The sequence below is a fragment of the Castor canadensis genome, chromosome 6, assembly GCF_047511655.1.
Source record: "Castor canadensis chromosome 6, mCasCan1.hap1v2, whole genome shotgun sequence".
In the NCBI taxonomy this organism is placed as follows: domain Eukaryota; kingdom Metazoa; phylum Chordata; class Mammalia; order Rodentia; family Castoridae; genus Castor; species Castor canadensis.
In genome coordinates, this window is record NC_133391.1 from 94335923 (window position 1) to 94480101 (window position 144179).

Genomic DNA, 144179 nt, shown 5'->3' on the forward strand with positions numbered 1-144179 from the left:
TTATCTATTCTTTTGAGAGATTGCTTGAGTACGTTTTCTGTTTCTTTAACTCAAGAGACATTACTTCCCCTCAGTTTGGGTGTTTCAATGGTCAAAAGAAAAAATCCTAAAAACAAATCTGTCTTTACTGCCAGAAAAATAAATACGATTTATTTAATATAGATAGATGATGATAAATATATGTTTCTTAATACTACCAACATCTTTGAAAGAATTATATTGCCTCAAAGATAAAATTACTGCTGGAATATTTTCCTTTTGCAAGTCAGTATTGTCATTGTATAATCACATTCTCCATCCATTTTCTAGATGTATTAAATGACTACAATTAACTAAGAAATTAGAACAGAATGATTTGCCTTCTAATGAATTTTTATTTTCAGCATACTTTTATCAACAAACAATTTTACTTACACGACAAACATAACTAAAACACCAAAAAGCATTACAAATTTCCATAGTATTAGTCAAACATAGCTGATGTTACTGCTTATTATTTTACGTATTAACTGTGCTAATTGAAAAAATAGAAAATAATAAAAATACCATGTCTTCATTTCCCATGAATCCATTAAACAAGTAGTTAGGCTGTCTGTTCTGCATCTAACAGATTAAATAATATATTAATTGCTCTCAGATGCATTTAAATTTTGAGTTAGTATAATAGAAAAAAAATGTAATTGCTATAAGCATACTATATATTTACAAATAAAGTAAAATGTGACAACCTTAGAAAACAAACCACTCAAGAAAATGAGTGTTGAAAACTAATTATTTATTTTTCAACCCCAAGAGACTTCATTTGAAGCAATTTATGCCCTAGAGAGTTCTATACATATATGGTGATTATAAACTCCATGATGTTTTTGAAACATTTTAAAATACAGAAGGTAGAAATGAAAAGTACAGGTCAAGGAGGATTAATGATATAGCCTTGGTTCTGTACACAGGCCTGCATCAATCAAGACAAAAATTATAATTTGGAAATACATGCATTTGAATTTTGGTATCCCCAACCCCAGCACAAGGAAGGAAAATACTATGGGCAACATCAGGTGAGGTGAATCATTCATCAGTGAGCACCATCTTCCCAGACTTCTGCCTGGCAGCTGCCGATAGCACCTCTGCTCAGCACTTCTGAAAGGGATCTGTCCAGAGAGCCTGTTTGGTATTCAGAACAGAGCAGCCTTTGAAGAGCTTTATGTATCCCCCAAAGGCCATTTTTCATCCTCAATCCAAAGGACCTAAACTTTCTGGCAGACATTTACTTTTATCTTTTTAGTCTACTGTGGACTATTGCAATTACCACAAGTGTACAAGGCAGTAGAAAAAGTAGTCTTTTGCTTGTTCCACCTGTATTTATTTACTTTCATTTCAATTTACTGACCAACTAGGTATTTTTTGTTTATTTAGCTGACACATTCATTCTCTCTCTCCCCCCTCTGCCACTTTCTCATTTTTCTCTCTTCTGCTTTGCTGCCAACAGAGATTTTACTTTGATTTACAGCACTTACGTACCTAAAATTCATTCTCTTGATTGCAGAGGAAATAAAATTATTACAGAAACAGAGGTGAAAAGGGGACCATCTATTTTGTCTAAAAGTTAAAAGAGCAACAGGAAACAAACATCCTAAAAACAAGCACTATGATTTTGTTACTTAAAGAAGAAATCAAATTAAGTACATTTATTTTTTTCAGCTTTCGGTGTGTATGGGAATGCTTTTCAGAGTATCAAGGTCAAGCACACACAAGCTCTAATCAGCCACAGTATTAAACAATCTTTCCAGGTGTTGGTTTTACTCCCTACTACCAATAAATGTTGCAATTTATTTTGTAAATCAATTAATTCTGCTTTTAGACACTCTTGCTCCACAATGAGAAAAAAAATAATCTTCTCTGAGAACTGCTGTGTGCTGTGAATGTAAGAATAAAGAGAAAGGAAGCAGACACAAACACAATTCAGAACCTGTAATGCATCTCCTGTCTTGTGCAGGGAAGGAGTGAGACTGAAGGACAAGCATGTCAATAAAAGCTCATTAGTGATAACAAACCATGCAGGGTCCCTGAGTAGGGCTTCACTCATTTACATTTTAGTTTCTTAATAAGAATTTAATTTACTTTCTAATTTTGTCACATATTTGGTCACAGTTCTATTCCCCCTGAAGAATAGTCAACATGGTCTTTTTATAATATAAATTATACTACAAAGACAATACAAATGTTATATTCTATGTTCAGCAAAAAGATAGAAGCTACAAAGAAGAATTTTATAATTAATAGGTCAGGATAATAGCACTCTGCTAACATTGTTTGCAATCTTTGCACAGTTGTGATAAAAAGTAGTCTTTTCCAATCTATGAAATTCCTGGATTTCTTTCCAGGCATTGATGGTGATCAGAGTCCCCACAAGAAAATAGGGATGTTGTTATCTAACTCATCTTACATCTACATTTCCTAACGCTGACTCTATATTGGCTTGACCAGAGTCAGCAGGAGAAACAGCAGCTACATAAGTCTCGCACTCCTAAATGTGCATGTTCAAGTTACCCTTACATTCTTATTCTTCCCCTTCAAAGCATCATTCTTTTCTGTGACACAAAACTTCCCAATCCACCCCAGATCTGTCTCTACCACCACCAAAGTGGAATTAATGAAATGATTTGTTGCCTGCTTTTTACAACTTTTCCCTCCACTTGAACATGGTTTTATTAATTACAAACACCATTAGAATGAGAAAGAGTTCCTTTTGACAGAAAAGATAGCTAGCAGGCTGTAGGAACACAGCTTTGAGCAAAAACCTTAGCTTTTTACTTTAAAGTACATAATGTTTCTGGATTCTCCATAGTAAAAATTCTCTCTCTCTCTCTCTCTCTCTCTCTCTCTCTCTCTCTCTCTCTCTTTTCTCTCTCTCTCATATCCTTATAGCTTCTCAAGTCCTGGTTGCCCTGCAAAGATTTTCAACCTGCACAACAATTCCTTAATTTGATAACCACACCTTGATGAGTTCTTTCCCCTATATAATAGTTTCTCTCTCTGATAAATATTTCCCCAATTGAAACATATTAAAATATTCCACACAAAACTTTTATATAAATATTCATCATTTTCTTGATAAAACTAAAATAAATTAAAGAATAAAGAGTAGATTAATTATGTATGTAATACACAGACACAACCTATGAAGTAAAGATTTTGGTGAGGATCATTCTTGAAAAGGAAGAGAATGGATTAAAACATATAAAGATTGAGGAAATGACAGATTTGCTATGCAACTTTTTCTAGTTCTTCCAACATGTCACAATGCCACATAGTCTATCTCACAAATTGCAGCAGCTACCAACTCTCTGCCTCCAGGAACAATCAATGACCAGCTGAAAATCCTGTAACTATAAAATTCACCTTTGATGGCAAAGGTGTTTCATTAACAAACAAAAAGGAATGTTCGTTATGTTTGAATGTATGTTGAGGAATAAATCATTGCCTTTGTAGGAAATTGATTTCTTCATACTGAGGAGAATAGTAGAAGAGGCCAGATATAATAATGGTTAAGATCATAGATTTCAATGCAGGCAGATCTTGGATACAGGCAAGTTACTTAATCTTTCTAAGCCTTAGTTTTATCACCTATAAAGTGAGTATAATAATCTGCCACATGGAACTGTGCTAAAGTTAAGTAAGCTATAAGTAAAACAATTGCCACCAAATAATATTTTAAATAGACATTAAAAAGTTTAACATAACACTAATAATTAGTTGAGACTCAAAGAAAAATCATCTAATGAACCTGTGTTCATGTCAGCCTTTGTAATGATTATCTCATGTTAACTTCTAGTACTATAGAAAAAAGTTGCAGCAGCATCTCACTCTTTTAGAGAATTGCCTAACTATTTGTAAACAAACAGATTATCTCCCTCAGAAGAGTAAGTAGATCTAATTCAGTATTTGGAGAGTGAGGCAGATCTTTAATACTTTGAAATTATAAAATAATCACACAGGTGGCATGTTATATATGAGCTAAACTCATTAGGTTCTGTAAAGGAAATATCAATGGTATCCACATCCTTCTCTAATATACAAGCTTTTTACTTAATACTTTTTAGAATGAATTAGTAACATTGTGTGAAAAAGCATTCACAGAGAACTGGGACCATGCTTCAAGTGGTAGAGAACTTGCCTAGCAAGTATGAGGCCCTGAGTTCAAGAAGTGTCACAAGGAGAAAAGCTCTCATAATTATTTTAAAAATTTTTATTTTATTGTAAATTGGTAATTTGTAATTGTATATATTTATGGTATTATGATTTATGAATACATAGGGATAATTAAATCAATCTGATTAATATTCTTCAAATACTTATCAATGCTGTGATTAGAATATATAAAATTAACTGTCTCAGCAACTGTGAAATATACAATATATATTACTAACATATTCATTATGCTGTGCAATAGATCATAAAAAAATAAGATTCCTTCCTCTGTCAGAGATTTATACATTTTTATCCATCATCCCTGGCTTTTGGCCTCAGCCCAGTCTCTATAACTATCATTCTACTTTCCATTTATATGCATTTTATGGTTTTAGATTCCACATATAAGTGATATCATGAAGTATTTGTCATTCTGTACCTGGATTATTTCACCTAACATAATGTTTTCCAGTATTTTCAGAAATGCCATAATTTCCTTCTTTTTAAAGACTGAATAGTATGGTACACATACATCTATATGTCAAATTTTCATACATCTATTGATGGACCTCGGTTGAATTCCTTAATGGCTATTGTAAATAGTGCTGCAATGAACACAGAAGTATAGATAGCTCTTTAACCAACTGATTTCAAATCCTTTAGGTAATACCCGAAGTAGGATACAATAATTCTATTTTTTAAGTTTTTGAGATACTTCCATTTTCCATAGTGACTGCATTAATTTATAGTTCAACCAACAGTATACAAGGATTCCCTTTTCTCTACACCCTTATAGACACGATATCTCTCACCATTTTAATAATAGCCATCTGAAAGGTGTCAAATTATATCTTTGTAGTTTTTGAAAGAATTACACAAGACATGACATTAGTGTCTATAATAAGCAAACAGCTCCTAGAAATAATTTAGGAAAAAAGTAGAAGAAAAGAACAAATAAAAAACAGCCAACAATGTATGAACAAATAACTTACATACAGGAAAAACAAATGCCTTGAAAATATATCAAAATATAACCAATATTTTTATGTTATTAGATGGACAAATCAGATGGTGACCTCTATAGATCATGGAGAAAAAGATACTTGCATGTAGCTATTTGTGGAAGGGCAAATTGGTGTGATCATTCTGGAGAGAACATCTGGTACAATGTTGTGCTAAAAAAGAGAACAGTGTCTTAGATACACATAGTGTATTAATATTGCATTTAGAACATGTTTAAATATCTTTTGTGTATGGTTTTTGAAAAGTATTAAGCATGAAAAAGCCTAATTAAAAGACAAATAATTCTATAATTCTGCCCTCAAAAATATTGATTTAATTTAGATCCATAGAAATAAGTTATAAAAACCCTTCTGCTGTAGGACATAAAACAAAATATTAATAATGAATTACTGCTCATGCAGGAAACTTGAGAGGTTACTTTTCCCAACTTTCAGTCTGAACCTAAAATGAATGACCATCTGTTAAGGACACGGTAATTTCACAACTTTTCTTAAGGGCTGTTTCAGTATTTAGTCACATTTCTCTTAAGTAGTTCTTCCTTTGTACCTACTTTTTATCCTCTCATCTTCTTCCAACTTCTACTCCTTTTCTTCTTCCTCTTCTCCTCTTTCATGGTGGCATTAAAAAATTTTAAACTCACTTTATCTGAATTGACATATAGAAGGAGTTCTTAACTAAATGATGAAAGAAGTTAAAGATAGTAGATTCACACAAAACAGAAAACAAAATGGTGATTACAAAATTCAGCATTGTGTTTGGTTGTATATAAAATGGCCATTTTTGTGTTATATCCAACAAAAGTACAAGATGGTATCCATCAACATAGTCAATATTTGACTTTTCAATCTTAACTTTCAGATTCATAAGTAGTCTACTGCTAATCAACATTTATTTCCTCATCTCTAATGCATATTTCCTTAGTTGTTTTCACCTATTGTCATTCCTTTGATTTTCTTAGTTTCTTATGATTCATTTCCTCTGCTTCGTGCATCTCATAAAAGAGAAAGCACCAAAAACTAACTTAAGAAATTATTAGTAAAGGCTACTGTGAACCCGTGATAGTTTTAGGGCATATCATTTAAATTTTATGTGCCTCCTGTTTTTCATTTTCTCATGCTTGTCATAATGACATTGACCTCCACACCTCCCCAAGCAAGCTATGAAACTTATTACTGGTCATAAAAGTAATATAATATAAATATTATATTTATATTAAGAGTAAAATAATATAAATATTTTGGGTAAGTATATAAATATTTCCTATCCATGGATATGCATTCTATCACAGTACTTCCTAGCATCCCAAAGAGTTTTCTTTTTTATTCTAAGAAATAGTCATTCTTGGACATTTTTTTCTCTTTTTTTAAAAAAATTAAAAGGCAAATAATTCTATAATTCTGCCCTCAAAAATATTGATTTAATTTAGATTAAATTAAATAATAATTGTACAAATAGGTTTCATTATGGTATTTTCATACATGCATATAATGTACTTTAATCAAATTCATCCCCTCTATTCCTCTTTTTATTCACCCTCCAAGAGGCCACTATTATAGAACAGAATTTTTTAAAGCATAGGTTTTTCAAGCCCAAAATTCAATTATGTGTGCTTTATATGAGAGTTGCTATTTAAAGGTGTGTTGATGTTATTATGATTGAGAGAAAGTGTATGAGAGGTTATACCAAATGTTGGATGTGACCAACCTTGAAGGATAATAACAGCTTTATTGGTGGGGGATAAAGGAGAATAATAAAGGGGGTGAATTCATATATGATATATTTGATACATTGTAAGAACCTATGTAACTGCCACAATGTACCCCTACCCAGCACATCAATAAAGGAAAAAAGTAGTATAAGAAGCTATTTGAGGATTTACAGTGGGAAACTGGAGGTCTAGCCTTACTGGATTAGACATATACAGCATAAAGTGAGTTTCTTCCATTGTACCCAAGTTGAAAGACTAGTTTTTTCATTACTGTGATACAGCTCCTACAAAAGTGTCTTGGACAGAATTCTTTATTGGTATTATGACTTTTATTCTATGTAATAGATTGGGAAATATTGTAGCACTAGGTATCCATCATAATCTATGCTCATTGTAGAAAAACAAACATAAAAATAAGAATTTGTTTGAGATAGCATACAGTAGCAATTAACCTTGTTAATTTGCTTCATAATTCCATTTATAAATGAAAAAATGGAAAATTTCTAAGAAAAATTACTATCCCAAAAATAAAATTGGAGAAAAAGTTCTAGTATAAGCTTGAGTGCCATACTTAAAGGTGGCAGGAGCAATTTTTTAGCTCATATAATAAGGTTCATGTTTTTCTATCAGATAAATGATAATATTCACTATTCAGGAGGGGTTTTTTTAAACATAATTCCTCATGTTACCAGATCCAGGTTGCCAGGTCAGGAGCCAGAAGGATCTTGGTCTTGTCAAAGAAAGAATTCAAGGACAGACAAATAGAGGACTTCAGCAGGAGTAGGTTTACTAAAGTAAAAGTACACTCAAGGGAGAGAGAGGGCAGACTCCAGAAGGAGGCTCCTTAGTTAGTTCCAAGACCTCTGTCCTTAATTAAAATGTGGCAATGGTCATTGCTGGGAAATTGGGTATGTGTCATTAATTCCTAGAGACTGGGACTGGGTTATCCATCGTGAATTCCTCTCACACATCAGCAGGGAAGGTTTGACCTTAGATGGTCAGACCAAGACTCACTTTCTGTGGACCGCAGGGTCTATGGGTCAGTAAGACCCTGCTATCAGTCATGAGTCATTCCACTAATATCAGCAGGTCAGGATGTGATTTTTATCTACATCAAAGCCATCAAGCTTCATAGTTCCTTGCCTAAACCCTATGTCGATCAGGCTTCAAACTCAATACCCCAGGAGCAAATTGCATAAGTCAAACTCTCATAGTGAACATTTTCTTCTTGGAGTATAAATAAAACTATCAATTTAATGACACTCATTCTGAGGGTAGGCAAAGAAGAGAAGATGAAGGATGGAATAACAATGACTTCTAAAAAACTGACAAAGATTAAACAAATAAAATGTATTCATGTGATATGGCTTCATGGTAATTAGTGCAATATGACATATAAATAAAAAAGGATTAATTTTAATTAGAAATTTACTTTTAATAAATATGCAACATAATTATACTATATGATTGATATTTTTATTTAAATATGTCTCACTACTCACACACAATAAAGTGTGTAAGTTCCTCTTCTGTGCCTTAAAATTATTTCTATGGTCTGTATTTCATTCATATGTCCTAGAGATCTCTCTAATATTATCAGCACACTACTTTATTACCGGAATTTATCTTAGTTACATTCATGGCAAAGACAAATTATTTAGCCACAGTATGCTAAGCAAATCTCTTTATTTCATTTTGTTACAAAAAGTGCTTCTTGGCTTCTGGGTATTTTCCTTCCAGTTAAAGATGTTTAAACCTAATAAATTTTAAATGCAATCTTACCTTTCTTCAAGATCTAGTAAGAAAACAGATGAGCAAGCAAATGTTTCTAGATAGGATGTTTATACAATTTAGATAATAACAGAAACCTTTCAATGAAACAGTTATTTTAGATACTCCTAGCAAATAATTTTAGTAAAATGAGCACTCCAAAAATACATTACTCCACTGGATGATTTGATAAAAAAACATACCTTCAAACCAGAGGTCACAATGAGCTGAGATGTGTAGCCCTATACTTGAGAACTTGGCTAAATTTTGTTGAGGCAAAAGGTATATAACAATCTTGCTGAGGAAAAATAGCATAAGAATTAATGAAAGACCTTCATTTAAGTAAGGTATAGATTTTTAAATATGTAAATATATTTATAATACATACATATATACTGCCAGAATAGATTATATAAAAGGTTTTGAGCCCTTATTTAAACTTATAGCAGTCATTCTTATTCCTCAGAGGGAGAAAGGACTGGGTTGTATTCACATTGACAGCCTCATTTAGGACACAGAAGAGACAGAAATCCTGGAATGTATGTGTTGAAGAAGGAAACGCCTGGATTGCTAAATCATTGCTTAAAATATAGTTACCCTCCTATGAGAAACATCTCTTTTGTACTTTGTGGGCATGAAAAAATAAACACTCAAATGTGACCTATTATCCATTTTGGGGTTTGTTTGCTGTAACATCTATCATGACCTCAATCCATTCTGCTAATGGAAAAGCTATCTTTCCCAACTCTATGTGCAACAGAAGCATTGATTATTTTAAATTATTTCTAATGTGACTGTACAAGTTAGTAATCTTTTCAGTGCTCACACCTACAAGTTGCTTTTAATTGCTTTTAATGAAGCATATTAAAACTAGATTGGGCTGACTGGGGAGAACTGTAACTATCTGTAACTTGTACCAGTTTATCTCTTTTGACAGTTTCAAAGATTTTTAATTTTTCTCACTCTGGGAATGCAAAACTACTATGTATTTTTTCTCAGAGCTTAATTTTGGCATCTAAATCATTGACTATCAGACAATGATAGTATTAGGCATGGGTCTTTATGTTTCCACTCTCTTGCCAAACTATAAAACTGTCCTACATTTGAAAATGTTATAAAGTATATTTCTACAGTGTATTAACCAATGTAAATGAGAAATAAGTTATTAAAATAACATTTACCTCACTGGTTCAGAAAAATAAATAAGAGAAATAGAAAAGTGAAAATAAATACTAATGAAAAAGCATATCATGGTAATTTTACTAAATTCTAATGAATTTGGTGGAACCACTGTTATGCCAAGGCATGAGTAACCCTTTCCTATACTGAGTGCCTTACTGTAATATATCATGTAATGCAACTTTATAACTTAGATACTATCATTATTAGTTACATATTGCAAATAAAGAAAGATTTAGCAAAATTGAATCTGTTCAAAGTAGCAGGACAACTAAGCAATACAATCACAAGACTTTGTTTTTATTCGTGCCCATAGACCTAACCTTATATTTCTGAGGTCTTTAAAGCACTGACATTGTAAAGTATTAGCCAGTATATTTACTCCACTTTTTTCCCATAATGTCTTTCATCTTGTGATCCTCTATTTTGTCACTTGATATAAGATCACCATTGTGCCGAATGTTAGCAAAAGCAGAAACCAAAACTGTTAAAATCTCAACACTAAAAGCAAGAAGTTAATTATCCATCAGATATCTAAGATATTATCACTTATATTGCCAGGTAATTACCCTGGAAGGACAACTTGTAGGAGGTGTCAGAATTACTAGCATCTGATTGTACATAAAGGGAAACAAATTGTGACAAGTATACATGCAACCAGTTGTGTGGTTCTATGAACTCATTCCAAAATTAAGGATCATTGATAGTCAACTACATTCTAGAAAGGAGAAAGGGCAGAAAATTCACTTGTTTCTTAATGAAAGTCAAACTTACTTTTCACTACTTGAAACTTTGAGACTTAATCATGCTAATAAGAAGAGCAAACATATTCAGCCTTCTCAAAGCTTCATTTAATTGAGGCTAATATTAAAATCATTGGTCAAATATCCATAAGTTCATTGTACTTTTCAGTGCACCATAAATAATTTGTAAAACTAAGGAAGTTTATAAATGATTTTACTCTGTAATTAGTTTTCTATCTATGCTATTAGATTTCTTTGTTTAAAATTCTCTGGAAAAATTTCAGGTTTACAATAACATAAAACTTTAATGGTATCGCATACCCACCTTGATATAACCACCATCCTATCAGGGGAAAATCAATATTATGCATAATGGTTAAGAGAAGAGGGAAGACACAAAATCCAAGGAGAAACTCCACAGTGCATGGATGGACATTATAAATGACAGTGCTGTTGCTGAAGAAGGTCTTAAGCCATCTACTCAAAGTAATCCTGGATGAATAAATAATAAGGATTTATGTAGGAGAAAATAGCTGTGTTTTCTGCTAATGAAATTAAGAAGTTGAAACTAAGCTTCTTTATAAACTTAAAGAACTGTCTTTTATTAAGTGGATTAACTGCACTAATGCTTTTAGCTTCATTAATCTCCCTTATCTAAACCAAACAAGCTTTAACAAATTAAAACATGATGCAATATAGGCCAACTTTCATCTGCAGCAGCAATAGGTTTTTTAAATAATTTAAAAGAGAGAACAAAGGACTGTTAACTAGAAGGTACAGGAATCTCAGAAAACTAAACTGCCAAAAAATTAATGAACCAATAAAGAACTAAATGGACCACTGAACTAAACAGAACATTTTCAAAGGAAAAAGTCCAATGACCAAGAAACACATGAAAAAAATGCTCACCATCCCTGGCCATTAAGGAAATGTAAATCAAAACCACACTAAAATTCCACCTTAGCTATCCCTGTTAGAATAACTACCATCAAGAACACCAAAAAAAACAAATGTTGATGAGGATTCAGGGGAAAAAGAACCTTCATACACTGCTTGTGGGAATGTAAACTAGTACAACCACTTTGGAAAACAATATGGAGGCTTCTTATAAAACTAGCCATAGATCTGCCATATGATCAAGGAATACCACTCCTAAGGATATTCCTGAAGGAATGTGACTGAGGTTACTACAAAGGCACCTGAACACCCATGTTTACTGCAGCACTATTTCCAACAGCCAAGTTATGGAACCAACCAAGATGTGCCCCCTACGAATGAATGGATTAAGAAAATATGGTATTTACACACAATAGAATTTTACTCAGCCATAAAGAAGAATGAAATTTTGTCATTCACAAGTAAATGGATGGAACTGGAGAACGTCATCTTAAGTGAAGTTAGCCAGGCTCAGAAGACCAAAAATTGCATGTTCTCCCTCATATGCAGATTATACACCTAATGCAAATGCATTAATATTATTGGACATGGGTCACATCCTAAGTAGAGAACGTGCACTGGAGGAATAAGGAAAGGGAAAGAAACCTAAAACTTGAATGTGGTTGATGTGTTCACTGTATAGAAGCAAGTGTAGTACTCTTAAACTGGCAGAAGCTACTATGAGAAGGGGACCAGAAAGAAGCAAGAGGTCAGGCAGAGATGAACCAATGTGGGTTACAATACACAAGTGCATGGAAGCAACACTAGGAATCTCTCTGCACAGGTATCTTTACCTCAAACTATCAAAAACACTGTGTCTTTCTTATTATCTCGTATGCTTGCTTAACAAAATCAGAGAACAAGAAGGTAGAACAGGTTCTGCTTGGAGGGGAGGGGGCTTGGAAAGAAGAGGGGAGAGGTAGCCCAAACAATGTATACACAGGTAAGTAAATGTAAAAAATGATAAACAATAAAAGAGAGAAAGAGAAGACATTTACTCACCCCATCACATTACAAGTCTGGGAAGCAAATGTTTTCTATAAAATCCCTAGTGAGTATAATACTGATTATCTAGGTTTTGAGATATTTTTAAAGCCTAATACATTGGTACAATATATCATCTAGGTTGGAAAACAAAATGCTATGTCTCAAACATCAACTTGAGGAATGAGTTTCTATGATCCATGGATTTAGAAATAGAAAAGTTTTATCCTTCTTTCTCTGTATGCATATGGTTCATCATGTTCTCTGAATTGTTGCATTATAATTTAAAATGAGAAGAAATATATAAATATTTTACAGTTTTAAGCTTAATAAATAGTAGTTAATATAAAATCAATTGTTAAAAGAACTAGTCATCCCAAATTCAGAAGAGGCAGCTGATCAATATGATAAAAATTAGTAAGAAATCTACTTCCTTAATACATTAAAAACCATATCCAAAAAACTTATAGGAATTCACCCCTAAATATGAAATATTGGTAGAATTATCTTTTAAGTCATAGATAAGACAAGAGTAGCAAGCATTTATTCTTCCCATTCAACATTATAGATGTCTATCATATTTTAAAGAAAAGTATTGGAGGCATGGCTCAAGTGGTAGAGCACTTGCCTAGTAAGCGTGAAGCCCTGAGTTCAAAGCCCAGTATTACCAAAAATATAAATAAATAATTAATAAAACAAAGTTACAGTGTATGAGAATTAGGAAAAACACAACATTTTTGTATATGTAATTATCTAGATAGAAAACCTAACATAACTGACAAATCATTAGAACTCAAAATATTTCAGCAAGATTATAGAGTTTAAATCAACACACACAGATGAGTGCCAAGCCTATATAGAGAATGTTTACATTACTACTACTATATTATCTCCTACTAGTTAAAAAATTACTCAGAATTTAGCTTAAAACAACCAGGTTTATTGTGTCACAGATCCTGTGGGCTAGGAATCTGAGTGTGGCTGGTCCTCTTGCTCTGGGTCTGATACACAGGCTGTAATCAGGGTGTTGGCCAGGTAGTTATCATCCAAAGGCACTACTAAAAGGTCCAGACCTTTCTATAATGCTCTGTCTCGCAGTTACTGGCAGAGCCCAGGTACATGCTGACTGTTGGATGAGGCTTCCCTTGGCTCCTTGCCACAAGAGCTTCATTAGAATGATGGTGCTAGGAAGTCAGAAAGACCAAGCACAAACAAGAAAAGCACAAAAGTCATAGTCATTTATTAAGATGAAAATCAGTAATCAATTTGAGACTGCTGTAGGAAAGCATATATGTTATTTCCATTTTTGTCTGAAACACTATGACTTCTCTATTTCTTTAATTTTGACAGAGACATGAATCTGAATAAGTGTTTCCTGTGTCATAAGAAAATAAAATTTCTGGTCAAGAAAAAATTATTCCACCATTAAAGAAAGACCTGAGTAAGTATATTTATCATTTTCCCTCCAATTTGACGGAAAGGACTAGAAGGACTTTTTGCAAAATACATACACAAGCCCTGTGTCAACGGAGTTTCTTGAAGTCTACTGCTGCCCTGAAGGGTCACAACAAGAGGACCATTAGATCATTCAAGAGAAAGCAGAAAATGAACTTTACATAAATCATCTTACCCAGACACCTTTTTGCCTGAAAACCAGAAATTTCACTTGCAATTTCACTTATTCATCTGACATTTTTCTTGCTAAAAAATACTTGTCCCTTTTGTTCTTTATTAAACTTAAGAATGGTGAAATTAAATCCAGAGAGATAGAGAGTCTGCCAAAAACTTTAGGAGAGTTATGATGTACAGTGTAGCAAAGTAATTGACTTCTGACATTTAAATACACATGATTTTTATACATTTAGTTGATAAAGAACAAATAAATATTTCATTTTTTTAGAATGACCTCTAAGGGTAGAGCTAGTGAGTTTATACCAAGTAAGTGAAGCCTCATGGTAAGGGCTCTGTGATGAATCAATCAATTGCCATGCTTCTTGATGGTGTCAGGTATTAAAGATACAGCAGTGAGCAAGAGAACCAAAGGCTCTGCGATCATGAAGACAACATCCCAGTACAGCAGTGTTTACCACAGTAAGGAAGGCAATAATGCACCACTGAGCTCCTTGAGACTGTTGGTTTAACAAGAAGGTGGTGTTCCTTAAGTTAATGCCTGCTCTCCAAAAGAAAATTCAAATAGTATAAATCTCTTCATGTATTAGTCTATGTCAGTGTTTTAAATGCACTATTTAAAATCTGTCCTTTCTTTACAACAATCCTACAAGGGAGTCATTACCATTCCTAATTTACATATGAGTATACAAAGTTTTACAAAGTTTATGTAACTTGTCTTAGATATTTTTTGCTATGAAGTGGTAGAAGCAAGTTACCAAGTTCCATAGATAGATAGATAGATAGATAGATAGATAGATAGATAGATAGATAGATAGATTTGAACAAATTTATTTACATCTTTAGCTTTACTGCAATATTAGTTTTTATAAGCATTTTCACAATAGCTTTGTGAATGTTCTCTTACATATTTCTTCCTTTATTCAGATAATGTTTTGTAGAAAAAACCAGAAACTAATTTCTTTTCTGGGTTCTAGAAATAATAAAAATTAATGATACAATGTTTCAGCCCTTACTGAACTTGGAATCTAGAACAAAGAGAAGGATGGTATGGGTGTATAAAAATGTTATAGGTGCTTTAATAGAATTATATGTAGGCAATAATCTAGTCATATAGAGAGATAAATGTTAATTCTTCCTGAGATGTCAGACTTCACAGAGGAAGTGACATTTGTGTTGATTCTCAAAAACATGAATTAGTAAATAAAATAAAGGGAGCAGCAAGTTAAAGACACAAGGCAATTATAAAACATGCTACCTGTGAAATCAGAAGTGTTTCGTAGAGTTTGCATCAGGGCTAGAGTGGATTCAAAAGGTCAGCAGTGGCCAAGTAATGAAAGCGTTTTTTGCATTATACTAAATATTTGGGCTTCTCTGGCATTGTCTTTGAAATATTTTACATGAAGGAGTAACACAATATGAAAATGGAAAAATTAGACCTGTTGAAACTATTCCAGGAGTGGGGGAAGGAGAAATAAAAGAGAATGATGAAGAGGGTGAATTTAACTATGATATATTGTAAGAACTTTTGGAAATGCCACAGTGTACCCCAGTACAACAACAATATCATAATTTTAAACTTGAAAATATATATCATTGTATGAAATGTAAAGAATGGATGCTGGAATCCTGAAGGCAGAGAGATCAGTTAGAAGAATATTTGAATCATACAGAAACAAACTAAACTAAACTAGTTACGTGTAGGTGTAAAGAGAGAAGACAGATATGAGAAATTAATGAGGTAGAATTTATCAGCTCCTAATCACCAAGCACATTTCAGAATTGAGAGAAAAGGAGGGGTTGAGTTTTGTCTCCAGGCTTGTAGTTTATTATATAATATTTCAGCAGTAGTTCATGTGTATAGGGACTGTAGAAGAAAGATCAGGTTTACAGGGAAAGTCACAGTTGTGAAGAGGTTAATTTTAGGAAATATATTAGACACCAGCTAGCAGATACCCAATATAGCAGGCTATTGGAATACAGACCTGAAGATCCTAAGAAGGGTCTAACACTAATTATTTGCCCAGACTACTCCTAACCTGATGTTTCTGAAATGTGGCCAGGATTTTTTTAGTCTTGGGCTCAGTGACTGCTTATATAAAAATAAGCTTCTAAATTTGCCAGAAATTAAATCAGCTCATCTTCTCTGTGATTGATAGGCTTGGTCTAGTTGATTTGGAGAAGATTTTGTGCTCAGTAAACCAAGCCTAAAATACAGTGGAGATAATCTCAGCTCTACCATTAATGTTTAATGTGACCTAAGGCCACTTATTTAACTTTTTTGTGTCCCAACTGCAAAATGAAAATATCAGAGTACATGCTAACATACCAAGCCAAAGAACAGAGAACTAGTATGAACTTTACTGAAGTGCTTAGTAAATAGAAAATCTTATATAAATGCTAATCCAAATATCTGCTTCCATTTTCTGTGTCAGTAATAGCTTAGAAAGAAAGAGGTGACAGAATAAAGTACTTGGTTGCAAAATGAGAGAAAAATGTGATAAAATACATACACAACTCTCTGTATTTTGACCAGTGCCTAAAATAACGCAAATGAATTGCTATGAGCTACAAAGAATGAACTGCGAAGTCATTAGCTCCTATTCTATCTTAGGGAAAACCATATTTCACTATGTGTGGAAACAAAACTCATTATCCTGTTTCCAGTAATTTATTCAAGGCCTCATATGCAGTGAAAATTTGGGCTTGAGAGCAGATGCTTTAAAAAGAAATCAAAGAGCTCTTGGGAGGAGAGGAAGCCAATGTGTTTTCCAACATGTAAGTATACAATACTGAATAAAGCTGTCCTGAAGACCACAGCCCCTGAGAACTGGTTTGAGATGTAGTTTTCCTACATGTTGTTCCTGACATACACTCCTTCACTTTCTTTGATTGCTCTCCTTGTTTCCTTCTCCTTGACTGTATTAGTTACTGTTCCATAGCTATGACCAAAATGCTTGACAGGAACAAATTGAGGGATGAATTATTTATCTTAGACCATGTTTTCAGAAGTTTTGTTCATTATTGCAAGGAGGGTGTGGTGGAGCAGAGTTATCTGTTCGTGGTAGATAGGAGGCAGAGAAAGAGAATACAGGAAGAGGTCAGGGCAGAATATAACCCTTAAGAACATTTCTGTAGTGACCTACTTCCTCCAACTAGGACCCAAGTCTTACCTTTAAGCACCTCAACTATAGCACCACCATATTATGAATGAATCCAGGAGGAAATTAAACCATTCATTAGGTTGCAGCCCTCATGATCTAATCATCTCTCGAAATCCCCTCACAGATACATTCATGGGTGTGCTTTACTAATGGGTGTGCTTTACTAATCCCCTAGGCGTTTCTCAATACAATCATGTTGACAATTACAATCAACCATCTCATCGACTTCCCAATTGAAGTTGAGGAGCCACACTTCAGCAGAAGTGGCTTCTGGAAGGGGGTCCTGGTACCAGATAAGGTACTGCTGGATAGCATTCCCACAGATCCACGACATCCACAGATCCACCGGGCTTTCTTATCTAGAAATCTTTAAAGCTTTTCTCTGCATCCCCCAAGCCTGACACCAGTGGCTCACGCCTATAATCCTAGCTACACAGAAGTCAGAGATCAGGAGGATCATAGTTCATAGCTAGCCCAGGCAAATAGTTTGTAAGACCTTATCTCAAAAAAAATTAATAAACAAATAAATAAAAAAAACTTCATGAAAATAGGGCTCGAGTAGTGGCTCAAGATGTAGGCCCTGTGTTCAAAACCTGGTACTGCAAAAAAAAGAAAATCTTTCCCAAATCACTTATCTTAAAAATTGTCTATTAAAAATCTGTGGTTCAGATTTGATGCTGGAGTCTAGAGTTTGGAAGAATGGTAAAAGCTCTTAAAGAAGTTCACAATAAAATATCAATAATAATAAAAGGAATAAAAATTATTGCATATTCTACATGCTACATATTGTACTTCCAGTCACATACTATCTAATGCTCAAGTGCATTCAATACCATATGTATTAGTTTCCTAGGACGGCCACAACAAATACCCACAAATGTGGTAACTCAACACAGAAATGTATGTTCTCATAGTTCTAGAGGCCAGACATCAACTCAAATGGACTGGTAGAGTAACTTTTTGTTGGCTCTGAAAGAGAATGAGTTTCACATCTATCTCCTAATTTCTGGTGACTGTGCAGCAATTGTTAGTAGTCCTTACCTGGTAGATATAATGCTCCAATCATTACCTCCTTATTCGTCTGCTCTTCTCTCTTGTTTATTCTGTGCCCTTTTCTATAGCTGAAAACAAATCTATCAAATTTAGGGCCTACCCTACTCCAGTACAACATCATGGTGATCCTAACTTTAATTGCACCTTCAAAGACCCTTTTGCAAACAAGGTCACATTCTGAAGTTCTAGGTGGATACAAACTTTGGGAGACACCACTCAATTCACAACAGGGAAGATTTAAGATCGATATGTTTATAGTATCCATGCTTGTTGCATAACAAACTATCTCAAAGTGCCTTGGAACAGAAAACACTTTTTTTCATAATATTATGATTAGCTGAATGCTTTTTCTGGATTGGCTTCATAGAGAAAGGACAGTATAGTGCACAGCCCCACTTACCTGTCTAGTTGTTTAAGTGTTGCCTACAGCTTTCAAGATGACTTGGTAAATTTCTTTATTCAACATGGTAGCCCAGACTTGCTCCCATTGTGCTGGCGACAGGTTTTCAAGACAAGAAAGAAAATAAGTACCAATGTATAAATGCTTAACAAGACTCTGCTTGCCTCATGTTTGATAATGTCCATTAGTCAAAACAAATTACATGGTGAAATTTAGAATCATTGTGGGAAAAGGAATTAGTGCAACATTTTTTCACATTACCAATGAAAATTTCCAAATAACTAAGCAAATATTAGAGTAGGAATTTGACCCCAAGAATCTTTGGCCTACCCAAAGTACTTTCACCCAGTGAATTTGTTATACAACTTCTGGGAGGAAAAGCTTATTTAGTTATCATTTTCTAATTTTCTACTGCATATAGTACATCAGAATAGCAGGGATGTGGAACTAGGACTGCTTCCCTCAGGAATATCCTATAGTGTTATACAGCTATATAATTTTCCAAATAGAAGAATTATAAAACTAAGGTAGACTACAATGTACCTTTTCATTTCTGGGAAAGGTATGAATAAAACATCCCAGATTTAATAAAAGACATATAGAGATTTAAACAGAAAAATATAGTAGGGTGTGGTGGTAGTACTTGGGAGGCTGGGGCAGAGGATCATGAGTTTGAGGACAGCCGTGGCTGCCTAATAAGTTCCAGGCCTGCCTGCACTACAAAGGTGAGACCTGATCTCAAAGGCAAAAAAACAAAGGTAGACCCCTGGTTCATAGAGCATAACTGCAGTTTTCATTAGACACCAAAAAATAAAATATTTATAAGATTTGCTTTCTTTTAGAATTTTATATATAATTCTAACATTAAGTGAATAATAAAAATAATACAAATTTGTGGGACAAAGATTAGCAAATGTACTTTACTACCTCATTCAATTTTATTAGGAAGGGAACTATCTACAGATGATGAAACTATGGTATAAAGAGTTTAAGGTAATGCCAATTCTATATTGTGTCTCTGACATATTGAATTTTGGTAATAACAAAGTCACATTTTTTTCTTCTTAATTTTTGTATAGAGCTAATCTCTAGTACATTGATGTAGAAGATAGAACAATGGAATGAATCGTGTATTCTAGACCAGAAATTCCTGTTTACTAAGTATGCAAGATGAATTACATTCTTCACATGAAAAATGAAGATTAAATAAAATCTTTGTTGTTTCCCTTATTACCCTTCCAAATAAATGTATTTCACACTAAAATGTTTAAGTCAACAAAGCAAATATCTCCAGGTGCCAGTGACTCAAAACTGTAATCCTAGTTACTTGAAAAACTGAGATTGTGAGAATTGCAGTTTGGGGCCAGCCCAGACAAAACGTTAGTGAGACCTCATCTCAACCAATAGCTGGGCACAGTGGGGTGCACCTGTCATACAAGCAATCTTGGAAAGCCTAAAATAGGACTGTAGTCCAGGCCATCCTGGGCAAAAAGTGAGACCCTAGATAACTAGAACCAAAAGGGCTGGGGAGTGAAGCAGGAGGATCATGACATCAAAGACAGGCTGGAGTACATAGTAAGATCTTGTCTCCCCACAAGAAAAATGAATGTTCTCTTACCTTAACTAATATCATAGGATCTTATTATAACAGAGGATTAAAAACTATTTTTTTATCTGTTGTTTTGACCCACCAAACCTTTTCCAGAGAAGGGCAGAAGGAATAGCAATATATTTGAATCTCAGGTATATACCCTTTTACAATGGACAGTTTTTCATAACAGTTACAGAATAAGGAAGTCAACCCAGTATGAGCCCTATTTCCTATGCACCCTTTCCACTAAAGTGGCCAAAAAGTGACAGCACTTTCACTTTGTCAACACGTGAAAACAAATACACAAAATATTGTATTTCTCTTCTTGGCCATTTTATTACATTTATTTAGAGGAAACTTTTACTCAGCTTATATGTATGAATAAATCTTTGCTATTGGAATTCTATTCTGCAGAAAACCAGATGGCTAAAACACAAAAATGACACCTGCAGAAAGAATTAAATAAAGGAATATTTCTTAAATTTTGCCTTCCTGTAGCTGCCAGCTGTGTGCATAGTAACATGCAAAACAAGTATAATCTACAGTGCTGGTTTCCTTAAAGATACCAGGGGAAATTGTTAGCACAGTTCCCAGAGACTCATCAAATATTAAATCAGAGAGAATGGATGCAGACAACCATATTTGGTCATAACTTGCGGCATTCATAATGCTGGGGAATTAGACAAGGACTCTGCCATCTGTGGGTTTGTTTGAAGTACAAGTGCTGCCATTGACCTATAATGATTTAACATTCCTCTTGGGAGTACAGAGAGTGCAGACACATATGGGTTGAATTTGTACAGAAAAATAAAGGAACAAGAGTAAAATACTGGAGCTCACTATTTGAGCACTTTTAAGGTCAAGAGCTATGACTCTGGATGGCCTTATTAAGTGAACAGATTCAAGAGGATTATAAATGTTTCCTTGAAGCATGGCCCTCTACTGTAGATCATTGGGTTATGTATAGGTTTCTCATAGTAATATGATTATTTGTGAGCTATTTGTCTATATGCTTCACATTAAATCATACTGCTATATTTCTTGGAGAGTTACATGTGTTGGCTTGTTATCATTTGTCATGTCAACTCACTGACAGAGCCAACTATCATCTGAATTACTTTATCTAATTTCAGACATCCCACAGGATAAAGTATGGAGCCTTATTTCACTCTTATACCAGGTCTTCAATAAGAAAATATTAACTACTTGAAAAATAAATAAAAACAGACTAAAAGCTTCTGTAGAAGCCTTTCTGGGAAAAAAATACAGGCTAGACATAAGATGGCAGAGCTGAAATACTTAGATCCTCTAGTAACATAGCAAAGTTGAAAGACTTAGATCTTCTCTCCCACCACAAACATATGGATTGAGCAACAATTTTAAATTAAGTTCCTTAGTGTGAAAGCAGAAGCTAGCTAAAGGTCTTCTGCTCCATGGAAGAATGCAAAACAAGACTCAATGAACCATAGGGAATTATGGAACACTCCTTTGCAAGAGACCCTGCCCTGCCCCTAGTGTACCATGTGATCAGGAAGGCATCCCCCAGTGCCCATTGTAGAACTCACTGATAAAAGCAAATATGAATACCGAATACTACATTATTATAATGGTTAATAAGTCATTTAACTCTAGCATAAAAGTGAAAAGAAGAAATACTAAAAATAGCTTCAACAAAATAGGGTAAACATGCCATACTAACAGATGTAAATTTTGATGACAACAACAAAAAAACGTGTTTTGAGGAAGAAAAATGAAGAGGTTTTGTTGCAAGTGAACTAAGGTTGTTAGTTTAAGAGACTGTTTATATTTGATATAACAACAAATATAATACCAATAGAGGTATTGGTCCAAGATGGCAGATAGCACAGGGAAGCAGAAACCCTGAGCTCCATGATCTCAGAAAAACACTTCAGAGTTGTGGTGGTAGCTACACTCAGGTAATTCTGATTCTTTTTAGCCAACTAAATTACCGCCAACACCTAGGGTACACATAAAATCCAACAATTGACCCTTAAAACAGCTTTTAGTCACATGTAAGAGCTAGGGAAGTCCCAGCACAGGCTGGGATCAGCACTGCCACAGAAGGTCTGCCTCAGGGAAAGCCACCAGCAAGTTTTCCCTTTTTTTCTCTCTTCTTCTTCTCCTTCTTTCTTCTCCTTCTTCTCCTCCTTCTTTCTTCTCCTTCTTCTCCTTCTTCCTCCCCCTCCCCCTCCCCTTTTCTTTTCTTGGTAAAAGCAGAAGACTGTGGAACAAACTGAACTAGGTCCTGCATCTACTAGACCCTTATCAGGTAGACACAGCTCACATATACCTCACTGACCTGGACCCAACTCTGCCAGAGTGAATCTGCAACCCCAAAAGGTGAGTGCCACATACCACCTGCCCTCAAGGGAACCACATAGTCCACTGCAACTAGTGAGCAGATTGCACCCCACACCCCACCCACCCCACTCCAAAAAAACTGAACACCATAGACGGAAAACCTATAATTCACCTCTGCCTGGTGGGGGAGGGGTAGAACACAACCAATCTCTGAGACCAGGGGCAGGGCAAGGAGCCAACTTTCCAGAGCAGGGGCAGGGCAGATCACTGAGCATAACTCAAGGGATGGTGGGTGGGGTACAACTCTGCATTGCCCTACCTTGTTGGGGAGGTGCTAACCTGCCAGAGCCAAAGCGACTGAGTCAACAGCTGCCACCAGGTAAAAACAGAAACATATCTGACCACCTTGGAGAATCTGGTAGTGAGAGACCATTGAGCTCAATTACAACTTGCCCTGTGAGAGAAGGGACAGCAATTACTCACAAACCAACCTCCTGGCAACACCACTTCAGAGATCCCACCTGCGTCAGGGGGTCCTCACTTCAAGAAAACACTAGGCTCAACCACCCAAGTTGACAACCCCCAAAGCTGTCAACAAAAATGGGCAACATCCATCACCACATACCCCAGTATACCAACCTTGAAAAGGGACAGACACTGAGAAAGTCAAAAGTGCCAGTATCTGGATGAGGCCAAAGGAATAAGTCCAGAGCTTTCAGCAAACTGACTTTTTTCCCTTTTGTTTTATTTAGTATTTTTAATTTTATTACTACTGTTGTCATATCTTTATTCTTACTCTTTATTTCCTTTCCTTTTTTTGTGCTACAATCCATTGTTACCTTTCTCCCTCTTCCATTCTGTCCAAATATCAACTGGCTTAGCCTTCCCTTGCCTCACTTTCCTTTCTTTCCCCCAACTATTTTCTCTACCCTTTTCTTCCATTCTTTCCTTCTGTATTCACCTTCCTCTCCCCCTATCTTTCATGCCACTGCCCCTACCTCCTCCATACTCAACAATCACTGACCTGTACCAACTCTACACATTATCCCCATCCATCCTATCCCTCTTCAATCCCTGACACAAGCACCCTTCCCACAACTGAACTACACCTTAACACACATTAAGGCCCTAATACCCTATAGCCCCCACACCTCATACCACTTCTCCCCCCAACCCATCCTCCCCTCCCTGCCCCCATCACCATCTATTTAACTACCTAAAACTCTATCTGTATCCAAACAACCATTATCTGTCCCCACAATACCTACTCCTCACAGATAATATGACCAAGGGGTTCTCTATATATTACATTCATAACTGGTCTGTCATTGAATCTGTGAATTAGTTATTGCTAATTTATACCTCCAGGTTAGGGAATAGAAATAGCACCTCAACCTAGCTAACAATTAAGCCAAATCATAGCATAATAATTAAGTAATAGGAAAGATAAGAGGTGATTAAAACCCCAAACTAGTCAATCAATTACACAGGAGCACAGCACAAAATAGAAACATGGGGAGAAAGGGAAGGCAGGGGAATAGGACCCCTCAAAACAGTAACATTTAGTGAAAAATAAAGGAAAAGAATACCCAGTTTCTGACCCCAGTAAAATGATGATAAATATATCCAATGAGATCAATAAGGACCATGAAGTGATGCATAAAGAGGAGCTGAAAAAAGGAGCTCAAAGAAGAACTCAAGGAGGAGGTTAAAAGAACATACAAAAGCAAATCAAAGAATATCAAGACAACACAAACTAAAAACTTGAGCAGACACACAAACAACTAAATGAACTCAGATATGATTTCAATAAACTCCAAAATGAAACTAAGGAGATTATAAAAAAGGAGTTATATGTGATAAAGATGACAGTGGCTATAAAAGAGGAGTTTAACAAAGATATGGAAAACCTCAGAAAAAAGAATCAAACAGAAATCCTATAAATAAAAAAATTCCTTAAATCAAATAAAAACACAGCAAAAGCCACTCCAGCAAATAGAACAAGTAGAAGACAGATTTCAGGGCTCAAAGACTAAATAGATACTAAGCAAAAAACCAAAGAATTCTTAGACAAAAGACCAAGAGCTGTGAAAGGAATACAAAAGAACTCAGAGATTCCATTAAAAGACCAAACCTGTTTTCTTAATTCTTGTATTGATATGCTTTGATTCCTTTTTCTTTTTCCTTTTGTATAACTTCTATAGGTATTTTTGACAGTTGATAAGAGAATTTTATTGATTTTTTTCATCAATTAGTTGAGCAGATTCTATTCGCCCACTGTCTTAACTTGATCTGAATATGAATTCTAATAGGCATTTTTTCCTTTATTGTTGTTCTGGGTGGGGGTACTTTGTGGCATTTACAAAAGTTCTTGCAATTCATCAAATATATCATAGTTAAATTCACCTCCTCCATCATCCTCCTTTAGCCTGCCCCACCCCCCAATTCCTGGAATAGTTTCAACGGGTATCATTTTTGCATTTACATACATTTGTACAGATTTTTCACCATATTCACCTTCCTACCTCCTTTCCCAACATATTCCCCCTCCCACTGGTACCAACCCCCCCAACCTGTTCCACCCTCCTGATCTCCAATTCTTTAGAAGAAAAAAGTGACATTTTTGCTTGTTTGAGATCAGTAGTCACAATCTTACAACCAAGAAAAGCTCAGTACTAGATAATTTCACTGGTGAATTCAACAAATAGTTAAGAATTAATTGCAATGTTTCTTAAACTCATAAAAAATTTGAGGGAATGGCTTCAAACTCAGGAAGCCAGCATTTCCATCTAACAAAGCCAAAGATACTATAAGAAAATAACCAGCCAAAAAGTCTGGTAAAAACAGGTTCAAAAAACCTCAATAAAACACCAGAAAAATCCAATTTCACATTAAAAGGATTAAAAGGAACACCAAAATCAGGTGTTCATGGGATGCAACAATGGCTGAACACATAATAACAATTAATGTGATGTATCATGGAATAAAGTATTCTAATCACATAATTGTCTTAATAGATGAAGAAAGGATATTCTTAATAAAACTTAGCACTTTTCCTCAGTTAAAAGATTCAACAAGCTAGGAATAGAAAAAATGCCATTCAACATTGCAAAAGCCATACATTAATAGTCCACATCTAACATAATGTTCAATGGTGAAAAATTGTAATCTTTTCATCTAAGATCAGTCATAAGAGAATAATTCACACTGTCAGAACTTCTTTTCAACATACTGCTCAATATCCTCACCAGAGCAATTTGACAAGAAAAATAAATAAAAGGCTTACCAACAAAAGAAGTAAAGTTGTCTCTGTATTTAGACAACAAAATCTTATATAGAGAAAATACCAAAGATTATTTGTAAAAAACTGTTAGACAAAGTAATTTAGTAAATGTGCAGGATACAAAAATTAATGTGCAAAACATCAGTTCTTTTTGCATGCATTACGTAACAAACTGTTGAAAAAGGACAATAAGAAAACAGTATCATTTATAACATCATTGAAAGGAAAAAAATCTGTGAGTAAACGTAACTAGAGAGGTGAAGTACTTTAATGCTAAAACCTACAAAACATTAATCAAAGTAATTGAAAAGACAAAGAAGTGAAAGACAACCTATGATCATGGATTGAAAGAATTAATATTCTTAAAATATCCATGCCACAAAAAGTCATCTATACAGTCAATGTAATCCCCAAAAAAATCCCAATGGCATTTTCACATAAATAGAAAAACAATTCTACAGTCATATGGAAGCACAAAATATCATGAATAGCCAGCTCAATCTTGATAAAGAAGACCAAAGTTGGAGACACCACACTTCCTCTTTTCAAAATATGTTACCAAACTAAAACACTGCCATGCTGGCAGAAAAAGAGACATTTAGATCTGTAGAACAGAATGGACATCCAAGAAATAAGCTCACACATAAACAATCAACTGACCTTTGACAAGTGTGCAGAGAGTACATAATGAGAAAAAGGTAGTCTCTTCAACAAATGACCATATATAAAAAATCAACACGTAAATGTTTAAGTACTTAAACACAAGGAAAGTATCATGATATTGGCCACAACAATGATTTCAGCAACATTAAACAAAAAAGTGGGATTTCATTCAATTTAAAAGCTCAGCACAGCAATGAAAACAATTAACAGAGTGAAAGTAGAACACGGGGAATAGAAGAAAATATTTATAAATCATTTATCTGATAAAGAATTAGTCCTCAAGACATAATAATAAAGTCCTTCAACTCAATACCAAAAATTAAAAATTACAAATGGCAAATGATGTAAATACACATATATTTAATGACCACAAGGAACATGGAGAATTGTTCAGCATCATTAATTATCAGAGAAATACAATCAAGACTACAATAAGATATTATACCTGTCAGAATGTCTATTAAAATTAAATAAGTATAGACAGATGATGAAGAAGATGAAGATGAGAGATAGATAGATAGATAGATAGATAGATAGATTGGTAGATGATTGCGATAGGTAGACAGGTTGCTAGATAGATAGACAGAAAAATGGATAGATAGATAGATAGATAGATAGATAGATAGATAGATAGATAGATAGATAGATAGATAGACAAGACAGATAAAATGAATGTTGATAAGGATGTGGAGAAACTGGAACATTCACATACTCTTAATGGGAATGTAAAATGGCTTGGCCACTATGAAAACCAGCATGAACTTTCCTCAAAAAATTAAAATAGAACTAGAATGTGATCCAACAATTCTACCTTTGAATGTTTGTACAGAAAAAATTTAAATTAGTATATCAAAGATATATTAGCATTTCTATGTTCAATGTGACACTTTTCACAATAGCCAAAATGTGAAAATTAGCCCTAATGCCTACTGACAGAAAAATATATAAAGAAAATGCAGTAGATACAATGGAATGCTATTTGGCCATTAAAAATAAGGAAATTCTGAAATATAGCAATGCTGATGACTCCTTAAGGCCATCATGGTAAGTGAAATAACTTAGTAACAAAAAGTCAAATACTGTGTGAGTGATTTATCTGAGGTATCTAAAAAAGTCAAATTTATAGAGTTAAAAAGTAGAATGCTAGTTACCAGAGGCTGGAAAGGGAAAATTACCTACCAATACTCATAGGTCAATGATCAAACAAAATGAATAAGGTGTAGACATCTACTGTACTGTTTATGTAGTCAATAACATTGCTTTGGACACATAAATTCTTTTCCTTCTTTATTTTTCTTTATTCACTTATTCCTATGTACACACATTGTTTGGGTGATTTCTCCCACCTGCCCCCTGCCCTTTCCCTTTCCCTCTCACTACCCCACCACCCTTGCTTCCAGGCAGAACCTGTTCTGCCATTCTCTTCAATGCTGTTGAAGAGAAAACATAAACAATAATAAGAAAGACATAGCATTTTTGCTAATTGAGTTAAGGATAGCTATACAGACAGATTCCTAGCATTGCTTCCATGCACAAGTGTGTTACAACCCGAATTGACTCATCTCCACCTGACCTCTTCACTACTTCCTAGTCATCTTCCCATATTGACCTCTGTTTCTTTAAGGTTTCTGTATTAGCACCTCTGCAGTGGGGACATCAAACACTTTCAAGTTTTGGGTTTCCTACCTATCCCCATTCCTGCCATAGTTGCTCTCCCCTTAGTGTGACACCCAAGTCCAACAACATTATTGTATTTGCCCTAGATCTAAAGTCCACATAATGAGGCAGAACATACAACTTTTCTTTTTCTAAGCCTGGCTAACCTCACTTAGGATGATGTTCTCTAGATCCATCCATTTACTTGAGAATAACATTTCGTTCTTCATGGCTGAGTAAAATTCCATTGTGTATAAACACCACATTTTCTTAATCCATTCTTCAGTAGTGGAGCATCTTGGCTGTTTCCATAATTTCACAATTGTGAATAGCACTGCAATAAGCAAGGCTGTGCAGGTGCCTCTAGAGTAACCTGAGTTGCATTCCTTTGGGTATATCCCCAGGAGTGGGATTGCTGGATCATATGGCAGATCTATGTTCAGTTTTACAAGAAGGCTCCATATTGTTTTCCAAGGTGGTTGCACTAGCTTGCATTCTCACCAGCAGTGCACAAGGGTTCCTTTTTCTCCACATCCTCGCCAATACCTGTTGCTGTTGGTGTTTTTGATGATAGCTATTCTAACGGGTGAGGTAGATTCTTAGTGTGGTTTTCATTTGCATTTCCTTTATGGACAGAGACAGTGTGCATTATATCATGTGCTTTTCAGCCATTTGAATTTCTTCTTTTGAAAAAGTTCTTTTTTAGTTCAGTGCCCATTTCTTTATTGGTTCATTGATTTTGGGAGAGTTTAGTTTCTTGAGCTCTCTGTATATTCTGGTTATCAGTCCTTTGTCTGATGTATAGCTGGCAAATATTTTCTCCCACTCTGTGGGTGGTCTCTTCAGTTTAAAGACCATTTCTTTTGTTGTGCAGAGCTTTTTAATTTTATGAAGTCCCATTTGTCTATCCTTTCTCTTAGTTGCTGAGGTTCTGGGGTTCTATTGAGGAAGTCCTTGCCTATACCTATTTCTTCCAATGTGTTTCCTGCTCCTTCCTGTACTAACTTCAGAGTTTCAGGTCTGATATTAAAGTCCTTGATCTATTTTGAGTTGATACTAGTACAGGGTGATAAACATGGATCTAATTTCAGTTTCTTGTAGATGGAAAAATGAATAACAAAACAATAAAAAAAAAAGAAAAACGCTTTTGCCAGCAACATTTGTTGAAGAGCTGTCTTTTCTCCATCATATGTTTTTGGCACCTTTGCCAAAAATAAGGTGGGCATAACTGTGTGGATTCATATCTGGATCCTCTATTCTGTTCACTGGTCTTCATGTCTGTTTTTGTGCCAGTACCATGCTGTTTTTATTGCTATTGCTTTGTAATATAGTTTGAAGTTGGGTATTGTGATTCCTCCAGCAATGCTCTTTTTGCTGAGTATTGCCTTGGCTATTCACAGTCTCTTGTGTTTCCAAATGAACTTTAGGGTAGATTTTTCAATCTCTGTGATGAAGGTCATTGGAATTTTGATGGGAATTGCATTAAACATGTAGATTGCCTTTTGTAGTATAGCCATTTTTGCTATGCTCATTCTACTAATCCATGAGACTAGGAGATCTTTCCAGCTTCTGTAGTCTTCCTTGATCTCTTTCTTTAGGAGTTTGTAGTTCTCCTTATAGAGGTCATTCATATCCTTTGTTAAGTTTACTCCTAGGTATTTTGTAAATGCTATTTCCAGGCTATTGTAAATGGAATTATTTCCATATATTCTTTGTCAATTTGTTCATTGGTGGTGTATAGAAAACCTAATGATTTTTGCAAGTTGGTTTTGTTTCCTGCCACCTTGCTGTAATTGTTTATGGTGTGTAGGAATTTTTGGGTAGAGTTTTTTGGGTCTTTAAGATAAAGGATCATGTCATCTACAAATAGGATATTTTGACAGTTCCTTTACCTACTGTATTCCTTTTATTTCTTCTTCTTGCCTACTTGCTCTGGCTAGGAATTCCAGTACTATGTTGAATAGGAGTGAGAATAGTGGGCACAATTGTCTCAATCCTGACTTTAGGGGAAATGGTTTCAGTTTTTCTCCATTAAGTGTGATGTTGGCTACAGGTTTATCATATATAGCCTTTACAATGATGAGATACATTTCTTCTATTCCTAGTTTTCTTAGAGCTTTTATCATGAAGTGGACTTGGATCTTATCAAAAGCTTTTTCTGCTTCTATTGAGATGTTCAAGTGGTTTTTGTCTTTGCTTCTATTAATGTGCTGTATTACATTTACATATTTGCATATGTTGAGCCACCCCTGCATTCCTGGAATGAAGCTGACTTGATCGTGGTGAATACGTAGGCTTGGATTAGGGCTACTGCGAATTCGAGAATTGTGAGGAGAACTAGGATAATAAATGTCACGAAAGCTGTGGTTGGGTTAATAGTTAGTAGTGCTAGTGTAGCTCCACTGATTAGGTGGATTAATAGGTGACCTGCTGTGATGTTAGCTGTTAATCGAATGGCTAGTGCTATTGGTTGAATAAATAGGCTAATAGTTTCAATAATGACTAGTATTGGGATTAAGGGGATTGGGTTTACTTGTGGTAAGAAGTGGGCTAGGTATGATTTTATTTTATGGTGGAAGCCTAGGATTACAGCTCCTGCTCAGAGTGGGATAGCCATTCCTAGATTTATTGATAGTTGAGTTGTTGGGGTGAAGGAGTTTGGAAAAAGTCCAAGTAGGTTAGTTGACCCAATGAAAATAATAAGTGATATTAATATTAAAGATCAGGTACATCCTTTAGAGTTGTGCATTGTTATTAGTGATTTAGTGATTAGTTTGATTACTCATTGTTGGATGGAAGTTAGTCAGTTATTGATTAATCGGTTTGGAGCTGGGAATATAATACTTGGGAAGAGGATTACTAAGGTGACAATAGGAAGTCCTATTATAGTAGGGGTAATGAAAGAGGTAAATAGATTTTTGTTCATTTTTTTTCTCAAGGGTTGTCTTGTTTTATAGATTCAATATTTTTGGGTGTGGGGTTGGGTGAAAAGTTAAATGTTTTTACTTTTAATTGGAAGATAAACACGGTGAGAATTATGGAGGTAATTGTTGTAAATCATGTGGATGTGTCGAGTTGTGGCATATCATTATGGAGAGCTATCTCTCTGTCTTTAACTTAAAAGGTTAATGCTGTGGTAGCTTCATAATGTACTTAAAGTATAGATAAGGATCAGTTTTCAAAGTGTTTGAGTGGGACTATTTCTAATACGATGGGTATAAAGCTGTGGTTTGAGCTGCAAATTTCGGAGCATTGGCTGTAGTAAAGTCCTGGTCATGTGGAGGTGAGGGTTGCTTGGTTGAGGCGCCCTGGGATGGCATCTGTTTTTAGGCCTAATGATGGGACAGCTCATGAGTGTAGTACATCTTCAGTTGAGATTAATATTCAGATTGGTACTTCTATTGGTAGTACGACTCGATTGTCAACTTCAAGGAGCCGGAGTTCTCCGGGTTTTAGTTCTGATGTTGGAATCATGTAAGAGTCGAATATTAGGTCTTCATAATTGGTATACTCATAGCTTCAGTATCATTGATGTCCTGTGGTTTTTACTGTTAGTACTGGATTGTTGATTTCGTCTATTATATATAGGATTCATAGGGATGGGAGAGCAATTATAATGAGAATAATTGCTGGGAGGATTGTTCAGATTGTCTCTACTTCTTGGATGTCTATTGTGTTGGTGTGTGTTAATTTAGTGGTAAGCATAAGTGAAATGATATAAAGCACTAGGGAGCTAATGAGGTAGAAAATTATTAGTGTATGATCATGGAATTTTAATAATTCTTCTATGATGGGTGATGTTGCATCTTGTAGGCCTAGTTGGAGGGGGTGAGCCATGAAGATATATGGGAGATTAGCCTGTAATTTAACTTTGACAAAGTTATGTAATTGTTTTACTAATATCTCATGTAGAGAAAGACACATAGGATATGGGGCTGGCTTGAAACTAGTTCTAGGGGGTTCGATTCCTTTCTTAGAGTGTTTTTATGTATGTGGGTTCTTCGAACATGTGGTATGGTCGTGGACATCCATGGAGTCACTCTAGGTTTGTTGTTGTAAGTTCAACTACTCCTACTTCTCGTTTTGAGGCAAATGCTTCTCAGATTATGAAAATTATAATAATTACCGCAGTTAGGGAAATGAAAGAGCCTATTGATGATACTGTATTTCATGCTGTGTAGGCATCTGGGTAGTCAGAATAGCATCGTGGTATGCCAGATAGGCCAAGGAAGTGTTGAGGGAAGAAGGTTAGGTTTACCCCTACAAATATATTGGTAAAATGGATTTTTGCTCATGTTTGATCTAGTGTATTGCCTGAGAATAGTGGAAATCAGTGCACAAACCCTCCTATGATTGTGAATACTGCTCCTATTGATAAAACGTAGTGAAAATGGGCTACTACATAGTATGTGTCGTGCAGTACGATATCTAGGGATGAGTTGGATAGAACAATGCCTGTTAGGCCACCTACTGTAAAAAGGAAAATAAAGGCTAGGGCTCAAAGTAGGGCTGGGGATCATTTGATGTTACCTCCGTGAAGTGTAGCTAGTCAACTGAAGACTTTTACTCCTGTGGGAATGGCAATAATTATAGTAGCAGATGTGAAGTAGTCTCGGGTATCAACGTCTATTCTGATGGTAAACATATGGTGTGCTCATACGATGAACTCCAAGAAGCCAATAGACATCATAGCTCATACTATTCCTATATACCCAAATGGCTCCTTTTTTACCAGAACGATGTGGGAGATTATGCCAAAGCCTGGGAGAATTATGATGTATACTTCAGGGTGACCAAAAAATCAGAATAGGTGTTGATAGAGGATTGGGTCTCCTCCTGCAGGGTCAAAGAAGGTAGTGTTTAGGTTCCAGTCAATTAAGAGTATTGTAATACCGGCCGCTAGGACAGGGAGGGAGAGTAGTAAGAGGACTGCAGTGACCAGGACTGATCATACAAATAATGGTGTTTGGTATTGTGATATTGCAGGGGGGTTTATATTAATAATTGTTGTGATAAAATTAATAGTGCCAAGGATTGAGGATACACCAGCAAAGTGAAAAGAAAAAATGGTGAGATCCACTGATGCTCCTGCATGGACTAGATTACCTGCTAATGGGGGGTATACGGTTCATCCAGTTCCCACTCCGGTTTCTACTATTGAGGAGGCCAGTAGAAGGAGGAAAGATGGTGGGAGAAGTCAGAAGCTTATGTTATTCATTCAGGGAAATGCTATATCGGGGGCTCCAATTATTAGTGATACTAATCAATTGCCAAATCTGCCAATAAGGATTGGCATTACTATGAAGAAGATTATTACAAAAGCATGGGCTGTAATGATGACATTATAGATTTGGTCATCTCCTAATAGGGTTCCTGGTTGTCCTAATTCTGCATGAATTAATAAGCTTAGGGCAGTTCCTACTATTCCTGCTCAGGCCCCAAATATTAAGTACAGGGTGCCGATATCTTTGTGGTTTGTTGAGAATAGTCAACGGTTGGCGAACATAGGTAAAATGGCTGAGTGAGCATTAGACTGTAAATCTAAAGACAGGGGTTGAGTCCTCTTTTTACCAGGCTTTGAGGTGATGGATCACGTTGAATTGCAAATTCAGAAGAGCAGCTTCAACTCTGCCGGGGCCTCTCCCGCCTTTTTTTTCTAGACGGCAGGAGAGGTAGATTGAAGACAGTTGTTTAGGGTATTTAGCTGTTAACTAAAATTTCATGGGTTTGAATCCCATCAATCTAGCGAGGACTTAGCTTAGTAAAAGTGCTTGATTTGCGTTCATGAGATGTAGGGTTGTATCCTGCAGTCCTTATTACAGGAATTAAGTTTATTTAACTTGTTTAGGGCTTTGAAGGCTCTTGGTCTATTTAACCTAAATTCCTAGTTTAGGGCAAATATGATAGGTGTTAGGGGTAGGGTTATAGTTGTAATGGTAAAAAGTGGGGGCAAAAGAATTGAGGGTTTTTTGTTAGGGTGTCATCATTTTATTTTTGTGGTGTTTGTGGTTGGGAATAGGGTTAGGGTTGTTGAGTAAATTAGTCGTACGTAGAAGTACAAGTTTAGTAAGGCTAGTATAGCTATAATTGTTGGTGTTAGGATTAGATCATTTTTTGTTAACTCATTAATGATGATTCATTTTGGTAGGAATCCTGTTAGTGGTGGGAGTCCTCCAGGTGACAATAGTGAGATGAGTAGTATTAGGGTAATTACTGGGGTTATATTTCAGGAGTGAACTAGAGTTAGTGTGTTGGTGTTTGTGTTATAGTTGATTATCGTAAACATGGTGATAGTAGGATGTAGATGATTAGGTTTAGTATGAAAGCTATGGAGTTGTATGAGATGATGGCTATTATTCATCCTATATGGGCGATTGATGAATAGGCTATGATTTTACGCAGTTGTGTTTGGTTTAGTCCTCCCCAGCCACCTACTATAATTGATAGTAGGGCTATTGATACGATGAGTTGATGGTTGATTGATGGTGTTAGTTGGTATGGGATGGAAATTGGGGCTAGTTTTTGTCATGTTAGTAGTAGTATTCCTGACATTAGGGTGGTTCCTTGGGTAACTTCTGATACTCATAGGTGAAATGGAGCTAGTCCAAATTTTATAGTTAGTGCCACTAGGGTTATGAATGATGTAATGGGGTTTTGTATATAGTTGATTGATCATTGGCCTGAGTCTAGTATGTTGATTACAATTGCTATTAGTAGTAGCATAGATGCTGTGGCTTGTGTTATGAAGTATTTAGTTGCTGCTTCTGTGGATCGTGGGCTTCCTTTATTGATTAATAGGGGGATGAATGCTAATATATTAATTTCTAAACCCACCCATATTACTAGTCAGTGGGAGCTTGTTATTGTAATTATTGTTCCTATAATTATAGTGGGTAAAATAATTAATTTGGCAGTGGGGTTGATTAGTACAGGAAGGATATAAACCAACATTTTCAGAGTATGGGCCCAATAGCTTAATTTAGCTGACCTTACTTTAGAGTTGGGTGTGATACAGTAGCATGAAGAACTTTGAGTTCTTAGGATTAGGTTCGATTCCTGTAGCTCTAGAAATAAGAGGGCTTAAACCTCTATATGTTACTCTATCAAAGTAACTCTTTTGTCAGACATATTTCTATATTTGTGGGGGGATGCTTGATATGGCAATAGGGAGGGATACATATAGTATGCAGGTGGCCAAAGTGAGTGGGAGGAAGTTTTTTCATAGTAGGTGTATGAGTTGGTCGTATCGGAATCAGGGGTATGATGCCCGGATTCATAGGAACAGTATGGTGAGGCAGAGGGTTTTGATGGTGAAGTTAATAGTGTATAATTCTGGGGTTAGAGGATTGTGGAATGCTCCTAGGAATATGATTGTTGTGAGAGCATTTATTATAATGATGTTCATATATTCTGCTATGAAGAATAAGGCAAATGGTCCGGTGGCATATTCTACTTTGAATCCGGATACGAGTTCGGATTCTCCTTCAGTTAGGTCGAATGGGGCCCGGTTTGTTTCTGCTAATGTTGAGATAAATCATATTATTACTAGTGGTCATGTTGGGATGATGAGTCAGATATATTCTTGTATTGTAATTAGTGAGAATATAGTGAATGACCCATTTTTAAGTATTACTGATAAAACGATGATGGCAAGGGATACATTGTATGAGATTGTCTGTGCGACAGCTCGGAGTGCTCCAATTAGGGCATATTTAGAATTTGATGATCAGCCCGATCATAAGATGGCGTAGATGGATAGGCTAGAGGTTGCTAGAATAAATAGGATGCCAAAGTTTATGTTGATTAAGGGTTGTGGTATTGGAAATGGGATTCATATGATAAGGGCTAGGGTTAGGGCTAGGGTCGGGGTGATAGAGAATAGCAGTGGGGAGGAGGCTAGTGGTCATATTGGTTCTTTAATGAATAGTTTTAGTGCATTGGCAAATGGTTGAAGGATGCCGTAGGGGCTTACTACATTTGGGCCTTTTTGTAATTGCATATACCCTAGGAGTTTTCGTTCTACAAGGGTTAAGAATGCTATTGCAAGTAGAGTGGGGATAGTTAGGGTAAGGACATTTATAATGAACATGGAGTGTTAAGGAGAGGAGTTGAACCTCTGAGGGTAAAGTTTTAAGTCTTATGCAATTACCAGGCTCTGCCTCCTTATCCCTGTTCTAGGGTAGGTAAGTAGATAATTTACTAGATTAATGTTAGTGTATCTATTGGATTTAAGGCTCTGATGGGGAGTTGGCCTTGTTTCTCTTGTCCTTTCGTACTGGGAGAAACTTGTAAATAGATAGAAACTGACCTGGATTACTCTGGTCTGAACTCAGATCACATAGGACTTTAATCATTGAACAAACGAACCTTTAATAGCGGTTGCACCATTGGGATGTCCTGATCCAACATCGAGGTCGTAAACCCTATTGTCGATATGGACTCTAGAATAGGATTGCGCTGTTATCCCTAGGGTAACTTGGTCTGGTGCTCAAGTGATGGGTCAATTTATGATTTTTTTTCTGTATTTTGACTTGTTAGTCTAGATTTAAATCATTCGGAGGTTGTTTTGTGCTCTGAGGTCACCTCAACCAAAATTATCAAACCAGAAATTATAAGGTTAGGCCAATTAGGGATGAGTGTGTTTTATATAATTGTGGTTGAAAAATTAAAGCTGTTGCTAGTAGTTCTCTGGTGAATATGTTTGTTGGGTTTGCATATTTAGGTTTATGGCTAAGCATAGTGGGGTATCCAATCCCAGTTTGGGTCTTAGCTGTCGTGTTAACAGATTTGTTAAGATTACTTTTGTAAGTTATTTTTTCTTTAGCTGTAGCTTTTTATGGCCTAGGTAAAGTTTATTCTTATTGAGGATCAGAAATTCTTAAACATGCTTTACGCTGGGGTTTATTAGTTTGGGTCTATCATATGACCACGGTGACTGGCACAAGATTTACCAACCTTTATAGTCAGTGTAACTTAGTCAAACTTTCATTTATTGCTTAATTTTTATCACTGCTGTGTCCCGTGGGGGTGTGGTGAAGCAAAGCATCTTTAGCTACAAATTTTGTGTGCTTGATGCTTGCTCCTTTTGATCTATTAGACTTAGAGGGCATATTCACTGGGGCATGGAGATTTGCATGTGTAATTTCACAGAAAACTAATAAAAAGGCTAGGACCAAACCTTTATTTGTTTATGGGATTATGCAATCCATCTAGGCATTTTCAGTGCCTTGCTTTGATATATAAGCTACATTAACTTTTGTATTTGAGGTTAATCTTCTTCTTTTATGTGGTTAGTTATTTTAGTTATCTTACTAGTATGTAGGGAGGGAGTATGGAGTTGGATTATGTGGAGGTTGGATTTGTGTGTTGTGTGATTTAATTTATGAGATACTTAGATGGCACATTAATAAATTGAACACATAAAATAAAGGATGAAAACATGGGGTTTATGGGTGGATGTGTGTATAAAAGTTTGTTAGTAGAACATGTTTCTTGTTTTTGGGGTTTGGCAAGAGTTAGTCATGTGGGGAGGGTGGGGGGGTTTGCCCATAGATACGTGTATACGTGTATACATGTATCTTTCTGATATATTGTTGGATTCGGTTTGTCATTATTTTATTGAGGATTTTTGCATTGATGTTCATTAAAAAGATTGGCCTATAGTTCTCCTTTTTGGAGATGTCTTTTTCTGATATGGGGATGAGTGTAGTACTGGCTTCATAAAATGAGTTAGGCAGTGTTCCTTTCATTCCTATTTCATGGAAAAGTTTAAGGAGAGTTGGTATTAGTTCTTCTTTAAAGGTCTGATAGAATCCAGCAGAGAATCCATCAGGTCCAGGACTTTTTTGGGGGGAGGCTCTTTATTGCTGCTTCAATTTCTTTTTCTGTTATAGATTTATTCAGGTGATTAATATCCTCTTGGTTCAATTTTGGGTGTTCATAAGTATCTAGAAATTTGTCCATTTCTTCAAGATTTTCAAATTTATTGGAATATAGATTCTCAAGGTAGTCTCGGATGATTCTCTGGATTTCTGAGGTGTTTGTTGTTATTTCTCCTTTTGCATTTTGGTTTTGCCATTTGGGTTTTTCTCTCCTCATTTTAGTCAGGTTTGCCAGGGGTCTGTCAATGTTTATTTTTTCAAAGAACCAGCTTTTTGTTTCATTGATTCTTTGTATGTTTTTTTTGTTTGTTTGTTTCTATTTCATTAATTTTGGCCCCTATTTTTTTATTTCTCTCCTTCTGCTTGTTTTGGGTTTTGCTTGTTCTTGTTTTTCTTGGAGTTTGAGACATAGCATTAGGTCATTGACTTGAGATCTTTCTGTCCTTTTAATATACGTAGTCATGGCTATAAACTTTCCTCTCAGGACTATCTTGTCTGTGTCCCATATGTTCTGGTAGGTCGTGTTTTCATTTTCATTAACTTCCAGGAACCTTTTAATTTCCTCTTTTATTTCATCAATGAGCCACTGATCATTCAGCAATGTGTTGTTCAGCTTCCAATTATTTCCACGTTTTCTACTGTTGCTTTTGTTGTTGAGCTCTAATTTTAATACATTGTGATCAGATAGAATGCATGGGATTATTTCTGTTTTCTTATATTTGGTGAGGCTTGCTTTGTGCCCCAAGATATGATCAATTTTGGAGAAAGTTCCATGGGCTGCTGACAAGAATGTATATTGAGCAGAAGTTGGATGAAATATTCCATAGACATCAGCTAGGTCCATCTGATCTATGGTGTGATTTAGCTCTAAAATTTCTTTATGGATTTTTTGTTTGGTGACCTATCTACAGGTGATAGGGGGTAATAAAGTCTCCCACAACCACTGTGTTGGAGTGTATATATGCTTTTAGGTCCTTCAGAATATGTTTGATGAAATTGGGTGCATGTAGGTTGATAATTGTTATTTCCTTTTGGTGTATTTGTCTTTTTATTAGTATGGAGTGTCCTTCTTTATCTCATTTGATCAATGTAAGTTTGAAATCTACTTTGTCCAAGATAAGTATTGCTACTCCTGCATGTTTTTAGAGGCCATTGACTTGATAAATCTTCTTCCAGCCTTTCACTCCAAGCCACTGCTTATTTATGTCAATGAGATGGGTCTTTTGTAAGCAGCAGATTGTTGGACCTTCCTTTTTAATCCAGTTTGCCAAACAGTGTCTTTTGATGGGGTAGTTAAATCCATTAACATTCAGTGTTAATATTGATAGGTATGTGGTTATCCCTTTCATTAAGTTGGTTTTTTTGTTTAAGGGTTTGATTGTGTGCAACTGAGTCAATGTTACTCTCTGATTCCTTGGTTTTTCTCCTCCTGTGGTTTGGTGTTGCCTGTTCTCTCATTGTTTTGTTTGCTTTCATTTTCTTTGTGCAGAATTCCTTGGATAATCTTTTGTAGTGTTGGCTTAGTGGTCATATATTGTTTTAGTTTCTGCTTAACATGGAAGACTTTTATTGTTGCATCTATTTTGAATGACAGTTTTGCTGGGTAGAATATCTTAGGGTTGAAGTTATTTTCATTCAGCACCCAGAATACCACACTCCATGCCCTTCTTGATTTTAATGTTTCCGTTGAGAAATCTGCTTCTATTTTGATGGCTTTACCTTTGTATGTTATTTGTTTTTTCTCTCTTACAGACTTCAATATTCTTTCTCTATTCTCTGTGCTTGCTGTTGTAATGATATGTCGTGGGGTGCTTCTGTTTTTGTCAAGTCTGTTTTATGTCCTGGAGGCTTTCTATACCTGAATGGGCATAGCTTTTTCTAGATTTTGGAAATTTTCTGTTATTATTTTCTTGAATATATTATGAATCCCTTTTGCTTGCACCTCTTCTTCTTTTTCAATGCCCATGATTCTCAGGTTTGGTCTTTTGATGGATTTGGTGGGTTCTTGCATATTCCTTTCACAGGTCTTGAGTTGTTTGACTAACAGTTCTTCAGTTTTTTCCTTTAATTTCCATTTTATCTTCAAGTTCTGAGATTCTGTCTTCCACTTGTTCTAATCTGCTGGAGTGGCCTTCCACTGTGTTTTGTGTTTCAGTTTCATTCTTTGTTCTGAGGTTTTCCATATCATGGGTCACTCCCTCTTTAATATTATCTGTTTTCATCTTTAATTCATTTACTTGCCTATTTATAGTGTTCTCTGTTTCACTTTGGTGCTCACTTAGGGCTCTTAGGAGTTCATTTATTTGTTTCTGTGTCTTCTCTCATTCTTTATTTTTAGTGTCTTGAAATTTCTTGAGTGCCTCTTGTATGTTTTGGTTGACCATGTCTAGTAACATCTCCATGAAATTCTCAGTGATTTCTTGTAGAATTTCTTCTTTGAGGGTGTTCTTGTGGGCATTGTTGGGTTCCTTTGTGTCATTTATCTTTGTTATTTTGGAGTCCAGAACTGGGTATCCTTTTCTTCATGTCCCTCTGATTCCTGTGTTAAATTATTTTTGGGGGTGAGAATGGTTTCCATCCCTTTTTCTTCTTCTCATCCCTCCACTTGGTACTGTGCAACTATGTTCTTGTTAGGCTAATTGGTGGTTTCAGTTACCTGTTTTCTTTCCCTTGGTTTAATTTTGTTTTGTGGCTGTATTGCGTTTTTAGCTAAGTGTGTATGTGTGCTATTTCTGTCCCTGTTCTGTGTGTAATTTCGTATTAACTAATTCACAATAGTAAAACTAACAAAAAAAAAAACCAAAGAAATCAATTGGAGGGATGAACAAACAAACAAAAACCAAACAAACAATCAAAGATTCCAGGTTCAAGAACAATAGAATTTCAGTCTTAGTTTAAGTGCTGGTGTTACTTCTCGAGAATCCAGTCCTGGTGTTGGTATTTAAACCAAAGCTCTGTCCATAGTCTCACTAGGTGTTTGGGTAGTTTTGTTTTTTTTTATTTCCTCTGTCTTTCAGCAGCAACTGCTTGATCAGCTACTCCCTCAGTGGGGTGTGGTAGTTTAAGTTTGTATGTTGGCCTCAGATTCCAGAATCAGCTCTGTAGCCCACCACTCTCCTGGTTTGGAGTTGGATTTTCACTGCACTTGTTTACTGGGGACTTGTTTCTTTGCCTTGCCCCTTTCTCTTGGCAGAGTCAGCTATCCATCAGCCAGCCCCCTGCTGTCAGCATATTGTGATGTCTTGCTGTTTGTTTTTCAATTTTGCAGGGTCATTTAACTTTGGATGCTTCTGTCTCAGGAGATAAGCTTTGTGGACCACTACCAGCCCTATTTCAGGAAGTGGCTTATCACCTGCCCACTGTTGGTCCTCCTGCCTTTCCAGACTTTGTTTTCTGAAAGTTCACATGGAGATTAGCTCCTTGCCCCTCACCCCTTCTTTAGTGTGCTTTCAGCTTCCTGCCCCCTCTGCTGTGTACTAGTTTTCAGCTTGTTGTTTATTCAGTTTTTTTTTTGGGGGGGGTCAGTCTGCCCAGGCAGCTTGCTGGTTTATCTCAGGGGTGGCTGAGGAATACCACGTGAAGCTTGGCACTCACCTGCTTGGTCTGCTGAATGTCTCCCAAGCATATTTGTAGCCACTGTCTGGCCACAGTGGCAGCCCTCCTGTTTTCTCAGGGTAACATGGTGTGCGGAAGTTTTCTACAGCCTAGGGGTTCAGAGTGTTGAAGTTTTGATTCTCCTTGGTGCTTATTTCCACCAAGTATGGCTTCAGTGTCTCAGCAAGGTTTTTGATTCATAGAGTTCACGCTGTCTGCTTCTGCACCCTAGTCACCATCTTGGATCCTACTGACACTTACATTTTAAATGTAGATCTGTTGGGCTCTTACAATGAAGTAAAAATTTTAAAAATTCATATTTAATTAAATACCAACAAATTTCAACATATTTCTTAGTCACAGAGAAAAGTTACTGAGTAAAAGTGTTATACTAAGTAAATTTATTTCTATTAAAATATATCAATTTATGGTTAAAATGGGCTTATTGTGATGGTTATCAAATTCTAAATATACTAAAATCCACAGAAATACTTTAATTAGGTTAACTATATGGTTAAAGATATATTCTATTAAAGCCCTTTAAAAATTAGCCCATCAAAGTGCCTCTGGTTTTCCCGTTGAAGTTTCCTTCTCTCCCTCTTCCTCTCATAGGTTCTTTCCTAGTCCAAGAGGACCCTTAGAAACCTTCATGGGGACTCCCACTCAAATAGCTTCTTCAGCAATCATGGAGACTTTCTGAAAACATTTCAGTGAAGGCTTCTCTTCCCTAAATAGCCTTCATTTCTAATTACTGAACAACTTTCACACATCTTTTTTTTTTATCCTTCTAAGGTAATGTATATGTGCTTTAAGAAGTGTATCCTATAAGCATAATAAATACAATTTTAGGCTAGAGTGCCATTGGGGAACAGAATATTTGGGGAAATCTCATTCCATAGGAAAGACCTTTCATTCAAGTTACTTCCTAGACATGTAATGTATGTTCATTTTCTTTTTATTCCTCATCACCCTTTCTTCTTTTCCTATTATGGCTACTGATATTCAAGTGTGTTTACTTTTTTTTTCTTTTATTATTCATATGTGCATACAAGGCTTGGTTCATTTCTCCCCCCTGCCCCCACCCCCTCCCTTACCACCCACTCCACCCCCTCCCACTCCCCCCCCTCAATACCCAGCAGAAACTATTTTGTCCTTATCTCTAATTTTGTTGTAGAGAGAGTATAAGCAATAATAGGAAGGAACAAGGGGTTTTGCTGGTTGAGATAAGGATAGCTATACAGGGCATTGACTCACATTGATTTCCTGTGCGTGGGTGTTACCTTCTAGGTTAATTCTTTTTGATCTAACCTTTTCTCTAGTTCCTGGTCCCCTTTTCCTATTGGCCTCAGTTGCTTTAATGTATCTGCTTTAGTTTCTCTGCATTAAGGGCAACAAATGCTAGCTAGTTTTTTAGGTGTCTTACCTATCCTCACCCCTCCCTTGTGTGCTCTCGCTTTTATCATGTGCTCATAGTCCAATCCCATTATTGTGTTTGCCCTTGATCTAATGTCCACATATAAGGGAGAACATACGATTTTTGGTCTTTTGGGCCAGGCTAACCTCACTCAGAATGATGTTCTCCAATTCCATCCATTTACCAGCGAATGATAACATTTCGTTCTTCTTCATGGCTGCATAAAATTCCATTGTGTATAGATACCACATTTTCTTAATCCATTCGTCAGTGCTGGGGCATCTTGGCCATTTCCATAACTTGGCTATTGTGAATAGTGCCGCAATAAACATGGATGTGCAGGTGCCTCTGGAGTAACAGTCTTTTGGGTATATCCCCAAGAGTGGTATTGCTGGATCAAATGGTAGATCGATGTCCAGCTTTTTAAGTAGCCTCCAAATTTTTTTCCAGAGTGGTTGTACTAGTCTACATTCCCACCAACAGTGTAAGAGGGTTCCTTTTTCCCCACATCCTCGCCAACACCTGTTGGTGGTGTTGCTGATGATGGCTATTCTAACAGGGGTGAGGTGGAATCTTAGTGTGGTTTTAATTTGCATTTCCTTTATTGCTAGAGATGGTGAGCATTTTTTCATGTGTTTTCTGGCTATTTGAATTTCTTCTTTTGAGAAAGTTCTGTTTAGTTCACATGCCCATTTCTTTATTGGTTCATTAGTTTTGGGAGAATTTAGTTTTTTAAGTTCCCTGTATATTCTGGTTATCAGTCCTTTGTCTGATGTATAATTGGCAAATATTTTCTCCCACTCTGTGGGTGTTCTCTTCAGTTTAGAGACCATTTCTTTTGATGTACAGAAGCTTTTTAGTTTTATGAGGTCCCATTTATCTATGCTATCTCTTAGTTGCTGTGCTGCTGGGGTTTCATTGAGAAAGTTCTTACCTATACCTACTAACTCCAGAGTATTTCCTACTCTTTCTTGTATTACCTTTTGCGCTGTAAGAACCTTTAGTTTCTCTTCTCTCCAAATAGAACTAAAAGAACTCGACTAACAACTGGCTGACATTGAAACACATTGTCTTTCTTAGCCAAGTTTTTGCTCTATTATTTTTATAAATGGATTCTTCTTTTTTATTTTTGGCAGAGATGGGGATCAAACTCAGCACCTTGTACGTGGTAGGCAATCAATCTGAACCTCAGCTACATCTCCATCCCCAAATGGGCCCTTGATAAGAACTTTTTCCAGTGCAAATTTTACCCTGAAAAAATAAAAACTATCACTGGTACCTAGGCATCATTTCATTATTCCTCTATCCTAAATATTACATACAAATAGCATTAAAATTTCATAAACCTCCATTCATCAGATTTTTCCTCTAAGTTTCTTCTATGTTTATGAGTGAAGCTCATAACCAATCCCTTCCTTCTGAGTCATTTAATGCTTATAGCATAAGTAAAAGGAAGTGACATGTCCTGAAAAGAAATTAGTGCTCTATTGGCTTTTTTCTTTCAGTGCAGATATTTTTACAAGTACTACATTTTTTGAAAAAAAAAATGCTCATTTTAGAAAAACATAAAAATACAAATCAGCAAAAAAGTTACTTATACTCTCAACCATAAAGAAAAAAAACATTATCCTTTCATATATCTCCTTTAAAATGTACACACATACACAGACCTAATATCACTTTTAAACTTAATATTATTTTTATATACATTCATTAAATATGCATTCAGAACTATTGTGTTTCAGTTCCTGTGTGGATGCTTAGAATATATAAGAATGATATTGTCTACTTTCTTAACCCTTTCTAGTAGAAGAAAAAACAAAACAATAAAAACTCAATGTGGAAAATGTATAAATTAGATGTCAAAAGAATTGACAGACTATAGACATGTGGAGCCCTACTCCTTGAAGTTTGGTAATCTTCCTTAGAAAGCAGCATTTAAGATGAGAATTCAAGGGTACAAATAAACTATTCTTGTAAATACTGACAAATGGATCATTCCCAGACACAGGGGACAGCAAGTTCGATGCACCTGTGATCATTAGTTTGGTGCTGTGAAGGGGTTTTGTATATGATTAATGTGCATACACAGTTAACTTTAACTAGAGAATATTACCCTATATAATCTTGGTAGACCTGGCTCAACCAAATGATTGAATGATTTGAAAGGTTTTAAGAGCATAAATGAAATGTTTCAAAAGAACTTCTGCCTAAGAACAGCAGCTTTCACTGTCTGAGGGTCCAGCTCGCCTTTCCCGCCAGACAAAATTATAGGCTACAGACTTGCCCAGCCAGCATCATGGTTACCTAAGCCAGGTCCTACAGTAAGCTTATTAATAGGGAGCTCCACTTGGCTCTGTATTTCAGGCTGAATGGTAAAAACCACAGTCCCTGAGAGAAGGACAATAACAAAAACTACTACAATGCAAGAGTAGTTACTAAATATTTATGTGTACCAAGTACTGCACCAAATATTTGCTATATAACATTATTATTCCATTTTCCTGATGAGGAAACCAAGACACATGCAGATGATGCACACAAATAGTCATTATTGGAACTCAAATCAGTTGTTCTGGAAATAGTTACAAAACTGAAAAATAATAGTGTGGTTAGAGCCCAAGTGAGAGAGGCAGGGTAAAAAAATATGACTTAAAAGACAGCCAGAGACCAACTCATGTAAAACCTAGTGTGCCATATGAGAAAGACTAAATATTATTGGGTGAACAAAAGGTAACATTGGCTTATTTTCATCAGAGAAGGACACTATCTGATTAAAGTTTTAAGGGGGTCACACCAGTTGTTGAAGAGAAGAATGTAGTAGAGGAGGACAAGCACTCACAGAGGGTAAACAATTCTGAAGACTACTGCACAGTCCCAGAGGAATACCATGCCTGCTAGGTTGGCAATAGTAAATGTGTATAAATGTGGGACTTTTTTTTGAAGTATGGTTAAAGGACAGAGATATGATAGGTAAGAAAAAGACAGCCTTGAAGATGATCTCTTGAAGGACTGAGTAGGAATGTGGTGGTATGTCTGAGACTGGAAATATGATCAGCTTTTGAAATATTTAGTCTCAAATGTCTCTGGGATATACAAGTTAAGATACCCAAATGTGAAGCTCAGAGGTTTGGATTAGAAATAGGAATTTGGAACTTAAGAGTAATGGTGGATATTTAAATCTATGTGAGTGAATGAAATCTTTGAAAAATGAATGCAAAAGAGAAAGTGAGGTGATGTATTAATCATGAGATGATTGAAAATTTAAAGATTAGTCAGAGAAATAAGTCTCACAAAATATACTTAGAAAGAGTTGTTAGAGACAGAAAAGAAATCAGATTTCAATATTGTGTGTGCAAAGGGAGGAAAACATTTCAAGAAGTATAGAACATCAGTTGTGCAAAATATTGTTGAAGAGTTAAATGTAATGGAGAGAGTAATTACACATAAGATGCAGAATTTACCAGTGAAGAGAACATTTGATTACCTCAACAAGGGTGGAGGAATGATGTAATTAAGACAGTAGCCAGACTTTAGTGAGCTAGTGTGTGAACAGGAAGTAAGAATATGGGCACAGAACACGTCAGTCACCAACACATTTGAGGAGAGGCTGTAAAGAAAGCAGAGAAATGGCAGTGTGGAGAGCATGTATGAAGAGAGGTTTTAAAAAATATGTGGAGATACAAAACATGATCTAATAAGGTGGGAATGGTTGATGATTCAGGAGCAAGACAGTGTAAGTAAAAGAACAGTGATGCTTAGAAAGATAGAACAAACTGGAAAAGGTTAACCTTAGAAAGAAGGAAAGGATACATTACCCAGTGGAATAAGAAGTAATAAGGAGAATAAGTAGAAATCATGTCAGTGACAAAAGGAGGAATTTTATATCTAATCTTTTCTTTTTCTAATTAAAAATAAAGCAATATCATTGCCTGAAAGTTAAAGTGAGAAAGGACTGTGATACATTTGAGGAGAGAGAAAATGTGATATGTTTAATCTCTGAGTATGGGTCAGCATGGCTACTAGGAAAGTGTGACGTCATAAACCCTGCTGCACAATTCTTTTATTCTAATAAAAAAAAGAAAAAAGAAGTGTGATGTTGTGTTCCTCTAGGTTTGTGATATAGGATATCTAGCAGTTGGTAAAGAGCTACAGAGACAAGTCTTCAGATAGCCCCAAATCATCCAACAAAACCAAAGAACTAGGATAGCAAAAATAAAATAAATAATTAAATAAAACATGAAAAATATCTACAACACAACCAACAAAAACAAATATTACCTTAGACATCCAAAAACGAGCACTTGGAAACAAGCCACCGATGTCAGGATGACCAGGTGGTTAGAGCACCTATGTGGGAGAAATTAGGGGAGAGGGAAAGAAGAAAGGTGAGCCCTAGGGGAAGCTAGTTTTCTGATAAATCAAGAATTTTCTGAGTAGAATGTTTGAAGAAGAATTAGGTATACAGTGTAGTTTGTCATGTCAGACGACAAAGGGGACATGCAAAGGGGGACACTTAGAAAGAGGACCTTATTGGAGAACATTAGTGCATCATGTACACATTTTCCTGTGCATGAATTTAGGCCCACACTTAACATTTTCAAAGACTGCATATAATATATAGATATATCATGAATAATTTAACTAATCCATTATCATTGGGCAAAATGTCCTGGTAAAGGGAAAACAACCTCACAAAAGTGTGTAAAAGTAACTATGTAAAACTACCATATGTACTCATTTACAAATTCATTTGATTGTTCCCTAAGGATAGATTCCCAGGAGAAATTACTGAAGTAAAGTGCATACATTTGTTTAAGAGTTTTAATATACCTCTAATTTGCTCTCTAGAAATGAATGCCACCAATACTGGACTATGAAAATAAGGAGTATTAAACATACTAATCAAATGGGCTTATTCATTCTTATTTATACTCTATTTAATTTCAATATTTTCATTTTTATTAGTCACTTATTTCTGAAAATAAAATTCACCTTTAAGAGTCAAATAAATTATCTGACATAGTTGACCTATATTATTATCTCCTGTGTCATTTGATTTTTAGTCATTTTTCATTATTAATGTTATCCAGATGTACATTCACTTTTTTTAAATTGGTTTTGTCAGATAGTACCAAAATAGGTATATTTTGGCTTCTCCCCCCAAAGCTAATTATGTTTTTTTTATACATTCTGCGGTTTTGTTTTCTACTTTATTAATTTCTGGGGTTTGTATGTATTCCTCCTTCTCATTTCATTAGGTTTATTTTTGCTGATATAAAGAATCTCTATAATCATTCTCTTGAAATAGTATGTAATTGTAATTTTCATTTTCTTTTTCCTGATAAGCTAATAAAAAAAAAAGAGAATCACTGCTCTGTTATTCCTTTACTGCTAATTTCTACTTAAATCATTTCAAAGAATTTCCAGTTTGGTGCTATTTTCAGGGTTTCCTGTATAGTCTGATTTATGAACCATTTTTGTAAATTTCCCATAAACATTATGTAAATTCTATTTTATAGGGTACACATTTTACATATTTATTTAGCTGAGTTTAATTAAATTATTGAATTTTTTTATTTCCATATTTTATTTCTGACCATTAATTTGTCTAAGTAGGAATAAGGTACCTTAAATTTCCAATTATGTTTATGCCTTTACTAATTTCATTATATTATTACAATTTTATTTGATATTTACTTATAAATTTAATATGTAATGAGGGAAGAATCAAACACTACAAAAACAACAAAATGGCAGAAATTACTACATGCCTTTCAGTATAACTCTGAATGTTAATGTTCTCAATTTTCCAATAAAAAGACCAGACCAGCAGACTGAATTGAAAAACAAGACCCAATCATTCATTGCCTATAAGAAATGCACCTCATTGACAAAGAAAAGCAAACACAAGCTTAAAGTGAAAGAACGGAAAAATATTTTCCAAGCAAATGGAGCCTGAAAGCAAGCAAAAGGAGCTATATCCATATCTGACAAAGCAGATAACTTCAAGCCAAAATTAGTCAAAAAGAAAAAAAGAAATTCACTTCATATGGATACAAGAACAACCCATCAAGAGGCTATAACCATTGTAAATATATACACACCAAATGCTGGCACACCCAATTTCCTAAAACAACTGGATAAAAGACACAAATCCCAACACAACTTTAAAATCCTATTTTCACCAGTAGATAGGTCATCCATATAAGAAAATAAGGAATCTTCAGAACCAAATGATATTATAGGTCAAATGGACTTAACAGACATCTACAGAAAATTTCAGCCAATAGCTGCAGCATATACACTCTTCTCTGTAGTCCACAGAACTTTCTCCCAAATAAATAATATTTTAGGACATAAAGCAACTCTTAATCAGTACAACAAAATTGAAACAACTTTCTATATTTTATCAGACCCCAGTGTAATAAAACAAGAAATCAATAGCAAAAAACAACAGAAAATATTCAGACACATGGAGACTGAATAGTTCACTTTGAATAATCTAAGAAATACAGATTCATTTTAGAATCAAATAAAATAAAAACACAACATTCCAGAATGGTTGGAATACAACAAAGTCAATGCTAAGAGGAAAGGTTATAGCATGACTGTCTACACTAAAAAGTCAGAGATATCTCAAATAAATAATGTAATGAGGTACGTCAGGCTCTTAGGAAAATAACAAGCCAAACCCAAAAGCAATAGACAGAAAGAAATCAAAAGTATCAATGAAGTTAATAAAATGGAGACTAAAAATAATACAAAGAATCAATGAAGCAAAGAGTTGTTTACTGAAAAAATAAACAAGATTGACAAGTTCCTAGACAAACTAATCCAAAAAAAGAGAGAAAACTGGATACGTGTTACATAGCTGTAATCCCAGCTATTTGGCAGACTGAGACCAGAAGGATTGTGGTTCAAGGCTAACCCAGGCAAGTAGTTAGAGATCCCATCATCTCAACAAATAAGCTGGCTAGAATCCCTGCTACATGGGAGAAATAGATACAAGGATGATGGTTTAGGCTGGCCTCAGGCAAAAAACAAATGAGAATTTATATGAAAAATAACAAAGTAAAATGGGCTGGTGGCATGTTTCAAGTGGTAGGACATAAGCATAACAAGCACAAGGCTCTGATTTCAAACCCCAGAACTGTCAAAAGAAAATAAGAAAAAAAGAAAGAGGGAGAAGATTCAAATTAACAAAATTAGAGATAAGAAAGGGATATCACAAAAAACACCAATGAAATTCAGACAATCTCTAAGGAGTACACTGAAAACATCTATATTATTATGAGCTGGAAAATCTAGAAGTATAAAAATTTCTAGCTGCATATCACCTACCAAATAGAACAAAGAGGATTAAACCCCCTGAAACAGATTATAACAAGCAATGAAACTGAAGCATCATTAAAGAGTCTCCCAAAAAAGAAAATCCCAGGACCATATGAATTCATTGCTGAATTCTAACAGACCATTAAAGAAGTGAAAGACCTCTACAATGAAAACTATAAACTACTGAAGAAAGAAATCCATGAAGACTACAGAAGATGAAAAGATTCCCATGCTCACTGATTAGCAGAATCAATATTGTGAAAATAGCTTTATTACCAAAAGCAATCCACATGTTCAATGCAATTCCCATCAAAATTCCAATGACATTCATCACAGAGATTGAAAAAATCTACCCTAAAGTTCATTAACTGTGTCTACTATCTTCTCTATGAGTTTCTCAGTGATTTCTGAAATCCTCTTTGAGGGATTTTTTTTTTGTGGGCATCACTGGGCTCCTTAGTGACATTTGTCATTGTTTTGTTGGGGTCAGGAACTGGTTATCCATTTTCTTCATTTCCCACTGAATCCTCTATTGAGTTATTTTTTGAGGAATGTGGTTTCCATCCCTTCTTCTTCCCATTGCTCCACTTGGTGCTTGCAACTATGTTCTTGATAGGCTAGTTGATGGTTTTAATTACCTATTTTCTTTCCCTTAATTTAATTTCTGTGTTGTGACTGACTTGGATATTAGCTAAGTTGGTGTGCTCTTTCTGTCCCTGGCCTGGCGGTGTAAATTAGCAATAACAAATTCACAGGTCCAATGCCAGACCAGTAGTTTACATATAATATAGAAAATCCCTTGGTGATGATGTCTATAAACAGTGGGAGTTGGCAGAGTAATGGTTATGAGGCTAGTGATAGAAATTTGGGTAACTGGTAAAAGTGGCACTAAAAGGAAGGGTAGAAAAAGCGGAGGAGGTGGTAAGGGGGCTGGGGTTTTATGGCCCTTATGTGTGTTAGGGTGTATTTCTGCTGTTGCAGTGGAGGGTGCTTGTGTCAGGGATTGCAGGGGCTGGGGGTGTGTACAATTAGCACAGTAGGATAGTCAGCAGGTGGTGAGTGTGTAGGAGGAAGGAGTAGTATGGTGGTAGGTGGGGGAAGGATTGGAGGGGGAGGTGAAGATGGGTAGAGAGTGGATGAGAAGGGGCAGAAAGAGTAGTTGGGAGGGAGAACAATGGATTGTATTACAAGAAAGGGGGAGAAATGAAGGAGGTAAGAATAGGGATAAGAAAATAGTGATGATAAAGTTAATAATAAAAAACAGGTACAGTGAAAAAATTCAGTGGCTTGGTGAAAGTTCTGGAGTTATTCCTTTGGTGTCCAATCCTGGTATTGGTGCTTGATATTCTGGGCTTTGTTGGAAAGAGTGCTGCCCCTCTTGTTGAACAGCTTGGGATAGAGATGACTGGAGGGTTTTTTTCTTTTCTTGTTTTCTGCTTTCCTTGGTCTTATGGGTCTGTTACAAGCAGGAACTCTGATGTGGTCTCACCAGGTGACTGGCTTGTGAGTAGTATTTGGCTCCTTCTGTCCACAGGGCAGGTTGCAATTGGGGCCTGAGGTGACTCACTGCCAGTTCATGCAAGGTGTTCAGAGCTGTAGTTGTTTTTGCCAGGTGGCAGCTGTGTTGCCCTACAGCTGCAACTGTGTCTGGTCAGCTCCTCCCCCAGCAGGGTGGGGCAATTCAGTTTTGAGTACTGCCCTCAGTCCCAGGAGACCATCTCAGGGATCAACCACCAGCCCTGTTTTGGGAAGTTGGCTTGTTACCCCACCCCCCACTCTCAGCCTTTATGCCTTGCCTCACCTCTGGTCGTGCTAGTTCAGCATCTCTGGGATGTTGGCTTGCTGCCCTACCACTGCTCTCAGCCTTTGTTACTTTTCCCACGTTTGTTCAGTGAGAGTTTGGCTGTTTGTCCCACCCCAGTCCTCTGGGGCAGGTTCAATGTTCCACCCACACACACACTATCAATGTTAGAATATAATTTACTGCTTATACTCTTCAGTTCTGTTGGTAGGGGATTCAATATGCCCAAGGACTGCACTGGATTATGTTCCCCAGGGGTGGGTAGGGGAGTCACACATGGTTCATGATGCTAACCTGTTCATTCTGCAGGTTTATGCAAGCAGCCTTGGAACCAGCTGGAGGGTTGAAATGGTGAGCTGCAACATTTCTTAATTGGTAAAAGATCTTCTGCTATGAAATACCAATTGAGTAACACTTCAGAAGAAGGAATTTCCTGAGAATGATGTGGAATATCATGGCTTTGAGTTGGGGAAAGATTTGAGAGGTTATCTTATTGGCATTTGTCATTACATTTGTTTTGTGGCTTGAGGTGACTTACAGATTCACATTTAGAATGGGTATATGATATTGGGCACCTCCAATTGGTTATGATTTGCCCTCGGTCCTTTAGCATGTAGGTCAGGAAATATTCTGCTTCAAATTCAGAGTTCATCATTTTGTGAAAAATTCATTCATACAATATTTAAAAAGGAATATAGTACAAACTAATTTTTCTAACTATGCAGATATGCTAGAAAAACTAGTAAAAGGCATTTTAATCCAATAAATGTAACTGCACTAAATAAATGCTCATGCCCGCTAGTTTACAAAAGTAATAACAATAAAAATAGGTATATGAACACTTCTAAAAATAAGAAGGCAGAAAAAGGATAAAAGAGTACTGTGCTGCACCTCTAAAGACTGTCATGCATATTTCCTTATTAACTAACAAATTTATGTTATTGAAAACTTACCTTATCTCACAAAAATAAATTTGATAATTTTTGGTAATTTTCCTAGCACATTGCATAAAATTGTATAAGGTACAGATCTATGTATTATAAATCTAAAGCTTAAAAGTAAATGATCCATTCATCCCAAATGACAGAGTCAAGTTTGTCATGGATCAGCAGCCAAAGTCAATGCTCTTTACACGTTTATATGAGCAAGTATCAAGCACTGTGAATCGCTGTGGTCACCTTCTTGGCTCTGTATATGATAAAGACTGAATATCTATTCCACACACTCCATGGTATATCTAAAGTAAATGCAATGTCAACAAAACTTCTCAATCACTTGGATTTCCCTGAACAGATAAACCAACCTTGACAGAAATTTGCTGAGAAGAATGCAAAATGTTAGCATGTATAATGACTTCACTGTGCTATTTATGCTTTTTATAATAGTCTTCGTGATAATCAAAACCATTTTGTTTATTGCTAACAGCACAATAAGAAAAAGGAAAGTGAAGCAATTACGTGGGTAGGCCTAGTCAGCACATTGCTTTTAATTGAATTATATGACAGTTTTATGTAAAGCTTCTTTCAGAACCTAAATTACCTAAAGTATTATATGTTTGCCCCTCTGCTTCTGCACAGTGTCTAAACAACCACTATATTATGTTATCACCTCAAGATAGTCACAAATTTTATCCTTTCTATGTCTGAGTATATGATAGCTCTAAGTTCTAACTGTCCTGAAGGTAAGATCAATAAATCTAACATAAAACATGTTTCTTATCCACAATTTATGACTTTGGTGGTTTACAAGGCTTCACTCTCATTTATCTGAAATATCACCTCTATAACTTCTAAGAGAATATAAAAAAGAGAACTATGGAAAATTAATATATTGCAAAAAACCAACTGATACACACTGATATTATTTTATTTATCTATTCATTAAGAAATTGCTGAATTCCTCCCATTGCAAGGATTAGGTGCAATAGGCCAAATAAGCCATTGCCTTCATGAGCCTTTGTTCGCTGAATATTCTCATCAGCATCTTCATAATTAATTTCTCCTGCATTAGAAAGGAAATTCCCAATTCTAGTATGTATAAAAAATTCTAATGATGGTTCTTTGTACAACAAATACAGCTAACTACTCAGTTTGACAGAAAATAACCTCAAAGTGTAGAGTTGTGTCTTCTCTCATCCTCTAAGCAGAAGTCTGTTACTACAGGTTTCAAAATGTAGCACACCTGCAGCTCTCACTTGAAAGAAAACACATGAAAGCCCGGAGACTTCATTCCTGGGGAAATCTAACAGGGAAAGGCACATCAAATCAAGTACATGTCCACAGCAGAGGACAAAATCAAGCCTCACACATTTTCATGTCTCCAAAGACTGTTAGTCAGAGTCCTGCTTCTAGACATGTCCAGTCTTCTAGGTATACAATTAAATCAGTTTACACTTTTTCCATTTTCTTCTCTTCCATCAGCCTAAATATCTATTCTAATGCCATGAGACTCCATCTGTTAGGATAAGTAACATTGTCATTCAGTAAGTGCATGTGAAAATTAAGTGTAAATTTAAAAAATAAATTTAAGAAAACTTTTTCTCCTTCAAAAAATAGTATGACCCAATTATTATTGGAATATGATGGAAAGGAAAGAGTATAAGTAGTCTTCTTCTGATCTAATAAACATTTTCAGTTCAATGCATTAGCATTTCTCCTAAGGTACATGAAAAAACCAACATGCCAAAGTGTGCTTTTGTATGGTAAGTTCTGCATCTTCCCAAACTTCCAGGGTAGACATATTTTCCCAACTACTTCAGTGCTATCACCAAAAGAAGAGGTCTGGATATCAAAGCAAGAACAGATTATATAACTGGCAAGCCATGAAGAGTGTATTATATTTGTTTCAGAGACATCTGCATGATAGTTCCAGCCACTTAGGAACACATGCCACTTAGGAAACTCAAAGACTGGGGGACAGAAATACCTTTAACCACATCATATTTGTCTACTTGATCCAGTGAGAAATAACTCACCAAATGAAACCATTTTCTACTTCACCTGAATATGATCAAAATACATTATATGCATGTGTGCAAATGTCATGCTAAAACCTCTTACTATGCACATTTTAATATACACCATTAAAAAAAGAATTAGATGTGGAAAAAAAGAAAAGAAAAAAGAGGCAGAACCTGCATGCAGGGAGTCTTCTGAAAATGCCACTGAATCTGTGCTACCTTTTAAGCAGATGCAAGCTGAGTGTCCACCTTCCCTTCTATCATGACCCTAGTTAATTGAACACAAGGTTATTTTTAAATGCCAGAAACAGTGAGGAGAAAAGTTAGAATGCTCTGGGCCTGGACTCCTCACTCCAGATTTTTCACTATCTACTTAAGTGGATTCTTATGGGGGGGAAGATATTTTGGGAAGCCTAAGCTCCATGGGCCATGTCATCCATGTCAAAAGTAATTTCTGTTGTAACTTACATTCTAAAATTGAATCCCCTACAATTTTTAAATAACAGAATTCATTCTCTCACAGTTCTGGAGGCCAGAAACCTGAAATCAAACTGTTGACATATTCTGTTCTTTTAAGAGGCAATTGTTTCATGCTTCTTCCCTAATTTATTATTTTTTTATTTTATCATTTTTATATTTACTCACATGTGTATACATTGTTTGGGCCACCTCCCCCACCACACCACACCCCCACTTCTTGTTCTCTAATTTTGTTAAAGAGAAAACAAGAGATAATAAGAAAGATAGCGTTTTTGCTAGTTTGAGAAAAAGACAGCTATACAGAGAGATTCCTAGCATTGCTTCCATGCACCTGTGTACTGTAGCCCACATTAGTTCATCTCTACCAGACCTTTTCACTATTTCCAGGCTCCCCTCCCATAGAGGCCTCTGCCAGTTTAAGATTACTATATTTGCTCCTCTACAGTAGGCATATCAACCACATGCAAATCTTAGGTTTCTTTCCCTTTTCTATTCCTCCCATGTGTGTTCTTCCCTTAGGGTGTGACCCACATCCAATAATATTACTGCATTTGTTTTAGGTCTATAATCCACGTGTGAGGGAGAACATGCAATTTTTGGCCTTCTGAGCATGGCTAACTTCACTTAAGATGATGTTCTCCAGTTCCATCCATTTACTTGCAAATTACAAATTTTCATAAAATTCCATTGCGTATAAATAGCACATTTTCTTAACCCATTCGATAGTAGTGGGGCATCTGGGCTGTTTCCACAACTTGGCTATTGTGAATAGTGCTGCATAAGTATGGGTGTGCAGGTGCCTTTGTAATAACCTGTGCCACATTCCTTTGGGTATATCCCTAGGAGTGGTATTGCTAGATCATATGATAGATATATGTTTAGTTTTTTAAGAAGCCTCCATATTGTTTTCCAAAGTGGTGGTAATAGTTTACATTCCCACAAGCAGTGTATGAGGGTTCCTTTTCCCCCACATCCTTGCCAATATTTGCTGTTGGTGGTGTTCTTAATGACAACTATTCTAACAGGAGTGAGGTGGAATCTTAGTGTTGTGGCTGTTGGTGACATTGGTGATTCTTGGTGCTCCCTGGCTTGAAGCACTTTGCTCCAGCTTCTACTTCCATTTTCATGTGGTCTTTCTTTCCTGCATCTCAGTATGTGTTCTCTTTTCCTGTCCTTTACAAGGACAAATATCACACCTTTTATTAGGCCTATTCTTATCAAGGATGATCTCATATAGAAATCCTTATGTTAATTACATCTGTGAAGATCTGTTACTAAGCAAGGTCAAATTCATAGTACTGGGGGAGTCAAAACTTAGATATATGTTTTTGTGGGATAAAATTTAAAGTACTACATTTGACTAATGGGATATTTTCAATTTCTAAGCACATTTTTTAAAAATATAAGCCAAATGAACACCATATATCAGGTGATAAAAGATTTGGGAACAACAGAACCAGAAAGCCTAGTTTGAACAAACTATAGCAAATGAGCAATAAATTTTATTTGAGTTAAAGCAAAGGAGAAATACATTAAAAGTAAGTAGATCCCTTAGGGTAATATTGGTTTTTCCTGTCAATTAGGGCATGAATTAACAATGGTGCTACCAAGCAGGAAGAGGGACTGAAATCTATGCTGTGTACACAAAGAAAAGTCAATAAATAAAATTATTTATACAACTAAAATGAGAATAAAATTTAATAAGGGGATGGTCAGGTCTATATTAGTAGCTTGCAGTTTTATTTGTTCTTTTGGTTTTTTTGAATTCACATAGGAGACCTCAACCAAAGAAGATGAATGACATGTCCAATGGCCTGCTTCAAAGTAGAGGGGGAAACAGAAGCCACATAAATGCAAAGGACAATTTTTGATAATCATAGTGAAGACTTAAAACATGCAAGAAGAAAAATATAATTCTTAAATAAACACTATACATCCAGAAGTATTTCAAGGATCACAGAAAGTAAATTCCATATCGTGAGGCTTTTATTTATTTTGATGGAGTTTAAAGATACTCACCTTGTGACAAATACTACCTTTGCTCTGACGAGGCAAAAAAAAAATCAGCACAGGCTGTGTTCACACTATTAGAAGGCCTGTGAGTAGTTCTAAATACAGATATATTTGGATCTATTCATTAACTTTGAATAGTAACACCCACCCAGAGGGGTTGGGCAGCTTCTAACAGTTGCTGTTGGAAACACGATGAATAAAATGCAGTATAGTTTACAGAATTTTTTTTATGGGGAAAAGTGTTTGTTCCTTCAGATACATTTTTAAATCAGCAGTTGTTCACTGTAACTAGTATTTCTCTATTGAGGGCAAAATATTTTACTTTAATTTTTTAGAGGATAACTGTTCTCCCAGAAATATTAAATATATTCATGTATGCAGTATTTGGCCATTTAATTTAGCTCTTGAGAGTAATGTTTCAAGTGAAAATACTAGTTGACATTTTCATATTAATATATAAGTATTCATATGAAATATGATGAAAATTAAAACATATAACAAAGAAGTAAAATTATATGGTTATCACTTTTTTTCAACATGTATTGTACAAAAAATGGGGAATAGGCAAATATGTTCCTACAAATTCCTATAATTGTAGAAATACATAAAAGAAAAAAGAAATTAAGGAAGTATAATTTTATATGAGTCTTTTAAAGTAGATACTATGTCAGTTTCAGGAAAATTAAACTATTCAAATTACAACTTAAAGAGAAGCCTTCCTTTAAGAGATTAACATATATTCACTGTAACAAATGGAATATTTGGTTTCAAAAATTAATGTTTTTAAAATGCAATTTTTCCTTGAATTTGTAATTCACAAATAATTTGTTTTATGTACTTTTCACCATTAGAATCTTCTTATGTTATTAGGTAAAAAATATTTTAGGACAGTAATATTTAACCTTGTTTTCTTTGAATTTTGGAAACATTGCTGCTCTCAAGAATCTTATTAATATACAAATTTATCCAAGTTCTCATTCTCCATAAACATTCAAATACACACAGTCAACAAATTTCTCTATATAATTTCAAGGAGCCCTTTGATACAGTAAATGCCAGAATCTAGACTAAGAACTTCTGACCTAGTAATATATGCAATAAATAATATTAATACTGAGCACTGGAAAGGAAGAAAAGAATTGACCAGGATGAAAGCCATCTTGTCAGTCAATTCTTTCCTCCTCCAGTCCTTGGGATATTATCCAGGACATAATAAACAGCCTTTGGAGGAACTGGTTGTATCTAAGTATAGTCAAGGCTATAGAAGCAACTCTACCCAGAGGGAAAATTATAAGACTTGAATCTAGAGGATATGATTTAAAATCCCTGCTTCTTAAATTTCACTAGGTTCATGGACAAATTACTTAAATTTCCTGAGCTTCAATTTTCTCATTTGTAAAATAAAGGCAATAAAATCTGTCCCCACTCAGTTACTATAAGAATTAGTAAGAAGTTCAGTTGTGCAACTGCACAGTAGGGTGACTATTGGTAATGACAATGTCCTGTGTATTTCAAAAAACTAGAAGAAAGAAATAAGAAATGTTTAAGGGGTTAGATATGTTTACAATTTACACATTACTTAATGTTTCTGTGCATCAAAACATCACATGGCACCTCTAACTATGTACAATTTTTATGTTTTTATGTATCAGTCAAAAGTAAATTTAAATTTTGAAAATTTAGGAAAAAAACTAAATTTATAAGTAGGCAAGAATATTGTTCATTGCATTTCATTGGATTTATTTTGCAATTGTTATAAGGGGGACGTTCCTAAAATTGCTGGTGAGAAAATGTGAGAATTATAAATAAGTAGGCAGTAATGTATTTGATACCAGCATTTATGTTAAGTTCAGAGAATAGATGGATCCCTACATGTTAAGAATTAGAAGCCAATTTTAATGCTCAGTCACTGAATAATTTAAACGTACATTCTGTTAGTGCTAACATATTGATACTATTCTAGGTGACACTTATCTGACAGCTTTATAGGGCAGCCTCCTGCTTCTAACATATCTTAAATGGCTAGTGAGTTGTGTTTCAAATTATAAGTTAATAAAAATTTTTCTGCTTCAAACCCCACCCCCAAAAAGAAAGAGATATAATTGAGACCTTAATTGTCACCAATAATTTGACCAAATGGGTATGGCAGTGTTTAATTTAGTTTTGTTTATTTAAATTAATACAGTGTTTTTTTGTTGGTTTTGTTTATTTAAATTAGTTTGTAGATATTTGTACAAGTCAAATAAAATTCTATGACCTCTGACTCTGCTCTTCCTTATATTCTTCTATGTTTTCCCACTTCACGTATTTGTTACCTGCCTGATCTACAAAGGCTTGATCCCTGAGAAATATTCAGTACATATTAGTTTCCAAAATTGAACACTAACAGAAGAGTATGTTGAAAATCAATGCATATTTTGCAAATGATTAAATTTTTCATATACAAAGGTCTGAAGCATTCCTCAGGAGTTAATAAACTCTCTGAAGAAGAAAAAGAGAAAACAGGACTGAAGAAGTAGCATTTCCCACACTATGTCAGTTTTTAAACCAACAGAAGCTAGTTTAAACCAATGGAGGCTTCAGGCTGCAGACAGAATTCACAGTCAGCTCAGAACCCAGTCATTGAAAAGCAAAAGCAATCATAATGAAAATGAAAAAAGTACAAATAATAAGCAACAAATATAGGTGGGGAGGTAGATTAAAAGAAAGATCTCCAGGTGTTACTGAACCACTAACACAGATAAGTTAGGGGCTATGAAGATTGGAAGGTTTTTCTTTTGTGGGTTTAAGTGTGAAAGAGGAAGCATCAGTCTTTTATCCTGAAAATATGTGTAGGCATAAAATATCTGGCTTTGTTTTCTAGACAAGTTTTATTGGCATGCCCAACCGACTGAAAAGCTCTGGCCATTGGGGAACACCACTGTGAATATTTTCTATTTGCAGGTTTTGTTTCAGTAGCTAGTGGGAGATTTTTTTCTTCATTTAGTACCCAAAGATTCATTTTTGTCTCCTGGCAACCTTTCTCTTCATTTCCCAGAAAAAGACAATGAAATTGCTATATTTTTATGCCTTAGGAAAAAAATCTACTACATTGCTGATTTTTTTTCTCATGAAACTTCAAACGGAACAAATCTCAAAACTAACACTTTTCAGTTTACATAGAGTATAAAGGTCAATTTGTTACAAAGTGAAAATGTTTATTCCTTTAGGATGAAAAAAACATGGATTGAGCTGTCACATGTCTTTACTAGTAAAGCAAATGGGAATGCTTATAAAAGTGATACTGTCATCAAATGACGATTTGGGTCTAACAAAACAGTTTGTTATATCACATTAGCGCACCCACATTGGTAACCCCTCTGGCTGATCCCACACATGCAGGAAAGAAGCTCGGAGGAATCAAAAAATAGCTGCTTTAATCCAAATGTCAGACAAGCCACGAATGAGATGTACTCTGGGGAACAGAACTGTCTACACTCAAGGTTTAAACAGGGAAGAGAAAAACAGAAATGACTTTTTTCCCCTTAAACAGCAAAAGGAAAACAGAGCAGAAAATTTTCAACTTCAGATAAAATTGACTAGATTGTCATCTGATTAATATAAATCTTTGTAATAAACAGTATGTACCACATAGCTAGAACCTCATCAAAAGCACCTTTAGCTCTCACAATAATAATAAAATTCCCAACATATACATATTTTCAGATAAACAATTTGAGACTCAAAAGAGTGGTGTAACCTGTCCAAGGTTGCACAGCTAGTAGTCAAGGTCCATCTAATACATAAGCATACTGTTCACTCAGTCCATCATTTGCCTTCACAAACAATCTAATGTGTTGCTATAGGAGTAGGTGTCATCCATCACTGTGAATCTTTTCTCTTGGAATCACAGACCTAACAAAATTCTCCCAAGGTAATTAATGGTCAGAGGAATACACAGCCTCAAATGACAGCACTGACTTGCATCTTACTTTCCAGGAAAAATCCATTCCACACCCCAGATAGTGTTGACAAACCACAAAGTAATAAAACTCTCCATGGAAAATTATGTAAGCTACACAGTGATGAGTTTTCTTCTGGGAAGAAAACAGGACATTTGGAAACAGACTAAATTAATAAATTCAGTGTTATATTTTGATTACCAAAAATATTCTTATAGTGCTTTCATGATTGAGTATAATGTAAAAATATTATAGAATAAAGGAGTAATATTCACAGGGTGAATTATGTGTAATAAACCTTTGCTCTCTTCAATCTGGAAGTTGTTTTTACATATAAATGTTGCTCCTTTGTGAAATAAAAAATAAGTGTAGCTACACTAAATACATATGTATTTATGGAGTATATGCAATTCTTTTTTTTGCAGTACTGGGATTTGAACTGAGGGCCTTAAACTTAATAAGCAAGCACTATAGTACTTGAACCATGCAATCAACCCTTTTTGCTTTACTTATTTTTCAAATAGAGTCTAGGTTTTATTCCTTAGCTGACCTGGATCTCAATCCTCCTATTTATACTAGTATGACAGCCATGTACCACCATGCCCAGATTTTTATTGGTTGAGATGGGGTGTCTCAAAAATTTTTACCCAATCTGTCTTTGAACCACAATTCTTCTGGTCTACAACTCCCATGCCTGGTGGCAATCCTTTTCATTAGAAAGATAGTGTCTTCTCATGACCAAAACAAATTTAAAACATGAGAAAAACATCTCGGTTTCCTTTTCTCTGAGGAAAAGACAGAGAACTGACTTATCAAAGAAAAATTCACAAGTTATTTTCATTGTCTTAATTATTTCTAAAAAAACCTCATACAATTATTCTGCTTGGTCTAGTTATAGAGTTTATTATATTCTGTCTTTCAATAATATATGAGCCATTTACATTTTAACATAAACTCTCCTTTCAAGTTATTCTAAGGAAGTAGCTTTTGTTTCAATCTTTTCATTTCAAGCTTTTATACCTGTTTGAAGACCCTATCTCTCCAGTTACATCAAAAAGCTAAAAACAGGAAAATGGATACTGTTCTCTTTTTCAATGGTTGTTCTATTTCTGCATTTCAGGCTTTCAAATTATCTCTAAAAATGTTTATCACACTGACATATTGTCACTATTGTATAAGCCAAGCACTCTAATTCATTTTTAAAATTTTTAAGAAACAAAAGATGGATGAAGATCCAGGTTTACACCTCAGAGTATCTCTGGCTAAGAAAGTCATCAAAGATCAGATAACTCATGTAAGGTAACCTTTCCCCATCAGGAGTCAACAGAAAACTGATTGAATTCCTGAGACAATGACCCCTCTTACACAAAGGCTTCCGCCTCCATCGTCAGACGGTCAGCAGTTCAATAAGACTCTAGAATTTCTCAGCTTTATTAAAAAGCATCAGGAAAATCCCAGATGCCTGATCCCACTAACCTCCAATGCTCATAGCCTTGAATTCACCAGGAACAATCAAATTATGCTATTTATCCCTCCTTATGTCAGTCAACATAAGAACCTTTCACCTCTCAGGTCTTACCTTACCTTCCAAACTTTAATTCCCATAAGGCTTCAACATGATCTCACTTTCTCACCATATGCCACAGACACAAATACCCATTTTCAAAACTTCTTCATTATGCCTTTAGGACTTAAAAGTCCACAGTGAGCAAAAGTCTCTATCCACAACATCTCTAAGGATTCCATTCACCTTCTTGCTACGTACTGCAGAAACCTGACATTCCCTGAAGCTCTGCTTCCCACCCAGCCCTCTAAAGCAGTGGCTATTTTTCTTCCATGTGCTCGGCCTGCAGATGAAGCATGTGGTCTCCTTGCTTCTCTCCTCACAGATACCTTGTCACTCCCACCACCTTAAATCTTATGTTAACCAGACACATCACTCTCTACACTTCACTGTTCTGCCATCAACTAATACCCTAGTCATTCTTCCCCATTTTCAATGGTATCAGCTATTGGCTCCTTGTCATTCTCCCCAAAGTTACTCCTGACTTAATTTATGGTGACTGTAGCGTGCACACAGATGAATTTTCCAATCCTCAATTTTCTTTTAAATTCTTCGACCTTCCCTCCTTTAAATATCCTGATCTTTATCGTAACTCAGTCACTACACCAGTAGGTGTATGCTAGATCTTTTATTGATCAACGGCTACAGCTCCTCCACAATCTCAGTATCAGTGTCTCCACCTTCTGACCATTGCACATCATTCCTGATCCTTCCCTCTAGACCTCTATCCCCAACAATCCTTTGACATTAGGCCCTGTTTTCCAACTGACCATGAGCTCATCAATATCCTTTCTCCTGACTGCTCAGCTTAAAATTCATAGATTTATAACACTTCTTTTCATATGTTCTCAAATTCCTTACATTTATGTTGATTCATTACACTCACTTGCAACACTACACCTAAGTTAAATCCAACTCGGCATTTTCTAACTATGCTGGTCATTCTTACTTTAAAATAATAACTACTACCTCAAGTGGGCCTTTAATATATCCTCAAAGGCAGAAAAGACATAACAGGCCTGAGAATTGCCATCCTTTCAGGCAAAATTGGCTCTTGACTTGTGAATCTGGGAACATTTCAGGTGAGTGCCAATTATTAGTAACAATGAGTCACTGGGATCACACACCTTGTGCAAATAATGTGGCTTATGTTGAATACCTGTTTTCCTTTTGCTAGTCTGAAATTTCAATATGTGCATAAGCAGAATATTCCTATATAAGCAACCTAATGTAAAACCTCTGGGTAATATGTTTCTAAAACACTTCCTTAGTAGATAGCATTTCACATGTGTTGTCACAACTAGATGCTGAAGAAATTAAGCATAACATATATGACTCCACTGGGAAAGTACTCTTGGAAGATTGTCCCTGGTTTCCTGTGGAGTTTATTGATTTTTCTTTGTATCTTTTTACTGTAATAAATCATAATGATGGGTATGACTAGACGCTGAGTGCTTTAAGTACTACTAATGGATCACTTGGACCAAGGGATGGTCTTCTGTTTCAGGTATCTCCAAGAACTTAAATTTCAGGTGGGTAAGATACCAGATTACTATGTTGTATTGTTTCTTATTTACTCTCCTTGATAATCTTGTATACCTCTTTCTTGAGCATTCACTGTTAGCTTGATTCTTAATCAAACAAATCTCTTAGCCTGATTCTTAATTCTTTGAGAATTTCAGCAATCAAAACAGGACTTCAATAGAGTTTCACTTCCATATTTACTTACTTGTAAGCTCTCTATTCCCATCAGAAACTATTCCAGTGACTTTCTAAAGACCTTGTGCCTATCTGAAACTATTCCAATGACTTCCTAAAGTCCTTGTAGCAAGGACTTTATTCCACCCAATTTATATCCAAATTGCAAAGAGGGCATGAATTGAAAAAAGAAAATGTAGGTAGCTAGTAGGGGAAGGAAAACCAAGCAAATACTTTAAACATTAAAGAAACAACAACATGCTTGCATGTTGATCAGAAGGATTCAATAGAGAGGGGAATATTGATTTGAAAAATGGAGGGGATTTTATAATGGACCAATGATATTCAGAGCATCATTAAGGAAATATTTTGAAAATTATTTTCTAATCAATTGGAGAATCTAAAGTAAATGGATGGAATTCTAGACATTTATAACCTAACAAAATTTAACCAGGAAGATACAAACAACATAAACAAAAACATAATGAACAATGAGATTGAAACAATAGTAGTCTTCTATCAGAAAATAAAAAGCCCAATTCATTGCTGAAATCTACCAAATCTTTAAAACATAACTAACCCCAATCTTCCTCAAATTATTGCATAAAATAGAAAGGGAAGGAATGTCCCCAAACTCATTCTATGAACCAAAACCAGATAAGAACACAATGGATAATGAAACTATAGACAAATTTCACTGATGAACACAGACACAAATATCTTCAGTAAAATACTTCTAAACAACACATTAAAAAGATCATACACTATGATCAAGTTGGTTTCACTCAAGAAATGCAAGGATAATGCAACATATGCAAATCAATAAATTATCATCTCAATACATGCAGGAAAATATCTGACAAAGTTCAATATCCCTTCACAATAAAAGCACTGAAGAAACTAGGAGTGGAAGAAACAAATAGCTTACATTATGCTAAATAGGAAAAGGGGAAAGCATTTTCTCAAACATCAGGAATGAGATAAGGATGTCCATTCTCTCCACTCTTACTCAGTGATTGAAGTCTTAGCTGGAACAATAAGGCAAGAAAAGAAATAAATAAAAAGGGAACCAAACAGGAAGAAGTCAAATTACCCATACTGCAAATGATATGACCCTATATTTAAAAGACCCTAAGACTCTACCAAAAATCTCTTAGATCTAGTAGACACTTTTAGCAAAGTAACAAGATATATAACCAGAATACAAAATCATCAGTGTACCTCAATAACAATAACAAACATGGTAAGAAAGAAGTCAGGAAAGCAATTCCATTCACAACCAACTCAAAAAAAAAAAAAAAGAAAAGAAAAGAAAAAGAAAAACCTAGAAATAAACATAAGGACATGAACCATGAATGATTTTTACAATAAAAACTGAAACACTTCAAAGAAAGAAGTTGAAAAGGACATTAAAAGTGGAAAAAGCTCCCCTATACATGGATCAGCAGGAATAATATTGTGAAAATTACTATATTAGAGAAAGTGATGTACAAATTCAATGCAATCCCAATCAAAATCTCAAAGACATTCCTCACAGTACTAGGAAAAAATAATTCAATTCAGTTCATGTGGAATCACATAAGACCCTGAATAGGTTAAGCAATCCTGAGCAAAAAGACCAATGCTAGAGGTATCACAATACTGGACTTCAAATTATACTGCAAAGCCATAGTAACACAGACAGCATGGTACTGACACAAAACAGAAATGAAGACCAATGCAATAGAGTACTTAAAAATAACCTGACAAAACTGCAGCCAGCTGATTCTTACAAGGTCACAAAAACATACACTGGAGAAAAGGCAGCCTCTTCAACAAATGGTGCTGGGAAAACTAAATATCCACATGAAGAAGACAAACTAGATCCCTATGTCTAACCATTTACAAAAATCAATTCAAAGTGGATCAAGGATTTTAATGTAAATCCTGAAATTTTGAAACTATTATGGTAAAACATAGAGAAAAACTGTCAATATATTGGTATAGGCAAGGAATTTCTAAATGCAATTCCAATAGCTCATAAATATCATCAAGAATTAGCAAATGGGATTGCATAAAATTAAAAACAAAAAGTCAGTCATGATGAAAGTGGTGAATGAGCGCCCCTGGATTTCAGGATTCCCTGGATCTCATTCGCAGAGGCTTTGCCCTCATAGCTCATCACCACCCAGCCCTCTAGTGTCTTCACCTTGAGATTAGAATTTCAAAATATAAATTCTGTGGAGAACATGGACATTGAGATCATAACATTATGTTATGCCAGAAGTTCCACCAATGAAAATTTATAATGAAAGTTAGTATTAGTAAGTGTGCAAATCTGTACCCAAATGTACTATAGATGTATTTGTTAACTTTGTCCTAGAAACAGAACATGACCATGGATTTTACCTGAAAACTATACAGGTTGAAATATCTGGAGACTAACTTAATTCATGAAATTAATTAATTAAGAATGGAAAGATGTGTAATTATAAGGCATGATTCTGTAAAATTATAAAAGGAAAATGACAAAAAAGAATAAAATCCAACAGTTATCATTCTTCTTTTTATAGTAAATGGCAATTTTAAATTCTGGAGGACAACTGAGCACTGTGGTTCATGTCTAATTCCAGCTACTCAAGAGGCAGGGACAAGAGGATCACAAATTTGAGGCCACCTCAGGCAAACTTAGTGAGATCCTATTTCAAAAATCAAAATAAAATTTAAAGGACTGGCAGTATAGCTTAAGTGGTAAAACACTCAAGGAACCCTGGGTTTTATCCCCTATACATCAAAAAAAAAATTGTTGGAAGACTTAAAAGTGAATACTGGTATTTTCATAGCCAACAATTTTTTTAATTAAAAATGTTATACATCAGTATTAAATGAAGTTTGATTTTTAAAATGTCAAACAATATAAAAATTTAACACCATAACTATTTAAGGATGGCAATCAACCTTCAGTAAAGTCATTTCATAAACTCTGACCTTGTAAATACTTATCTGTAAGGTTCACAATTCTATACAGGAAGTAAAATATCATGAGATAAATCATAGACCTAATTGATATGAAGTATTAGTATGATTTATGCTATGTGTATTTTCAATATTCATTACTATAATATTCCTCCTTTATTTTACTAAAAAGCCTCAAATGCCAAGTAAACTGTCCTGCATGAGCCAATGGTATTGGAAACCAAAAACAGAACCTTTTTGTATACACAGTCTTTTGGCAGATGAAACAGTAACCCTTTTTCTAAGCTATTTGCATCCTGCTTTATTGATTCGAAAATACTTCACTGGTCTAGGGGGATGTTTGACCTTTATTTCTTCCAGAAGAAAAAGCACAAGGCTAATAATGTTCAGGCAAGCAATTGTCAGACTCCTGACAACAAAGGAAGGAAACAAGCAGAGGGAGTGTATGAAGGCAGGAATTGATCCTGCTTAAAGTGCCAAAACTAAGCCAGTGGCAACAAATGAGTAATTGCACCACATTTCCTTACACTCAATGACACTTAATACATGGGAATCAAAAGCAGCAGAGGTACCTCTCAAGCTACGTTGAAGATCAGGCTGGGTTCCTGCTACATTTTAGCAATTGTAAATACAGCTAACAGGAACATTTCTCTTCCTTTGTAGCATTCTGGTGCATAATCAAATACCCTTTTAAAAAGATAATAGAAATCTTATGCATCATTATCAAATCACCAGACAGGATGATTTAACACAGTTCTATGATGCTGATTGCACTACAGTGAAGTTTATTCTACAGTCTCTGCCTATAGTCTTTAACTCTTTCATCCTAATTTTTTGTGAATCCACCAAGTATTCCATTGTTTCCTTTTTTTAAATAATCTGTGTACAAGGAGTATCTCAAAAGCCTCCAAAATCTAACTAGTGACTTTTTTTCTGAGAAAAGGATCTCAAATGAGTTGCATTTCAAATCTTCCTAGAAAAAAACAAAATTCTCATAGAAATAATTAATTTTTAAAATTTGCTAAGGGATTTGGAATATAATGTTAAACAATGAATCCCATTAGAAAAATGTTTTGTAGAAAAAGTCACCCAACATAATTGTATCCTGACGTCATGTTCAATTTCTACAATTCCTTGTATGGACATATCCTCCATGAAACTAACACATCTTAAACAGAAACATCTTTCAGAAATATCTACTAAATGGAGGAATAAATTGAATCAATTATATGAAGGTGTCCTAGAAAGCCCAGGCTATAAATTGGTACACTGGGATTTATTTTGTTGTTGATATTTCTTTTTAAGACTTCCACCAAGCTATTTCTTCTCTGACCTAATTTTTCCTTTCTCATCAGTAAAATAAAAAATCTTGGATACTTTCTAAGGTTTTTTTCATCTCTGTATTACATTATTTAATTCAGATAAACTCTTTAGCTCAGAAGGTATATTAAAAAGAATTAAAAATTATTTCTAATCACACACAAATGAAATCTAATTAGCTCTAATTTAAGATAAGTATTTATGCATTTCCTATAACTACCTTCTAATCTCTTCTGTATTCAAGTACTGTCTATATTATCATGAAAAAGAGGGTATTCTAAATGAAGAAATTATTTTAAATAATTTCCAATCAAAAAATAATTCCAGACTGTTTAGCAGAATAAAAACTTGTTCTCTAAATTGTCTCTTTTGTACGAACTTTCCTTCCATCATCTATGAAAACAAATTGCACATATATATAAATTTACAAAATACACACTCTTTAGCTAAGAATGTGTATTTTCTCAGACACACAAGAGTCTAAAATAAAATAAAACCTGTCACAGAACCCATGTGGAGAGCTCTAGCTGAAGATATATATCTAGAATATTCCACCATCCTCAGTGTGTCTATATTGTATTTATTAAACTGTATTACACCTTCTCCTATAATTCTGTAAAATCCTGGAGACCAAGAATCATATTTTACTGGGGACAGATGTCCAAGAGGAATCCAGAAAATGTTTCCAACACCAATTAATAAATAAATACACTCTTCTATATTCAGGCTTTCCTATTATTATAAATATGCTATTTGGAAATATGTAGATGTCTATTGCTTCCCTCTTTTATTCAGATTATGTAATTAACTGTTTTAAAAGGGCACATCAATTTATTTTAAATATTATTATTGAGCACTTACTATATACCAGGGGTAGTTTTAGGTGCCACAGATTTATCAGTAAATAAGAAGAATGTGGGCAAAATCAACTTACAAAAAGCAGTTGCCTTCCTATACACCAACAATGAACAGATTGAGAAAAAATGTAGGAAGACAATTCCATTTACAATAGCCTCACAAACAAATTAAATACCTAGAAATAAACTTAACAAAGGATGTGAATGACCTCTACAAGGAAAACTACAAACCACTGAAGAAATAAATCCAAAAGACTACAGAAGATGGAAAGAGTTCCCATGCTTATAGATTGATAAACTCAACATTCATCAGAGAGGTTGAAAAATCAACCCTAAATTTCATTTGGAATCACAAAAGACTGTGAATAGCCAAGGCAATATTCGGCAAAAAGAGCAACACTGGAGGTATCACAATACCCAACTTCAAACTATACTGCAGAGCCATAGCAATAAAACATCATGGGACTGGCACAAAAACAGATATTAAGGTCAGGGGAACAGAAGGCCCAGATACAAATCTGCACAGCTACACTTACCTGATTTTTTACAAAAGCACTCAAAACATTTGATGGAGAAAAGACAGCCTCTTCAATAAAGGTTGCTGGGAAAACTGGTTATCTGCATGCTTAAAACTGAAACTAGATCTATGTTTGTCACTCTGTACAAGTATCAACTCAAAGTGGATTGAAAACTTTAATATAAGACCTGAGACCTTATGGCTAATACAGGAAAGAGCAAGGAATACACTGGAGGCAATAGGCATAGGCAAAGACTTCCTCAATACAATTCAAGAGGCTCAATAACTAAGAGAAACAATTGACAAATGGGACTACATGAAATTAGAAAGCTTCTGCCCAACAAAAGAAATAGTCTCTAAATTGAAGAGGCCACCTACAGAATGGAAGAAAATCTTTGCTAGTATACATCAGACAAGGGACCGATAACCAGAATATACAGGGAGCTCAAAAAACTAAACTCCCAAAAAATCAATGACTTAATAAATAAATGGGTAACTGAAATAAACAGAATTTTTTTCAAAGGAAGAAGTACAACTGGCTAAAAAAATAACATGAAAAAATGCTAATCATCCCTGGCCATAAAGGAAATGCAAATCAAAACCACACTAAGATTCCACCTCACTCCTGTTAAAATAGCTACTGTCAAGAACACCAGCAACAAGAAATGAGGATGCAGGGAAAAAGGATCCTTCATTCACTGCTGGTGGGAATGTAAGCTAGTACAAACACTGTGGAAAACATTATGGAGTCTCCTTAAAAAACTAAAATTAGATCTACCGTACAATCCAGCAATACCACTCCTAGGGATATGCTCTAAGAAATGTGAGTCAGGTTACAACAAAGGCACCTGCACTCCCATGTTTATGGCAGCACTATTCACAATACCTAAGCTATGGAAACAGCCAAGATGACTCACTACAAACAAATGGATTAAGAAAATTGGTATTTACACACAATGGAATTTTACTCAGCCACAAATAAGAATGAAATTTTGTCATTCACAGATAAATGGATGGAACTCAAGAACACTGTCTTAAGTGAAGTTAGTCAGACTCAGAAGGCCAAAAGCCACATGTTCTCCCTCATATGTGGACTGAAGACCCAAAATAAATGCAGCAATGTTATGGGACATGGGTCACACTAAGGGGAGGTCATGCATGGGAAAAATGGGGCAAGGGAAGGAAACCAAAAACTTCACTGTGGTTGATGTTCTCACTGTACAAGAATGAATATAGAAATCTTAAACTGTCCTGGGCCACCATGGGAAGTGGACTAGGGAAGAGTGAAGAGGACTAGAAGAGGTGAATCAATTGGAGTTATAATACATATATGCATGGAAACAACACAAGGAAACTCCCTGTGTAGCTATCTTTATCTCAAACTAGCAAAAATGTCATGTTTCTTTTTTTACCCTGTATGTTTTTTCTTCTACAAAATTGGGGAACAGGAGGGAGGAACAGGTTATGCAGGAGGGTAGTTGTCACTGGTGGGAGGGGAAAGTGGCAGGTAAAAGGATAGGAGGGTGAGTATGGTGAAAATAATGTATGCATATGTATATAAATGCAAAAAATGATACCTGTTGGAACTGTTCCAGTAATCAGGGGAGGGAGGATAAAGGAAAGCAGTAGAGGCAGTGAATTCAAGTATGATATATTTGATACAGTGTAAGAATCTTTGAAATAATATACCCAACACAACAATGAAAAAAAAAATGTTGAGAATTTGTGATATGTTAGAAGAAAAATAGGGAACTGGGGACAGTGGTTCAGGTGGTAGAGCACCTGCCAAGCAAGCAGAAGGCCCTAAGTTCAAATCCCAGTACCACCACCAATAATAATAATAATAAAGAGGAAGAGGTATAGAAGATAGTGCATACTGAGATTGGCAATGGAGCACACGAGGAAATTAGGGATGCTGAGGGGCTGCTGAAGTTTTTAACAATACTGAGAGACCACATTTCAAAGATGATGTGCAAGAAATAACCAAAAGCCAAACCAGTTTGTTGAATTTTCTTAGTATTATTCCTTAGGATTTGTTATTTTCGGTGTTATGAGAGTAATTTAAAGAAACTAAATTACCTGAGGTAACTTCGACAGATTACAAGAAAATTTCTCAATTCTCACTTTCCTTAAAGCCATGAATGGTAGTTAAGTTTTAATTTATTTATCAATTTCTTTTGATTGGTAGCAGCTCCATGAAATGTTGTATTAGAAAGACTCTGAAGCTGCACCTTACATCACTGATTATGATTGTTAGTCTTCAGTGCAAGGAAGGAGAAAGGGGTGATCCTTGATCCATCTACTCATAAACTTTGACCTACATTTATAGCATATGTTACATCCAATCCATACCAGCACAAGTCAGAGATTCATAAAATCAAAACCAGCAGATTATATTTTCTATACTATACTCAGTAAAATCTGTATTGAGAATCAATGAGCAGAAATGGACTTTAATGAATAATCTAAAAAGTTCAATTATGGAGAAGGCAGAATCATAGCTCTGTTTGAGTCTGTATCATAAGTATTAGCAAGAAATATGGTAGACCTATAACTAAGAAAAATATTCATGCACTAAAACCTGTTAAATCAAGAGGAATAACTAAAGGCACACAAGAGATATTCATTAAGTAAACCAATGTGAATTCTGCCAGCAGGTGTTTTTCAGTCATGATGTCATTTTTTAGGAGGATCTTTTGCCCTCTCATTTTCATTAATGCTTCAAAGAGGCTGTGCTCAGCACCTGGCACTCACAAATTATTAGAATTGCAAAATCGATCTTTTAGCTTACTGTGACTAACTTTGATTTGCATAGCCCATTAGTCTACTTCTTCAAAAGTAGATTTTTATAAGACAGCAAAAAGTGTTATTGAAAAGTATGTTTCTATCATGATAATTCCAAAATGGAGCTATTATTTTCAGCTGTATGGTCGAGCAGCTTCAGGATAAAAGGTCTGTAAATAAGAAGTGAAGGGCCAATAAATGACTTGCTGGAACCATAGTAGTTATAGAAGCTAAAACAAAACACAGCATGTTCCCTTTGTGAGCAAAAAGAAAAGAAAATTATAATGTATTTCTTAAATTATACTATGAAATATGTTTTGACATGCTTTTTGGACAAAAGTATCTACATTCTTTTTTCAATCTCAATATCTCCAAAGAGGTTTTCTAAGAACCCTGGTAACTTTCTGTTGTTGAATCTAAATGTTACTTCTCCATTAACACATTCCTGGAGCATCCCAACACATTCACTTTGCCTAGAAATCATCCTTTATTAGATATCTGATTCTCTTACTTCTTTCTCTTGCTTCTTTTCTTCCAGAATCTGTTAAATTGCCCTTCTGTTGATTATGCTAGTAAAGGCCTGGACAACTCCTGTCATTGCTAAGAACTTGCAACAATTTTACTCCTGTTAAAATTCTTATTTGGTGTTTTGTTTTACCTGCTCTAATCTACTTATGACAATAATTACAGTTTCTCTTTATAAATTGCTCCCAGGGTGCTAGAAGCAAAGAGACTAACCAGTTCACAACCTTGGCCTAATTGATAATGATTATTTAACTTATAAACAAAAAAAGATGCCACTCAATGTCACTGTAGGAAAGGAAGCTAGTTCTGGATATCACTTGATTAAGAACTTGCACATTAAAATTTGCACCTAGTAGGTAAAGTACAGCTTTACTCAATCATTGAAATAAGTGTTAGTACATGAATGTCAGTTACTTTGATAAGCCTGACAAATATCCTGGATCATAACTGTAAAACTTTTTTGTTCATTGGTTTATTTCAAGTTGAGACTAACTACAATCTTTACAGTACTTTTTTCTTTTATTTTGTTGGCACAAACAGACAGATAGGTTATGATAATGGTGGGTGACATTAATTCCCTTGTGTCATCAATAGAGAGATAATCCAGGGCAAAAAATTCAACAGAGACTTCAGAGTAAAACCATGCCATAGACCAAAAGAAACTAACAGACAACTACAGAATATTCCAACCAACTTTGTAACACACATTCTTCTCAGCAGCCCATATAACTTTCCCCCAAATAGATCACATTCTAGACCATAAAGCAAGTCTTAAAAAATACAAAACAAGGGACTGGCAGAATGGCTCAAGTGGAAAGAGCGCCTGCCTAGCAAGCCTGAGGCCCTGAGTTCAAACTCCAGTGCTGCCAAAAAAAAAAAATACAAAACAATATAATTTCTTATATCCTATCAGATCATAATGGAATAAAATAAGACATTAGCAGCAAAAGTCACAAGAGAAACTATACAAACACATGGACACTGAACAATATGCTTTTGAATGATCAGTGAGCCATTGAAGAAATCATGGAGGAAATTATTAAATTTCTAAAATTGAATAAAAATGAAAGTACAACCTACAATAACCTATGGGATACAGCAAAGGCAGTTCTAGGAGGGAAGTTTATATCTATGAGCACTTACATTAAGAAGTCAAAGACAACTCGAATAACAGTGCAACTCAAGTCTTAGTAAAACAAGAATAAGCAAACCACAAAATTAGTAGATGGAGAAAAATAACAAAGATCAATGCAGAAATCATTGAAATGGAGACTAAAAGAACAAAACAAAGAATCAAGGAAACAAGAGCTGTTTATTTAGAAAGATTAGCAAGATTAATTAAACCTTAACCAAATTAAAGAAAAGCAAGAGCAAAAAGATCTAAATAATCGAGAAACACTACAGAAGATGGAGAGATCTCCCGTGCTCATGGATTGGTAGAATCAACATAGTAAAAGTGGCTACACTACCAAAAGCAATCTTCATGTTCAATGCAATTCCCATCAAAATCCCAATAACTTTCATCAAAGAGATTGAAAAATCTACATTAAAGTTCATGTAGAAACACAAGAGACCGCAAATAGCCGAGGCAATACTCAACAAAAAGAGCAATGCTGGAGGTATCACAACACCCGACTTCAAACAAAGCAATAGCAATAAAAACAGCCTGGTACTGGCACAAAAACAGACATGAAGACCAGTGAAACAGAATAGAGGACCTGGATATGAATCCACACAACTATACCCACCTCATTTTTCACAAAGGTGCCAAAAATATACAATGGAGAAAAGACAGCCTCTTCAACAAATGTTGCTGGGGAGAGTGGTTATCCATCTGCAAGAAATTGAAACTAGATCCATATTTATCACCCTGTACTACTATCAACTCAAAATGGATCAAGGACCTTAACATCAGACCCAAAACTCTGAAGTTAATACAGGAAGGAGCAGGAAACATTCTGGAACTAATAGATGTAGGCAAGGACTTCCTCAAAAGAACCCCAGCAGCCCAGCAACTAAGAGAAAGAATGGTCAAATGGGACTTCATAAAATTAAAAAGCTGCACAACAAAAGAATGGTCTCTAAACTGAAGAGACCACTAAATCAATGAATCAATAAAGAAAAGGGCAACTGAACTAAACAGAACTTTCTCAAAAGAAGAAATTCAAATGGCAAAAAAGCACATGAAAAAATGCTCACCATCTCTAGTCATAAAGGAAATGCAAATCAAAACCACACTAAGATTCCACCTCACCCCTGTTAGAATAGCCGTCATCAAAAACACCACCAACAACATGTGTTAGCCAGGATGTGGGGAAAAAGGAACCCTCGTACACTGCTGGTGGGAATGCAAGCTGGTGCAATCACTCTGGAAAAAAAATTTGGAGGCTTCTTAAAAATCTAAACATAGATCTGCCATATGATCCAGTAATCCTACTCCTGGGGATATATCCAAAGGAATGCAACACAGGTTACTCCAAAGGCATCTGCACACTCATGTTTATTGCAGCACTATTCACAGTAGCCAAGTTTTATGGAAACAACCAAGATGCCCCACTCTGACAAATGGATCAAGAAAATGTGGTATTTATACACAATGGAATTTTACTCAGCCATGAAGAACGAAATCTTATCATTCTCAAGTAAATAAATGGAACTGGAGAACATAATTTTGAGCGATGTTAGCCAGACTCAGAAGACCAAAAATCGTGTGCTCTCCCTCATATGCGGACTTTAGATCTAGGACAAATACAGCAATGTTGTTGGACTTGGGTCACATGACAAGAGGAGAGCACATACAGGAGGTATGGGGATAGGTAGAAAACCCAAAACACAAAGTGTTTGATGTCCCCACTGCAGAGGAACTAATACAGAAACCTTAAAGCGACAGAGATCAACAGGAGAAGAGGATCCGGAACCAGTGTAAAGATCAGTTAGAGATGAATCAACTTGGGTTGTAACACATTTGTGCATGGAAGCAATACTAGGAATCTCTCTGTATAGCTATCGTTAACTCAACTAGCAAAAATGCTTTGTTTTTCTTATTATGCTTATGTCTTCTCTTCAGCAAAATTAGAGATAAGGGCAGAACAGGTTCTGCCTGGAAGGGAGGGGGCAGGGTAAGAGAGGATGGAGCCGGGGAGCAGGGGGGAGAAACGACCCAAACAATGTATGCACATGTGAATAAATGAATAATAAAAAATTAAATTAAATTTTAAAAATCCAAACAAAATCAGAGATGCAAGGGGGACATTGTCAAAGATATCAAGGAAATCTACAGGCTCATTAGAGAATATTTGAAAAATTGTATTCTAATAAATTGGAAAGGCTAGAAGAAATACATAAATTTCTAGATATGTGACCTATGAAAATGGTACCAGGAGACATCATTTAAGCTAATCTATAGTGAGCAATGACATTAATGCAGTCTTTGCCCCCTAAAGAAAAGACCAGACCCATATAGAATCACTGTTGAATTATACCAGACCTTTAAAGAAGAACTTAAAACAACACTGCCCAAACTATTACAAAAAAAAAAAGAGATCTGGGGGACATGGCTCAAGTGGAAGAGTACCTTCCTGAAAAGAATAAAGCCTGAATTAAGACCCCAGTATGCATCAGGGAAAAAAAGAAAAAGGAAAGGAATACTATCAAACTCACACTACAACGCCAGCATTAGCCTAATACAAAACTGGATAAGGACATGACAAAAGGAAACTATAGACCAATTTCCTTGATGAACATAACCACAGAATTCTTAATAAAACACTTGCAGACCAAATTCAATAACACATTAAAAAGATTATATGCCATGATCAAGTTGGTTTCATTTCAAGGATGCAAGGATGATTCAACAAGCACAAATCAAAAAAATATACAGAACATAAATAGAATGAAGAACAAAAATCCCATGATCATCTTAATACATGCACCAAAAGCCTTTAAGGGTATGAACTCTTTCCACTTTTATTCAATAAAGTGCTTAAAATCTTAGCTACAGTAATAAGGCAAGGGAGACAAATGAAAGGGATACATCTAGGAAATGAAGAAGTCACATTGTTCCTATTTGCAAATGATATGATCCTATACTTTAAAAACTCAAAAGATTCTGCCAGAAAAATTTTAGACCTGATAAACACTTTCAGAAAAGTAGCAAGATACAAAAATAACATGTAAAAATCAGTAGTTTTCCTGCAAACCAACAATGAAGATGTTGAGGAAGAAACCAGGAAAACAGTCCCATTCACAATATCCTCAAAACCTGAAATGCCTAGAAATAAACATAACCAAGGAGGTGAAAGGTCTTTACAATGAAAACTCTAAAACAATAAAGAAATAAATTGAAGAAAACAGCAGAAGAAGGAAAAATGTTCCATGTTCATGTATTGGAAGAATTAAAGTTTTGTTTTTATTTTTTTATTATATTATTGTCATACAGAGGGTACATTGTGGCATTTACAAAAGTTCTTACAATATATCATAGTTGAATTCACCCTCTCCCTCATACTCCCTTGTTCCTCCTCCTTCCATTCTTGGAATAGTTTCAATAGGTCTCATTTAGAATTAGTATTTTTTAAATAGCTGTACTATCAAAAGCAATCTACAGATTCAATTCAATAAGCATCAAAAATTACAATGATATTCTTCACAGAATTTTTAAAAATCCAAAAATTCATATGGATGCACAAAAGACCCCAAATAGATAAACCAATCCTGATTAAAAGTACAGTGCTGAAAGTATCATAATACCTGACTGCAAATTATACTACAGTGCTATAGTAAGAAAAACAGCATAGAATTGGCACAATAATAGACATGTCAATCGATGCACTAGAATATCCATAAATTAGCCCACACAGGTATGTTCATCTGATTCTTGGCAAAGGTACTAAAATCATATGGGAGAAAAGACAGTCTCTTTAGCAAAAGATGTTATAAGAACTGAATATCAACATGTAGGAAACTGAAACTGATTCTCTGTTTCTCACTCTGTACAAAAATTAATTCAAAGTCGACCAAAGATCTTAATGTAAGGCCTAAAACATTTAAACTACTACAGGAAACCACTTGAAGATATAGGCATAGACAACAACTTTCTGAACAGAACTCCAGTAGCTCAGGAAATAAGAGCAAGAATTGACAAATGGGATGCATCAAAATAAAGAACTTCTGCACAGCAAAGGAAACAATTATTAAAGGGACAGCCTATGAAAAGGGAGAAAGTATTTGCAAGCTATTCATTAAAAGATAGGCAAGTGAATTAAACAGTTTTCAAAAGTACGACTAACAAACACATGAAGAAATATTTGACATCCTTAACCATAAAGGAAATGCAAATCAAAAGAGCATTAGCTTCCACATCACTCCAGTGAGAATGGTTATCATCAAGAAAGGAAACAATTGCTGGTGCAAATGCAAGGAGATAGTGCACCCAGTATAGAAATCTCTTTGGAGCTCCCATACCATCATACTACAACACTCTTAGCCATGTATCTGAAGGAATGTAAGTTAGCATACAATAGAGACATCTGCATCTTGTGTTTTTTTTGGCACAACTCACAAAAGCCAAGTTTTGAAATTAGCCCAGGTGTCCATCAACAAATGCATGGATAAAGAAAGTGTGGCACTTATACACAATGAAATATTATTCAGGCATAAAAAAAGAATAAAATTATGTCATTTTCATGAACATGGGTATAAATAAAATGATCATAACTTAAGTGAAATTAGCCAGCCATAGGAAGGCAAATATTGCATGTTTTCTCTAATATCTGGAATCTATGTCCATAAATACAATTAAACAAACAAAAATACATGAGCCTAAATGAGAATTATTTTGGTGGGAGGGACCAGGAGGAGGGTTAAAGTAAAGGGAGACAACAGATGGTGATGGGGGAGTGACTAATACCAAATACTTTGTGTGCATGTGTGAAATAACATAACAAAATGTATTATTTTGTACAATGGAAAAAGTAAATGGTTCTATTTCCACTTCACTCTATGTTTTGTTCTTAATAATCTTTTCCATGAATTCAAATGTTTTAAGCTTACTCATGATCAATATGTACAGAGAAGGCTGGTATTGAACAAGTGGACACATGTTGCAAATTCTCCTTCTAAATATATGCCACCGCCCATTATCCAATGGTGCACAAAAAATACTAACTGAAAGTTAGTGGGTGAAAACAAAAATTTGTTATCTCTGATAGTGCCTAGGGCTTACTGGTCTTTGTTAAAATTTCTGCTGAAGTTGTAACATAGTTTAATGTACTTTCTTAGTAAAATAGTGACTGGGATTGGATCATGTGTAGACTCAGTCAGACTGGTTGTCCAATTAAACTTCTTCACTTAATTGTCTCATACTTCAGCTGGGATGCTGAAACTGCTGGAGGTTGCCCAGGCATCTGTCTCTTTACTGCATCTCTTCATGGCTGTTGACAGTATTTTTTATGTGTTCCTCCTACCAAAAGCCAAAATGAAAAAAAAAAATCATGTCTAGTATATATTTGATTCTAAATATAGAAGAAAACAAAGCAATATCAAAAGCATCCTTCTCCTGTTTTCTATGGCTAGTGGGCTTCCATATAATATGACAGTCTCAATAATCAGATTTTTAATATTTTATTGAATTCCCCAGAGTGCATGTTCTGAGTATTAAAAAAAAGTAGCTGTGCAATTTCTTATACCCTAAAATTTTATGTCATGTAACATCTCTTCTACTTTCTATTAGTTGCACAAAAATGATCCTATTTTAAGATGGATGGGAGATAACTATATGAGTATCTAAAGTGTGGCCCTTAGGAAGCTGTCTTTGGAGAATACTTAAAAATTCCATGGGACTATACAAAAGTCTATAGATAGCCTCTCTTCATGTCAAATAGAGTATATAGTTTCAGTTGGGGCTCACATTTATGCAGTTAAAGAAATCAAAATACAGTAAACCTATCTTATTTGTGGATTTATTGCACATTATTTTGACCAAGTGCCATCAAAAGCTATCCTGGTCACATAGTACACAGGTCAATTGATGCAAAGAAGCCCTCAGTTTTGCATTGTCATCAAATGTGTTCAAACTTTATGCGTCCAAAGCATTCATGGTTTTTTCTGTAGTGTAGTCTCCTGGGAACCATATACCCATGGATACCATGGGTCTACTTTACTTTGGTGGTCAATAGAATTTACATGCAACAGCCAGCTAGCCTTCAACAGAATGTTTGGTTTATTTTTCCTAAGTGCACATGAATATTTACTTTTTAAGATTGTTTGGTGAAGGATAAATTATGAAGGTGAAAAACTGAAAGCAACCTATTTTCATTAAATTATAGAATATCAATATAATAGAATACATACTGTTGTGGGATATTCTAGCAGGGAAACAGGACATCACGGCTTTTCAGGAAGCAATGTTTATTAGCGTGCCAGCAGCAGCTCAGTAGATTCACATCCAAATGCTAAGCCCCAAGAACAAAGGGGCCTTGCCATATGTACCCTTGCAAGCATGTTACAGCAGCAAGAAGCAAGGTTTAACCTATATGCGGTTAATTGTAATTTCATTGGCTACTTCATCCTCAGTGCTACATGAGCATTTTCAGTTTCAGTTTCTTTAAGTTTCAGTTTTCTGCCATGTCTTCCCTTCCTCCCATTTAGGGTCAAAGAGTATTCATGATTTAGGGGTTTGTATTTCCACAGCATTATTACATGGATGGCTGTTTTCCTTTCTATAGTGGCCTCCATAATGGTCCTGACAGACTGCAATACCAAGGAAACCAGGCAGGGTAGTATCAAACATGTTCCCAAGACAAGAGCCACCACCCCTATTAGGGTCTTGAATCCACCCAAGGCAGAGAACCAACCTCCAAACAGGACACTGGGATTCCATCTTCTCCAAGTCTTGACGGGGACATGGGCAATCTTCCCCATTCTGTCTGTGATTTCTTCCATGACCTTTCCTTCATCATCAATTTGTAAATAGCAGTTACTTGGATTGAATTTTCCACATACACCTCCTTCAGAGGCAAGTAGATAGTCTAAGGCTAGGCAGTTTTTGTATGTTCCATTGTGTATCTTGGTGTGCTGCTTGGCCAGTACGTTAAGGACTCTTGCAGTTTCATTAATTTCAGCTACTACCTAGAGCCAAATAATGCAGTTGAGCATATAAACCAGGGTGCAATAGCCCAAGACTCATCTTCTGCCCAAGTGACAGGACCATAATAATGAATGATTTTCTCAGGAGGCCACTCATCATCTTACCAGCTTCCAATTTGTAAGTTACCTGGTCTCTTTCTGCTTGCTCTTTTCTTGTATATGGAAACTCCCAACTTTTCCACTTGTACAAGGGAGAGCAAGAAAAAGGATGGCCGGATTGTGCCCAGTAGACAGGACCTGAACCAACTGCTGGGTAGCACCATATAAACTTGCTTCCCACAGATCCAATATAGTACCCTGGGAGTCTGCCAATCTCTGTTTGCGGTGACTGTTCCAAGCTTCTCAGAGAGCAGAGAAGTTGGCCAACAGATGGGGCTGTGGTTCTGTGTGGTTTGGAGTTCCCCACCATTGGGTCTCTTGGGTGTCACTGTAAAACTCTGCCATAAACAAGTTAAATCTCCTACTGGGGTGGAGAACTGGCCTTTTGGGTGGGATTAATAGTAATTCCTGATAATAGAAGTTTTTAAAGCCAAATGCTTTTCCTGTGATTCAGGAAGGCAGTCTCATTAAAGGGCTCCTGTGTCCAGCAACTTGCTTCCCATGGCCAATGGTCTCCCAGACTGGTTGCCCCACAAACATAACACGAGGTGACACTTAGTGTCTAGGCAATGGACTCAGCTAGTGAGAGGAGCAGGTTTTTGGTTTTCATAGAGATAGGAAACTCACTCTACATCTCCTCATAGAAAGAATGAAAGACTTGGTATGAGGAATTCTCATGGGTGATTGTGATGAGCTTGAAGTGTAACAGGATATCAGGGTCATACCCCTTTCCATTTATCTTTATACCAACCATACATCCCTGTTCCCAAGCTAAGGGCTTGGGGAAATTATTTGGTTACAGGCACCAAGGGCATAGTCAGGTGTAGTTGTCTTCTTGTAAAGGAATGAGTGTTCTGCCATCTGCCAGGTAGCCCATGAAACACAATTCCATAAGCACAATAATGCCAGCTGGCACCACCACAGTACCTGCCACTCTGGCACATATACTTATCATTTGACATATAGGCTCTCTGCCAGACTAGGCCTCCACATCTCCTGCTATCCTGGGGTTCTATGGTCACACATACATCAAAAAACACCAACACTGGCTAATCAGGGTTGAACACCTAGGTGTAGTTAAGTGAGGTCCCCAGTTCCCCATCAGAGAATGCTGTCAAATCTCTGGACCTCCAACCATTGCTCCCAAGTGTGGTAGATGAGGTTGAAGCAGACATGCTGATTACCATGGCAGCACACCGAATACTTGGTGTGGTTGTGGATGCATGACCTGATGACAGTACCTGCACAAGAGTAGTAAGTATGAAAAGGCAAAGTCCTGGTGACAACACTTCCTGCCCAGGTAGTGTGTAGGCATAAATCACAGTTTAAGGTTTGTGGATTCCTGAGCAGAGAACTAATTAAGTTTAACAAGAGGAAAACACGGAAAGGACCCATCCTGTAAGAGAGGCAATCAATTCCTCAGACTTCCACCATGTGTAGCTTCCAAGTGACTAAAGCAAGGCTGTCCTCTTGCTACCAGGAGGTACCTGGAGATTCTGAAGGGTCCTGCCAAGGAAGAGTGCAGGTGTTCTAGAGGATGATCTTGCATGGTGAGGTTGGGATGCATTCCCACTGGAGAGAGGCTGGCTTCATCTGGCTGTGATGGATCCAGGGAGCATGTTCTGCTACCTTAACTGGAGTGGGTAGACAAGATAATAACAAAAGGGCCCCTCTAGTGGGGTTTTAATGGTTGGACATTCCATCCTTTCACCCAGATGGCATCCCCTGGTTTTAAGGGTATGGCTGGGAGGGTTGTCAGGCTAATGAGAAGTCTCTCCTGGACCCAGTCATTGATTTCTGAGAGAGTCTACCTGGGAGCCTGCATCTGTTGTCTCAAGGTTAGGTATCCTATTTCTTTGAGGTCCCCTCATATACCCTTGATTGAGGGGGGTAGGCATCCATAAAGGACTTCAAAGGGTGAAAGTCCTGTCCACTTTGTGGGACTAGACCTGATCCTTAGTAATGCTATAGGTAGTAACTGATCCAACTGTAGATGGGTCTCTTGACATAGTTTTCACACCTGTAATTTTAGGATATTATTCATGTGTTCCATTTTTCCTGAACTTTAGGTGTGGTAGGCCTTATGCAACTTCCAAGTGATTCCTAAACCCTTAGCTATCAGCTGCACCATCTTGGCCACAAAGGCTAGCCCATTATCTGACCCAATAGACATAGGTATCCCAAACCAAGGGATGATCTCTTTTAGCAGGCATCTGGCCACCTCCTGGGCCTTCTCAGTCCATGTGGGGAAGGCTTCCACCCATCCTGAGAAGACACAAACCAATAGATACTTGCATCCTTGAGCTCATGGCATTTTGGGGAAATTCACAATCAAGTTTTCAAGAGGAGTTCCACCAATGCTCTGCACTAGGGGCAGTGTTTTTGGCACACAGGCTACATCTTTCTCACAGCCTTATTTATGCTGGAGAGCTTGGGGATATAGAAGTGCTGGACCAGGGTGGTCTCAAGGGTCATTTGCCATGAATGGGTTCCTTTGTGAACCTGCTTAACAAATGAGGGAGCCAGTGACTCAGGAATGGTCATGCAACCATTGGTAAACTTCCACCATCTGTCTAGTAGAAAGCTTCCCTTCTCAGTCTTGAACCAGACCTGTTCTTGTGGTGTGTAATGTGGGTCCCATTCAGCTAAGGGACATGGGAACAAGGCAGCTGTCAGGGCAGTTGGGGCCTGTCCCCTTGTGAGAGCTGCCTGTTTGGCCTCTCTGTCGGCTTTCTGGTTTCCTTTAGCAATTATTGCATCTCCCTTTTGATGCCCTCAGCACTGTATAACTGCCACCTGTTTAGGGACCCATGCAGCATCCAACCCATACTTAATAATTTTTCCTCCCAAGTTAATGAGTCCCCTCTCTTTATATAAGACTCATGGACATGAATGGTTGTGAAGGCATATTTAGAGTCAGTATAGATGTTTACCCATACTCCTGCAGCAAACTGGAGTGCCCGTGTAAGAGTGATAAGTTCAGCGTTTTGTGCAGAAGTTCCAACCAGCGGTAGGCGGGCTTCAATAACTGAGTCCATAGTTACCACTGCATACCCACTAAAGCCTGTGCCATCACAGACAAAGCTGCTGCCGTTTGTGAAGTATTCAACGTCCAGATGGCCAATAGGCTGATTGCTTAGATCCAGCCAGCTTGAGAAAACTTCATCCATAACCTCTAAGCAATCATGTTCTGGGGGACCTGAGTCAGCCAGCAATAGGGTCTAGAGTCTTAACCTCCAGCCAAATGTGTGGGTTTTCACATAACATACTCTGCCTTTTGACCAACAATTGGTCAAAGTTGGTCAGCCAACAGTTTCCCTTATATTCAATGAGAGTTGGAGACAGAGTGGGGAACTCAGACGGTGAGTTCTTGCCCTAAGGAAAGCTTGTCTGCTTCTGCCATTAGGACAGCAGTGGCTGCCAGAGCATGCAAGCAAGGAGGCCAGCCTTGGGAAACAGCATTGAGTTGTTTTGACAAGTAAGCTACCAGATGATGCCTGGAGCCTAGTAGCTGGGTCAGCACACCAACAATTGTCCCCTTTCACTCATGGACATACAAGAAAAAGGGCTTCATCACATCAGGCAGGCCTAGAGCAGGGGCATTTGTGAATGCCCTCTGAATTTCTCTAAAGCCTTTCCCTTATTCCTCTCCCCATATCAAGGGTTCCTGTTCTCCCTGCTTTGTTACTTCATAGAGGGCATAGAGGACTTCATAGAGAGCAGTTAGGGAACCAGATTTGGCAGAAACTCATGGCTCCAAAAAACTCTCTGATTTGCTGGTGGGTCTTGGGGGCCAGAATGGAACAGACAGCTTGTTTCCTCTCAGGGCCAAGCATGCATCCCCGTAACAGGTGAAAGCTGAGGTATTTGAAGATGTTTTTGCAAATCTGGGCCTTCCTCTGAGAAACTTTGTATCCTGCCTCCCGTAAGAGAGAGACGATGAATCACTTCCATACAGTCCTCCTGAGTTGGTCCAGGTAGCAGGAGGTCATCTACATACTGAAGGAGTGTGCAGCCATGCTAGAAAGCTTTAAGGTCAGATGTCAAGGCAGTTCCAAAGATAGTAGGGGAGTTTTTGAAACCCTGGGGCAACCAATCCAGGTTAGCTGCCCCTTTTCCCCAGGATTGGGATTTTCCCACTAAAAGCAAAAATAGGTTGGCTCTGTGGGGCTAGGCAGATGCAGAAAAATGCATCCTTTAGATCTAGGCAGGTAAAAAATTTTCATCAGTCAGATTCAGGACCATGGGGTGCAGAGTGACAGTTGCTGAATTTACTGCCCAGAGGTCATGAACCAGCCTAAAATCCTTGGTCCCCAACTTTTGGACAGATAATAATGTGTTCCAGGATGACTGGCATAGTTGAAGGATCCCAAACTTTAGGAGTCTGTCAAGGTGTTTTTGAATTCCAACTTGGGCCTTGTGGGGAATTAACTGCTTTTGACTGACAGAGGTGACCCCTGGCCTTAATTCCACCACTACTGGAAGCACATTTTGGGCCAGTCCTGGGGGATTATCTTTAGCCCATACACCTGGAATCTTGAAGGGAAGCTCAGAAATCTCAGGAAGTCTTCCCTCAGTGGAATGCAGCCACCATTCTTCTTGTGGAACTGTGAAAGTTAGTCTTTGTTTTAGTTCCTCTCAGTTTTATGACTACTGTGCCATTAGAATCAAACATTATCTGTGCCCTCAGTTTGCATATTAAGTCCCTGCCCATAAGGGTCACAGGGCAATTGAGGAAATAGAGGAATTCATGCCTTACTTCTTGGTTCCCAAGATTGCATTGTCTAGACACTAAGAAGGGGTGGCGGGCCCAGTTTCCTGTAGCCCTGATAATAGATGTATGAATTTGTGAAATGGGGCCCACTGGTTGGGTCACAACGAGTGTTCTGCACCCATGTCCACCATGAGGTCAACCAGATGGCCACCTATCCTCATTCAGACCATGGGCTCCCAGGGTCCTAGTAGAATGGAGCCTGGTCTATCTTATTCCTCCTCATAGCCTTTCAGAGCTGCCAACCAAGCACTGTTTTCCTCCCAGGAACTGGCTTCCCCACAGGTGAGCTGATACTTTCCCTAGACAACTCAGCCTCTCCCTCTGGTCTGAGGGGCCCTCTGGATGTCTCTAGCCCACTGGGAACATTCATTCTTCTAGTGCCCATCCCGGTGACAATAGGTACATTTTTCTCACCCTAGTTCCTCCCTGGTGCACGGGCATCCCAGGGGCCCTGGCTGCTGTCCACAGTGATTGCCCCTGTCTCTGCTTGGACCAGCTTGTCAGGGCACACACAACAGTTCAACGAGGTCTGCAGCAAGGAGGTCCACTTTCTTTTTCATCTTCTTGTCAGCCTTCCACTTTGCCTCCTGATCTTGATTGACAAAAACCTTTGTGGCCATCTCCAAGAGATGGCTGGTGTTCATTACAGTGAATCCCTCCAGTTTCTGCAATTTTCACCTTATATCCCCTTGGGCCTGACCAACAAAAGTGTGGCATTAATCATCCACTGGTTCTCAGTGGCTTCTGGATCAAAAGGGGTACAAGCAGAAGACCTCACACAAATGCTCATAAAACTGGCTGGGACTCTCATCTGGTCCTTGGAGGACTTCTGATGTCTTGCTCATGTTCATGACCTTTTTCCTTCCTTCCTTCATGCCTCCCAATAGTGCACTCTGATATCATTCAAGCCGGTTATCATTAGGGTCCTCCTCAGAGAACTGAGCCTGAGCATAGGCTTGGGCATTTAAGGTGCCCACAGGGGCATGATCTTCCAACCACTTTAAGACTGCCAACATTATACAGCACAACCTCAGTATTGAATAGAGTCAGAAGAAGCTGTGGGTAGTCTGCCCAGGTAGGTTTATGAGTTTGGATTATAGACTGCATTAAATCAATCAGAGCTTGAGGTTTTTCCATGAAGGAAGGAGTATTATGTTTCCAGTTTAGATCTATGGTAGTAAAGGACTGGTAGATGAATGTCCACTCTCCTCCTTGTACTTAACTGCCCTGGTCATAATACCCTGGGTCTTGGACCTCCCCCTGGGAAGTCTATATGGTGGTGGGAGTCTGAGGATGGGAGGTGTCCTCACAGAGACTGGTTGGATGTCCCTGATGGAATGGGAGATGTGGGGTGAGAACTGGTGGACTCAGAGTAGGCATGGGGCCCATAGGACTTGGGGAGGTCAGGGGAGTTGAGGCCCCAGAGGCTTCTGGGCCAGATTTTACAGTTGTGACTGTCCCTCAAGCTTCCCTATCCAATATCAAACATGAGGGTGCAGAACTGGGTGCCAGTGGCAGGGATGAATAAAGTGGCACATGGTGCAGTGGAATTTCCTCAGGCTCCTCAGCAAGTACAGGCTCCTTTGATTTCTCCCTATGCTTGGAAGTTGCAGTCACCCTTGCTACCATGATCCTGTAGGTGGTTTCTTCCAGACAAGCTCTTAGCCATACAGGCTGGCTAAGAACTGCATCCCACCAGCAACCAATGTAAGGAAACTGGTCTGGATGCCCAGGATTCCCTACAATTACCCTATAAACTTCATTGACTACGATTTTGTCTATCGACCCTTCTGGGGGCCACTCTACACCAAAAGTGGACCAATCTAATTTGCAAAGGGTCCTAAGCTAGTTAGGAGTTAACTTGACTCCATAGTCTCTATTAAATCCCTTTTTAAAATTTTTAAGCATACACTCCAAGGGGGTGCCTTTACTCTGATTTCCACCCATTTCCTCCAGTTACAATAAATCAAGACAGACATAGAGGTGTAGAGGTTTTGGAGGAGATATAAGGAGTCCTCTTCTCCAACACACAGGGAAGAACAATATGCACCCTTTATTGGTGATGTGGACATGGTTGCCTGGCCAGGAACTGCACCTACACAAGGTCCTCACTCACTTCATAGCCAGGTTACATCTCAGACTTACACTCATACACACACACTTCTGCCCCACTCCCTTAACTTGAGAGACATGATTTCACCCCAGATAGTGCTACTCAGATATCTCTGAGAGGTGATCAGTTTCCCCTTCTGCCTCCCAAAGGCAGATGTATTATTGGAACCTGGGTTCTTACCAGTCTGATGGGCAGTGCTCCCAATTGGTTCCCAAGCCTTCTCTAGGTCCCTTTGTGCAACCAAGACTTGCCCCCTGGTGCACCTGGAGAAATAACTCTCTCCATTGGATCAACAGGTCTACTGGCACCTAGCAGGGATGACTCTCCAGATGAGCTGGGGATGCCAAGTCCCAGTGACAAGGAGATGAAAGACACCATCTCTGAGTCCCAGACTGAGCTCCCAGAATGTTGTGGGATATTCAAGAAGGGAAATGGGATGCCAAGACTTTTCAGGAAGCAATGTTTATTACCATGCCAACAGTGGTTGGTAGATTCACACCCAAATGCTGAGCCCCAAGAACAAAGGAGCTTGCCTTATATAGATTTGCAAGCAGGTTAAGCAAAGCTTAACTCATAAATGGTTACTTGTAATTTCATTGGCTACTTCATCCTCAGGGCTACATGACCACATTCAGGTTGTTTCTTTAAGTTTCTGTTTCCTGCCATGTCTTCCCTCATCCTCACTACAATATCACACAAAAACATTCTCAAAAATAAACTCATGGTGGAGAGATTGGGTAAGTAGAAACTTTCTCTATCAAACTCTATGATTAAGAGTCTAGATAACAAAGAAGAGACTACATACAAAAGAGTAAAAAGACATGAAAAGGACTCAGAACCACAAAAGACAGACAGGCAGGCTGAGAAATATAGCAAAACAGAACAATGTCAGAATAAACTAGGAAACAGTTTTGGCTCCAGCATCATGTCACCTGAGGGAGAGGGAACCAAAGCCTCCACTCCAAGGTAAGCAAGGGAGCCTCTATAAGAGACTGGCAGACCTAGTTTTAGACCAAAACCACAGTCCCCACAAACTTTAACCTCAGTGCAGGTATTTGATGATACAGTGACTTCCCCAGCATGACAGTCCAGAATTACACAAAACAACATTGCATTCCCCATACTTCAGAGACCTGTGGCAAAGTGCCATTTTGAGAGATGGCCTCCTCATGGAGATTGATGTATGTAGGTGGTGTTGAAAATCAGGAGACATCACAGCTTAGGGTGTCTTGAGACACCTTGCCACAGTGCATGAGAAGGGATGGACAGAAAGGCTTATAGAGAGGGAGAGGCTTTGACTTGGGGCAAGTTGAGAAGTTAAAAGGAGCTTCGGAAGGGAAAGACCCACTGTTGGCAGCCCCACTCTAATTGTCTGGGGAAAATTTAAAAAACAAAACACCTATCATTTTCTGGCAGAGAGCTCAACTACCAGAAGCTGATTACAAGTAGCTTGTAGACAGGTGAGCCTTGAGACTAAGCAGACTCAGGGATTAAAAGGGTCATTTGGGACTTCCAGAACTCACAGCCACAGTGTCCAAGTGGTTGGTGGCCACCAGAGGTAGCCATAGAGAGGGAGACATTTTTACTGGGGCAATCTAAAAACAGCCAAAGACCCAGAGGTCAGCAGTCCCACCCTATCCAGCAACAACAGCTCCATTGACTTAGTCCCTACTCACAGAATGAGTGGCCCAGCCTAGTCAGATCTCTCTGCATTTCAAAAAGAAGTCTCACCCCTCTATCTATGTGGTGTTTCAGTCCCAAAACAACTCTGAAGGCAAAATTCTTTGTTAAGAGAACTGCCTGAAGTGCGTTAACCATGTGGTCCAAGATCCCTACATATACCAAGTAGGTATATGTATCCCCAAGTCCCTACATATACCCTAAGCTAGAAATTTCTTCTCATTTGAAAAAACCTCCTTACTAGAAGACTGGCTTGGCAGATGGAAAATGTGTACAGGTGCAGCCCTGACCTCCTGAAACTGTTCCCCAAACAACCATGACAAGAGTCACTAACTTGGACAAAATTCAGGGAATGTCAACACTTCTCTCCAACAAGAAATACATACTTGTATTTTTCTCTTCATCTACTTTGGTTTTGTTTGGATGTTTCTTATTTCTTTCCTACTTTTTTTTCCTTTTAAAATTTTGTTTCCAGTTGTTGAATTCTTTTTTCTTTATTTCTTAATTTTTAACCATACAGTGCTCCTCTTACTATTATTTCCCCTATCTACCTTCCCTTCTTTCTGTCTTCCTACTTCCTTCTCTTCCCCATCTGCTGTTTACCCAATTTCCAATCCTTATATCTTTCACCTAGTATTATTTTCCCAGGTCATCCCCTGGGAACCAGAATTTTGCTCCCATACAACATTAATGGGGAGATATATAAGGATTCTAATCATTTCTTATTCATCCAAATATTTGGTCTATTGCTGAGTTGTTGACCCTATTACTGCAGTAGGTTCTTCTCATATATGAGAAAGTAACAGAGAAACTTAGGCCAACAGATGCATAGATCACACCATAGAAATTTAAATATGAAAAACCTAGGTAGTGTCTCCCCTCTAAAACCCCACAACAAATCAACAACTGAATTCAAAGATAATGAATTGGCTGAAATATCTGATGGAGAATTCAGAAGCTTAATGTTAAAAAAAAAATGATCAATGACCTCAAAGAGAATTCAAATAAACAGATAAATGAAATCAATCCAAGACCTGGGCAAAGAAAGTCTGCAATGTGACTGGAAAAATACCACTGATAAATACCTCAGTTCTTGCTTCTGGCAGGAAAAGAATTCAAGCAAGATGCAAAGATATAGTAAAAATAATAGTAATATTTATTAGAAAAGGAATACACTGTTAGTAGACTGAAAGCAAGTCACCTCTAGAGTGAGCACAGTACATCAGGTTTTGGAGTTGGACTATTTATTGAGGAACTCTTAGGGAGATTACCTGTTCCTGCTCTAACTGATAGAGAATTTCTGTGTGAAAATCCTAATTTTTGCTCTTTCAGATTCCAGGGTGTAACTCTTGGATCTGGATCCAAGAGATTACCTGTGCATGATGGGCTCCATATACTTATAGAACAAGGAAATCTCTTGCAGTTGTTTCAAGAGGGGTAAGGAGGGGATTGGAGGAGGAGATGGTGAGAGCTACCTAACTAGTATAAGCCTATTCAGAATTGCCACAATGAATCCCCCCTGTAAAATGAATGTATCCTAATAAAAATGAAAAAAGAAAATTTGTTTACCCAGTGTTCTTGAAAACACCTTCTGATGTGACTTTGCTGTACATTGTTGTCTTATTTTCTACTTATTTCCTGACTTTGGTTCCCAAATACTTTTGTCAATTCTGTGATTTCTTTAATATTTTTGGATATATTTCTTTTTTGTTTAAAATTGATCAGAGGTAGTTTCTGTTTCTTAAAAACCCAAAGTTCCATTGGTAAAAAGAGCAAATATGCTTATTCATTTGGTACAATAAAATGATTCAGAAAGAGGCTATTGGAGATTATCAAACAAATTTAATATCACAAAAGTTAAAATAATGATAATACATTAATGAAACTAAAAAAGAAAATGAGACTATTCTTAATAAATGTTACAAAGAAAACCAAAGAGATTACCTGTATAAACTCCCAATGCCAGGCCTAGCTGATGTTTAGGATGTGAATTACTCATTTTTAATTTTATTAGCATATAATAATTGTACAGGGGAAAACATATGTGTTTAAAATATATCTCAGATGAATTTACCACCTCCATAATTCTCCCTCTTCTCCCCACTCTGCTTTCTTAGAACAATTTCAATAGGCTTCATTCTTCTATTTGCATATATGGATTCAAAATATGAATGTGGATTACTCTTGAATAAAGAAAGGATTAACCTTTAGGTGAATGGCTGACTTCAAAGCATCTTGTGATAACCCCTGGCCTCTGTCTACTTTTCCTTAATAAAGACTAGTGCAGTTGGGAAGTTTAATTACAGTGACTTTTCTTTTCTTCCTCTTGTGGAAGACTTTTTTTTTCTTCCTCTTGTGGTTATCACTCATATCTAGCTGCCACCTATCAAGCAACATGGAAGAGAAATTCAGCAAGGAAATGGAAATTATGAATAAAAGTAGAACTATCAGAAATGAAAACATCAATAAATTAAAAACCACAGTGGGCAGTATTATCAGTAGACAAAATCAAGCAGAAGAGAGAATATCAGAAAAGGAAGACAAGGTCAAGGAGATATTAGATGAAAACAAACACAAATTAAAAAATGAATACATATGATTACAACATACGAGAACTCTGGAACATGATCAGAAGACAAATCCTAAGAATTCACAGGGTAGAAAAAGGAGCTGAAATACAAAATAAGGGAATAGGAAACCTATTCAAGAAATCATAACAGAAAATTTCCCAAGTCTATGTAATGACATAGACATTCACTTACAGGAGGTATTTTGAACTCCAAATAGACATGACCAGAAAAGAACAACATATTGTAATTAAAATGCCAAAACCAGAGAACAAAGAAAGGATACTGAAAGTCAAAAGAGAAAAAATATCTCCTTACATACAAAGGTAAACATATAAGAATCATCTCAGACCTCTCAGCACAAAGGCTAAATGCCAGGAAAACATGTATGGAGCTCAAAAAACTAAAAATAGACCTATCATAAAATTCAGTGATATCACTTCTGGGCACATACCAGAAAGAATGTAAAACAGGATACAATAGAGCCACTTGTACACACATGTTTATTGCAGCACTATTCATAATAGCCAAGCTTTGGAAACAGCCCAGAGGCCATACAACTGATGAATGGATTCAGAAAGTGTGGTATACTCCATTATGTAATGAAGCATTATTCAGCCATAAAGAAGAATGAATTATGTTGTTTGTGGTAAATGAATGAAACTAGAGATCATTAAGTTGATTGAAGTAAGCCAGGCTCAGAAGGCCAAAGGTTTTCCCCTCAAATGTTGAAGCTAGACCTAAAAGGTAAATGTATACACAAATGCATACCTGATCTTGTACATAGGTATATTTAAATATACATTATATATATGCATATATATATATATAAAGAGAAAATATGATTTTAATGGTCAGTCTATTTGAGAGGACTAAAGGGTGGTGGGGAAGAAAAAGAGAATGATGGAGCTAATATCAAAATATATCATATCTGTATATGAGGATTATATAATAAAATGTACTGAAACCTGCAGAATAATAGGGGAGCAAGGCAATAGGCAAAGAGTAAGGAATAGAGGGGGGTTAATCTGATTAAAGTATGACGTATATACATGTGTGAAATACCAAGGTGAAATCCCCTTGAATCATTATAGTCTTAAGAAATTGAAGGACAGGAAGGTAAAACAGATCCTTTCCAAAGGTGGATACTAGTGGGAGGGGCGAGTAAACATTGAGGGTGAAGGAGGACAAATATGGTGGGTGTACTTTGTATATGTGTATGCAAATAGAACAGTGAACTTTGTTGAAGGGAGAGTGGAATGAGGGAGAATGATGTAGAGGGTGAATCTAATTAAGGTACATTATAAGTACATATGTAAATGTCACAATGAAAGCCTACTATACAACTAACACATGCTAAAAAAAAAAGGTAAAAACCACATGGGGGAAATGCTTATATGTTACTACATGTAAAAAGGGATGATATCATACATAATTTAATTTTATATACATATATTCATGTATATGCAAGTATACATGCACAAACATGCATGCATATTTATGTGTGTAGAAAAAACTAGAATTGAATACATCCAAATATTTATAGTAATTGTATTTGGGTGGTGGTATTTTGGACAGATTTTAAAGTTTTCTTCTTTGAACTTTTCCATATTTTCTAAAATTTCAATGAAGTTTTTTTTTGTATATATTTTTTAATTTTTAAGAATCTTTTATTGTCAGGATGGTTGATGGAAAAGTGGAAGGACCAACATAGAAAGAGAAAAGCTTCACCTTAAATTTTGCTTACAACCATTTTTTTTCTTTTGTGGTACTTGGGCTTGTGCTCAAGGTGTTCACCTTGAGCCACTCTGCCAACCCTTTTTTGTAATGGTTTTTCTTCAAGATAGTTTTTTTTTTTTTTTTAGATACAGTCTCACAAACTATTTGCCTGAGCTGGCTTCAAACCATGATCCTCCTGATTTCTGCCTCCTGTATAGCTAGGATTTCAGGCATGAGTCACCAGCACCTGACTATTTTTTTCACTACCACTTTGAAATCAGCATTTCATTAAGGCTGTACTTATCTCTTTCAGCATACACTAGAGTACAGTTTGAAACAGTGAAATGAAAATACCATACCTAAAAACATTGTGCATCTCAAAATGTGATTAAACTTTAGCAAGCAGAATAATGCCTCCATTTAGATTTTCCGGCTTTAAGTCCATAATGGCAAACTGATATACATCTACTTCTTCTCCCTTCTAAAATTCCACTAAAATGACTGGAAAAGAATGGTCGAGAAACAACCATTTTGGAAAATCAAAAAGGTTGATATTGCAGACCAGAAGTTTTGACAGCTATCTAAAAAACATAAATGAAGAGTCATGGAAAACAGCCTAAAACATCAGAAACAGGCATAAGAACTTACAGAGAAGCAGAAGAGCAGAATAGAAAATACTTGGTACAGGAGGCACAGTGGCACATACCTGTAATACTAGCTACCTGGGAGATAGAAGTCAGTAGAATAGCAGTTTTGAGTTCAGACCAGGCAAAAAGTTATGAGACCCTATCTCACCAAAAAAGTCAAGTGTGATGGTGCAAGCCCATGTGTGGGAGACAGAGATAGGAGGATTGTGATCTCAGCTGGACACTGCAAAAAGCAAGATCATATCTAAAAAAATAGCTTAAAATCAAAAGGGCTGCAGATGTGGCTTAGATGGCAGAGTGCTTGAGCACAGGCCCAGAGTTCAAACTCCAGTAGTGAAGAAAAAAAAAAGAAAGAAAGATGGAATGTAAAAAGCAAGTCAGTAAAGATATAACTGTTATTTCTGTTGTTAGTGTATTATGACATTTCCTCAAGACACTTGTGAGTACCATATCTTCATATCTAATTTCCTGTTGACATCCTCATTTGGAAGGCCCCCAGAAATCTCAAATTCTACACATTCAAACTCATCATCCTTGGCTCAAGACTTCCCTCTTATTTTGTGGACACGATCAGCCCAAGCTAAGATTTATATGTCTTTTTCACACCTCCCTCTCCATCAGTCACTATTTGCCACCAATTACTGCACTATAATTCTCTTTGTATATGCACACTTAATATTTCCATGATGTTTAGTCAATATTACATTTTTCTCCCATTTTGCACAATAATTCATTTCCTATTTTTGCTTTAATTTTATATTCATACTTTTATATTTGTATTAATTCACAGTAATATATATATTTTTTATTTTAAAATCAGAATAATGTAGATGGAAGAACAAGACTCTTCATCAAATTTTAAGTTCATGAAAGAAGTTTTAAAAGCAGAGTCAGCAACAGATAACAAGATGGAGTCATATAATTTTATTTGATACAGTCCTCTTCTGTCTCTGTCACATAAACACCCTCCATAAACTTCAAATCTGGTACTATCATTTGTAGCTTAAACTACTCTTGCCTGGGAAGTTCTTGCATAGTTTGCACTAACCTTGTGTCATCAGACCAGCCTACCACCATCTCCATATCAAATGTCTATCTACAACCTCTGAAAACTAGCCATATTCTAAATCTAAATGTCCATTTATCCAGGAAGAAAGGTATCAGAGAGGATCCAAAAGGGCAACTGAGACACAGACCCAGACTGCATGAGCTCTGGGAATCATGGACCTTGATGAGATGCTGGAGACACATTTGGCTGAGGTAAAGCACCAAGGAGAGCTGAAACTTTGGCACCCTGAAACACTAGCTCATGGAAGGCTTCTCCACCTCACAATAAACTGAAAGAACAGGTGGACCACCACTGGCCTGATGGGCACCCATTCCGCAGGACTGCCAGGCTACCGCCCACAGGCCCGCTGGGCTGCCACCCCACCAGACCACCACCCTGAAGTCCCAGTGGCCCAACACCCACTGGCCTACTGGGCCACTGCCCTGCCAGGCTGATTCCCACTGGCTGACCAGGCCCCTGCACACCCTATGGCCCAACGGCCCACGAGGCCTCTGTCCCACCACCCAGCCTGTCCTCTACCCTGCTGGTCTGCCAGGACACTGCCTGCCCTCCAGCCCACCAGCATACCAACAGCCACCAATCACAGGACTCCAGCACCACTAGACGCCAGCTCTAAACCTGCCTAGGAGAAGCAGACAAACAGGACTAGATGCTAAAGGAGTAATACCAGAACTACTAAGACTGAAATTCTACTGTTCCTGAACTGGAGATTTTTTTTCTTTGTTCTTTTTTCTTTTCTTTAAGTGTTTGTTGTCTTGATTGCTGTTTGATTGTCCACCATCTCTCCCTGCTGATTTTGTTAATTTTACTATTGTAAGTTAGCTAATACTAAATTACACATAGACCAGGAACAGAAACAGTACCAAGTGGAATGATGGGAAGACAAAAAAGGGATAGAAACAATTCTCCCCCAAAAATCAATCAGTACTGGATTCAGAAGGGAATGAAGAAGATGGCTACCTAGATACAGACTCCAACAAAAAAAAGATAAACTACAACAAGGAACCCAATGAAGCCCACAAGAACACTCTGAAAGAAGAAATTCTGCAAGTAATCAATGAGAATTTCATAGAGATGTTACTAGACATGATCAACCAAAACATACAGGAGGCACTCAAGAAATTCCAAGACAACAAAAATAAGGACTATGAGAAAAAAAAAGTGAAACAGAAAACACCATAAATAGACAGATAAATGAATTAAGAACGAAAATTGACATATAAAGAGGAAGCAACCCATGGTATGGAAAACCTCAGAAAAAAGAAAGAAACAGAAATACAAAACAAAATGGAAGGCAACTCCAGCAGACTAGAACAAGAAGAACACATAATCTCAGAATTTGAAGGTGAAATGCAAATTAAAGGAAAAACTGAAAAACTATTACTCAAAGAACTTAAATCCTGTGAAAGAAATATGCAAGAACTCACCGACTCCACCAAAAGATGAAACCTGAAAATCATGGGCATTGAAGAAGGAGAAGAGATGCAAGCAAAAGGAATTAGTATATTCAATAAAATCATAATAGAAAATTTCCCAAATCTAGAGAAAACTATGCCCATTCAGATATAGGAAGCCTCCAGGACACCAAACAGACTTGACCAAAATAGAACAACTACCCATGACATATTATCATTAAAACAACAAGCACAGAGAGTAGAGGAAGAATATTGAAGGCTGTAAGAGAGAGAAAAAAACTAACATACAAAGGTAAATTCATCAAAATCACAGCAGATTTCTCAACAGAAACCTTAAAAGCAAGAAGAGCATGGAGTGAGGTCTTCCAGGCACTGAATGAAAATAACTTCAACCCTAGGATACTCTACCCAGCAAAACTATCATTCAAAATATGTGGAGCAATAAAAGTCTTCCATGATAAGCAGAAACTAAAACCTATATGACCACAAAGCCACCGCTACAAAAGATTCTCCAAGGAATTCTACACACAGAAAAATGAAAGCAATAAAAACATGAAAGGGCAGGCAGTACCAAACCACAGGAGAAGAAAAAACAAGGAATCAGAGAGTAAGATAGATTCAGCTGCACACAATCAAACCCTTAAACAACAACAACAACTAAATGACAGAAATCACCAAATACCTATCAATACTAACACTGAATGTTAATGGCCTTAACTCCCCCATCAAAAGACACTGCTTGGAAAACTGGATTAAAAAGGAAGATCCAACAATCTGTTGTTTAAGGAGACCCACCTCATTGACATAAACAAGCACTGGCTTAGGGTGAAAGGCTGGAAGAAGATTTACCAAGCCAATAGCCCCCGAAAATAGGCAGGAATAGCAACACTTATCTGGAACAAAATATACTTCAAACTTACATTGATCAAACAAGATAAAGAAGAATAGTCCATAATAATAAAAGGGGAAATACACCAAAAGGAAATAACAATTATCAACCTATATGCACCCAAAGTCAATGCACCCAATTTCATCAAACATACTCTGAAGAACCTAAAAACATATATAGACTCCAACACGGTGGTAGTGGGAGACTTTAATACCCCCCATCACCAAACAAAAAATCAATAAAGAAATTCTAGAACTAACGCACATCATAGATCAAAAGGACCTAGCTGTGTCTACAGAATATTTCATCCAACAAAGGCACAATATACATTCTTTTCAGCAGCTCATGGAACCTTCTCCAAAATTGATCATATCTTAGGGCACAAAGCAATCCTCAGCAAATATAAGAAAATAGAAATAATCCCATGCATTCTATTTGATCATAATGCATTAAAACTACAAATCAACAACAAAAACAACAGTAAAAAACATGCAAACAATTGGAAGCAAAACAACACATTGCTCAATGATCAATGGGTCATTGATGAAATAAAAGAGGAAATTAAAACATTCCTGAGAATTAATGAAAATTAAAACACAACCTACCAGAACCTATGGAACATAGCAAAGGCAGTACTAAGAGGAAAGTTTATAGTCATGAGTGCATATATTAAAAGATCAGAAAGATCTCAAATCAATGAACTAATGCTACATCTCAAACTCCTAGAAAAACAAGATCAAGCAAATCCCAAAACAAGCAGAAGAAGAGCAATAATAAAAATAAGGGCTAAAATCAATGAAATAGAAAGAAAAAAACCATACAAAGAATCAATGAAAAAAAATGATGGTTCTTTGAAAAAACAAATAAGATTAATAGACCCCTGGCAAACCTGACTAAAATGAGGAGAGAAAATATCCAGAAACTCAGAAATGCAAAAGTGGAGATAACAATAAACACCACAGAAATCCAGGAAATCATCAGACACTACTTTGAGAACCTGTATTCTAATAAATTTGAAAATATTGAAGAAATGGGCAGATTACTAGATACTTAAGACCATCCAAAACTGAACCAAGAGGATATTAATCACCTGAATAGATCAACAACACAAGATGAAATTGAAGAAGCAATAAAGACTCTGCCAAAAAAGAAAAGTCCAAGACCTGATGGATTCTCTGCTGAATTCTATCAGACATTTAAGGAAGAATGAATACCAACCCTCCTTAAACTGTTACACAAAATAGAAAGGGAAGGAACACCACCTAACTCATTTTATGAAGCCAATATTACTCTCATCCCAAAACCAGACAAAGATACCTCCAAAAAGGAGAACTATAGGCCAATTTCTATAATGAACATTGATGTAAAAATCCTCAATAAAAAAATGGCAAACTGAATCCAACAACACAACAGAAAGATCATCCACCATGACCAAGTCAACTTTATCCCAGGGATGCGGGGGTGGTTCAACATACACAAATCTATAAGTGTAATACAGCACATTAATAGAAACAAACAAAAAAACCACTTGATCATCTCAATAGATACAGAAAAAGCCTTCAACAAGGTCCAACACCACTTCCTGATAAAACTGCTAAGAAAACTAGGAATACAAGGAATATACCTCAAAATTGTAAAGGCTATATATGACAAACCTACAGCCAACATCATACGTAACAATGAAAAACTGAAACCATTTCCCCTAACATCAGGGATGTGACAAGGGTGCCACTCTCCCCATTCCCATTCAACATAGTACTGGAATTCCTAGCCAGAGCACTTAGAAAAGAAGAAGGAATACAAATAGGTAAAGAAACTGTCAAAATATTCCTATTTACAGATGATATGATCCTATACTTTAAAGATCCAAAAAACTCTACCCAAAAACTCCTAGACACCATAAACAGCTATAGGAAGGTGGCAGGATACAAAATCAACTTACAGAAATCACTAGCTTTTCTATACACCAACAATGAACAATCTGAGAAGGAATATATGGATACAATTCTATTCACAATAGCTTCAAAAAAAAATCAAATACTTAGGAGTAAACTTAACAGGATGTGAATGACCTCTACAAGGAGAATTACAAACTCCTGAAGAAAGAGATCGAGGAAGACTACAGAAGATGGAAAGATCTCTTGTGCTCATGGATTGGTAGAATCAACATAGTAAAAATAGCTATACTACCAAAAGCAATCTCCATTTAATGCAATTCCCATCAAAATCCCAATGATTTTCATTACAGAGATTTAAAAATCTACCTTAAAGTTCATTTGGAAACACAAGAGACCACGAACAGCCAAGGCAATACTCAACAAAAAGAGCAATGCTGGAAGTGTCATAATACCTGACTTCAAACTAAAACAGCATGGTACTGGCACAATAACAGACATGAAGACCAGTGTAACAGAATAGAGGACCTGGATATGAAACCACACAACTATACTCACCATATTTTTGACAAAGGTGCTAAAAATATATGATGGAGAAAAGACACCTCTTCAATAAATGTTGCTGGCAAAAGTGGTTTTCCATCTACAAGAAACTGGAACTAGATCCATGTTTATCACCCTATACTAGTATCAACTCAAAATGGACCAAGACCTTAATATGAAACCCAAAACTCTGAAGTTAAACAGGAAGGAGCAGAAGACACTCTGGAACTATGGGTATAGGCAAGGACTTCCTCAATAGATCCCCAACAGCACAGCAACTAAGAGAAAAGATGAATAAATGGAACTTCATAAAATTAAAAATTTCTGCACAACAAAAGAAATGGTCTCTAAACTGAAGAGACCACCCACAGAGTGGGAAAAAATATTTGCCAGCTATAAATCAGACAAAGGACTGAAAATCAGAATATACATGGAACTTAAGAAACTAAACCCTCCCAAAATCAATGAACCAATAAAGAAATGGGTAACTGAACTAAACAGAACTTTCTCAAAAGAAGAAATTCAAATGGCCAAAAAACACTCACCATCTCTAACCATGAAGGAAATGCAAATCAAAACCACACTAAGATTCCACCTCACCCCTGTTAGAATAGCCATCATCAAAAACACCACCAACAACAGGTATTGGCAAAGATGTGGAGAAAAAGGAACCCTCGTACACTGCTGGTGGGAATGCAAGTTAGTGCAACCACTTTGGAAAAAAATGTGGAGGCTTCTTTAAAATCTAAATATAGATCTGCCATATGATCCAGCAATCCCACTCCTGGGGATATACCCAAAGGAATGCAACGCAGGTTACTTCTAAGGCACCTGCACACCCATGTTTATTGCAGCGCTATTCACAATAGCCAAGTTATGGAAACAACTAAGATGCCCCATTATTGACAAATGGATCAGGAAAATGTGGTTTTTATACACAATAGAATTTTACTCAGTATGAAATCTTATCATTCATAAGTAAATAGATGGAATTGGAAAAAATCATTTTGAGCAAGGTTAGCCAGGCTCAGAAGACCAAAAATCATATATTCTCCTTCATATTTGGACTTCAGATCTAGGGTAAATACAGCAATGTTGTTGGACTTGGATCACATGACAAGGGGAGAGCACATACCAGAGGTATGGGGATAAGTAGTAAACCCAAAACATGAAAGTGTTTGATGTTCCCACTCCAGAGGAACTAATACAGAAAACTTTAAGTGACAGAGGTCAACATGAGAAGGGGATCAGGAACCAGCGTAAAGTTCAGTTAGAGAAGAATCAATTTGGGTTTTTGGTTGTAATACATTTGTGCATGGAAGCAATGCTAGGAATATTTCTGTATAGCTATCCTTAACTCAACTACCAAAATTGCTCTGTCTTTCTTATTATGCTTATGTACTAACTCAAGATGCAATATCTATACTTTTAATGTGCAGATCATGACAGCACACTGGTTCTATGCTCAGTCTACACAGTCTCTTCAGGGATATATAATTGCTCAGTTGCTTGCATTTATTTCTGGCCTCTGTTATCTGGCAGGTTTTAAAGATCTCCTTAGGAAAGGGGTCTTTCTTTTGAAGTTCAAACACAAAAGATATTTTTATAGTGTTACTCCCTTGTAAATATGATCAAGTACATCATAGTAAAGGATAGCTCTGAATATCATAACATGATCACTTGATCGCTTTCTGCTTACTCCCTGAAATATTAGCAAAAACTAATTGAGAAATAAACAACATGATAATTAGAAAATACCCAATTAAGAATTAAAGAATACACAAAAGACAAATGTACATGTTTTTATCATTGCTGTTGATGGAATGATGAAGGAAATTTTCTCTAAGTCTGAGACTATGTATGTGAACTATCCACTACATGACTTTTCAGCCTGGAAAGTTGAAAAGAGTAAACACTTCTGCTACAAAGCAGACTGATGGTGAACTTGGGATGATCAGAATCTGATATGACCTTGGAGTTCAACAATTGGCCATGCCACATTCCACTTTAACCAATTCTGAACTGGGGAGCCAATTCCTCTCTCTTGTGAAAGGTGGTGGCTATTTACTTTATAAGCTCTACCCTTCACATCAGTGAAAAGTTGTATCCCTCATACATGCCTAGATCCAAGTGAATCTTCCATACATCATACTAATTACAAGTTGTTCTTTATCTCAATCTTTATCTACCTACCTAAGCTTTCATTTTTTCTTTCCTTAGTAAGAAGACCTGATCAGAGAATACTGTCAGCATGGTTGTCAATTGACAGAAGCCATGAAATATTTTAATCAGACATCAATCTTCAAAATTCTGACATTTTTGTTGTGACCCATGCAGATCCCTACACATCCACTAATATTTGATTTTGATAGCCAATGATTGCTGCAATATCACTTCCTTTGATATTCACTAAAACCACTTAGATTTCTCAGTGAGGAATGAAATCATAGGTGGTAAGGTTGTATTTGCTACTGTTTAATATATTTTCCAAAAGCTTTTTCCAAAAGGTTTGTTAATATCAAATTAAATATCATATATGATAGTATTTGGAGAACTATAAAAGGACTATGCAAATACATTGTATTACTGTCATTTTAGTTAGATTTAATAATTCTAATATTGCTGGTGGATTAGCTCAAGTGGTAGAATACCTGCCTAGCAAGTGGGAAGCCCTGAGTTCAAACCCCAGTATCACCAAAAAAGAAAAAAGAACTCAGCTATCAAATACAGAGAAGAGAGAGAAGTGAATGGCTGGCCACTATTATATAATGGGGTCATTTAATTGTGAATACCTTAGTTCTTTGACAGCTGCAGCATTTGTTTTCATGACTTTTTACCAACATGGCCACAGTCACACCTCTAAGTGGAATTTCCATACTAAAACTATGAGATGTCTATTGTAACATCCCTCGACCCACAATTATGTAGCAGATGGTGAGAATGACTCAGAATAAATTTGTTGGATCAATTTTGAAAAGACAAAAACAGTCATCCAGACTGTTGACTACCTTGGCACTGAGCCTTGTGGATGGTTGGGAAGAATTGTCACTGCATGAATATGCAAATAATTGAAATTGAACTATGCAAGGGTGGAGAGGATATTTGAATCATTAAATGTCTTTTCCAAGCTTCTATCAATGTCTTAATAGTGCCACCTGACTTCATTAGAGCAGAAGGGTTTTTACATCCTAATTTTTCTTGCCTTTCTTGGTACATTTCCCTCTAACAGATTGAGCAGTGACTATCACATAAATCAACAATTTTCAGTGCTAAAGAATCTCAGAGGTCATTTTATTTTACTCTTTGTGGAAGACAAAATGAGACTAAGTAGGATGTAAAACAAAAGGTGACTTGTTCAGCTTGTACAGTTTTTCACTAGAGCCCTTTTTAAACTCCTCCTCTTTGCCTATGTTATATAATTTTTACTAGAAAATATTATATCATTTATTTTAGGAAATGAGTGGCTATCATTTAATTTATAGCATTTGTTTCTAGACTCTACCTACGTTTATTAAGGTAAAAGGATAATTTAAAGAAACAGTACTTGATACTATAAAACAAAAAAAAAGCAGAACTAGTAAGATGTAGGAATTTTTAGGAATCTTCCTTTGCACATCCAAGGTCCTTAAGTAAGGGTCACAGGTACAAGAAAGCATTTTTTTCTATTTTTTTAAAAGAGTTTATTCATGAAGCAGTCAATGAAGAGAGAGGAGAGCAAGTCTCAAATTCACTCAGCCTTCCCACATTGATCCCTAAAGCCCAAAGCCATAAATGGAGAGCTTAGTTTCTTCCCACATGTATCACAGTTGTCTTTGAATTGAACAGTGGGAATCTAACAGTTATCATTTCTTCCAGATGCTAGTCTCCTTGAAAAAAAGAAACAAATCCCACATAACTTCTGTGTTAGCTTTCTATCACTACTATACCACACTATAAACATACTGACTAAAAACAACACAAAATTATCATCTTATAGGTCTAGAGACCAGAATTCCAACATGAGTTTCACTGGGTTAAAATCAAGGTGTTGATGGGGCTAGTTCCTTCTTCAGACTTCATAGGAAGATGGTTTCCTTATATTTTCCCATTTCTAGAAGTTGACTGCATTCCTTAGCACAGGGTCCCTTCCTTTCATCCTCAAAGCCAGTAATATGTATATCCTCTCTTCTGTGACTTCTGTTCCCCTCCTATACTTTCTTTCTTTAAATCTGATCCTTTTCTCTCCCTGTTATAAATACCCTTGCAAATGTATTGGGCTTATCCAGATAAATTAGTATAATCTCCATGTCTCGAGATTTTTAACTTAATCACAACTGCAAATTCCCTAAAGTAATGTATCCACACATGCCAGGAATAAGGACCTGGGGTTCTTTGGAGCACCATTAATTGGCCTACCACACTTTCTACATCCATGTAAAAGCAGGGTCACAATTCTAGAAAGATAGAAGTAATATTTTCTTAAGAAATTCATCTAAGCCATGAAGCTATGCTGCCCTGTCTTTTCTTCCTCTTCAGCCCAAACAAATTCACCAGGGCAAAATATCTAGAAACTTGTGTCTCAGGGGCAAGTAGAATTTGGAAGAGTATTTGAGAATCTTGAAGAAGCAAGAAGACCAGAAACAGTAACTGCAAAGGGGAATTCAAGTTGAGAAGAGGCCAAAAGATTTTTCAAAGTAAGGGAATTGGTGGCCCAAATAACTGAGGTTTATGGTAACAGAGCTTTAGTCACTGGGCTGAACTTCAGGTCACAAGTACAGAGAAATTGTATATTCTCTATTTTGTTTGAAACCATTTGTGGGAGCTATGGAGCCAGGTAACAGCTTTGTGGAAGCTCTCAAAAACTGCAGTCTAGAACAAGAGCCTCTCCCAAGCCTCCTGCCCTAGTAAGTTGCCAAAGAGGAGGTCAGCTCCACATAAGGAGCAATGAAGAAGGAGCCCAAGAGGAGATATGTAGGTTGTCAACAAAACTTGCTCCTGCAAAAGTGGAAAGGAAATCAAAAAAGGAAATGAGAAAGGATAAATCTTAACACAAAAAAAGTGCAAATAAAGGGGAAAAGGAGATCAAAGGGAAAATAAGCTGAACTGGTTATAAAAGCAAAAACTGGAGAAATTAGATGCCTGGAGTTTAGTTAATAATATGATATAAATATTGTTTTCTAGTTTTAAAAAATGCACTATGGTAACAACATTAGGGGAAACTGGGAAAGGAGTTTAAGAGAAGGATATAAATTGTTTTAACATTTCTAAAATCTAAAATTATTATAAAATTAAAATGTTATGTAAATCAAACCATAAACATTGTTGGGATGCCATTTCCAAGATTAGGCTACAAAACACTGGATTTCCATTTTTTTCAGCCCTGCTCCCATCATCCTCATTCTTGAGAGGCAAGTTGCAGTGCTGTGAAAACTCCTATGTTGACAAGGAGCTAGTATCTCCAGTCAGGTCTTACAATCTGCCAACAGTTACATAAATGAGTTTGGAAGTGGACTCTCATCCTATTATGCCTTGTGATTACTATAGCCTCTGCTGAAACCTTGGTTTGGGCCTTTCAGACTATGAGTGGCAAGCATCCAACTGAGCCAAACATGAATCTCTTCCCCACTTGAACTATGAAATAACAGATGTGTATAGCTTTCAAAAGCTTGAACTGTCAAATTTAAGAACATGTTTAATGCATATAGCCAATAACTTCAGGGGTTACAATCTGAATAACTTCTGAAGTTATAATATAAACAAGAAAGACCTATTACAATAATACAACTTAGAAAGGAAGTTATAAAACAAGTGAAGTTACACATTGTGTCATTTCTTCATGACCACTCAACCTCATGTACAAGAGAGAAGAGCAGATATTGAAAACAAGAATCCTGGTCCACATTTAGTCCTTTAACACAATGGCTACTTTACAGAGGCATGAATGGGGAAAAAAGAAAGAAAGAAAAAGAATCTAACAGAACTTTAATTCTTCATAGATCTATAATTATGCAGGATAGCAATGAGCAACTTGTCATTGTGTTTTAAGTCAATTATATACACAAGGTCTTAGAGAAAAGGGTATTACTTACACCAAAATTTCCTCACAAATTTTCAAAATACAAATATTTCTACATGTGACTTGGCCATTGACTCTTAGAGAGTTACAAGACAGGAGGTACAATTTCATTGCATACTTTTCTACTTTTAAATGACTTAAACTACTCCTTTTAACAAATACTAAATCTATGAAGCCAATCATTTTATAATAGATACAAACAAATTTATACTAAATTTGGAAATATAATGGTCTGGTGAAAATTCTACTTTATTCCTACTTATAATTATCAGAAAAATATAATCCACCCTAGAAATGAGTTTCCTGTTAATGATTTTAATAAATATTCCTTTCTCCTTTAAAACTAACCTAAATTCTAGCTTTGTAATCTCTGATAGCAGAGAATAAGAAACAAAAATCCCTTAATCAAGGAAACACTGAGTGAAAGAATTGATTTTAAAATTATATTTGGGGAGAAATCAAGGTGGCAGATAGCTGATGGATTCTGGGACCTTGGCCTGCACAATTTCAAACAAATACTCCAGATTTTCATGGCAGCAAGGATTGGGTAACCCTGTTTTTTCTGCCAACCAAGATACTGCCAACACATAGGGGACACATACATAATATTCATTGACAGACCCTGAAACTAACTTTTTAAAGTACACAACAGCCTGGCACAGGGTCAGACAGCTGCTGCCGGCCCACCTGTCTTTTAGCTGACTAGGAACAGCTGGGAGCAAGGTCAGCCAGCCTAGCTGATATGCTGCTTTTTGCTTTCTTTTTTCTTCCCCCTCTCTCTCTTAATTCCCTCCCACCTGGTCAGTAAAGCTAAAACACAGTAGAGAGAACCACAGAGACTTACAAGCATCTGGGAATACCTGGACCCACTATAATATGTGCAGTCACAGAACCTCCTACTGCCATCCACCTGCACAGATCTCTCTGTCTTAGTGTGTCTGCAACCTTATCAACAATAACGCAGCATAGAAAACCACACAAAAAGAGCTGCAAGCATCTGGGAAGACCAGGACCCACGAAAACTTCTGTCTGTCTCCTGCCTGCACTGGCTGTAGCTGACACATTTTCAACCAAGTGAATCTGCAAACCTACCAGGTGAACACAATACACTGTTTGGGAGGGAACCATATATTCTAGCACAGCTGGGGAGCCAATTGCCACCCCCCCACCCCCTCAACCCACACCCCCATCCCCCCAACCCCACACCCCGGTCAAAACTGGTGGACAAATACATAAAGGGAACATTTCCCCTCTGCCTAGGAGGAAGGGACAGAAGGCAGTGCTGAAATAGCCCATGTGGGAGTGGAGTGACTCAGCAGTGCTGTGGGGAAAGCTAGGCATTGCACTGCCTTAGAAAACTGAGAGCAAGCTGAAACTGAGGGTCTCACCAAGTGAAAAGCTCATCTCTAAATCAAAGGCCTCCCTGTGAGTGAAAGGAGCAGATGACTACTCATTTACCAATCCCTCATGAGACCGCTTCTGAGAACCCACCTGCCCCAGAAGGCCCACTCCACTATGGATGCCTGGGCTCAAACACCCAGAGCCCCCCAAAGCTGTCCAATAGACAATAGCAACATTCATTGCCACGCAATCCAACATATCAACCTTAAGAAGGGAAAATGTCTTGGTCAAAGGTCCTATAAAAAAAGCCTTGACACCTCAACCTGAAATCAGAGGAAAGAGTTCAGAACATTCATTGAACTGACAAACACACACACACACACACACACACACACACACACACACACATATATATTTTAACTTTTATTTTCTTCATTTTTTTCTTCCATTTTACTGTTACCTACCTTGCTATTCCATTCCTTGCTAACACTAACACTGAGCCCTCTATTGTCCCACTTTCTTTCCTCTCCCTAATTTTTCCTTCTCTTCTCTTTCCATCTTCTCTCCCTTCCTTTCTCCCCTTCACCTTCCTCCCCTTCCCTTAACTATCCCCCCACTACCTCAACCTCCTCATTATGCACCACCACTGAATAGTATATTATACCAACTCTACACATCACCCCATCCTTCCTACCTCTCAGCAATCTGTGACAATAGCACCCTCTTCCACAATGACTGAACTATACCTCAACATACATTAGGTACTTAGTACCCTAGAAACTCCATGCCTCACATCCATCCCCACCTCACACCATCCTCCCTTTCTGTCCCTTCCTCCATCACCAGTTCTTTCAACACCTAAGTACCTACCTCTATCCAAACAATAGCTATCTGCTCAATCTCCATGGTTTATAGATAATATCAGCAAAGGGCTCCCTACATATTTTGTAAATAACTGGTCCAGCATTGAATCAGTGAATTTGTTATTATGACCAAGTCATATACATTATGACTTGGAAATAGCACATCAGCCTATCTAACAACTAAGCCAATCATAGCACAGTAATTGAGTCAAGGAGAAGGTAACAGATGATTAAAATCCCCAACAACATAGAAACACAGCACATTATAGAAGCATGGAGAGAAAAGGAAGGCAAGGAAATTCTATCACACAAAAGACTAACAATTCAATAGAGGATTTAGTGGGAAATGAAGAAAATGAATACCCAGTTCCTGATGCCAAGAATGATGCTAAATATGACCAATGAGCTCAATGACATCCATAAAAAATCTCTCAAAGAGGAAATTATGGATGAAATCATTGAGATACTCATAAGGAAGCTACTAGAGATAGTTAAACAGAATGTACAGGATGAACTCAAACAATATAAAACACCACAAACTTCACAAACTTCAGAATACACAGAAACAATTAAATGAATTCAGAAAGGACTTCAACAAACTCCAAAGTGAAACAAAAGAGACTATCTTATCTCAACCAGCAAAAACGCTTGTTCCTTCCTATTGCAGCTTATACTCTGTCTACAACAAAATTAGAAATAAGGGCAAAATAGTTTCTGCTGGGTATTGAGGGGGTGGGGGCAGGGGGGAGAAATGACCCAAGCCTTATATGCACATATGAATAATAAAATAAAAAAATAAAAAAAGAGATATATAAAATAAAGAAGATAACACAAGATACAAAAGAGGAGTTGAACAAAGATATGGAAAACCTCAGAAAAAAGAATCAAACTGAAACCCTGAAAAGAAAAATTTCCTTAAATCAAATAATGGCAGGGAAAGCCATTCCTGCAGACTACAACAAGTATAAGACAGATGTCAAGGCTTAAAGACAAAATAGATATTAAAGGAAAAACAGAAGAACACTTAGACAAAAGACACAAAATCTGCAAAAGGAATACAAAGAACTCAGTGACCCCATCAAAAGAACAAGCCTGTTAATCATGATCATCAAAGAAGGAGAAGAGGTGCAAGCCAAAGGGTTCAACAAAATAGCATCAGAAAATTTCCAAAAACTCAAGAAAGAGTTGTCCATTTAGATACAGGAAGCCTCCAGGACACTAAACAGACTTGACTAAAATAGAACCTCTCCACAGCATATTATCATTAAAACAACAAAAACAGACAACAGAGAAAGGATGTTGAAGGCTATAAGAGAGAAAAAACAAATAGCATATAAAGGTAAACCCATCAAACTAACAGTAGACTTCTCAATGGAAACCTTAAAAGCAAGAAGGACATGGTGTGAGGTATTCTGAGCACTGAAAGAAAACAATTTCAGTACTAGGATACTCTAACCAGCAAAACTATTATTCAAAATTGATGGTGGAATAAAAGTCTTCTACAATAAATAGAAACTAAGACAATATATGACCACCAATATATAACCTACACAAGGAAGATGATAACAAACATAATCACAAAAGGACAGGAAATATTAAACCTCATGAGACGAGGAAACAGGTACTCAGTAGCATTGAATCAGCTGTACACACTAAAATCCTTAAACAACTAAATGGCCAAAATCACCACATACCTCTCAATACTAGCAATGAATATTAGTGGACTCAATGCCCCATCAAAAGACACTGTTTGGCAAACTGTATTAAAAAGGAAGATCTGACAATTTGTTGTTTACAAGAGACCCATCTTTTTGACAGAAATAAAGCCTGGATTAGGGTAAAATTCTGGAAGAACTTTTACCAAGCTAATGGCCCTTGAAAACAGGCAGGAGTAGTCCTGCCTGTTTTCAAAAAAGTGGACTTCAAACTGAAATTACTTAAAACAGACAAAGAAGGTCACTTTATACTAATAAAAGGAGCAATACATAAAGAGAAACTAACAATTTTCAACTGATATGCACACAGTGTCAGTTCACCAAACTTTATTAAACATACAATAAACCACTTAAAATCACATATAAGACCCTACACAATGGTAGTGGAAGACTTTAATACCCCCTCTATCAACAATAGATAGGTCATCCAGACAAAAATCAACAAAGAAATCCTAGAACTAAATGACACCATAAATTTAATTGAACTGACAGGTTTCTACAGAGTATTCTACCCTGCAACAGCACAATATACATTCCTCAAAGCAACCCATGGAACTTTCTCCAAAATAGACCATATCTTAGGGCACAAAGCAAGTGTCAATAAATATAAGAAAAATGAAGTAACACCCTGCTTACTATATGATCACAATTCAATAACACTAGAACTCAACAACAAAAGCAGCAGCAGAAAATACTCAAACAATTAGAGGTTGGACAACACACTGTTCAACAGTGAGTCATAGAAGAAATAAGAGAGGAAATCAAAAAGTTCCTGGAATTTAATGAAAATGAAAACACAGCCTTTCAGAACCTATGATACACAGCAAAAGCAGTCCTAAGAGGAAAGTTTATAGCCATGAGTGCACACATTAAAAACACAGAAAGATCCCAAATAAAAGACCTAATGCTATATCTCAAACTCCTAGACAAATAAGAACTACCTAAACCAAAACAAGTAGAAGGAGAGAAGAAATAAAAATAAGGCCAAAATCAATGAAATAGAGACCCAAAAAACATACAAAGAATCAAGGAAACAAAAAGTTGGTTCTTTGAGAAAATAAACAAGATTGACAAACTCCCAGCAAATCTGACTAAAATGAGGAAGGAAAAGACCCAAATTAATAAAATCAGAAATGAAAAAGGGATGATAGCAGCAAACACCAAGGAAATCCAGGGAATCATCAGGGACTACTTTGAGAAGCTATATTCAAATAAATTGGAAATTCTAGAAGAAATGGAAAAATTTCTAGATACATATGACCATCCAAAACTGAACCAAGAAGATATTAATCACCTAAACAGATCTATAACATGCAATAAAATTGAAGCAGCAATTAAGATTCTTCCCAAAAAGAAAAGTCCATTACCTCATGGATTCTCTTCCTGACCTTTAAAGAAGAAATAATACCAACACTCCTTAAACTTTCCCTTGAAATAAAAAGAGAAAAAATACTGCCTAACTCATTCTATGAAGCAAGCATTACACTCATCCCAAAACCAGACAAGGACACATCCAAAATAGAGAACTACAGACCAATCTCCTTAATGAACATTGATGCAAAAATCCTCAATACAATTATGGCAAACTGAATTCAACAACATATCAGAAAGATTATTCACCATGACCAAGTCAGCTTCATCCCAGAAATGTAGGGATGGTTTGACATATGCATATCATTAAATATAATACAGCATATTAACAGAAGCAAAGACAAAAAACACTTGGTAATTTCAATAGATGGAGAAAAATCCTTCAACAGCATTCAATGACCTTTCACAATAAAAGCTCTAATGAAACTGGGAGTAGAAGGAATATACCTCAATATAATAAAGGCTACATACAACAAACCTAAAGCCAACATCATACTTAATGGAGAAAAACTGAAACCATTTCCTCTAACATCAGGAATGAGACAAGGGTGACCACTCTCTCCATTCCGATTCAACATAGTCTTAGAGTTCCTAGCAAGAGCATTAAGGCAGAAAGAAGAAATAAAAGAAATACACATAGGTAAAGAAGAAGTCAAACTATCCCCACTATTCACAGATGACATAATATTATACCTAAAAGACCTAAAAAATTCCACCAAAAAACCCATAAACAGCTTTAGCAAAGTTGCAGCATACAAAATGAACTTACAAAAATTAGTAGCTTTTCTATATACCAACAATGAACAGACTGAGAAAGAACATAAGCAAACAATTCCATTTACAATAGCCTCAAAAAAAATCAAATACCTCAGAATAAACTTAACAAAGGATATAAATGAGCTCTACAAGGAAAACTATAAACCACTGAAGAAAGTAATCAAAGATTATAGGCAGAATCAACATAGTAAAAACAGCTATACTACCAAAAGCAATCTACATGCTTAATGCAATTCACATCAAAATCTGAATGACATTCATCACAGAGATTGAAAAATCAATTCTATGGTTCCTTTGGAAACACAAAAGGCCACAAATAGCTGAGGCTATTTGTGAGCAACACTGGAGGTATCACAATACCTGACTTCAAACTCTACTACAGATCCATAGCAGTAAAAACAGCATGGTACTGGCACCAAAACAGATATGAAGACCAGTGGAACAGAATAGAGGACCCAGATATGAATCTACACAGCTATGTCCACCTAATTTTTGGCAAAGGTGTCAAAAACATATGATGGAGAAAAGACAGCCTCTTCAACAAATGTTTCTGGGAAAACTGGATATCTGCCTGCAGAAAACTGAAACTAGATCCATGTTTGTCACCCTGTACAAGGATCAACTCAAAGTAGATTGAGGATCTTAGCATCAGACCTGAAACCTTGAAGAAAGTGCAGGAAAGAGCAAGGAATACACTGAAAGCAATATACATAGGCAAGGATTTCTTCAGTAGAACACAAGCAGCTCAGCAACTAAAAGAAAGGATCAACAAATGGGGCTACATGAAATTACATAGCTTCTGTACAACAAAAGAAATGGTCTCTAAATTAAAGAGGCCACCTACAGAATGGGAGAAAATCTTTGCTAGCTATACATCAAAGGACTGATAACCAGAATATACAGGGAGCTCAAAAAACTAAACTCCCAAAAAATCAACGACCTAATAAAGAAATGTGCAACTGAATTGAACAGAACTTTTTCAAAGGAAGAAGTCCAAATGAATTAAAAAAAAAAACCCATGAAAAAATGTTTACCATCCCTGGCCATAAAGGAAATGCAAATCAAAATCACACTAAGATTCCACCTCACTCTTAGACTAGCTACCATCAAGAACACCAACAATAACAAATTTTGATGAGGATGTGGGGAAAAAGGAACCCTCTTACACTGCTGGTGGGAATGTAAGCTAGTACAACCACTATGGAAAACAGTATGGAGGCTCCTTAAAAAACTAAAAATAGATACGGCATATGATCCAGCAATACCACTTAGCACATACCTGAAGGAATCTGAGTCAGGTTACTAACATTTATTGGTCACCCACATTTATTGCAGCACTATTCACAATAACTAAGCTATGGACACATCCAAGATGACCCTCTACAGACAAATATATTAAGAAAATGTAGTATTTATACACAATGGAATTTTACTCAACCACAAAGAAGAATGAAATTTTGTCATTCGCAGGTAAATGGATGGAATTGGAGAACATCACCTTAAGTGAAGCTAGCCAGGCTCAAAAGGCCAAAAGCCACATGTTCTCCCTCATATGTGGGTTGTAGATCTAAAACAAATGCAGCAATATTATGAGATACAGGTCACACTAAGGGGAGGCCATAGGCCAAGTGAAGGACACTAAAAACTTGACTGGTTGATGTCGCATTCTTGCTCTCTTCCAGTCTAGGTACAAAAGTGATCTTTATGAGGTAAGAGATGACTTCCCCAACCACTCATATGAAATCTAACACCTGTACACAACCACCATTACTCTGCCTTTCTATGCATTAATTCACATTAGTTTTCTTCCATCACCTGGCATATTATATTTATTTATTTTTCACTATTTACCTTGTCTCTGAATAATACAAGCTTCATGAAATCTAGTACTTGGTCTACATTCTGAGTTTCTAAAATAGGGCCTAGTGTGTAAAAGGAAATCAGTTACTATTTGTTGAAGAAATAAGTGAATTAATGCTCCCTATTAACAGAAAAGCCTAGTAAGGTACAAACGAGTTCAATTGTTTTCTGAATCTACGCATCTATTGAAAGCTGATGCCACAAGTATTCCTACTCTGAGTCTATGCTCTTAGCTATTTTATGATACAATGTCCTCATCTCCCCTGCTTCTCTTCACTTTTCTCTCCTGCTTCTTTACTTTCTCATGAAAACATGTCACTAAGCATTCAGTTCTCATATTTCCCAGTTCATGGCATATAACCATCACCACAAATCTTTGTAGGATCCTGTCGTGATTTTATTTCACTTTTCCCTTCACCCCAAGATCACCCCCACTATAATGTTTCCATATATTCTTTAAAACATGTGTCTCCTTGGACATTATGCCGTCCTATCAGGCATATGTTTTCAATACTCTTCACATCCTATTTTGTTTTGTAGCTTTTCCTTTCATGGTTAGCCCACTTTCTATGGTTTATTACCTGTTCTAGGAAGGTTTACACATGCTTGTAAAGTATTTCTAAAGATTCCTGTAGGAACTTGCTCAACATAAGGGACTTTGGAAGCATTCATTCTCTGCCTTCTCACTAGTCTGTCCCCACTTATCCTAAGAACTATTATCTTTTGTTTAAAGGGATTAAAGTAACTGTTTGGAATTTTTATTAGAGAACATTTTCCCAATTTCCATTCTCAGAATTTGTTTCACAGTAGTCCACATCACTGTAATGCTTCCTAAAGGATTGAGACTTTGTTGACAGAGTTTAGAAAACTGCAATTTTCTTGACAACTTTATCCTGTCAATATAATTCAGGCTCAACCTAAACAGCAGTGTTCAGAACAGGACAGAAGTATAGTCTCCACATCCTCTTGACTTTTGACCTCACTACTAAAGGCAGTCAACAAGGCCACCAATTAGCAGTAGGCCTGAAAGTGGATTTAGATTGCTTTTACAAACTCTGTAAAAGATCATCAAAGGCAGAACAGAAAAGGAGAGAAGACAGGAGAATAACTCAGGATTATTTCTTTGATGAAAAATAATAGAGGGTCTCTATTCTAGGCTTTCAGATTTCTATATCAAAAAAGAAAAAAGAAAATAGGAAAATAAAAGAAAAAACTGAAAGAGAAGTTCCCAACCAGCTAGACACAAGTAATTTGTTTCATCAAACACTTACAGAAAACCTCAAATGACTCACTCAAATAAATTCATTGAGTTTTATTATATATTTTATGTATATCATTAATAATGATGTTGACGATGTGTAGACAGTATTGAAGAATCAAAACCACGAACATATTTTAACTGGGTCATTGTCATCATATACTAAGGTTGTGAATCTTGTTTTAGTCTTATTTATAATTCATTAGAATACTTGTTTTGTTGTTTTCATTAATCAGATATATTTTCTTATTGTTCAATGACACCCTCTCCTTGATAGAGGCATTAGCTGTAATTATGAAGTGATGAAAGCATATTCTGAAACTGACCAAGCTACAGCTCTTCAGGGTTTATCTTAGTTTAGTCCTTGCTTTCATTCTTGAAATAGGGATATTGGAGGTATATTGGGGAAAATGCTTCCTCATCCTAACTCTATTACTATCTGTATATCTTTGGGCAAATAATCTAGTACCATTTAACCTCAACTTGTTCATTTGTCATAACCTATGCTGAAACTGTCTCATATCTAGGTTGACTTGCAACAGTACTACTGTTCTTAATCAATACTACAAAAAGCAGCACTTAGTGGAGTGGGTAAAAATAATTGCAACTTTTCACATTAGAATTTAGATAAGCCACATTAACAAAAATAGATTATAAAATAAATAGAGAAGGGCTAGGTGCAGGTGGCTCATGCCTGCAATTCTAGCTACTCAGGAGGCAGACATCAGGAGGATCACTGTTTAAAGCCAGCTCAGGCAAATAGTTTGCAAGACCCTATCTCAAAAAATCCCATCACAAAAAAGGACTGATAGAGTGGCTTAAGGTGAAGGCCATGAGCTCAAACTCTAGTACTGCAAAAATAAGTAAATAAATAAATAAACAAACAAATAAATAGAAAAGGGTAAATGAATGCCATATATGAAGCAATTACAGTACTGATGCCAATAACATATGGTAGTATACAATATTTTTCACCAACTTTTTCTATTATTGTAGTGTGCAATCTTTGAAGGTGTGATATAATTTTTTTCTTTATGAATGGCATTTTTCTACAATTTTCTGAGCTATGACTAGATATGCTTAAATTTTAATCTTGAGATATATGAAGGAGATGCACAGTAATAATAGTGCAAATTGGAAGTAAATAAAAGTCATGGTTTTCTTAACCAATATGTATAGTCACAATCAAGGTAGTTTTGTATGACAAAAACTATACATATATTGTTCCTTTTGTTTTAGAAAATACTATACACCTAAAACATTGCAAAAACTTGTCCAAGAGATCTATGTCTTTTGTTGGAAGTCTACAACTGATGAAATGAAACTCCACTAAGAGAAAATTAGAAATATGTTTTATATATCATTAGAATGATTATAATGCATTGCTCCAATTGTAGAATTATTGTCACCCTAATAAATATAGGTAATAGAATATAGAAGTTTATCACAATGAAGTAACAAGATCACACAGCTATAGTAATATCATAACTTGAATTTGTAATCAGGTCCCACTGATTTCAAAATCCATTTTTCCATTCAGCTATAGCTCATTAGGCTCATCAATTTATGTAATAGTTCTTCACAGTGCAGCCTAAATCTTTTACCCCAGTACATGGTTCCTTTAATCAGAAAAATATTCTCTCTCTCCTCTTGTTTTCTGATACCCTGGTACTTATATGATGCTAGAAAGTAAATAAAATGTGCAGAACAATGAAGACAGGAAAGCAAAGATATATCCCAACCACCTACTTGAAGTTAGTTCACAAATATGGGTAACCTCTATTAGATTTACTAGAAATGCTTTTTAAAAACAGATTTCTGGCCTCATCCTAAACCCACTACTGATGAATCTCTGTTTTGTTTATACTTTTAAATACACATCACAGCATATTCCAATGTATACCAAAATAGGAGAACCACAGTCTAAGCATCTTAAGTTCCACTCCTTTATCTAAAGAACACATGCCAGATTGAACCTCGTAAATCTAGAAAGCCATAGAAATTTTTAAGTTATACCACATAATTTAAAAGTTCAGGAGAACCAAACACAAATAATGAAACATTAATTGGTTCACTAGAGCTTGGAGGTTTATTTCCTATAAGAAACATAATGTCTATTATCTTCTATGCTCTTAGCTATTATGTGATAATCAATAACTATTAGTATATGAAGTCACTATGTCACTATTCAAAGACTTGCATTAAATGAAAGTAAGAAAATTTTCTTCTGGAATTCAATTATCTATTTTGTAAAATATCTTTAAATGAATTATATTAGGTATAAGTGAGTTTTTGCAGGTTTTTTGTAATTTTAGTTCTTCTATTGAAAATGTAACCTAGCTAAAGTACAACATGAGCAAACATATAAAGAGGACTATAAGATTATTTGGGGCATACTTTATATAATGAATTTGTCAGCCTAGGGTGCTCATTTGCAGTGTGTGATCTATACCATAGATACATTTGTCTTCACTTTTCAAAGTGCAAAGAAAACAAATGCCTTTTGCCTGGCTGCTAAACCATATACATAAAGCAAGCACAGTTCAGCTGCCTTTTTGCTGGATTGCCATAGACCATCTGTTTGGCATTTATCCCACATATACAATGCCAACACTTACCCTGAATAATAAAATGTTCACACAAATATTTTTTTTATCCTGGGTAAACTGGAATTTTAGGTATGTGAAACTAATTAAGCACTTTTAAAACGTGTTTATCTCTGCAAATCTGAATACAATGCATCTCCTTTTCTCATCAAAATCTTTACTTATATACAAACACAACATCTGATATACTACAGTATTTATAACAGAATTGCAAAATTTTTAATAGGGTTCAAGAGTCATGATTCTGGTGGATATTAAGAACACTTTTGCCTCACTTTGTTGACCAAATTTTATAGCAGTAATATATGTTTCTAAATCATAAGAATCTTATATATTGCTAAATGGTTATCTGTGATTTAGTTAAACAAAACCGTATAAGATTTGTTGGGCTTTCTGAGCAGAGCATATGATTTTCTTCATTAGTAACTTATTTAGGTATGCCAATCAGGAAGAAATAAAAATTATATTAGAAGATCTACAGAAGTGCTGGATATTAGACAAAGGGCACAGAGGAAGCCAAGCTAGCATGACCTTGCCAGTTCACGATGGTTCCAGGCATGCATACCTCATTTCCTGAGAGAGTACTAGAGTAACACAATTTGCCAACACCCAGATTACCATTCATATTAGGTTAAACATCAACAAAACTTTAAGAAATACCAAATACTTTCCTTTTGTTGGTGAGTTACTAGTATTGCAGAAAGAAAGTTGTACATTACAGATTTTATTGTTACCTGCTTTCTATCAAATTGTTTTTCCTCATCTATTAATTTAGAATTATTTTTAAAACATCTATGCACTTACTTCTATTTTTTAAAAAATTGGAGAGATTGGGCAGTATGCCTCAAATGGCAGAGTGCTTTCCTAGTAAGCACAAACAAGGCCCTGAGTTCAAACTAAGTACCACAAAAATTAAAAAAAAAAAAAAACAGGAAAAAGAATTTGCAAAGCAACAGCATAGTATAGATTGTGTGTTATAGTCAAAAACTTCTTAAAATTTTTCCTCCTCATTCAACATCTGTCTTCACTCTTTTCCATCATTGAATGCCCATTTGCTTGTGCCTATTATTTGATAGATACCCTGTGAATTAATAAAGAAATGGCTCTAAATGTGTGATCAGTTCATTATAGAATGTGTCCTAAACCTTATTCCTCCAAAAAGATTTAGTCACAAAAGCAGGGCTCTCTTTTGATAAAGGCCAATTTTCCTTGACCTATTTAATTCAACCAATTAAACTTACAAAATTGAATAATGTTTTGAATACAAATTTTTTAGCTTATCAAATTTTAAATCTTTCCTTGACAAAAATATAAACTATTTGTTCCTAATTATGAACAAAAATGGACTTTAAAAATAGAGTATATTCCTTATTTGTGTAAATCCTGCTTGGCAAAATGACTATGAAGACGTTTATGTGGAAAGTGTAATGAGACAGAAAGTTAGTTATAATGAAAATTAGGAAATTTTGGTTCTGGTCACACAACTATCTATCCTAGACTGGAGATCATTTAAATTCTATAGACCCATATCCAATCTATAAAACAAGGGTGTGGAACAAAATCTGTTTCCTTAGAATGCTAATGTTCTAAATTTAAAGATTTCTAGCTATATTTGAGGTATCTAGAGATAGGATTCAATTATCTAAGACATCACCTGGCATACACATGGTCAAATTCTAGTTTGAATCTGAATACAGAAAACTATTTCTCCAAAAATATATTTATTCTAAACGAGAGACTAAAAGTTTAACCATACAAAAATCCAATGTCCTACTCTTTTTTAGCCAATCCTACCCTCTGACACTTGGAAGATTGCACATATGTTCAGTAACAGAAATTTATTACAAGGTATGCTACAAAAATCTGGCACTTATGATTGCAATTGAGTGTGTAAGTACTCACAAAGAAATCTACAGTCATTTTTTTGGCTTGACAACTAACTGTCTCATTCACAAAAGTAGCTGAAGAATTGCCATGTTCTATGATGAAGTACACAGCCTTGGCTATTTTTTTTCTAGGAAAACAGTCATTTTTTTAAACAACAGTATATTGCCAAAGATGGCATCTCAAATTCTATTGGCAGTATTGCCCTCAAACAAACTCTGCTGTCGCTAACTCTGTGGTACGTACTGAACTGGAGATATTTTAAAAGCTGTCTTTTACTATGTTCATTCATGATACTAAATTTAAACCAGAATCTGGAAAAATATTTAATATAGGTCAGAGCTACACAGACTCAGTGATAATTTAGTATATCTAATTAAGAACCACTTCCCTGGGCCTTACCATTCAGTCTGCAATGGAATCATAGGTTATTGCATTTTATCATTTGTCTACCCAAAGATTTGGGACCCCTAGCTCAAAACATACCCTGATGAGAAGCTATTTTCTTTCCTCAGTATCTTCTCTAGTTGTTTTCCTCTACAGAATATATTAAGAAATTCAAAAGTACATTTATTTAAAGAATAGAAGAAAGGGATGAAACTCTCCAGGGAGAAACAATTGTGTAATTTAAAATTCAATTTTCTATGTTACAGAATGAAAAATACTGAAACAATTCATCTATATATGAATATAATATAGCATAATGAACCATAAGTTGTTGAATATTAGGGGATCATGGTGAAAAAGGGTTAGTAATAGGGGGATAAATTTGATTAATGCACAATATATACAGACCTGAATTACCAAGGTGAAACCATCTTGGACTATCACTATACACTTTTTTAAAAAATGAAGAACAGGAGAGTAAAACAGGTCTTTTCTGGGAGTGGGCATAAGGAAAGGGTGAATATGGCAGATGTATTTTGTATTTGTATATGAAATTAGAACAATGAAACCTATTGAAACTGTCCTAAGAAGGGAGTTAGGTAACTAAGATATATTGTAAGCACATGTGCAAATATTACAATATATCCCTCTGTACAACTATTATATGATAATAAAAAATTCAATTTTCTATCATCAGTAGTTTCATAACTCAGTAATTCTTGTGGAACCTGCCATCTAGCTGCCCGCTAAGCCCCAGCCCCAAAAGGTGTTTAGTGGTCACATGAGAAAGTACTTTGGCTTTACAAATACTCAAACTCGAGTATAAAATCTCCACCTCCATCATTTATTTACTATGTGTCATACCTTCTTGATCTTAACCAACTGCATTTATAAAATATGTTAAATGCATAACTCTCAATAAGAGTATTATCAATTATGGAATTGAATTTCTTTTCCTTTTATGAGTACAAATCTTAGATTACAAGCTCAGATATTTCAAAAATGTTCATATCTGTCTTTGTCCCCTGCACAACCAGGACAGCAGGAAATTTGGTCTCACAGTTATTATTGCCTGGCACCTCTTTAGGATCAGACCAAAATCCCAGAAGCTTAAGAAGCACTGGAAAAAAAGGGGGGAGGGAAACATTTTTAATCACTATTAGGCAATGATCTTCATTCATATTTTCATTTTTCTAGCTCTTAACTGTTCCATAAGGAGCCTTAAGTTTTCCCTCTCTATGTGCAGGGAATGCAGGAATCTGGTGAGTCTGAGAAACTGATGCCTGTGGTTTCCTCTCCTTGAGAACCACACAGCTACTACTTTACAGCTCTAACACCTTTCAAAAGCACTACCACAGGTGGCTCTCAGGTCCCCTTTGACCTCCAAAACCCACAGATGCAAACCTTCTCGCTTTGTTTGAACCCTATGACTCCTCCCTACATTTAAAGATGCTCCATTCTTCCCCTCCCCTCCTAGGACTCCTTTCTTGCTTTCAACCTCTCAAGAACATGTAACATGAGATACAACCACATTTTTACGGGCACAATACAGTGTCATAACTACAGGAACAGTGTTGTACAGCAGATCTCTAGAGCTCACTGATCTTTCATAACTGAAACTTTATACTCACCACTGAATATCAACTGCCCATTTTGTCCTCCCTACCTCCACCCCCCACCCTCCAACCCTTAGCAGCCACAGTTCTCACCTTCATTTTTATTAATTTGACTATTTTAAGATAACCCATATAAATGGAATTGTGTATTATTTCTTTTTACCCCATAACTGACTTATTTTACTTGATACAACAGCCTCCAGATTCATCCATTATAAGGCAGAATAACAATCCATCATAAGCATACACCACATTTTTTATCCATTCACCCATCATTTAGGCTTATTTCCATATATTGTCCATTGTGAATAGTGCTTAAATGAACATGAAATTGCAGATAACACTTTAAGATACTGATTTCAATGGATTCTTTTAGACATATACCTAGAAGTGCAATTGCTTGATCATACTGTATTCACAGCTGTTTCCATTGTGTTTTTCAGCAGTAAAGAAGACTTTTATTCTTGGCAAAGAATAGGAAAAGTAGGAGATAAATTCACAAATCAACTTTCAACCCTTGGGCATTGGGAGGTTATAAACATATTAGATCTAACCAGTTTTGGCTAGCTTAGCTGAAGAAGAACTTCTCAATGAAAGGCATCCTATCCTAAAGGATAAACAAAATTAGGGCAGGTAGAAATTCAGCTAGGTCACCTAAGCTATACTCAGAGTAACAAGTCCCCTACTTCTTATTCTACTCTTCATTCTTTAGGGATGTTGAAGGGTGAGGATCTAGTTTATATAACTTCTTCAATCTGACTTTGGATTTCATGAAGGGGCTCATTAGAGGTATGAAATGTGTCACTAACTAATCTTAAATAAGTTTTGCTATCACCTGGTCATAGGACTAGCTGTTCATACTTCTGAGTAACTATCATTTGTAAACTTATAGCCTCCATCATTTTACTTAGGAATGAGACCATATAGTTGAGGATGTACAGGACAAAAAACAGGAGAAATGGAATATTTATTAGGGGTCCAAATGTGGCAAAATCTTTTACTGTGCTGCAAATATCTTGGGGAAAATAGCTGTACTTCAATCTTGGAGTCAGGTTGCTTTATCTAAAAGCCTATATCTTCCTTTTATGGCTCTACTGGTGTTTGTATAAAAACAGTAGAATGTATTAGGTGACCATCATTATTTCTGGACATGATAACCTTAAAAAGGAGGTCAGACACTTAATCCTAGAGTAAGAGTATCATTATAAATGACAGGGCATTTTTGTTTTTTATAGAAACCGCTATATTGTTTTCTGTAGTTGCTACACCATTTTATATTCTCTCAACAATATAAAGGGATTGTAATTTCTCCATATCTAATGTGTGAGGTGGCATCTTGTAGTTTCCCCTGATAATTAATGATGTTAAGCATTTTTCCATATACCTGTTGGCCATTTGTCTGTTCCAGTCCTTTGCCCATTCCTTAACTGGATTATTAGTTTTTATTAGTATTGAGTTGTAGGAGTCTCTTTTATGATTGGAATATTACTCTTTATCATATATATAGTGAATATCCAGTTTTCCCATGAGACTTATTGAAGAACCTATCTTCCTCACTGTGTATTCTTACTTTCCTTGTATTCTTGTGGAAGATTAGCGGGCACAATATACATGGGTTTCTCATGCTTTTTGCAAGGCGGGACAGTGCTGGATGTCAAACTCATGAATTTCTGCATGCTAGGCAAGTGTTCTACTGCTGAGATAATCAGTGCTGAATATTCATGAGTTTACTTCTGGTCTGATTATTCTGTTCCTTTGATCTGTGTGTCTGGTTTTATACTAACATTATACTGCTTTAATTACTATAGTGTTGAAATGCATTCTGAAATCAGGAAGTATGGCGCTTCTAGTATTATTCTTTCTCATGTCTGCATTACTGAATTTAGAGCATTTTGTGGTTCCAAATAAATTTTAGGTTCTTTTTTTCTATTTTTACAAAAAATGTCATTGGGATTTTTATATTAGATTCCATCTGTAGATGATTTTAACAATATTAATTTTTCTAAACTATGAACATAGGCCATCTTTCTATTAAGTTCTTTGTCTTGTATAATTTTAACTTTTTGTTGTATTTTCTTTCATTAATTTTTTGTGCTTTTAAGTGTGCAACTCTCTCACCAGATTGATTTTGTTCCTACACATTTTGTTATTTTTTGATGCTATTGCAAAAGGGTTTTCTTAAATTCCTTTTCTGATAGTTCATTATTAGTGTATAGAAAAGAAGCTTTATTTTGTTTATTAATTTTGTATCCTGAAACTTTATTAGTTTATTAGTTCTGGCAGGGTTTTCTATGGCGCTTTTAGGGTTTTCTACATATAAGAGCACAATATCTGTCAAAAAAATTTTTTTCACTTCTTCCTTTTCCATTTGAAGTCTTTTGCTTGCTTTTCTTACCTCATTATTCTGTCTAGGACTTCTAATACTATGTGAATTGAAATTGGCAAGAGTGTACATACTTGCCTTGCTCCTGATTTTAGCAAAATTGCTTTAGTTTTTCACCATTGAGTATGATGTTAACTGTGATCTTTCCATGTATGACCTTTATCATATATTTATAAATTCCTGTATACCTAGTTTGTTAAGAGGTTTTTATGAAATTTGTCGAATGTTTTTGGCACTTATTAAGATGCCCATATGATTTTAACCCTTCATTCTGTTAATGAGGTGTATCATATTAATTGATTATCATATGACGAATCATCTCTGCATATGGGGCAAAAACCCACTTAACCATTGTATATAATTCTTTGAATGTGCTGTTAGATCCATTTTTCTATTATCCTGTTGAGGATTTTTGCAACTATGTTCATCAGGGATATCGATCTATACCAGAACTGCTAGTATTGTCTTTTCAAGGACCTCTGCTTTTACAGAACAGCAATAAAATTATTGACTTTGCAGTAGGTGGTTCTCTATCCTGAAGTGCACCTGATATATTTACAAAGAACCTGGCTGTCTGGAAAGAACATGAGAGGAAGAAAAAGGCAGCAAATGATTCACATAATTAAAATACATGGATAAAATTCTGCCACAACAGTTTTTGATATTTTTGAAGTAAGAAAATATTTTATATGTGTTATTAATATTTGTATCACTAAAACCTAGCACACTATCTTGCTTATGGTATCTAATAAACTTTTATGACTGGCTGATAACTGAATCAATTATTGAATGATGAAATAAGTAAGGTAGAATACTATTTTGAGATTCTACATACTATTGTAGTTTTTCTGAAAAATGTTCTTGGTAACCTATGGTTCTAAATCTATTAAATTTGTGGCCAATCTAATTACCCATGGGAAAGCCTAACCAGCCTAGAATAGGAAGGCAACTAAAGTACTAAAGGGATCTTTAAATTCACAATGAGAAAAATAGTCTGGAAAAAAAGGTGGGTTTTTTTTTTTTAGTTTACAAGATTAAGACACAAGATATGAATATACTCATCAATTTGAAAGTGGATTGAAAGATGAGATCAGACGCTGGACATCTAGAATAGAAGTCAACACACACTGGTTCTGTTATGTGCCAGATACTAAATATTCCACAAGATATCTACTCAACTCTGCCAGTAAAGCACAAAAGCAGTCATAAATAATTAATGAGCCTAAATGAATGAACATGGCTGAGTTCCAATAAAACTTTACAAAACCAGGCAATGGGCCAGATTTGGCTCATAGACTATGTTTACCCCTTCCTTGGTCTAGAACATTCAGTGTATAAATATTGACTGCAGAATAAAGAAAGGGAACACATAACATAACAGCAGTTTTCCACCTCAAATGATACAAGATTAATATTTCCCTACAGAATTGAGAGAAAAGAAAAATACAAATTTTTACTATAAAATTATTTTTTTTGTTACCAAAAAAGAAGGTAAGTGTCTTTAAGGGAGTCTCTGTGTCCTCAAAAAAAGGAGGATCCAGAGAAAAGCCATTTACTTCTTAGAAAATTAAGGAGAGAGTTTGGGCATCCAGAACAAAATGCATGAGCTACAGTAGAGTACAAATGGCAACTGCAACCAAAGCTACATGTGCCAGGGAGTGTGGTAGAAAGTGAAAAGATTCCATAGCAGACAATTTAGGTACAAAGGCTGTGTCTGGTCAGTGGTATATGGCTGAGTATCAAATGATAAGCAGTTTCTTTGATTGCTAAAGCTATTCCCTGGGAGTAAACACCATATACAATCAGTGCTGAGAAAACAAGCAATAGGCTACATTACCAGAGAATAACAAGAGCAATAGGGATGTGGATTGATACTGAAAGTGAGAGATACCTTTCAGGTACAATGAAGGTAGGAAAGATCAGAAGCCTCTTCATATTGCCTTGCCTTGCTCACATTTATTCCTGTGCCCTGGGGACATTCTGGAGAGGAAGAGAATCCATGAGAACAAAAGTTTAAACTGAAAATGACTGATTCACTGTGAAGTTTCAGTGTCCCAGGGAAAAAGTCATAAAATTAACACATACCTCTCTTGTTACTTTTAATTTTAATCAATTAATTGGTGAAATCTGCAGCTACACTGCTCAAGTTCACTCTCTCTTTTCACAATACCACCAGATGATTGCTCATGGTGTCCTTCCCAAATATAATGCAGCTATAAAAATGCCAGCAAAGGGTTCTTTCATGTTATCTTAATAGTTACCTAACATGTAAGAACTGCTTTACTGACTGAATTACAGATTCATTCAGCTAACGTACAAAGAACTATATGAGATGGATACTAACGTTATGTCCCTTACATGGATAAGTAATTGAAGGATCAAGAATTGTAATATTTGCCTAAGGTCACAGAGTTAATGAGTAACAGAGCCAGGACTCCACAAAAGAATAGGTTATTTAAATGCTTTTGGAGAACAGCCCACTTCTCTCTTGTAGGGCCCAAAGAAGATCTTCTCTTTTCTTCCTATTTCTAACAGTTCCTAGCACAGAGGGGCTCTGTATTAATGATCATTTCTCTTGGAAGTCACTGAATTCAGATATTTGTGGTAATCACTCATAAACAGAAAATCCAGATTCTAATATCCCATGTGGATGCATCCAGGCAGAATATATAGCCATAGTAAATGTTTAAGGGTTAAGGAAAAAGTTACAAACAGCCAGAATGGACCAGGTATGAGACAGAAGCAGAGAGAAGAAAAACTGCTCTTTCTGTTTCCAGGTGTTTTTAAAGCCTATGCTAACTTATGGGAGGAGAAAAACTTAAGTGATTCTTGATCACCAATGATCAATGAGTATGGAGGGGTATAGGTGGTCCCTGGCTGAAGTTGGGGCGGTTTGAGTTGTCCTAGGGCCAGGGTGTTGTTGGGGACATGTGTAGAGTTCTTGCCTTCACAGACCAAAGAATTGGCTCATGAGACAACAAGGTCATCACACAAAGTAGGATTTATTAGAGAAAGACAGAGCTGCTGATTGAACAATGAAGCAGAGCCTGGAAACCAGTGGCTTCCTGCTGAGGTGAAAGCTGGGGCTTTTTATGGATGCTTTAACTCTGGATTAGGATAAGGGTTAGGTGGGTTGTTGGCTGTGGATTCACAAGTGTGGGCTCTCTTTGATGAGCTGGTCTGTTTGCCCTTATGGGGGGGAAACAACCTTGAGAGTGTTCTGTTTACCAGCCCCATGCAGATTTATGAGGCCATGTATCTCCTTCTCAGAGTGCAGGGTTCATAGTGCTGTCCATGGGGGATGGGATACTGACTCACTCATCTATCCTTTAGGTTCCCAGACCCAAGTCCCCCCTCTGAGAAAAGTACCCCAATAGAACTGGATGGAGGGCTCTTGCATAGGCGGAGGTGAGTATTCCTTGACTAAGAGCTGGAGTTTGATCCACTGGGCCTGTTGAGATATGAATCTGCAGACAGCATTTATTATACTGAAAGGAATAGGAGGTCTCAGCGGGCCCCAACCCCCTTGTTGGAGAAACCAGTACCAAACATCCCATGTAGATAAGATAAGCAATGCGGCAGGGCTCAGTTAGGGCATATAGAATGTGGGGAATGTGAGCGGGGGGTACATGCAAGATGTGAAGTACGTGCAAGATGTGAGGTACGCGCAAGACGTGCTCTGCCTGCTTGCCCAATGTTGATAACGAAAATATGCATGTCACCGCGGTCTATATAAGATTTCCCCTAAAGAGGCTCAGGGTCGTGTTTTCCTAACCGGTCCTGCGTGTCCGTGTGGGAGCTCGACCCTGGCTAGCCAGCCCAATAAACTCTGCTTTGTTGATTGCATTCACGCCTGGCTCTCTGTCTCTCGGGGGAATAGGATTCCGGGTCCTAACATTTGGAGGCCCCAGCGAGATTTCATTTTCTCGAGAGACAGAACCTGCCTGCGAGAAAGCAGGGGCGATCCCAAGTCCTAGGCGTTGGGAGGGGATCCCAGACCCTCATTTGGAGGAACTTGAGTGTTCCATTTGGGCCGCGGCGGGGATTCGGCCAATCCCCAGGGAGATTCATTCTGGGAATCTCGCAAGGAGGACCACAGGGTCCTATTGGGAGAGGCTTTCCTCTCATTTGGGCTCGAGCATTTTAGGAACCCTGGCGCCAGGTGAAGAACTAATTGAGCTAGTCAACCGACCACCCGTCAAGTGGACGTCTTTCGGCCTGATATCCCAGTTGGATGGTGAGGAGGTTGAATGGGGTGCGCACCAGTGTGAGAGAAGGACCGGTCCGAGCGAGTGCTGGAGAGTGTTGTGTGTGTGTGGAATTATTGTTGCCTTTACCCTTTTTGTTCTATCTCTCTTGGTGTTTGAGTCTCCTTCCACAATGGGACAGGGACAAACAACCCCAAAGTCTCTGATCCTTTCTCACTTTCCAGAAGTTAAAGAAAGGGCCTTAAATGCGGGTCTGGTCATCAAGAAAGGTAAGTTCGACACCTTTTGTTCTGCAGAGTGGCCCACCTTTGGAGTCGGGTGGCCCATTCAAGGTTCCCTCTCCCTAGACCTGATCACTAAGGTTAAAGCAGTCATTTTTCAGCCAGACAATCGAGGCCATCCAGACCAAGTTCCTTACATTTTGGTTTGGGAGGATCTGGTGAGGAACCCTCCCCCTTGGTTAACAGTTTTTCTGACCCACCCCTCCAGTTCGGCCCCCGGGGCTAAAACCCCAGTCACGCCCGCCTTGGTCATAAAGGAGGAGGAAAAACTTCCTCTTCCCACCTTGACCGGTCCTCAAATTAGGGCATCTCCTTCACCATCTCCGGTCTTACCAGAGAGTTCCCCCCTTTACCCATCCCTCGCAGGGGCAGAGGAAGATCGGCCGCCTCCATACGTGACTCCCCCTGGCCAAGCCAGTGCCCCGGAGGAGGAAATTTCCTCATCCTCCTCAACAGGACTGGCAGCGGGAGGAGGAATGGGTCGAAGACTTCGCCCCCGAGGGATCCGGGAAAGGGAGGGGGAAGACGGGCCCCCCTCATCAACACAGGGGGAGGAAACTGTCCCTACACTTCCAGTCCGGATGGTGGGCCAAGGGGGACCGGGAGGAGGGCAACAGTTTCAGTACTGGCCCTTCTCCTCCAGTAATCTATATAACTGGAGGACGCAGAACCCGCCCTTTTCTGAAGACCCCAAGTGTCTCATAGATCTCCTGGAGTCCATCATGCATACACACCGTCCCACTTGGGATGACTGTCATCAGCTGCTCAATACTCTTTTTACGACGGAGGAACGAGAGCGCCTCCTCAACGAAGCAAGGAAGAACGTCTTGGGGGATAATGGGAGACCCACAACTCTCCAACTGGCCATAGACGAGGCTTTTCCCCTACGCCGCCCTAATTGGGATTTCGGGACCGCAGAAGGTAGGGAGCGTCTTTGGATCTACCGCCAGACTCTTATGGCCGGTCTCCGAGCGGCCGCCAGAAGGCCCACCAATTTTGCAAAAGTGAAAGCAGTCGTTCAAAGGGAAAACGAAAGCCCAGCCGGTTTCTTAGAGCGCCTCTATGAGGCATACCGTCAGTACACCCCTATTGACCCTGAGGCGGACCTCCACCGGTCTGCTGTGGTACTCTCATTCATTAATCAGGCAGCTCCAGACATTAGGAGAAAACTCAATAAACAGGAAAACTTAGGGGAGATGACTATAAGGGAAATGCTGCAGGTAGCGGAAAAGGTCTTTACCGCTAGGGAAACTCCAGAAGAAAGGGAGGAAAGACAGAGAAAGGAAGACAGGGAGGCCCAGGAGAAATTGAGAAAGGAGGACCGGGAGTTCCAGGCTAAGGAAAACCGAAAGCAACAGAGAGAAATGGCTCGTATTTTCCTAGCGGGTGTCCGGGACCAACCCAGGGGAGGGGGCCACGCCAGGACCCCAGATAAGGAACACTGTTTTTACTGTAAGGAAACGGGGCATTGGAAGAGAGAATGTCCTAAGTTAAAGGGAAGAAGAGGGTTTGGAAGGAGACCGGGGGAAAACAGGGAAAGGGAACGAGCAGTAGAGCAGGCCAGAGTCCTCCTAGCCGGAGAAGAGGACTGAAGGAGACGGGGCTCAGACCCCCTCCCCGAGTCCTGGGTAACAATGCATGTGGAGGGGAAGCCGATGGGGTTCATGGTGGATACCGGCGCCCAATATTCGGTTTTAAACAAGGCACATGGACCTTTGAACAAGGCACGAACAAGTGTTGTTCAGGGGGCCACCGGTACGCAGTTATGTACATGGACTACCAAAAGAAAGGTGAACTTAGGAAAACACCAGGTCACACACTCCTTCTTGGTCGTCCCTGAGAGCCCCGCTCCCCTGCTCGGACGGGACCTACTCACCAAAATAGGGGACCATATCCATTTTGAACCAGATGGAATAATTGTGACTGATCGAGAAGGGAGCCCGATTCATGTCTTGTCCCTATCATTGGCTGACGAGCATCGTCTGTTTGAGAGTCAACAGGAACCAGGAGGGGACATGACTCATTGGGTAAAAAGATTTCCCACGGCCTGGGCGGAGACTGCGGGAACCGGCCTCGCCAAACACCTCCCGCCCGTAGTTATACAATTGAAGGCTTCTGCTCTCCCCATTCGGGTGAAACAGTATCCTATGCCTGAGGAGGCCCGAAGAGGCATAGCCCCTCATATCCACAGGCTAATAAAGGAAGGAGTACTGCGACCTTGTCAGTCTGCCTGGAATACTCCTCTGCTCCCCGTCCGAAAGCCGGGAAGCGGGGACTATAGGCCTGTGCAAGACCTACGAAAGGTAAACGAGCGGACGGAGGACATTCATCCCACCGTTCCGAATCCCTATACCTTGCTCAGCCACCTACCCCCCTCGCAAGTATGGTATACAACCCTTGATTTGAAAGATGCTTTCTTCAGCATTCCATTGTCAGAAATTAGTCAGCCGCTATTTGCTTTCGAATGGCAAGAAGATGGGGGCCAATCCGGACAGCTCATTTGGACCAGACTGCCGCAAGGATTTAAAAACTCTCCCACCCTGTTTAATGAGGCCCTGAGCCAGGACCTGGAACCTTTTCGTCGGAGCCACCCACGAGTCACTCTATTACAGTATGTTGATGACTTACTGTTAGCGGCAGAAACCCGAGAGGAGTGCATCAAGGCTACTGAACACCTGCTAACGGAATTAGGTGAGCTGGGGTATCGGGCAAGTGCCAAGAAAACTCACATCTGTAAAAGGTCAGTGACATATTTGGGTTATCGGATTGCAGATGGGGCAAGATGGCTGACTGATGCCATGAAACAGACTATTCTGGCTATCCCATCCCCGACATCCACTAGGGGGGTGAGAGAATTCCTGGGCTCCGCGGGGTTCTGTAGACTCTGGATTCCAGAATTTGCGGAAATAGCCAGACCCCTATATGAGGCCACCAAAGAAGCTCCAGATTGGAGTTGGGGAGAGAGAGAACAACAGGCCTTTGATCAGCTAAAAGACGCTCTTTTGCAGGCCCCTGCCTTAGCCTTGCCAGATCCTACAAGACCATTCACTCTGTTTGTAGATGAGAAAAAGGGGGTAGCCAAAGGAGTCTTGACCCAACAGCTAGGTCCCTGGAAGAGACCAGTGGCATACTTTTCCAAGAAATTAGACGCAGTAGCAGCAGGATGGCCCCCCTGCCTCCGCATCATAGCGGCCATTGCTGTGCTGGTGAGAGAAGCCGATAAACTAACCTTTGGACAGGCCCTCTGGGTAACGGCCCCTCACCCGGTGGAGGGAATCCTTAAACAACCCCCTGGGAAATGGATGACGAATGCCAGGCTCACCCACTACCAGGGGCTCTTGTTGGATTCCCCTCGGATCACATTCACAGATCCCGTAATCCTGAACCCTGCCACCTTGTTGCCTAACCCGGAACTGCAGACACCTGTCCATAACTGCAAAGAATTCCTCTCCGAAGTTACACAGGTACGGGCTGACCTAAAGGATACCCCCCTGTCCGGCTGCAAATTAAACTGGTACACGGATGGAAGCAGTTTTTTCCAAGATGGAGCCCGAAGGGCAGGGGCAGCTGTAGTCGACCAAGAAGGAAATACGGTATGGAGCAGCGCCCTCCCACCCGGAACATCAGCCCAAAAAGCGGAATTAATTGCCTTGGCAGAGGCCCTGGAGAGGGCAAAAGGAAAGCGAGTCAATATCTACACTGATAGCCGCTATGCTTTCGGTACCATCCATGTCCACGGGGCCATCTATCGCGAAAGAGGATTCCGCACAGCAGAAGGAAAACATCTAAAGAACCTAGCCGAAGTCCAGCGTCTATTAATGGCAGTGGAAAAACCGAAGGCAGTGGCAGTGATGTATGTCCCAGGCCACCAGTCTGCCAAGACGCCGGAAGCTGTCGGTAACAACAGAGCAGATCAAGAAGCAAAGAGAGTAGCAATGGTGAGTCCTCCCATGGAGACAGGGCAACCTTCCACGGTTGCGGCGATAGACGTGCCGGTCCCAGAGCTCCCTCCGCTACCCCCCCCCGACCAGAATACTCCACAGAGGATTTCACTTGGATGAGAGCCCACTCCCCCTTTAGAGAAGGGGAAGACGGATGGAAAAGCGACTTGGAAGGCAAGTTAATTCTGCCTGAAAAACTCGGACGATTCCTGTTGGCTAACTTACATAAGTCCACCCATTTGGGGCGGAGAAAATTACTAGACTTGTTGACATCTGCGCAGCTCTGATTTCCGAACCAGACCATAGCAGTCCGCCAAATTGTGGAAGATTGTGCCAGCTGCACAATCATGAAACCAGGACGAAGGGAGGGGCACCATACAGGTACTCGGGAACGGGGGAGGGCTCCGGGAAGAAGTTGGGAAGTGGATTTTACTGAGGTAAAACCGGGAAAGTTTGGGTACAAATATTTGCTGGTATTCATAGATACCTTTTCAGGCTGGGTGGAGGCTTTTCCTACAAAGAAGGAGACGAGTCAGGTAGTGGCAAAGGCTTTGCTAGAGGAAATCATACCCAGATATGGGGTGCCCGAGGCAATTGGGTCAGATAACGGTCCGGCTTTTGTTAGTAAAGTCCTGCAGGGACTAGCCCAGACTATGGGGGCCAATTGGAAGCTACATTGTGAATATAACCCCCAGAGCTCAGGGCAAGTAGAAAGGATGAATAGGACACTAAAGGAGACTTTAGCCAAATTGGCCCTGGAGACTGGCGGTGATTGGGTGATGCTCCTTCCCTTGGCCATCTTCCGAGTCCGGAACTCCCCCTATGTCCATGGGCTAACTCCCTTTGAGATCCTGTATGGGGCTCCACCCCCCATCATTCAGAGGACCTTAAGCCCAGAACTAGGTGATCTGGCCCCAAATTACCTGACCATGTTGCAGGCTTTAGCTAAAGTGCAACAACAGATTTGGCCCTTAATTCAAGCATACCACGCTGTTAAGAGGGACCTGGCTCCGGAACATGGCATAGTCCCGGGTGACATGGTATGGGTTAAAAGGCATCAGTCCAAAACCCTAGAGCCTAGATGGAAAGGACCTTATGTTGTACTGTTTACTACCCCTACCGCCCTCAAGGTCGACGGGATTGCAGCATGGGTACACCATTCCCATGTAAGACGGGCTCACCCTCCGGAGAAAAAACAGGAAAATTGGTCCGCACGGAAGCATCCAACAAACCCACTCAAGCTCCGGCTGATACGGGATGCTCCAAAAAACGAGAACACTCCAGATGCTCCGCAGCCCTCCTAGAATGGGATTATCACCTGGGTCCACTACACCCACATCAGACCGGCAGATCCGGTAGCTATGAAGAAAGGCTTCCTGCCAACAAGAAGGGTGTCCCACCACAAGGAAAATTTTTTCAAACTCAAACTTCATACTGGACCTCGGTAACTTTATTCCTTTTTCTAACCCTGTCCACCACTTGCTGGGGGCATACAAATCCACATCAACCTTTTAACCTGACCTGGATGATTGTAGATGTGTCCACAGGAGACATTCTTAACCAGACCTCCAAGGTGACCCCTCCCAGCACCTGGTTCCCAGAATTATACTTTGACTTAAGGGCCTTATTCACTGGCAGGGGACAATGGGATTTGCACCAAAGTTACTTCTATGTCTGCCCCGCTCCCCAACCCAACCACAGAAAAAAATGTGGAGGAATCGCAGACTATTATTGTAAGTCATGGGGTTGTGAGAGCTCAGGGGATATATGGTGGCCACCCCCCGAACAGGGGGACCTTATTCAATTAAGTAGAGTCTCTCAATCTGGCATTACATACCACCAACCTAGACCTATAAATAAGGGATGCCCAACTCCCCCCAATTGTAATCCCATTATGATAAATTTCACTGATTTAGGAAAAAAGGCAACGAATTGGGAATTGGGTAAATCCTGGGGAGTCAGACTCTACAAAACAAATCATCCAGGAGCCCTTTTTACTTTGCGGCGTGTGCAACAACCAGTCTCTACTCTAACAATAGGCCCTAATAAGGTACTTAGGCCACCCTATGTAAAGCCACCTCCCCGACCTCCCACAGCTCATCACCTTCCCTCAACCATAGCCCGGGCTAATGTTACAACTCCAAGACCATCAGAAACCAGCCCTCCCCTGGTGAGGCCCAGTCTCATGACCACATCTAAAGACCCCCTCTGGGAGCTAGTGGGTGCTGCCTTCCTGACGTTAAACCACACCAACCCTAACATGACTAACTCCTGTTGGTTATGTTATGATGTGAGGCCCCCATTCTATGAGGCAATAGGGCTAAACACCACTCACGATACCTCATCTAAGGAAAACCCTACTCAATGTTCCTGGGGAGACCGTAAGAGAGGTCTGACCATACAGCAGGTAAGCGGCCAAGGAACCTGCTTAGGAAAAGTGCCAAAGAACAGACGGGACTTATGTACTGTTATTAACGCCAGTTCTACCTGGGAAAATGCTATTAAATGGGTAATTCCAAAGGACAATGGGTGGTGGCTATGCTCGCGGTCTGGACTCACCCCGTGCCTATCAACTAAGGTGTTTAACAGCTCTAAAGAATTCTGTGTTATAGTGACTGTGCTGCCCCGCATCCTCTATCATTCAGAAGAGAGTCTATATTCATACTGGAATACAAAAATGGTTGAAAAAAGGAAAAAGAGAGAACCTATTTCCACAGTAACTATTGCTACCCTACTCAGCCTAGGGTTAGCGGGAGCAGGAACCGGCATAGCTTCTTTGGCCACCCAGCAGAAAGGGATGTCTTCGCTGCGTGCAGCCATAGACGAAGATATAGAGAGAATAGAAACCTCCATTAGCCACCTAGAAAAATCCCTCACTTCCCTGTCTGAGGTAGTACTTCAAAACCGACGAGGTCTGGACTTGTTGTTCCTCCAAAAGGGGGGACTATGTGTTGCTCTAGGGGAAGAATGTTGTTTTTACGCTGACCATACCGGAGTTGTTCGTGACTCCATGTCTAAACTTCGAAAGAGCCTGGAACAAAGAAAACGAGAAAGAGAGGCCGGGGAAAGCTGGTTCGAGTCTTGGTTTAACCAGTCCCCATGGTTGGCTACCCTTTTATCTGCATTGGCAGGGCCAATAATAATCATCCTATTACTTGTTACCATAGGACCCTGGATTCTAAACCGACTTATGACTTTTGTCAAAAGTCGAATTAATACTATCCAACTTCTGGTCCTCCGCCAACAATATCAGGCTCTTCATCCCCTTGAGAATGATTCCTCAATTTAGGCCGTAAGAAAAGGGGGGAATGAAAGGAATAGGAGGTCTCAGCGGGCCCCAACCCCCTTGTTGGAGAAACCAGTACCAAACATCCCATGTAGATAAGATAAGCAATGCGGCAGGGCTCAGTTAGGGCATATAGAATGTGGGGAATGTGAGCGGGGGGTACATGCAAGATGTGAAGTACGTGCAAGATGTGAGGTACGCGCAAGACGTGCTCTGCCTGCTTGCCCAATGTTGATAACGAAAATATGCATGTCACCGCGGTCTATATAAGATTTCCCCTAAAGAGGCTCAGGGTCGTGTTTTCCTAACCGGTCCTGCGTGTCCGTGTGGGAGCTCGACCCTGGCTAGCCAGCCCAATAAACTCTGCTTTGTTGATTGCATTCACGCCTGGCTCTCTGTCTCTCGGGGGAATAGGATTCCGGGTCCTAACAATACAAGGCCCAAATAGGAGTATTAGTAGGAGCATAAAAGGGGGGCCAAGGAGCCCAGCACCATAGGTTGTTCCAGAAGGACCACAAATTGGCTAGCTAGCTGTTGTGAGGGATAGCGAGGTCTTCAAAGGCAAACAGAGGCTGTTAGGATGCAGAGGAATGTAAAAGAAAGCATCCTTTAATTCTAGTACAGAGTAATATTGGGCTTTCGAAGGGATTTGAGCCAATAGAGTATAGGGATTGGGAACAATTGGGTGGATGGGAATGACTGCTTCATTAATGAGCTGGAGATCTTGAACAAGTCTCCACTTATCTGGTCCTTTCCAGACAGCAAGAATAGGAGAATTGTAGGGGCTGGAGCAACTGATTAGCAGACCTTGTTCTTTTAAGGAATTTATGATAGGTAAGAGGTCTCATTGTCCCTCAGGCTTCAGGGGATACAGCTTTTGATGTGGAAACTGTGAGGGATCTTTAAGTCTTATTTGAATCAGGAGAGACATTTTTGCTCACCCTACAGTTATTCCATCAGTCCACACTGTGGGATATACTTGCTCCTGAAGAAGGGAGCAACAGAGTTAGTCCCCTGGGTGGGGAGTAGGATTTGAGCCTTTAGTTTAGATAGTAAATCCCATCCCAGCAGGGGCACTGGAGTCTCAGGGACTATGAGAAAAGAGTGACAGAAGTGGAGGTCTCCCAAGAGCAGGCCAGAGGCCAAATAAAATAGCACTCTAGAGGCTGGCCAGATATGCCCCAAATGATAAACTTGTTATTGGACCAGGGACCAGGAGAGAATAGTAACACAGAGAAATGGGCTCCACTGTCTGTGGCATCAGTAAAGCTACCCCAATCCTTTTTAATCTCCCTTAGATCTGATAACTGGAAGGGGACATAGACTCACCCTCTTCCTACCACTGCCTGTTGAAAGGGGAAACACCCATTAGGAGGTCCTGAAGATTGGGCTGGCTCAGAAGGTGTGGCAGAGGGTGGAGTAATAGAGGGAGCAATAGGGACAGGGGCCTTGTTACTGGTAAGGGACTTTTCTGGTCCTCCTTCCCCATGTTTATCCTGTGGCTTACAGAGAACAGCCAGTGTTTGAGTATCTAGGTAGCAATTATGGAGCCATTTTAAGTGGTCACAGAGATAAAAGAAAAGTTGTATGTAGGGGACCTCAGTTCACTTTTTTTCCCTTTTTTCAGAAAAGGTCTAATTGGAATATGGTATTATAATTTAGGGGCCCCCTGAAGGCCACTTCTCTTGATCACCCAATGGATATTGGGGCCAGGCCTCAGTACAAAGAAAGATGAGGGTTTTGGAGGAGGCTTTTGAGATTATTAGGGTCAAGATCCTTCCACCATTTCAGTACACAGGCCAGTGGAGACCACTTTGGTATTGAGGCTGGAAGATGGAGGGGATAGTCCCATCTGGAAAAACTTGTCAGACTCCCCTTTTTGTCAACATCCCAACTGAGGATTGACCTGACAAGAGCAGGAGTCCCTGTCTCCTGATTTACTTCTGCTGTCCATGGCCAAGATTGAAGGAAATGTAGTGACTGGTCAGACTGAGTCACCCTACAGACTCAATGAAAACCTCCAGGATCCTGCCTTTTAGCCTTATATCACCAAAACCAGGCAGCTGAGTGGAAGGCTACCTCTTTGCCAAATGGATGAATCACTTGGGGAAGTGCCTGTATGGTTACAGAAGGATACTCAGAGGTAGTTTCAGGGCAATCATAGTGTCACAAAGGGACAATTATTGTTAATATTTGGAGGAAACTTTTTTTTATGCTGAGGCCAAAAGTATAGGAAGTTTTAAATGAGAGGTTCTGAGACCATGGCAATGGCCTTTTTTTTTTTTTTTTTTGGCTGTTTTAGGAAGTTTACATTAGCACTTCTTAGGGACTGTAACTTTGGGATAAGAATTGGCTCTAAGGGTCAGGTGGGTCAGCCTCAGTGCAAAGTGGGACTGGGTGCAGGGCGGGGTGCATGCTGTGGCTGGGCAAGGTGTGGCCACCCTTCCCCATGCCTGGGATGAATAGCCCCTCTGACCAGGCCCAACCCTGAGGCCCGTCACTTCTCCTCCCATGCATGTGTGCACATTTGTTTGCTTTTTCCCCCATCCCTTTTCAGGGGAGTGGTGGCGGGTCACAGTTTGTTGCTGTACATGGCAGCAGCGACTCTGTACATAAGCTGGGCTCTTCCCATGGATTGTCTTAGCTATGGTGAGAAGCACTGTTGTGCCCATGGAGCCCAGCAGGGTGGGCCTACATCCCCATGCATGCACGCACCTCCCCTTCTCCCCTCGTGGGGGGTGGGGTTAGGGTGCATGTGTGGCATGGAGGCCCATGTCAGTCCTCACCCCCACTAGCTCTCATTCTGAAGCCTGTCTCTCCTCCTCCCATGCGCACATGTGCACTTGTTTATTTCTCTCTCATCTCTTTTTGGAGGAGTAGCAGCAGTGGCAGTGACTCTGGACACCAGCTGGGATCTTTCCACAGATTGCCTTAGCTGCAGCAGAAGCTGCACCAGGCAGAATGGGGTTTGGGCATGCATGTGGCATGTAAGGCCCACATAGGTCCTCACCCACACCGGTGAGGACCCCCAGGCCATGGTTCCATGCACAGCCCTTGCCTTGGCTGGCACCCAGCAGCCAACTTAGAACTGGTATGGATCAATGGGCATGAAAAACTAGGTGCAGGAGTAACTCAAGAAAGTCATAAGGAACTATGGAACAAGTTTCCATTGGGAGGCCAGGGTCCCAGTAAACACAGGGAAGGGAAGGCTGAAAGAAACAAACAAGATGGTGGGACCAGGGAGAGAGTGTGTGAGTAAAAGTATGTCCTCCATTTCTGGTGGGGACAGAAGGGGAAACTTGACATCCTAGGTGAGGGAGGCGGAACAGAGCCAAGAGACAGGATACACACTTGAGGGATTAATGATTAGGTGTGCTTTCAGGTTGTTCCCGCTAAGTGGTACTGGAACACTGTCAACCACACAAAATCTCCACCCTCGGGTACTGCCTCCAGCAGAAGGGGGTACTGACAGGTGGGGGAAGAGGAAGAACACCAGGTGCTGAAACCAAACAGGCCTCCTCCAACGTAGTATAAGTCATACCTGAACAAACCTCGGGCTTGGTCTCCACTCACAGGGAAGGAGCAGAGAGCACCTCATGAGGCCAAAGTTGGCTAGGACCTATTAGTCCCATACATGATGGGAAAGTCCCTCAGGAAGACAAGAACAGAGAGAGAGACAGGGGGAGTCCACAGGAAAGTCTGACTTTGGCTAGTCCTCTGCAGGGGTGTTTCCCCAGCAGGAGTATCCAGCAGGGCACTGGAGGCTCATGGTCACACCTTAGGCAAACTCCTGCTGGTTTGATGTTCAGTCATACTGACCTTGGTCCAGGAGAGGTGTCCCTTAATGGTTGCCAGAAGTGTTGCAGGCCAGTGTCAAGAGTTCTTGCCTTCATGGGCCAAAGAATTGGCTTGTGAGGCAGTGGATTGACTCGTGAGACAACAAGGTCAGCACACAAAGTAGGATTTATTAGAGAAAGAAAGAGCTGCAGCTAGAGCAGTGCAGCAGAGTCTGGAAACCAGTGGCTCCCTCATAAGGCAAAAGCTGGGGCTTTTTACGGATGCTTTAACTCTGGGTTAGGTGGGTTATTTCCATTGGCTGTGGATTTGCATGTGCAGGCTCTCTTTGGCCCTTATGGGGGGAAACAACCTTGAGAGGATTCTGTTTATTCTGTTTATCAGCCCCGTGACAAATTTATGAGACCATGTGTCTCCTCCTCAGGGTGCAGGAATGCAGATTTGTGAGACCATGTATCTTCTCATGCTCTCCATGGGGAATGGGATACTAACTCACTCATCTATCCTTTAGGTTCCTAGACCCAACAGTGTGAATAATATGCACATATTTGGAATTGAAAAAAGGCTCAGAGAAAAAAAAAGAATGTTCAACCTGAAATACAATATTAAATCATGTTAATTTTACAAGTTCATAACTTTTCCTATCTTAGCCTGCCTCAATGTCCCCAAGGGACAATATCCCAAAAAAATTCTTTTTGGGGGTTGCTGAGAAGGGATAGTGCATCTTCAGTATCTGCTTCAGAGCTGACAAGGGGCTGCAAACCCTTCCTAACATGAATATTCTTCCTCCTACCACTATACCTTGGTATCAGATGTCACCTGTTGTCCAGATCTTTGTCCAACCTGATCAGGACAGTTCTTGGGAACCTAGTTCATTTCCACAGATTGATAGCCCTGTTGCATCATGATTTGGATCCTAGGGGCTTTTATCCCAAAAGTGATAAATCTAGTCAACAAGTTTAAAAAGGCATGCCATGATAAACATGGATAGGAGCATCAGAAGGGGCCCTGCCAGGTACTGTCATAAGAATGTATAATTTTAAGCTTTAAATCATGTAACCAATACCCTTTTTTTTTCTGGAAGGACAAAGTCTATTTTTTAGCTGTCAGAGGATCTAATTTTTCATTTTGAAAAGTGACACTCATCAGAGAGCCTATTGGTTACTTTTCCTACAGGTCTATACCTATATTTATCCCTAACCCAATTAAGAGAGGGATGAATTGAATGGTCCTCTTTGTTCAGACTGCCATTGCAGTGAGACAGTTAAGGACTGATTGCTTGGGGAAATATTTACATTAGGGGGCAGATGTACCAGGGCCAGTTGCCTGTACAATCAGAGGGTAAACATCAAGAGGAGTCAGTCCTGTACAGAAAGAAGACTCACAGTGTCTCTAAGCAGAAGCTAAAAACTATTACATGGTAGAATACAAGAGGGAATAAACAACTCTATGAACATGAACTATTTAAAGGACATATCTGGAGCCAGTAGAAATTGTCATATTGCCTCTGCATAAACAGAACGCCCTGGCCAAAGACATGAATTTGTCCTTTGTCAAAAGCCTGGAAGGGTTTACTATCAAATAGTATATATATTACAACCCCTTTTTTAAACCTCTCAGCTTTGGTTACTTTTAGAGGTCTGTCATAATTAACTCCAACTAGATCTGGATGAAGTCCCTCATTTGTGCAGTCATTTTAAACTGAAATCCTCTTAAACTTTTTCCCTGAACAGTTGCTTTTGAAGATTTTGTTGATTGAGCAATTTGGTTCCTTGTCACCAAGAGTAGCTTTCTTCTGGAAAATCTGATCTGGTCCTACATTTGAGAAGTAGTGCAACAGACAGGTCAGGTGGAGGTCAGTGCCAATGAGACTTCTGTGGCCCAATTAAAGCAACAAGAAATTTAAAAGAAGTGGCTCTTAAGATGGACTTAATTAAGTCTAATTTTGCCTGTCCTATAAAGGGTGTACTGGCATCTTAAAAATGTAAAATGTCAACAGACAACAGTTATAAAGCTTTATAAGGAAAGTACAAAACAACCCCAATATTTAAGAATGTCTGAGTGAGTTGACAGATAAGTACTTGTCAGACTTATTTTGCTCAGGCTTCTCTGTAAATACTCCAGAGGGTCAGCCCGTAATGATAAACTTAAAATAACCATGGTTAAATTTTTGAAGAACAGTTTAGCAATTTACAGAACAGTCTAATTACTTCCATTTTATGCAGCATTATTAAACCTCTCTTATTACAATTAGGAATACATGCACAAACTTTCAAAAGGCTAGTATCACTAATAGTTTTAATTTGGAAGATACTGGCTTCATAGTGTCTTTTCACAACTTTGTATTTTACAAGGTTTGTATAATTGAAGAACACAAATACACCTAGCATATAAAGGAGCCAGTAATAGCTAGCATAGCAGTTTAAACCTTGAATTTTTGTTAGGTAAAGCAACAGGTTGAAAGTACTGACAAAATCAAAAACCCTAGATCTCCTACCAGTTAGAGAAAACCAGTGTCAATAATCTCAAAAATCCCCTGTTTTAGTGCTTAACTGCATATCATACATATAACAATGTTTATCTAGCCAAGACAAACAGATTTTAGGACTAAATAGGCAGACCTCTTAGCATTTGTCATAAATAGCATAAATATCAAAGATATGTTATTAGATACAATTACCTTGGGTAAAAGAGAGCTATAGGTGTTTACATGTATTAACCTTATATACTATTAACTCTGTAAATGATTTTACAACATTTATTTAACACATATAACACTCTAGCTGTATTAGAACCACATAAAAGAATTTTTGCTTAGTTTAAATTCATTTTCCTCAATGTTACCAGAAAAATACATCAGGTCTTGCATTTGACAAGAGATAAGTTCAGGTAAGATGCAAAGAATGTAGTAAATAATTCCTAATGGTCTATGAAGAAACTTATTTATTGAATTTGGTGAGATTTTTTAAAACTCTTAATGAAGATATATTTACCAATAAACAATAAAACAAGAACTATCATACACTGGGCAAAGAGTCAGGCTGATACCAAAAGCAACATGCAATGT